General features: G+C 41.9%; 2 protein-coding genes and 1 pseudogene across 7 annotated transcripts; 1 reads left to right on the forward strand and 2 right to left on the reverse strand.

Moving 5' to 3' along the window:
- The first annotated feature begins 16,237 nt into the window (after nucleotides 1-16,237).
- SLFNL1 (schlafen like 1) lies at nucleotides 16,238-22,776 on the forward strand. 2 transcript variants are annotated; one of them, XM_072609773.1, is made up of 3 exons: nucleotides 16,238-17,254; nucleotides 20,159-20,869; nucleotides 22,120-22,776. In XM_072609773.1, the coding sequence occupies exons 1-3, from the start codon at nucleotides 16,337-16,339 to the stop codon at nucleotides 22,261-22,263; spliced, it is 1,773 nt and encodes a 590-aa protein (XP_072465874.1). In that variant the 5' UTR covers nucleotides 16,238-16,336; the 3' UTR covers nucleotides 22,264-22,776. The 2 variants fall into 2 exon arrangements, with proteins under 2 accessions (XP_072465874.1, XP_072465875.1); XM_072609774.1 differs by having other exon boundaries at nucleotides 20,159-20,865.
- Nucleotides 22,777-25,925: 3,149 nt separating this feature from the next.
- CTPS1 (CTP synthase 1) lies at nucleotides 25,926-116,020 on the reverse strand. Of its 5 annotated transcripts, XM_072609768.1 has the most exons (20): nucleotides 115,932-116,020; nucleotides 106,881-106,976; nucleotides 59,448-59,628; nucleotides 56,545-56,715; nucleotides 53,163-53,263; nucleotides 51,810-51,926; nucleotides 51,530-51,613; nucleotides 50,211-50,291; nucleotides 41,374-41,525; nucleotides 38,959-39,091; nucleotides 36,021-36,109; nucleotides 35,354-35,448; nucleotides 34,544-34,606; nucleotides 33,540-33,583; nucleotides 33,076-33,172; nucleotides 32,090-32,145; nucleotides 31,914-32,010; nucleotides 29,456-29,600; nucleotides 28,675-28,765; nucleotides 25,926-26,774 (listed from the first exon to the last, which is right to left on the reverse strand). In XM_072609768.1, the coding sequence occupies exons 3-19, from the start codon at nucleotides 59,611-59,613 to the stop codon at nucleotides 28,681-28,683; spliced, it is 1,776 nt and encodes a 591-aa protein (XP_072465869.1). In that variant the 5' UTR covers nucleotides 59,614-59,628; nucleotides 106,881-106,976; nucleotides 115,932-116,020; the 3' UTR covers nucleotides 25,926-26,774; nucleotides 28,675-28,680. The 5 variants fall into 5 exon arrangements, with proteins under 5 accessions (XP_072465869.1, XP_072465868.1, XP_072465870.1 ...); XM_072609767.1 differs by lacking the exons at nucleotides 106,881-106,976; nucleotides 115,932-116,020 and adding an exon at nucleotides 63,192-63,367; XM_072609769.1 differs by lacking the exons at nucleotides 106,881-106,976; nucleotides 115,932-116,020 and adding an exon at nucleotides 62,617-62,845.
- LOC140507499 (nucleosome assembly protein 1-like 1 pseudogene) lies at nucleotides 73,017-74,508 on the reverse strand (annotated as a pseudogene).
- Nucleotides 116,021-122,928: the final 6,908 nt, after the last annotated feature.

A 122,928-nucleotide genomic window follows, 5' to 3' on the forward strand; every position in this document is an offset into this window, starting at 1 on the left:
CAGAAGTCAAGTCAAAAAAATAAGACCATAGAAGGCTACTTTCTTGGTGAACAGGTATCTCCTCCCTTCCTTTGGATGAGGAAGAACAATGGTTACCATCAGGGAAAGACACAGAAGTCAAGGCTTCTGTATCCCAAACATCCAGAATAAATATTCCATGGGCTCAGGCCATGGAAGAGCTCAAAAAGGATTTTGAAAATCAAGTTAGAGAGATGGAGGAAAAGCTGGGAAGAGAAATGAGAGAGATGCAAGAAAAGCATAAAAAGAAAGTCAATGGAGAAATAAAAAAGGTTTTGTCATTGGAGTGTACTACACACCACCTGAATGAAAAGAAGAATTAGATGAGGAGTATAGGAAACAGATCACAAGCCTGGCAGAGAAGCATGATACAGTAGTGATAGAGGGCTTTGGTTATTTAGGCATCTTTTGGAACTCTCTACTAAAAATATAAAAAGGCAATTAATAACTTCTTGACATATCTTAATGTTAATTTCATCCTACAAAAGGTGAAGGGGAAATTCTATATTGGATCTGATTCTTGCTAACATAGAATTTAGTTGATAGGGTAAAAAAAAAATTATAGGAACTTGGGTGGGCAATGGAAAGTGACAACTCCCTCCTTAGCTAGGTGCTGCAGTAGATAAAGTGCTGGGCCTGGAATCAGGAAGACCTGGATTAAATTTGACCACAGACACTGACTAGCTGTGTGTCCTTGTGCAAGTCATTTAACCTCTGTCTACCTCAGTTTCCTCAACTATAAAATGGGGATAATAATGGTACCTACCTTCCCAGGTTGTTGAGAGGATCATATGAGATAATATTTGTAAAATGCTTCACATAGTGCCCAGTACATAGTAAGTTTTATATAAATGTTATCATTATTATTGTTTCATATATCCTAGATTTTGTAGAATCCCAAGGACTAAAATTCTACAGGAGAAGTGAACCCTGGAGAGATGAGATATGCTCAGAAATGAGCACAAAGAAAAGCAATCCTAAGGCAGAAAAAGGGAAGTTGTCTGAAAAAATCTGATATGGATGAATAGGGAACTCACCAAGCAACTTTAAATTTTAAAAAGAAATGTACGGAAGATGGAAATTAGGGCAGGAAATGGGGTGACTCTAAAAGTACAGCACGGCCCTGTAAAAAGAGCTTGACGAGATCTTGTTTAGTGGTGTGTCCCAAGCAACTATACTTGACTGTCAATTGTTTAACATTTTTATCGATGAGTTGTATATAGAAATAGATGGCATGCTCATCAGATCTGCAGATGGCACCAAATTGGGACCAAAAGACCCACTAGCTATTCCTAATAAGAAGTTTAGTAGGGATAAATTTAGAATCTTAAATTTGGATTTTTTTTTTTAAAACCAGACTCTAAGAATACTGAACAGGAAGGCACGGTTAAGAAGCAGTTTGTGGTTTTTATTAGACTAGAAAAGCTCCACAGGAGCTAGCAATGTGGTGTGGCAGCCAAAGTGGCTGCTGTGATCTTGGGCTATAGTACTAAGAGAGGCAAAGCTTCTAGGAATGAGGAGGTGACAGCCTTCCTTTAAGCTGCCCTTGTCAGACCTAGGTCACTGCAGTATTATGCTCATTTCTAGCCACCTCCTGGGTTAAGATGGACTTACATAAACTTGAGAGCGTTATCTCAGGCAGGGCAATCAGGTGGAAAGGGCCTTAAAGAGCCCCTGCTTACAAGAACTGGTGGAATGGGAAGGGAGTGATTAGCTTAGAAAAAAGGATAGACCTGATAATTGTGTTCATGTATTTAAAGGGCTGTCGTGTGGAAGAGCATTTATGTAGACTTGTTTTACTTGGCCCCAAAGTACTAAACGAGAAACAGTGGGTTGAAATCATAAATAAGCATTTAGGTAGATGCTAAGAGAAAGAGGAGAGCTGCCACCAAGTGGCATGGGCGACCTCAGGAGGGGCTGGGACTCTGAGTAGAGAGTCTGGATGACTGGCTCTCTGGGATAGGGAGTTCTTTTTGGGTGACAGCTAAAGTAGACAGCCACATAGGTCCCTCCCAGCTCTCAGATTCTATGATTTTATGTCTGTTTATTGGTACACACATACACACACACACACACACACACTCACTGGTTTTTTATGTATCTTGATGTGTGTGTGTCTGAGTAAACACCTCATTTCTATAACTGAAGATGATCTTTAAGGTTTACGGTGCCTTTTGTGCAACCACTATGTAAAGTAGAATCATTATTATCTCTGTTTTACAGATGAGAAAACTGAGGCTCAGGTGAGGTTATTTTTATTTACCACACAGTTAGGAAATATAAGAGTGAAGATTTAAATCCATATCTCCTGAGTCCAAGTCCTGTGTTTTTCCATTATACGTGCATATGTCTGTGTGAAAGAGTCAGGGTGTACATGTGTAAGAATATTATGGGATCAAGAAATATGATGATTTGAAAACTAACTCTTCACTCACCTGTTCTCTTTCCTCCCTCCAACCTTAGGAGCCCTCCAGCTCAAGTTGCTGTGTGACCTTGGGCAAGTCTCTTTCTCCTTGTTGGCTTCAGTTTTCTTCTCTGTAAAGTGAGAGGGTTCACTAGATGATCTTATTTTAAAGTCCCTTCCCACACTAACATTTCTGTGATTTAAAGGATCTCACTCTGCTACTTCTTGGCTATGACCTTGGAAAGTCTTTTGCTCACTCGGGGTCTCACTTTCCCTCTTTATAAACAGAAGGAAATGGACTACCTGATATCCAAGGGCCTTTTCTGTTCCTGCACTCTGTGGTACCCCTAAATCTCAGCTTGCAATCAATGGAAGATCACTCTGTAATTTTAGGGTACCTGTTTTCTCCAGATTATCTCCTCTCCATTTTGCCTATTTTGTCCATTACTTCCCTTTAAAGTTAAAGCATTATCTCCAGAAATCCTGTCCATGTAGTCAATACCTACCTGGGTCAGGGAAGTTTTAACAGAATACGGGACCCTGTCACCATCCCAAGGCTTTTGATAATGGTGGTGAGAAGAATAGGTTTGTGTAATGCTTTGGATTAGCCTTTGAGGACAAGCACAAAGGGAATAGATGTCAAAACTTTGTAACTGTAGGAGATCATGGGTCAGAAAGTATGGAGGCATGCATGGCTTTCAGAAATCAAAAGGCACTGGAGACTCTAGATACCTGGTTGCCACTTCCTCAATCTTATTATTTGTTATTAACTTCCATTTCTCTTGGCTTTAGGATTTATAAAGTACTTTCTTCACAATCCTGAGGCAAATGTAAGGCAAATTGTACTGTTGCATTTTATATACATTGGGAAACTGAGATCTGGGACACTTAAATGATTTATAAACTTATAGAATTTAAAGCTAGAAGTGACCATATAAATCCCTTAGGCACTGAAGACCCTGAAGTAGTAAAGTGGGCAGATCTGTAAATGTATAAATTCTGATACATAAGGAAGAGAAAGGAAAAAAAAGAGAAATAGTTGGAAATTAGATATCTACTTAAAACCTCAGAGCCAACAGGAGGGCAGCTTTGGTTTGACAGAAATCTTTGATAGTTGCTGATTGCAGGCGGCTAATTATGATGCCACCATCACAACTGTGGAAATGGGCTCAGACTCTAAGCCCATGGCAAATAGCTGTAGCAGTCAGTTTACCAAAAGAGTGCACCATGAGAACAGCAAAAGGACAAGGACCTCACTTCCAGAAAGTATGGAGGGCAAGGAGAATTTTGCAGTGACCCAGAGAATGCTCTGTGTTTGTGGTTCAGCTAGTGAGAGTACAGCTATGTATGCTCAAAATGCAACTTATTTTCCCTAATAAAAGAAAAGATGAAAGGGAGATAAGATGTTTCTCTACTCTCTAGCCTATCAGAAAAAACAAAGTATTATTAGAAAGAAGAGAAATGCTTCAGAGAGAAAATCAAAAGAGGGGAAGGGAACCAGAAAAAGCAGGGATGAATGCTAGGAAGTTAAGAGTATTGAGAGAAGGGAAAGACCATTAATCCTTTGGTAGAGGTTTTCTGTAGAAGTTAGAGCTGGACCTCCCCAAAATGAAGCAGATCTTGTGCTCTAAGAAATAATTATGTGGGTCCACAGAAGTCACTAGTGAGGAATCTTTCAGGAACAGAGGAAAAAGAGTTGGTGACTTTGTTGAAAGAATTTTTGTTGACTCCATATGAAGAATAAAGAGGTCTTCCTAGGGCATTTGTCCAGCATTTGACAGAAGCAACCAAGATACTTGTTAAGCCTGACTACAGTGTCCACTCCTGGTGATTCATGGTGGGACAAATTATACCACCAAAAGGAATCTAGAAAACATTACTAGAAACTACGAATCCTGGGCAAAGAAAATAAAAATTTTTAAATGGGGACCTTAGGAGAAGAAGCAGTTTCATTACAGATTTAGATAGTTTTACAAGAAAAAGTTGGGTTTGGGAAATGAATGGTTACTTAAGATGATTTCTCAGAGGATTTGAATTTTTTGGTCACAGCTTAAGATATAGAAATGGTAGGCTCCTGGTCTGGGGATGGTAGGAGCCCAACAGGGGCTGGTAGAAAGAAATGTTCCTAGAATCTCATGAATTTGATCACACGAGCTTTAAACTGAAAATGAAAAGAAAAGGAGAAAATCATCCACATAGAACTGCCACGCCACTTGAGAGTATATAATAGATACAATATAGAAAAAGAAGAGCAACCAAGAGGACCACTAATTTACAGAACTGTATTTGTCCTTTGTTCTCGAAGAAGACTGTGACATCAAGATGATGACATGACTTGCAGTTGACTTAATAGCAAGAAAAAAGTTGGCAATGTAGCCCACACACCTCAGATGTCTGTACCCTAATGATCCCAAAACATAAGGTATAGGGGAAAGAACTAGGGAACCTAATAGAAGGAGAAATTCAACCTCCTAAGTATCACCAGTATTTGGTGGTATTATGACTCAACTGTTGCTATTTGTTCCATATTCAGAAGGAACAAAAATAAATGAAATAGTTCATGAAGCATATTTTAAGAAGATATGCTTATATGAGGAAATGTACAAAATAGAGGGGGGAGGGAAAGCATTTAGATGAATTTCATAGTATCTCAGAATTGGAAGGGACACTACCTGCCCTCTCATCCAAACCATGCTTAGCCAACTGTCCTCTATGCAGCATCCCCAACAAAGGGTCTCTTTTAAAACAGGGCCCAAAACTGGGTGCAATATTCTAGGCATGATCTAACAAGGACAGAGTGAAGTGGAACCAGCATCCTCCATATTCTGGACATTATGCCTCCCATAACAGAACCTAAGATTGTATTAGCTTTTGGGGCTGCCACATGACACTTAATTCATATTAACCTTGTGGTCTACTAAAATTCTTAGATCTTCCTCATGCCAATTGAATCTAAGCATTTGTCTTTTTGCACACCTACTCTTACCTATCTATGCCTCCCTCATGCAGATCTGTTTTACAGATGGCAGGAAACTGAGAAGAAGTAGCTAACCTTCAAATTGCAAGTCAGAATTCACAATGAACTTGATGGACTGACTCTAAGCAGATGAAATTTCATAGAGACAAATGTGAAGGTCTATACTCATGCATTTAGTATTTTTTTGCTAGTATAGGGGAGGTGTGGCTAAGCAACAGGAAAAAATACCCAACAACTGGACATTTTAGTGGACTACAAGCTCAATAGGAGTAAACAATGTGACATGACAGACAGCAAAAAAAAACTGATGTGATTTTCAGCTACATTAAGAGAGGCATGATTTCTAGAAAGGAGGAGTAAGTTTGGAATATCATGTTAAGTTACCGGTGCCATATTTTAGGAAGGACATCTATAAACTAGAAAGATGACTAGGAAGGTGAGAAGTCTCAAGACTATGTCAATTGAAGTTGGATCCAAGATGGCAGAATAGCAGAAGCAATACAGCCAAGCTCTCCCCCACAAAACTACTCTAAATAGACTTAGAAAATTGACCAAAAACAATTGTGATGGAGAAATCCAGCAAAAGTCAGAGTGAGTCATTTGCCCAACCTAGGTCAGCATACAAATACAACGAAATAGAGAGGTCCATGGATCCTGGGAATAGTGTTGAGGCAGGAACATTCTGCTCATGTGGCACTTCAAGACCAGGGGAGAATCAGTGTACCAGACAAGCAGAGGTCCCAGGTCCCAGATCTATGCTGGGGCACACCCAGATCCATACCAGGGCATTGTGATGGAAAGAGGTGCCAAATGGCAGCTTTGCCACCCACTTCTGGGCCATAGTTGTGGGTCATAGATCCAGGACAGATTGAAAAGGGGGCCTACGTTTGGTGAGGTAGAGTTATCTGAGGTAGAGTTCCTGGGTAGGGAGGCCCTGGACAGAGTACTGAGAAAGAAGGAAATTCAGGAGCAAGTGGCAGAGCAGGGTCTCATTTTCAAGATCTAACTCAGACTACAGAGGAATAACCAGAACAGGGATCCCAGACCAAAGGCGAGACTCCAATTCTGTTATTTTAAACCAACAGAGCTTTCCATTTGACTGATAGGGGCTGAGTCCAGGAGCATTCAACTTAGACCAGAGGGCCAGCAATCAGACTCTGCCCTAGATCGGATCACTTTGGGAACACTGGAAGCTTGTAGGTTCCCAGCCTGTCCCTGAAATCCTAGAATAACATAGTATTCAGTACTCCAAGAAAGCAGCAACAGGACTGATCCAAACCTTCTCTTCAGAAGTGCCATAGAACCCAGCCCTAACACTAACCCTGAAATCAGAAAGTAGGCTGGAAGAATGGGCAAACCAAAAAAGAACCCAAACATAATGAGTTATAATTGCCACTATGTAATTGCCATAATGCCACTATAATGTGGCATGAATGCTCAAGAAACAAACTCCAAAGCAGAGAATGACTCTAAAGCATCTATAAGCAAAGCCTAGAAAAAACTCAGCTCGGACACAAATTCATCTAGAATTCCTGGAAGAGATGAAGCAAGAGTATAAAAAAGAGTTTTAAAATGTTTTTAACCAATGAAATGAGAGTACTGGAGGAAAAAAAAGAGAAGAAAATATAAGGTAAATATCTCATAGCAAAAACAACTTGCACAGAAAACAAATTGAGAAGAAAATTTAAGAATCCTTATACTGCCTGAATACCATGAGAAATAAAAGAGCCTAGACATATTATTTTAAGAAATCTTAAAAAGAAAACTGCCCAAGTCTCTTAGAACTAGAGGACAAAGTGAGAATAGAAAGAATCCTCTAGTCACCTCCTCAAAGAAGCTTCATGTTTATTTTGAGGTTAGATTTATCAAGTACAGAGAGGGGGAGGTTGAGGTCCCCCTATAGTATAGTTTTACTGTCTATTTCTTCCTGTAACTCCCTTAACTTTTCCTCTAAGAATTTGGATGCTGTACCACTTGGAGCATATATGTTTAGTAATGAAATTGCTTCATTGTCTATGGTGCCTTTTAGCAAGATAGTTTCCTTCCTTATCTCTTTTGATTAGATCTATTTCTATTTTTGCTTTGTCTGAAATTAGGATTGCTACCCCTGCCTTTTTTACCTCAGCTGAAGCACCATATATTCTGCTCCAACCTTTTACCTTTACCCTATGTGTATCTCCCCGTTTCTTGGCTTGTAACCTTTTCAAATTGAAGAGCTTACCATCAGTACGGTAGTTGACCTTGATGTCATGTTCATTCTCATTGAAAGCATTTGTCAACATGGCTGAAAACATCATGCTAAAAAGCATGGGAGCAAGCACACAGCCCTGTTTCACTTCATTGGTGACTAGGAAGGCACAAGGATCACCTGGCCTGATAAGGTACAAGACACTGAAGTCCTTGCTCGAGCTGAACTGCCAAGGATTCAAACTGTGCTTCAGAGAGGGCAACTCCAATAGGCTGGCCACGTTGTTCGAATGCAAAATGTATGCTTACCAAAAAGACTATTTTATGGAGAACTTGCATGGGGTAGGCGATCACATGGTGGCCAAAAGAAACAATACAAGGACACCCTCAAGGTCTCTCTCAAGAGCTTTGGATTTGACTGTGCAACATGGGAGACACTGGCACAAGACTGCTCAGCATGGCATGCCTACATAAGAAAAGGTGCTGTGCTCTTTGAGCAAAGCAGAACTGAGACAATACAAAGTAAATGCAGGATGTGCAGATTTGGGATATCCACCCCAAATATTCAAATGGACTATCTGTGCCCAACCTGTGATAGAGCATTCCGAGCTCGTATTGGTTTGATCAGTCACAGTCAGAGACACTGATATTTCGCTTTACAATGGTGATGTCATTTTGGTCCTCTTCAAAGACAAAGGACAACAACCAACCAACCAACCATCTCCCCATTTCAGATGTGTTTCTTGTAAACAACATATTGCTGGATTGTGGTTTTTAATCCATTCTGCTATCCATCTCTGTTTTATGGTAGAGTTCATCCCATTCACATTCACAGTTATGATTACAATCTGTGTCTTTCCTTCCATCCCCTTTCCCTTTGTTTATTCTCCCTTCTCCCTTCCCCTCCACAATAGAGTTTTAATTTTTGACCACCTCCTCCCTCAGTCTTCCCTCCCTTCTTTCAGCCCCCCTCCCTTTTAATCCCCCTTTCCCTTACTACTTCTTCCCTCTCTTTTAGCCTCCCCTCCCTTTTCTTTCCCCCTTCCCCTCCTGCCTTTAGAGCTAGTTCTGTTTCTATACTTAACTGAATTTGTTGTGCCCTCCTTGAATCCAATCAGATGAGAGTACCTCTCAAACAATGCTCATTTCCTTCCCCTCTTTCCCTCTACTGTGGCTCTTCCTGTGATGGAATTTATTTTTTTCCGCCTCCTCCTTTTCACATCGCCCATTACAATCCCTCTGTACACTTAAATCACATTTGTTATCATCACATCATTTAATTTATACCCACTTCCTCTATCGATGCATATCCCTTTTACATTTCATAATAAATATACAATTCTCAAGATTAACAAGTATCATCTTCCCTTATAGCAATGTAAATAGTTTGCCCATATTGTGTTACAAGTTTTTCTTTTCCCCCTGTTTACCTTTTTATGCCTCTCTTGAGACTTACATTTGAAGATCAGATTTTTCTATTGAGTTCTAGCCTTTTCATTAGACAGGTCTGGAAATCCCTTATTTTATTGACTGTCCATCTCCTTGCCTGAAATATTAGGCTCAGCTTTGCTGGGTAATTAATACTTGGTTGTAGTCTCAGCTCCTTTATCTTATGGAATATCATATTCCAATTCCTTCGATCTTTTAATGTAGAAGCTGCAAGGTCCTGTGTGATTCTGACTGTAGCTCCTCAATATTTGAATTCTTTCCAGTTGCCTGCAGTATTTTCTCCTTCACTTGATAATTCTGGAATTTGGCAACAATACTCCTTGGTGTTTTTAGTTTAGGCTCCCTTCCAGGAGGTGAACAGTGGATTCTTTTGATGACTATTTTGCCCTCTAGATCTAGGACTTCTGGGCAGTTTTTCTTAATGATTTCTTGGATGATATTGTCCAGGCTCTTTTTTTAATTATGGCTTTCTGGTAGACCAATAATCCTTAGATTTGCTCTCCTGGATCTATTTTCCAGGTTAGTTGTTTTTCCAGCTAGATATTTTACATTTTCTACCTTTTCATTCTTTAGATTCTGTTTGACTGATTCTTGATGTCTCATAAACTCATTAGCTTCTACTTGCCCAATTCTATTTTCTATCAAGTTGTTTTCTTTAGTTAACTTTTACATTTCCTTTTCCATCTATCCAATTGTTCTTTTTAAGTAGTTATTTTCACCAGTTAGGTTTTGTGCTTCCTTTTCCATTTGTCCAATTTTCCTTTTTAAGGAGTTGTTCTCTTCAGTGAATTCTTTTTTCATATTTTTAAAATCATTGTCCAGTTTTTCTTCTGTTTCTCTAATTTGAGTTTTAAAATTCTTCCAGAGCTCTTCCAAGAAGGCTCTTCAGACAAGTTCATATTCCCTTCTGAAGTTTCAGATGGGAGTACAGTCTCAATGCTGACCTCTTTGGTATTTGTGTTTTGGTCCTTGTCCCCACAGAAAGATTCTATGGTCTTTTCTTTTCTGCTTTGTTTCTTACTCATGATAATAACACTTTTACTTACTTTTAAAGTAGATCTCTGCATCTGTAGCACAGGAAGCTCTGTCCCACAGTTCTTGTGCCAAAACTTGAGGCTTTGTGTGTTGTGGCCTCTGGTTCTTTCAGTTAGAAACTAAAATGCTGCAGCTTACCTGGTGCTGAGCTGACTGGTGTTTGAAAGCAAAAGTCAGGTGAGGTTTTTTTGGGTTTTCCCCACAGTTACCCTGGAGCTAGCTCATTAAGTGTGGGGGAGGAGGAGTGGTCTTGATGCAGGAGGCTCCTCTGCTGATCTAGAGCATAGCAAATCTCAGCTGTCTGCACTAGTGTCTTCCCAATTCCCCTGGGGTGTTGAGGCACGCCTGGGGTTCTGGTGTTGGCAGTGGCTGGCTTCACCTCCCTGGGATTCAGGATCTTCTCCCAGTTTGTTGAGGTGGGGCTGTCTGGGACAGCTCTCATCCTGCACTGGTCCCCTTCAGCCACAGCAAGAGGAACCTTCCTTAGTGATCTTTCTAGCCTCATGGGCTAAATCTGTTTACCCCTTCTGCTGCTCCCACTGTTCCAGGGTTTTTCCCAGGGAGATATTCTCTGGGCTCATCAAGGTCAACAAAGGGAGGAAGATAGCAATTACCAATCACTCTGCCATCTTGACTCACCTCAAAGAAACTTCAAAATGAAAACTCTCAGGGACATCATGGTCAAAATCCAGAACTTCCAGGACAAAGAAAAAATGCTAGGAATAGGCAGAAAAAAAAATTCAAGTATCAAGAAAGCGTAGTCAGAATCTCACAGTTTTGCAACCAATACTATGAAGTAGCAGAGAACCTGAAATAAAATATTCCATACACTAAAGGGCTTATAAACAAGAATAACTTACCAGCAAAACTAAGTTTAATCATAGAGGAGAAAGAAAAGAGACTTTGAATGAAATCAAGGAATTCCAACCATTCCAGATGAAAAGGCCAGAGCTGCAGAGAAATTTTGAAGTTCAAACACCAGAGTAAAGAGACATATAAAAAGCTAGACATTAAAGAACAGTGACAAGTGACTTAAGAAGGATAAACTACTTACATTTAAATATGGTAGATAATACATGTATCTTCTCTGAAACCTATCATTATCTAATTAGACAAGGCCTAGGAGTGGTCTTGTTATGATGTGATGATCTTAAAAGAAGGAAAGAAAGAGATGGGATGAGGAAAATTGGTGAAAATTGTAGACTATACAAACAAGGAAGAGGGTGTGAGGGAAGCAGTGAACACTTCAACCTCATTCTCATCTGAACAGATTAAAGAAAGGAAAATACATATATACACACAGAATTGGATACAGAAATCTCACTCAAAGGGGAATAGGGGGGAGCAGGAATTAAGAGATTGATAAATTTGATTAATTTGATTGATAAAATTGATAGATAAATTAAGGGATTGGTCCCAAGCAAAACAAAGTCTAAATATTCACAAAAAAAAAATATCTATAGCTCTTTGGAGGTGGCAAAGAATGGGTATCTGAGAAGCTGTCCATAAATAAGGAAATGGCTGAACAACTTTTGATATATAAATATGATAGGATAATACTGTACTGTAAAAAATTATGAGATAACTTCAGAGAAACCTGGAAAGACTTTTATTAACTGATTCAGAGTAAAGTGAGCAGAACCAAGAGAACAATTTATACAATCAAAATAATCCAGTAAAAGTTAGCCATTTTGAAAGAATTAGGAATTTTAATCAGTGTAATAACCAACCATGATTACAGAAGATTAATGTTGTTACATACTGCTCACCTCCTGATAAAGTGGTCTGAAAGAGCATAATGAGAAAAATATTGTTTGGATATGGCCAATGCAGACATTGGTTTTGATTAATTAAAATGTGTTGTTTTTCTTTAGGGAGAGGAAGGTTAAGAAGGCAGATTTTTGCTGATTGAAAAAAAATACATAATTTAGAAAAGTAATCATATAAGTAAGCATATAAGAGTCATTGGAAGGAATTGGGAGTATTTCATCTGTAAAGGAGATGACTTGAGAAAAAGGAATTGTTCAGTTGTTCAGTCATGTCTGACTCTTCGTGACCCTCATGGACTATAGCATGTTAGGCCCTTCTGTCCCCCACTATCTCTTGAAGTTTGTTGTTTCCATGACACTATCTATCCATCTCATCTTCTATTGTACTTTTTTCCTTTTCTTTCCTTTTGCCTTCAATCTTTCCCAACATCAGGATCTTTCTCCAGTGAGTCTAATTTTCTCGTTATGTCATCAAAATATTTGTTTCAACCTCAGTATTTGACCTTCCAGTGAATAGTGTATCAACTGATTTGATCTCCTTGCTGTCCAAGGGACTCTCAAAAGTCTTCTATAACATCACAATTCAAAAGCATCAATTCTGTGGCACTTAGCTTTTCTTATAATCTAACTCTTACAGCCATACATTGCTACTGGAAAAACCAAACTTTGACTATACAGACCTTAGTCAGAAAGGTGATGTCCCTGCTTTTTGGTATGCTGTCCAGATTTACCATAGCTTTCTTTCCAAGGAGCAAGTGGCTTTTAATTTTATGGCTGCAGTTGCCATCTGCAGAGACTTTTGAGCCTAAGAATATAAAATCTGACACTGCTTCCATTTCTCTATCCTCTGTTTGCCAGGAAGTGATGGGACCACTTGCCAAGATCTTAGTTTTTTGGATGTTAAGCTTCAAGCCATCTTTTATACTCTCCTCTTTCACCCTCATCAAGAGGATTCTTAATTCTTTATCACTTTCCACCATCAGAGAGATATCTTCTGCATATCTGACATTGTTGATATTTCTCCCAACAACCTTAATTCTGATTTTTCTGGCATTTCCCATAATGTACTCTACAGATAAGTTAAATAAGGTGACAATATATAGCCTTGTCATACCCTTTTTCCAATCTTAAATCAATCAATTCCATATTCAATTCTAACTGTTGCTTCTTGACCCTCATACAGTTCCTCTTGTCTCCTCAGGAGACAAGATGATCTGGTGCCCTCCCATCTCTTTAAGAATTTGCCACATATTGTTGTGATCCACACAGTCAAAGGCTTTATCATAGTCAGTGAAGCAGTAGATGTTTTTCTGGAAATTCCTTGCTTCCTCCATAATCCAACAGATGTTGACAATTTGGTGTCTAGTTCCTCTACCTCTTTGAAAACCAGCCTGCTCCTCTGGTAATTCTTGGTTCACATATTGCTGAAGCCTAGCTTCCCAAATCTTAAGCATAACCCTGCTGGCATGTGAAATGAGTGCAATTGCTCAGTTATTTGAACATCCCTTGGCATTGCCCTTATTTAGGATTGGGACATATACTGATCTTTTCCAATCCAGTGACTAATCTTGAGTTTTCCAAATTTGCTGGCATGTTGAATGCAGCACTTTAGCAGTCTCATCTTTTAGAGTTTATAATAGTTTAGTTGGAATTTCATCACCTCCACTAGCCTCATTGTTAGCAATGCTTCTTAAGGCCCATTTAACTACATGGATGGTTGGCATGGATGGTTAACTACATGGATGATCAGTAACTACAGCATCATGATTATTGATCATACTAACATCTTTCTTGTATAATTCTTCTGTAAATTTTTGCCATCTCTCCTTAAGCTCTTCTATTTAAGTCCCTACCATTTTTGTCTTTTATCATGCCCATTTTTGCATGAAATGTTCCCTTGATATCTCTTAACTGTCTTGAAGAGATCTCTTATCTTTCTCATTCTCTTGTTTTCTTTTATTTCTTTGCATTCTCTGGAATTCTGTATTCATGTGGGTCTGTCTTTGTCTTTACCTTTTGCCTTTCTTCTTTCTTGAGCTATTTGTGAAGTTTCATCAGACAATGTTTTGCTTTCTTGCTCTTCTTTTTCTTTGGGATTTTTTTTGTTGCTGCACAGTTCTTCAGGCACACTATCTACCAGATCTAATCCCTTAAATACATTCTTCATTTCCATTTCATATTCATTAGGAACATTATTTAGGTCATGCCTATATTGTCTGATGGTTTTCCCTGCTTTCTTCAATGTAAGTCTGGATTTCACAACAAGTCACAGTCACCTCTAGGTCTTGTTTTAACTCACTGCATAGAATTTCTACCCCTTTGGCTGCAAAGTATGTAATTGATCTGATTTCAGTATTGACCATCGGGGGATGTCCACGTGCAGAGTTGCCTTTGGGATTGTTGAAAAAGAGTGTTTGCTATGACCAACAAGTTGCTTTGATAAAAATCTATTAGTCTCTGCCCTACTTCATTTTGTACTAGAAGGTCAAACTTTCCTGTTATTCCAATTATTCTACTTTAGCAATCCAATTCCCTATGATGAATGTGATGTCTTTTTTGTGTGCGTTACTTCTAGAAGATGTAGGTTTTCATAGAACTGATAATCTTTGGCCTCCTCAGCATCAGAGGTTGGAGCATAGGTTTGTATTACTGTAATACTGAACAGTTGGCCTTGGATTCGAACAGAAGTTGTTCTGTCATTTTTGAGATTATACCCTAATACTGCTTTTCTCACCCTTTTATTGACTTTGAGGGCTACTCCATTTCTTCTAAGGGACTCTTACCCACAGTAGTATATGCAGTCATCGACTTGAATAAAACTCACCCATTCCCATCCACTTAAGTTCAGTGTCACCCAAGCTGTTGATGTTGAATCTTTCCATCTCCTGTCTGACCATATGCAGCTTACCTTGGTTCGTAGATCTTACATTCTAGGTTCCTAAATTATTGCTCTTTACAGCGTCAGATTTTCCTTTGGTTGCCAGATGCCTCTGCAGCTGAGCATCCTTTTGGCCTAGCTTCTTCATTCTGGAGCTCCTTGTAGTTCTCCTCCACTCTTCCTCAGTAGGAGGTTGGATCCCTTCTGACCCAAGGGGCTCATTGTCCAATGTCATCTCCTTTAACATTTTAATATGGTTTGTGGGGTTTTCTTGGCAATGACACTGGAGTGGTTTGCCATTTCCTTCTCCAGTGGATCACCTTTTGTCAGATCTCTCTCTCCACTAGGACCTGTACATCTTGGTAACCTTGCACAAGATAGTTCATAGGTTCATCGACTTCCGCAAGCCCCTCTGCCATGACAAGGCAGTGATTCAGGAGGGGGTGGAAGAGGGATATAAAATGTCTTCAGGTTTTTAAAGTCGTCCTAAGGAAGAAGTATTAGAATTTTTCTGCTTAGCCCCAGAGGGCAAATCTAGGAACAATGGATACATGTTACAGCTGCAGGCAGATCTCAGATCACAGGATTTGGAACTGGCAAGGAATTTAAGAGATCATCCACTTCAGCTGAGGCCTAGAATAGTTAAATGGCTTGCCCATAGTCATGCAGATGTTTTTAAAAATAGCAGAAGTGAAGTCTAAATCAAGGTGTTTGGATTATAGATCAGTACTCTGATGGGACCCCAAAGGCCATCTAGCCCACCTCCCCATCCCCTTAATTTTACAGTTGAGTACACTTGGGCTCTGGAAGTTATTTTGACTTGCTTTATGGTCATAGTCCCTGAAGTAGGATTGAAGCCAGGTCATCAGATGCCATATCCAGTGGTCCTTTCACTGTATCATGCCTCTACCCACTTCAAATCCACTTCTTTCTCTAATGTTACTACACTACTTGTTTGGTGCAAGAGAAAACATCTAACAATCAGTTTAGGAAATAGTGGATTCTAGTTCACTGGAGGTTTTCAAGCAAAGACTGGTGACTACGACAAGTCTGACTAGGGAATCTCCAAATTTCCTTCCAACTGTGAGATTCATCTACTTCTAGCCATTTGCTTTACTGATAACCTCTCTGAGCTCAGATTCCTTAAGTGATTTGCTCTAGGTCCTAGTGGCAGAACTGGGATTCAGACCCAAATCATCTGACTCTCAAGGTCAGCCCTCTTTTGAGTACATCCAATCGCCTCTCTCAGCTTTTCTGGGGAAGTTTTAAAGCCTCCTCAGCCTTACACTGTCTTCTTTTGTTCCCTAGGACCCAAGCCGGAGCAAGGCCCCACACTGTAGGGGCTCCCCATCAGGCCATCATTTCTCCCTTTCTACCTTCTCCCTACCCGAGATTGGGAGCCAAAAGGGGCCAGGCCCAGCTGGGGCCTATCCTTGCTCCTTCCAGCCTGTCACTTGGCAGCCTCACCATCCCTGGAAAGTGTGTGGGCTTCCCCCAGAAAGCTTCCCTGTCCTGCTGGCCCCAGTCCAGGGCACAGCTGCTCATCTACTTCAGTCTTCTCTGAATCTTTGAGACCCAGAGGCACAGAGCACAGTCCTTAGGGGTAGGAGGACTGGGGAATGAAGAAGGTGACTATAGGAGAGGAAATAGTGGGCATTCTCCAGAACCAAAAGTCACCCTTGGAGATAAGCTCCACAAAGCCCTCTCCAAAGGAGACCCTCATGGAAACACCTCAGGGTCTGATCCCCAAAGAAACACTCTGGAGGCCAACTTCAATAGGGGAGGCCACCCCCAAAGAGACCCCCACAGAGACATCCCAAGGACAGATTCCAACAGAAGAGACCAGAACAGACTCTTGGGAGTCCTTCATGAAAACACTCATGGAAAAGACCTTAACAGAGGAATCCCTAGAGGAGATACCCAAAGAAATTCCCTCAAAAATCCCCAGAGAAACACAGCAAGTAGAGACTCCATCAGGAGAAACTCTATCAGATACCCTCTCCTGGGAGTCCCTCATAGAGATACCTATAGCAGGGACAGACCTAGAGATGTTAACAGAAAATCCCATTGGGGAATCTCCCTCCAGGAACTCAAAGGGAGAGCCTTCCTTGAAGATGCTGGCAGAAGAGACAATCTCAAAAGAGACCCTCGAAGGAAGACCCTCAGGGGAGCCCCTCCATGTGCAGCCCCCACCAGAAGAGCCACCTCCTGATGGCCCCCTCTCCAAGATGCCCCCCCCTCTGCACACTCTGTACGTGAACCACTTGAACCCACAATTCTCAGGAGCAGTACTCTCCTGTCTGCTGCGGGACATGTTTGAACGTCTGCACCTGCCACTGGAGCGGGAGGCTATCAGGGTGGTAAAGAAGCATCGCCGTGCCCATGCCCTAATCCAGGTACCCACCTCAGTAGCTTCCACTACTGTGGCCCAGCAGTTACAGCAGGCAGCTGAGGAACATGTTCTTCTAAAGGACCTCGTGGCAAGGGGCAAGATGCTGGCAGTGAGCGAGGGCCCACGGATCTTCTTCACCAGAGAGGTAGGATGGGCAGGGCAGGGCTATGGTAGGGGTGTGGGGGGTGAGCACAAGCTTAATCTACAGCTATCTATATTGGCATTGGGAAGGTGCCCCAGGATGCATCTTGAAAAAAACCCTCAGCCCTAGCCCATGAAGTGCTTTGGAAAAACAATCACTTGGGAAAATTTTGTAAATGATGATACTTTAGCAAACTCTTGGTGAGTTTGTTGGTGAGGCATGAGGCTAGCCTTGGGAAAAAAGATTCCTTCTATACTGGGGAATAGTGTATAATCACAGAACCCCATTCTCCCCGAGTGGATACTCCTATCCTCCCTTATCCTGCTGTCTGACCACTGGAGTGAAGGGGGCTGTTCCTGGCCTCCTCCCAGGCTCTCACCTTGGCTGTTCTGGTCTATTCAGTTACCCCATTTCTAGAGAAAGGAAAATGCAGACAGAGGTGGCAGGTAGGGGAAGGGGAATCCCCTGCTATGTTCTAAGCTGACTAAGCCATCACATCCTTGCCAGAGCCTGAGGTTCACATCTGGCAGTGCCTGTGTTTTGCTCCCAATCTGTCAGTGTTCTAAGGGGAGAGAGACCATGATGGGGCAGGTGGAGGGGAGGAGGAAGGGGAGAGGAAAGTTTATGAAATGGAGAAAAAGAGAACAAAGTCATGGGGGAGGAGGGAGGGCATAGTGGACAGCAGGGGAGATAGGAAGGGAAACTTATCAGTAGTAAGGGCAGAGTTCAAACAACTAAAGGGCAGGAAGGATGCCAAGAAACAATCTAAGAGTCAAATAGCAGAATGACTGTCATGTAAAAGAAGGAATGGGTTTGTCCTGCTTAGTCCCAGCAGGATGACCTGGAAACAATGAATATAAAGTACAGGGAATCAGATTTTGGCTTAATGTAAAGACAAACTTCACAGAATCACATCTCAGAGTTGGAAGGGTCTTCACAGACTCAATAGTTCCGACCACATCCAGAAAAGAATCCCTTCGTAGTTTTCTTGATAAGCAGTCATCCAGCGATGACTAAATGGGGATTATGTGCTACCTCTTAAAGCTTTCCCTTTGGGAGAGCTGTGTTTGGAGGTTTTTCCTTATATCGTGTTTCAGCATTCATTTTAGCAACTTCCACCTACTCTTATAATTCCTTCCAGTTCAGAGCTTGATATGGGATGTGTCAGCTGCTAATTCCTAGTCCCCCACCTTCGTCCTCCGAAAGCTTCCAGGCCTGAAGGATTTGACCTTGTAAACCTCATTGGCATAAGAGACCTGGGCATGAGATCTGAGACCAAAGTGATCAGAACTACCTAGGTCTCACCATCACCTAAAGAGCAATCTGGGACTGATAGGGGCAATGGGGTAGAGACCTGTGGGTTTTGCTGGTGCCAGAAGAGGGACTCAGAAAGCCTGATCCAAGAGCAGGTGTTGGCAGCTTGTTACCCATTCAGTGGGCACTGACCACGTGAAACCTGAGGTATAGGAGAAGCCCCTTCTATAACAGTCTCACAGAGTTGGCAGAGGAGCCATCTAGTCTAACCCACAACTAAACAGCATTCTATTACAACTCCAGCAAACAGTCATCCAGGCTTTTCCTTGAGATCACCTCCTGGAGCAGCCCATTCCATTTTGGGATGGTTCCAAGTTAAAGATCTTTCCTTAGATCAAGCCAAAGTGATAATAGGATCGCTGAAATTTCCATGGTGCTTTAAGATTATGAACAACCATCGTAACAAATTGTGAGATACTCAAAAAGTGCTGAGGAAGCTGGAGTTCAGAGAATTGTAAATGCCTTGTCCATGATCATGCAAGGTTCTAAGGCAGGATTCAAATTCAGTTCTTTTTGGTCCTAAGAAGTCAAGGAATATCCACACTGAATCCCATCAGTAAGCAACCTCAGCATACTCACACACTACTTAGGAAGTTTCTTAGGCCTAGACAGATTCACATATGCATCTTAGCTTACAATCTCCTAAGCTTTCCCACCTTTGATCAATGATCAGATGCCTTAAAAGCAGGGTGGGCTGCCTTGGGACACAGAAAGTTTCCCATACCAGAGATTTTTAAGCAAAGACTTCAAGGGTCATCTGGGGGAGTTTAGAAGGAAGTCCTCCTTTGGGTAGGAGTTGGAAGACATGATGTGAAATGCCAGAATTCTGTGAAGCATTATGGGGGTTTATGCTCATTCATTTGTAACCAAGAAGGTCACCTGGCTGGCTGATAGGATCTCTTCCCACATGTGGCAAAGCTATGACCCAGGCCTGAAGGGAATTTTAAGAATGAATTCAATTGGATGGAAGTTGCTATAAAGCAAATTTAGGCTTGATATAAGGAAAAGCTTCCTAGCACAGCTCTCCCACAGTAGAGTGGGCTGCCTTGGAAGGCAGGGAGTTTCCAGGTCTCCAAGGAATCCCATTTATGTCATACCCTTTCTTCTTTTTGGGGGGTGTAAAGGAGTCCAAGAAAAGAGATAAGATCTAGCTCATATCAGATCTAAGTACTCCCACTCATCTACTTCCCTTGTGAGGGGCAACAATGGTTAATACCCCTGAGACCTTACTTAACCTAGACTGGCCTAAGGCTTGGGATTCTGCCAAAACCCCAGGGATAGCTTGCTGCCCCCTCCCCCACTCCCACAAGCCTCAGGTTGTAGAACCTGGACCCTTCCCCTACTGCCCCTTTCAAGAAGGCCCTTCCTAGGGAAAATCTAACAGTGGAACTGTCCCTGCTTGCCCTTCAAGGAACAGGCCTGGGTGGTGACCAGAGAGGCCTAATTTATTCCTTCCCAGCCAGAATCTAAAGAAGGGGAGGAATAAACTTTATCCCAGAGGATATTTCTGGAGCTAAACCCCTCCTTGCATGCTCTGGAGAATGGGAACTCCCTGCTTGTTCCCCAGGCCCCCTTCCCCTCCTGTCCCTCCAGAGCTTCCAGCCCAAAGATGATGGCAGCACCCACAACTATGGCTCTTACGACCACAGCCACAGCCATGCCTCCCGACCAGTCCCATCCCGGCCCAGCGCTGGGCTGTCATCAGACTGGCCCTCTGCCACCACAGCCTCCACCCCACCTGCCAAGGGCTTCCGAACTCATGATCCAAGCTTGCCCTGTGCTGCCCGCTCAGACAGTGCCATCGTGCACCAAGAGATTGTGGGGCAAGAAAGACTCTTCCACGGCGCCTTCCTGGGTAATGAAACGCGCAACATGGAGTTCAAACTTGGGGGCGGCGAATACCTGAACCTGGCGCTAAAGCACCATGTTCGCCGTTACGTCTGTGCCTTCCTCAACAGCGAGGGTGGCAGCCTCTTTGTGGGTGTTGAGGACAGTGGGCTCGTGCGAGGCATCCACTGTGGCCACCATGATGAGGATCGAGTGCGGCTGCTGGTGGACTCCATCCTGCAAGGATTCAAGCCCCAGGTGTTTCCCGATGCCTATACACTCACCTTCATCCCTGTGATCAAGGCAGGAGGCAGTAATAAAAACCTGCTCAAAGTGATCCGCCTCACTGTGCACAGGCCAAAGGCCTGCTCCGAACCTCTGCTCTATGAGACTGACCTGGGGGAAGTGTTCCTGCGACGTGACGGCAGCATCCAGGGCCCACTTTCTGGCAGTGCCATTCAGGAGTGGTGCAGGCAGGTAACTGGTGGCCTGCTCCTGAGCAGAGGTGACATAGGATCATAGAATCATAAGGTCTTAGAGCTAGAAGAGACCTTAGTCCAAACTTCTCATTTTACAGATGAAGAAACTGAGACCCAGAGAGGAGAAGGGATTTATCCAAGGTCACGTAGGCAGTTAGAGTGAGAATCAAACTCAGGCCCTAGGGCTCCACTCCCCACCCTGCCTTGGTTCCTGGGCCCTGCCAGTGACGAGTATTAGTCTAGGCATTGCTTCATTAAACGTTCATGATGTGCTTTCTCTGCCCAGCAGGGGGGGAGAAACAACATATAGACAAAACCTTACTGTGTGGCTGTGATACAACCTACATAGGCAGGTAATTCCTAATACACAATACTGGCAAGCCCCCCCACAGATGTGCAAGCCAAGGGCTATGTATGTTCAAAGGGAGACAGTTGTTTCCAACCAGAGTGTCAGGGAACCCTTCCTGGAGGAAGGAAGTCATTGAAAAGCAAAGTGATGAAACCATAAGAGGAGACAAGCCTTCTAAGGGCGGCATGTAGCAGATGAGCTGAGACTTCAGTGTCAGGGCCTACCCAGGGTTAGGCCGTGGAGAAAATGCTGGCCTGGCCTCAGGAGACCAGGCTGATTCCTGTGGGTGGGCCATGTGACCTTGAACAAGTCCCTTCCCTCTCAGTGGACCTCAGACTTTTAGCTTCTAACATGAGGTTCAAGTAGAAGACAGAATGGAGTACTTAATGTGTGAAAGGATGGACTTTAAAAGGTAGGAATTGGGTGGTGGTTGAGTGGCCAGGTTAGTGGTGGGGAGGAAAGCCTTCCAGTGTGGGGGATGGCATGAAGCCAGATGGAAAGAGTGGTGAGAGCCAGACTGGCACTGAGAAGGAGAGGAAGGCCATTTTGATTGGAACATACAGCAAGCTTGCGAGAGGGGTCGGTGATGTAAGGTTGAATATATAGGTTGGAAGTGGATTGTGCAGTCTGGAATGGCAGGATCCAAAGTGTGCCCTGGCCTCAGTAGGCAGTAGGGAGCCGCTGAGTGGTCTGAGGAGGAGCGATGTAGAGCAGGGGTCATGACGAGTGGTGCAGGGAGCAGCACAGCCTGTGAGGATCGGAGGGGGAAGGAAGGAGAAATGGAGGCAGAGCAGTGAGGAGAGCCTTCCAGGTCCAGGTCAGAAGAGCTAGCAGGCTGGCTATGGAAGTGCAGAGCTGCAGTTAGGCTGCCCGTCCCTAACTGACTTGTGTATCCTCAGAAATGGATCGCAGAGCTGAACAAGCTGCAAAAAAGGGTCAGTGCCCTGACCATGGAGAAAGAGCATCTCCAGGAACAACTGAATCGGGGCTTGTGCGGACAGCTGTGCCGGCAGCCCTCCTCCTGCGTCTGCTGCATCATGTAACAGGCCTTGCGACCCACACCCCGGAGGCAGGGGCTGCAACAAGCCACAGCACACATCTCTTCCAAAAGCGCTTTCTACCTGAGCTCCGACTCATGCTCAGGCCCCTCAGCGGGGCAGCCCCTAGGCAGGCTCCCCTACTGGCCCCTCCCTGATGGTTGTCAGCTGTTTGAAATCAGCGCTGGTGAAGTGCTATACCGGGACAGGCACAGGTGGGGGGCATGGAAAGTCACTTTTCAAATGACTCATTATCAATCCTCCACTTCAGGGGAAACTTCTCTCAGCCTCAGCTCTGAGAAAGCTGGCACTGCCTACCAATTTTCCTTCATCTTCAAGCAACAACCTCGGGATCCCGGAGCCCCCTGAGGGAGGAAGCTAGGAAGCTGGGAAGCAAGCGTAGGTTTGTCCATGAAGCGCTTATGTTCTCATGCGATAGCCATCATTAGCCTGCTCCTTCCACAGGCCTGCTGGGAATTGTTCTTTGCAAAGCTCTTTAATAAAGTCAGTCGTATCTGGGCCAGTAATGGTTGTGACTTCAGGAGCAGCTGACCTGGGTCCTAGACCCAGGGTCACAGGGCATACTCGACACTCAGCCCCCAGCTCTCTTCTAAGCAGGAGAAAGGGTGATATGGTCTTGTGATGATCAAAATTCCCAAGGAAGATACTTTTAGGTATAGAGTTGACTTTTCCGAACTCAAAGAACCAGACTCAGTCCTATCTCTTAAACCAAGGAGAGCCCAGTTATCAGTCCCATCCAACAAACATTTACTGTGTCTTAATTACCTGGGAGCCTAATTCATGGCTTTGCCCTAGCAAAATTTAGATGGAATACTGTCCTGATGGACCTCATAGGCTGGTGGGGAGTGGGGTGGAAGATGACAGCCCAGAATATTACCTAAATACAGAGAGGCACAAAGTGGAGTCCTGATGGACAGTCCAGTGAGGCACAGAGAACAAGAAACAAAAAGCAGGGGGAATCCAGGTGATTGGGAATCCTGGTGATCCAGGTTAGCTGAATAGTGTGTGGAAAAGGGAGGCATTGGAGCTGAAAGGTTCACTCCAGATTTTGAAGGGCTCTGAATGTCAGGCAGAGAAGTTTGAATTTTACAGAGGGCAACTATGAAAGATTTTTGAGCCAAGGAATGACATGATTGACATATGTAAGAAATATTATTCTGACAGCATAGGGCAGGGTGCAGGCAAGAAAAGCCTCCCTATACTGTTGTAATAGCTGTTGTAATAGAGTTCATGTCAGTGGCAGTCTGGAGCCTCATATTAAGGTGGCTGAAGTGAGAAGAGAGGAAGGGGATGTTGCCAAATCCAGATATATGGTAAGAGGTTATTGGGGGGGGGGGGGGGGGAGGACAAAGATTTTGAGCAGGAAACTGAATGGAGGTGCCACAAGAGACCGAACAGGTTTGGGGGAAAGGTGAGTTCAGTTTTGGAAGTGCTGGCAGCGGGGATTGTCCTAAAAGCAAATAGAAATCAATGCAGGGCTGAAGTCTGGGGAAAAATTAGGACTAGTGGTTATAGATTTAGGAGGCATCAGAGTAGAAATGCTAGCTGAAGCAACAGGAGTGAAACTGGTCAGGTCAGATCTTTAACTACGGAGCACCTGCTAGGAGCCCGTGGAGGGAGAGATCAGAGATGAGGGAGCAGGAGCATACAGGGTTTCTGAGGCCAAAGAAGGAAAACATTTGTGGAAAGATGCCAGAAATGGGGATAAAATAGACTATTGGATTCAACAGTTAGGAAGGTTGCCATTGAAGACCTTTGAAAGTAGTTTCAGTAGAACAGCGGGGGTGGAAGCAATCTTAGCGAAAGATTGAAGAAAAAACAGCAACTAAGAATTTGTTGTTGTTCAGTTGTATTAGTCACGTCACCTCTGACCCAATTCAGGGTTTTTCTTGGCAGAGTTCCTAGAGTGATTTGCCATTTCCTTCTTTAATTCATTTTACAGATGAGTAAACTGAGGCAAAGAGGGTTAAGTGACTGGCTCAGCTTACACAGCTAGTAAGTGTCTGAGGGTGGTTTTGAAGTCAAGTCTTCGCTAAGTGCAGACCAGGCACTCTTGTCCACTGTGCCACCTAGCTGCTGTTAAATAAGAATGCGGGATAGGAAATTTTTTCAAGTTTAGTTATGAAGGAGAAAAAAGAGGGTGGTAGCTGGAAAGGCTATTCAAGGGAAGACCTTTCTAGAATGGGAAGGTTTAAGTGCATTTGTCAGTAGATGGGAAAGGGTCAGTGGAAAAGAAAAGATTTAAGATGCATGAGATGATGTGGCAAGACTCTAAAAGTGGAAGTGGATGGTATTAAAAGATGGTATATGCAGGAATTAATCAGACACCAGCAGTGGAGAGGTAACCAGAGAGGAAGAATGGACTTGGAGTATACAGCTGCTTCCTAAAGATGAGGGCCAGGTCACCTGTTATTTAAAGGTGGATGTATTTTGGGCAAGAAGAGATTTGGAACAGGTAATATGGGCAAAGTCAGAGGGAGTCAAGAAGGCCCAAACAGGATTTGGAGTCAGAGGTGATATCATGGAAAGGACGTTGGCTTAGGAGTCAGGCCTAGTTTCAAATCCCACTTCTGACAATTACTATGATGTGACCTCAGTTAGGCAAGTCATAGCCTCCCTGGACCCCAATGTCCTCATCTTTAAAACAATGGAGGGTTGGATTAGATGACCTCTGAAGTCCCTCCATGACCTATGGAACAGCCTAGGTCACATAACCTAGAATCTCTCAAGCCCACCCTGTATCCAGGTAGCAATCAAGGGAATCATCCAAATTCACTTGAAGACTTCAGGTTTATGACCTATGGCCTCCAGAGATAAGTGACTGATCACATTTGGTCAGGCCCTTGTCACCTGCCACCTGGACAACTTCAAGTGTCTCCCATTAGGTCTCCCCACTCCAACTTGTTCTCTCTACCGAGTTGCCCAAGTGATTTTTCTACAGCATGACACTCCTGCTCAGTAATTCCCTGTTCCTTTTACATATTACATTGAGAGCCCTTCACAACCTAGCTCCAACCTTATCCATTCTACTCCCCTTTACCCACTCAAGTCCTTAGAGTTGCCATCCCACTCCTTTCTCGGTATCTGCATGTCTGTCCCCCATGCTGGGATGCCCTCCCTGAACGCTCGCCTCTTAAGAAGCCTGTTTCCCCCAAAGCTGGGTGACAGCTGCCTTTTCCAGGAAGCCTTTCCTGACTCCTCCCTTCCCTCCTCACCCCATTAAATGACTATTCTGTATACGCTTTATGTGTCTATGTGCTGTCTCACGGAAAAGAATGTGAGCTCCTTATGAGGGACCACACTCGTCTTTTTATTTTCTGTGCCTTAGCAGCAGAAGCTTAATAAACGCTTGTCAAAGAGATTTGGGAGCCAAAGTTTACCTCTTTGCAACATTCACCCAGTGTTCTTAGCTCTTCCTAGTGGGACCTAGCAGAACATAGAGCCCTCTGTTCCTTCCAAGTGTCAGCACTGCTGGGAATGTATCTCCTCTGTTTGGTCAGTCACATATATTCATGCACCTGTTCCCTCAGGAAGACTCCAGTCTGAAACCCCTTCATGTCTACACTGATACATGGTGGCTTATGGTCATGTATAGATACTTTATCAGGTGAAGTAAAACACAATCATTGAAGACATAAGACAAGAACTGGGTAGTTTTGTTTTTATTCCATTGACAAAATACACGAAGTCTGGCTAGAGGATTATGGGAAGGCAGCTCCATCTCTAGTTACAGCACGTAAGAAAATAGCATCTTACACTTGCATTAACCATCACTGGGGAAGAGCTCCCCCCACAACTTTTTTTGTTTTTCAAAAAGGCAAAGCTTGTCACCCTCCTCCAGGAGCCTGAAAGGCAGTTCCATGTTTCTTTTAAAAGCCACCCCTTGATGCAAGGAGGACTCCCCTGGTCTTAGAGGCAGGTTGGAACAGGCAGCCCAGGGCTTTAGGGTTAATGGTGTTTCACATGATTTCACACCAAGTACATTAGGCCTAGGCAGGACTGATCCCATCCCAGCTCAGAGCAGATCACAATCTTCCTTGGATTTCCTCTCCCCTGGTGACATGAGACAGTCTGAATTATATCATAAAGCATAGTTTTCAAGTGGCCCTGTGACCTGTGCCATCTGGATGCTACAGCACTGGGCACGCCGGGCCTATCAGTGCCTCGAGCAGTGGCAGAAGGAGAAAGAAATAGTACTTTTCAAGCAAAGGGCTACCCCAGGCCATCCCTGCTACCCACTGCCTCTAAAGCTTTCCTTCTGTTTTCTCCCTAGGAACCCCAACATAGTCATTAGGGCCTGGGACAGGGCAGTGCCTTACAGAAGGGAGGAGGGGAACATCCAGGTTTACATGATGGGACATGCAATAACTGACAAAGTTTGGGAAATATTTTTCCCCCGTAATAAAATAATTTTAATTAAAAAACATAAATGCTGAGAGTGAATTCAAGGCTGTAAATTCCATTCAAGTCCAACGGCTCCTGTGGCAGCGTTGTCCCTGGGCAAAGAGAAAAAGACATTTTACACCTCTTCCCCTGTGGCATCCTCCCCCTAAAAACCAGTAGCAACAAATCTGAATTCAGGACCTAGTCCAACAAGACTTGGAATGAGCCTGGAACCTCTGGAAACCTGGTCTAAAAGCTCCACAGCAGAGCATCCCTGCCAGAAAGTCACCCAACTGGTGCTGGAACCCACTCAGGGTCAGGAAGTTCCCTGTTCAATGAGAGGCACCCTTGTCAGGAAGCTCGAAGTGCTTCACTTCTTAGCTCACCCTAGAAGACAATCTGTCTGTCCTGAAGTTACGGTGTCTTCAAGGTAGGTTGGCCGTCTCTGCCCTTATTACCCATTCCCCATGCAAAAGCCTCTGTTGTGTATGACAGAGCCTGGTCAGGAGTTCCATCTACCCCTATCATGTGAAGTGCTTCCACTTCTGTCTGCTGAACTGGCTGACTGAGGCAGGGGGGTGGCAAAGGGAGAGCACTCGACTTATCCCAGCCATATTTATCACGTGAAAGGTTCTTTCTGGGCCTTTAGTTTCCTTATCTGTAAAATAAGGACACTGAACAAGATGTTCTCTAAGGTCCTCTTCTAGGTCTAATATTCTATGATTCTGTCATGTTTAACTTATTTCCAACTGCAGCATCAATCCTCTAGACAGCAAACTATCTACCTCTGTACTTGAAATCATCATAGGCAATGCAAAGCAGAAGGTGCCAAAATTCAGAAATTCAGAGAAGCTACACCAACACCCTCCATTCACCACAATGAGAATCTGTAAGCAGCTCTGACAAAAGTAAAGCCTACTTACCTGGGCCTTCTGGCCAAGGAGTCACAATTTTAAACCTAGATTCCCTTTGTATAACTGGTATCTACTGTTGTTAGCATATATATACACACAAAATTGGTGATTACTCATCCCAAGTGTAAATGGAGGTTCCCAGATGTCCACCCTAGCACTTTTTAATGACCACCTGGCCATCCCACTTATATAAAACTGAAGGATGTTTAAGTCCTACAGAAAAACATGGTTATAACAGCTTACAACTCAACAGATACAAAAAAAAAAAAAAAAGCTAAGGATGTGATGGATTCAAGGTCTGCTTCAGATTTGTAGCTGACTCATTTCTTGAACTGACTAAATGCCATGAACTCAGAAGAAATAGCAGTTTGATGACCTTTGTCCTTTTGAGGACACAAAAAAATACTTTCTTCCAAAGATGTCGGATTATTATTAGCTCAATTCTGTCACCATTGGAGAACCCTGAGTTAGGCAGTGAGGCCTTGAGAGTTCCAATCCTCTAGACCATGGTCAACAAACTACAGCCCTGAGTCACACTAAGTTTTTGCATAGCTAAGAATGATTTTTATATTTTAAAATATAATTAAAACTTGACTCAAAACATCAAAGTCATTCTTAGCCCATGGGCTATAGTTTGCTAACCCCTGCAAAGAAATGAGTTCATATCCAGGCTAGCTACGTAAATCTGGGCAAAGCATTTCATCTATCCATGCCTTGGTTTCCTCATCTATAAAATGGAGATGATATTTGGAACTAACTTTCTCACAGGGCTACCCTGAGAGATAGGCTTGGTAGTCATTAGCACCTGTTCCTACGCTGGAAATGACTGACATCCTCAAACCATTTTTTTTGTGGTGCATGCCACATATGCTATGTGTATGGAAAGAGGCATGCGTCCACCCCTGTTTCCTCAGGCTTGTCTCTCTGAGGCACATGTCCTACCTCAAATGCCTTCCTAAATTCTGTGCTGGAAGAGATGTGGTGGTTGGAGAAGCATGGTGTGCCCACCATGGTGGGTGGTGCTCAGCACCGTCCTGTGCCTCAAGTCTTTATAAATACAAACCCAACTAAGCAAACCAACATTGTTATGGGATGTTACCAGGCATCAGTCATGATTAATTGATGGGAACTTCAACTCGGTGATTTCAGAATCAGGGGAGCTGCTCCCACTCCGGTCACTGTAGGTGTCCCTGCAGATCCAGAGAATTCTATTAGATATCTCCTACAAAGACCACACCTTACACCACTTGTTCATGGTCGCTATCTGCTCCAGAGCTCTATGCTGATACGGTCCTCACACCTCGGCCTTCATCCTTGCTTTGCTTCCTAAGGTGCTTGTGTTTCAGATATGGGGGCAGTCATAGTATCAGAGAAGATATGACTTAAGGTATGGTAACCCTGTGCTCCCCAAAAAACTACAGCTATTCTGTTGTTGCCTAGCTGATAACTCAAGACTATCTTTGCCACTCAATAATTGTGCAACCTCAGTCAAACCCTATTCTTTCTGGGACTTAGTTTCCATCTCTGGAAAAAATGAGAAGGATGCATGATGATTTTTATATTTAGGCCCCTTGCAGCAATAAATCCTTCCCAGGTATGGAGCTCAAGATGCTCCAGGTCTACTTGCTCCACACAGCTGGGACACCATGGCCCAAACACTCTGGATTACAGGAGAAACAACCAAGTCAAAGAGAAAAGTGCTTTAACAAAGAATAACAAAACTTGGATGAGAAAAATCTAGATCACGGGATGAAAAACCTATACACAAAATTAGAAAATCACCCATGGAATAGAAGGCACATGTATTCCCTTTTCCTCATCTTCTAAGCTCATTAGCAACCAACTACAAGGCACCAAAGACAAGCAAGGAAGATTCGCACCTGGGAGAGAGTCTGCAGCCTTTCTGGAGATAATGAGTGAGCCTTCCAGCTGAGGCCAACAGGAGGCCAAAGTAAGGGGGAGATGGCTTGATTGGTCTGGACAAGAACTCGGGATGATACTGAACGCCAACAAAAAAAGGATGATCTGAAAAACAAATTGAAAAAGACTAACATATTCTGAATGTTTGTCCAATGAATTACCAAGTCTTGTTGATTCTACTTCCACAGTCTTGCATGCATGTGTCCTCTTGACTCTCATTGCCTGTGATCTCACATTAACCAGGTAAAAACCTGGGCTATCATAAAATGCCTCCTACCTGGTATCCCTGAATCAAGTCTCTTCCCTTTCCAACCCATCCTCAACACCCTCCAAATGAGACTTGTATGAACTAATGCAGAATGAAATGAGAAGAACCAGAACAGTTTATGCAGTATTGATAGCTTAAAGAACCACAGTGTGGAAGGGTTTCAGAACTCAAATCAATCCACTAACCAACTATGACTCAAGGGAAGCAGTGATGAAGCACTACCCACACCTTAAGGAATGCTTGATGGACCTAAGGTACAGAACAAGACAAACATCTTGGACATGGCAAATATGTAAATGTGTTTTGTTTGACTGTTTACTTGTTACAGGACAGCTTTTTTCCCTTTTTATTTTTTTGGGAGCAGCAATAATGTTACAAAAAAAAAAGATGAATAAAAGAATGTCATTGAAACACCCAAAGGTATTAAGAATACCTAGAAAAAAAGTCATCCAAACGTATAAACCCCTTAGCCTGACGTTTAAAGCCTTTTCCACATCTCCTCCAAACTATCTCTCCAACTTTATTTTATTCTGCTCCTCAATGAAATGTAGAATCACTATACAATTAAGGTCAGTGGCCTAGTGGATGGAATGCCAGGCCTGGAGTCAGCAGACTTGAGTTCCAGTCTAGCCTCAGACACTTACTAGCTGAAAGAACACAGCGAAATCACTTGTCTGAAAGCAGTTTACTCTAAGATAAAATGTGGATAATAGCACCTACCCCGGAAGGGGAGGTTTTAAGGATCAAAATAATATAATATTTGTAAAGCACCTGGCAGTGTTTGGCACACAATAAGCACTTAATAAATAAATGCTTATTGTCTTCCTCTAGGGCAGCTAGGTGGCGCCATAGTGCACAGAGCACCAGGCCTGGAGGCAAGAAGACTCACCTTCCTGAGTTCAAAACCGGCCTCAGACAATGACTAGCTGTGTGACCCTGGGCAAGTCACTTAACCCTGTTTGTCTCAGTTTCTCATCTATAAAATGAGCTGGAGAAGGAAATGGCAAACTGCTCTGGTATCTTTGCCAAGAAAACCCCAAATGGGGTCATGAAGAGTTGGACACAACTGAAAAATGACTGAACAACCCTTCCTCTACCTTTCCTATTTCAGCCAAACTGTTTTCTGATCTTGTTCTGCCATCCGATTCTATCCTACCCCACCCAACCCGACAGTCCTTGAGGAGATCTATTCCTCATCAGTACCTGATTCACTGTTGTCTTTCACAGCTGTTTCCTTCAAGGTTACTCCTCCTAAATAACTGAAGGTTTTCTTTCCCTCATTAAACTCCCCTATAGCATTTTTCTCACATCACATTCTACCCACTTTATCTGTGCATCCTCACTTCTGAGGATAGTGCCCTGCATGTGCATGTGGTTGAAACTAATGCTTTGTTTTGTTTTTAAATGGATTAATAACCCAGATCTCAAGCCTAGAGAAAAAGGAATAAAGGGTCATCCTCCCTCCATACCCTCTGGCCAAGTTTAATCTGGCTGGAATATTAAGGATTTTGGAGTTAGAATACTGTACTCTCTACAACGACTTTTACACTGTTCTGAAGAGGGAGTGTAACAAATGTGGGGAGTTACCAACACCAATGCTCTTAACCTCCTACAGAATTCACTTTTTTCTTTCTTGCCCATTCCAGGGTTAAGGTTGAAATACTGAAAAATAACTACCAGAGCAGAACTTCAAATAGTCCTAGAAGGGGTACAAAACAAAAGCATTTTTGTTTGTACTAACTCTCTTCATTTTTAGTTCTACCCTGTTAAATGCTAAAGAGTCTACAGAAGATTTTTCTCCTTATTTTTGTATCTGGTTATTTTCATTGATAATTAAGTTTTGGATTAGTTTATATGTGGCAGGGAGTCCATACAACTAAGAAAACAGAGAAGTCACAAAGCTTCAACTAGATTCCAGTGCTTCCTTTGACACTGACTACCTGTGGGACACTCCTGGCACCGAAGATTATAGAGAAGGTGTCAATCTGCATTGGTTAAAGGAATTGTCTAACTGGGAGCTCCCTACACAAACGAATTCACCAATTTTATGATTAAAAAACAAACAAAAACTTGTTTAATTTTTTTTAAAAGATTTTTCTTGAATCTGAAAACTAATGAACCTGAATTAATCATACTGCCCAAGTCCTTACCCTCCAGCTCCACAATTTCCATGCGCTCTCCTTCAACATCTTGGCCCACAAACTTCAAGCCTTGTTCTTCCAAACACTTCTTTAAGACTGGATTCACCTGGGGGTACAGAAGGTTCCTTCAGTAATATGGGGCTTCTAGGAAGACAGAGAGGAGGCTGCAGTAGCCCAGAGCGTACCTCAAACCTGTGTCGGTGTCTTTCCTCCAAGTAGTCAGGATCCCCATACAGTTTTCCTAGAAAGGGGACAGAGTGCAGACCATCATTTCACACTGTCACACCTCAATTCCCAGAACCAATTTATTTACAGCCCCTTCCTGGCTCAGCATCTGGGTCTCCATAAACACACGTTAACACACATCCTCTTCTAGGGCTCTCCTGTTGCTAAGAGCACAAGAGCCAGTCCCAAGACTTGATGACTTCTGCCAGCTTTAGACACTGACAGAGAAAAGACAACAGAAACAACTTATTCTCCAAACATGTTATGAAAACATGAAACATCTTGCTTTGAGAGGGTGCGACCCAAGGCCAGTACACAGGCATTGGTTCCATGTCAATGCTGACAGGCATTATACTACATTAAAGCTGTTTTGCCAACAGAGAACCCAGTGACATTAGGTGAGATGTGCCCATTCACTCATCTGTCCATAGCCAGAGGGAAACTGAGCTAGGCAGGTACATTCACCACCCTTCATTGGTATGAGTCACTTTCCTGAGCTGTACAAATATCAAGACACAGCAACAGGAAACAAGCACAAGACGGGGCTGCAGACAGGACATAGTTTAGACTGGTTTGGTGGAACCACAGTCCAAACCTCATCCAAAGCATTCACTGTCCTCTCCTCAAAACTACCAAGTGGTGTTCTAACCTCACATTCAACAATTCCAAAAGGAATTCCACTTCACTTTGGAATACAATCTAGTTGTGTGGGAAGTTTTTTATTGAACCAAAAGCTGCCTCCACCAAGCTGCCAGCCATAGTTCTGTCCTACTCTCCTGCTACAAAGAACACATCCACTCCCTCGTAGAAACTAAGTCTCTGCATGAACAAATCACATCAGAAAAAATGGCAGATGTGCTCAGGGTCTCTTTCACCTTGAGGCCCCTCAGCACCAGCCCGCTTGCCTCAAGCTCAAGGGTCACGTCAAAAGGAGAAGCTTTCTTACTCATGATTGAGTTCTTCGTTTGGAAGAGGGTCCTCCTCTTGCCAAGTCTCATGGTGCCACCCATCTGTCCAGGATTGTGTTCTGGCATGTCAATCACCTGGAAATTAGACAACACATAAAGTCTCCTTGAAAACACGAAGCAAAAGTGGTTGTAGATTTGGCAGCTATTTTCATACTTTCTTTCCTAGCAGCTTACAGTCACTGAATGGAATGCAGCTCTGATGTTATGGCATGTTAGTGATGGAAATGACTTGACCGGTCACCAAATTTGGAAGATTTTAGCTACTGTATTACACTGCCCATGCCTTTTTGGATAATAGAAAACTGATTCCATCCAGTGAAAGAACTAGAAGCACCTAGCTCTCAGCCCCAATACAGCCAAAGAGGAGAGGATGAGAAGAGCTTGCCAATTTACAAAAAGAATCCCAGTCAAACAGGGGTCAGAGGGTCAATAAGACACTTACCACAGGATGACTCGTCTTAGGGTCAAACTCTGTTGAATTGGCATCTGTGAAAACCAAAATCCTTCTTTTAGAAATGGTTCCAAGTAGCTCAATCACTGATACTCTTACTCTTTAGCTAGAACTCTCTTTCTCCTGCTCTCATCAAGAGCAGAGATGACTATTTCAGAATTATTATGTTTGATCCTGTTTCCAAATCTATCAAATGAAGGCAACAGAAGTGCCCAAACCTCACTGAGCTGCAGCGAGGGGCAAATGAAACTGTATCTTGATAGACAGCTGACCTACAGATATGACTGTATACATACCTGTATTACATATATACATACCTGTATTACATATATACATACCTGTATTACATATATACATATGTATAAAGCACTGCATACATGTTAGCTATTATTTTTAGCTATTATTAACAAAGAGAATCATGTCTATCTTCTTTTTCTCAAATCTGTGACTATCCTGAAATCTAAGATGTATACAAGAAAACCAGGACCACTGTGACGAGAAAGCAGCTTTGTGAAGTCTCTTGGACAACTTTTTGTGTGTGTGTTTCTTGTATCCTCAGCTGGCCTGTAAACTGTGACAGCAAATATTTCTGACAAGGCTTTTTAGGCAGCCAGGTATTATGAAAAGAACCCTGGAAACTAGAGTCAAGAGAATGCTGCTCCCCCAGTTACTAGCTGTACGACCTTGGGGAAGTGAAGTTGCTTTCCAGTGTCAGTCTGTTATCTCATTTATAAATGAGGATGAGACACAACCTCATCGGGTGGTTTTCTTGTAAGTCAACATGTCCCCCAAAATAGGAATTATCTTAACTACTAGTATAGCTACTTGGGTGCTTACACCAGAGCACAGACAGGGGTGCTCAATAAATCACTGTACTTGATTCTATCAGAGCACAGAATGCTCTGATGATAACACAAGTCTGACTGACAGACTGCCTTAATCCCAGTGAATTAAGAAAAGTCAACCAAGATTTAAAGAAGATGTTTTGGTCATACCTTGCCAACCCAGAACGCTTCGTGAAAATTCAACCACTGCTAGCTGCATTCCTAAGCACACGCCTTCCACAGGACAAAGGAGAAAAGACCACAAAAAGAGTCAGTAAAGGCTACCTGTGGAAGCTGGGCTCTCTGGGGGCAGTCCCACCCTAGGAATCATGATCCCATAGAACATCACAATTTTCTGAGTCAAACAAGCATTGTTAGCCCATGTGACTTTGACCTCATGCCTTATTTTAAAAAAACAACACATGTAGGGCAGAGAGCATGGAAGAGCAAACTTCTGTGTCGATCTAGAACTTCACGGATTGAACACAAGCAGTGTTCTTGCCATAAAGGCTTTTAGAAATTCAAGTTTCCTTCCTTTCATTAAGCTCCCCATATGCAACTAATCAAGTTGAAAATGAGTACAACTCAATGCACTAAGAAGCCTCGAAATTAGAGGCAATTTGTATCTCAATTTAGGAGCAGATAATACATTAGGTCTCCTGAGCACTGTAAAACAACTGCATTTATCTGGGAGAGGGGAAGAGGAGGGAGCTTTCACTCGTTATTTTACTCTCCCCAGGCTCTCCTAAAACCCACACACCCCTCTCTTGGGGAGAAAGGAAGGTAAGTCCCAAGCTGGGAAATTCTATTCTGAAAGGGAGTTTGGATTTCTACCAAGCAGAAACTACGTTTTCTTCAAGCTGTGCTATGGGAATGCAGACCTTTGTGTGGCTGCTTTATCCCATGCTTTATCAATGGGCTTCTCTCCTGCCCCTTGCCTGTTCTAGGTGAGTCCTACATCAACTTTATCAAACCTCTTACCTAAAAAAGGCTTTTTCTGTTTCCGTGCCCAGGAGATGGCTTGAATTTTCCCTTCTGTTCCTCGAACACCAAACCCCCCTGGTACCAGCACTCCACTGCATGAAACAAAACAAGTGCACAGATAGGCTCTCCTTGCCTTTCCACAGGTTTAACATCCTAGGAACCCTAATGGAGACACTAAAATACTGGTGTATTGCACCTTGGGGGTTTGTATATTGTCTAACAAGTGCAGCAGTGTGGCACACAGCGAGGGGGAAAGGGCACTCGCTGACCTTGGAGCCAAAAGCCCAGGTTTGACTCTGGGCTTGTCATTTGGCATCTTCTGTTAAAAAGCATTTGGATTAGACAGACGCCTTCCAGCTTGGATCCTGTAAGTCTCTAAAGGAACCCTGCTGGGGCTAACGGACAAAAAAGGACCCAGGATTTGCAAAACTATATTTAACTAGTTTCTTCTTCTCTGGATGCATGTGGTGCCTACTGTGATGCTGCGAAGCCTCTCACACATCAGTTACTCTGTGTCAAACTCCTCTTCATCTTATCAGCAGGCATGTAACATCAAAAAAGCAGGCTGTACCCCTTCTTCCCTTCCCTCAACACGTGAAGGCTTTGACAAAGCACTGCCCAGGACCCGCTCCTCTTCAAACCCAAGGCACAATGTACTCCTTACTTGGCACTACAGAGTTTCTGCCAAGCTTCATGATATCGGACAGGTTCTTCTTGTAAAGTACTTGGTTCCAAGTCAGCTGAATCTATATACTGGGGAAAAAGCCAGAAAAGGGGGAAATTGTTTTTAAAGCAGACATATAAAATCAATGCTTTGGCTTTGTCATGATTTGTATTTCCTATTTTCTCCTTCCTAACACCATCAGAAGCTGTCTCTCTCCTGCAAGTTGGAACATACCCCTAAGCTGAGATTTACCTATGCCAGCAAGAATTAAAGAGGACTACATAATGGGAGCTGGCCAAGGAATTCAGGCAGGCAGTCAAACACTTTCTCAGAGCCTGCTATGTTCCAGGTACTGTCTTAAGCACTAGGGATACAAAAAGAGGCAAAGGACACTGTCTGTCCTCAACAAATCCACAATCTAATGGGTGTGTGTGTGCGTGTGTGTGCAGTAAGAACGACAAGCAAACATTAACAAAGGGACTAGGGAAGGCTTCCTCTACAAGATGGAATTTTAATTGGAACTTAAAGGAAGCAAGGGAGAGGTCAGTAGTCAGAGCAGAGGAGGAAGAACATTTCAGGCACGGAGGACAGCAGAGAAAATGCCTTGACTGGAGAGATGGGAGTATCTTATCTGAGGAACATTCAAGAAGCTCTGTCACTGGACTGAAGAGCATGGGGGTGATGTAAGGTGTAAGAAGACTGGAAAGAGAGAAGGTTAGATTATGAAGGGCTCTGAATGTCAACAAGAACATTTTATATTTGATCCAAATGGAAGTCACTGGAGTTTACTGAGTGGGGGCATGAAGGGATGGGAGGGAGGAACAACATGGTCAGACCTACACTTTAGTGGTCAAATGGAGGATGGATGGGGGCAGGCAGGCCCACCAGTAGCTGTTAGAATAGTCTAGGCCTGAGGAGATGAGGGCCTGCTCTAGGGAGGTGGCAGTGCTAGAGGAGAGAAGGGGGAGAATTCAAGAGATGCTGCAAAAGTTAAAGATAGGTTTTGGCAGCAGCTAGGATATATGGGGTGAGAGACAGTGAGGAATCCTGGATGGCCCCTGAGGGACTGGGAGGATGGGGTTACAGTAATTAAGAAGCAGGGAGGGTTTAGGGGAAAAGATGAGTTCAGTTTTGGATATGTCTAGTTTTGATGTGTACGGAACATTCAGTTCAAGATGTATGAAAGGCAGCTGGAGATGCAAGACTAGAGGGCACCAGAGGGGTCAAGGCAAGATCAATAGATCTGAGAATTGTCAGCACAGAGATGGTAATTAGATCCATGGGAGCATAGGAGCTAGCTCTGCAGAAGTGGCTCCCAGGACAATCTGTTTTCTTCACAAAAGTCAGCTCTCCCTCGCCCATCCAGGCAGGGACACAAATCTTTTGGGACCCTAGCTCTATAGGAAGCAGGGATGCTTCAGCTCTGGGAAGAGGTCCTCTTCTACACTGCGCTCCTAAAAAAGCTGTTTCTCTCTGTTGCTGCCTCATGATGGGCTCTGGCTGTCATTCTTGGGGGATGGGAGGAAGAACCTGACCTCCTCATGGCAATGCCAAAAAATGGGTTTTTGGGAAACAAGTTCTACCTGAAGGATATTAGCAGTTGAAAGAGGGGATACAACACATCAGGAGTACATCAGCAGCACATCAGTGCTTTCTGCCAGCCCAGGTCTGCTCTATTGCCATGTGGCTCTTTGACCTGGTCGCCTGATACTTCCTGCCCCAGAATTACTTCTCTATCTTGTCTTTCTCTTTCACTGTGTCCTGAAGATGATCAGCTGCAGGCTGAATGGTCAGTGTCCACCAAAAACCTAAAGTCCTTCCAGAGAAGAGCACAATGTTCTAAATAAAATGATAAAGCAGTTTTCTATGAACCCCCTCCCATTTTGTCTTTTTTACCATCACCCAGAAGTGAGAGTTAGCAAGCACAGAACCTGCAAGCAACCCACAAGGCCACCACTGGCTTCTGAACACCGCATGGGATCTCACACACACACACACACACACACACACACACACACCCATACCCATGTCACATCTCACACATGGCAGCAAACACTCCCCCTCGCCCCCATACAGTTTCGTGCCAGAGTTGATCTAGTCAGAAGATCTAGGTTCCAGTCTTAGTTCCATCACTTACTAGTTGTATGATCACAAGTCACTTTTTCCACTATAAGCCTATTTCATCAACTTTAAAATGAGAATACTGGATTTGCCCTACTAGCATGGTACAATAATAAATGACATTTTAAGAAATGAAAGCATTTACATACATTTTCTTATTTGACCCTTACAACAATCGTGCAAGATACATACAACGGGCATTATTGTCTGTTGTTAATAGAAGAATAAACCGAGACTCACAGTTTTGCCCATGGTCACATAGTACCCAAGATAGGATTTAAACCCAAGGACCTCCTGTAGCTGAGTCTGGTACTCCCAACACTAAGCCATCCTCTTTCCCTCTCTAAGTGCTGAAAGGGGAAAGAGAGGTGCATGCATCTAGAGTCATGGGAGCTGGGTTTGAATCCCAGCCCTGACCAAGATCTGTATGATCTCAGGCAAGGAAGGGATGTAATCTCTGTGGGCCACACTGCCCTCTGCGTAAAACTGAGCAGTTGGACCAAATGATCTCTAAGGTCCCTTTCCTCCTCTAAATTGATGATCTTGTCTCACATGAATGTGGTGAAGAAAGAGGTAAACTGGAAATGATATAGAAATAAGAATTTCTTTGACAGAAACTATTACTACTAGCACCCCAGTTTTAAAAGGTCCTCCTTAACACAATAGCAAGCTTAAAAGATATGTCTCTGACACTAGCTTAAGAAACTTTCAATATGAGTCCTTGACTGGGAAGACATTTCCATACTGTAGGCCATGAACCTCTCCATATCTGTCCCCCTCCCTCCATCCCCTCCCTTCCTCCCACCTTCTCACCCACCTTTATCTCCAGTTTGTGGTTAATGGCCAGGGCAGAATGCTCCAGGGCTTTAATGACAGAGGCGTAGGAGTCTGAGAACTTGGTGTATTTGCCAACCAGAGCAATGGAGCAGGTTTCTAGCAAACGATCGTACCTGTAGGTCCAAAAGCCAACACTAAACACAAGTGTATGGGAGGAAGAGGCTATAAGCACGTTCTAAAATAAGAGGTGCTCAGTATGCCATGGGGAGTTGAGGGAAAACAGGTCTGACCCAATGTGTCTGGGGTCATGGAAGAGGTCAGGATGGTGCAAACTCCCTCGCTGGGCCCCTTGGCAGCAACGTTTACAAGAGGCAGTCTTGCAGAGCACTGTGGGGAAGATGGCTCTTAAGTGTGGACAGTCCTTAGTATTATCTCCAAAAATAGGCAGCAAAGAGGAAGTGGTTTGGGCAAAGCTAGGAAATTCAAGTGCCACAGAGCTCTGAATCCAGGGAGCTAAGCAAATTCAGGGACTAACCAGGTCAAGGGGCTTGGTATCTTGGCAATCAAGCCAAAGACTAGGAATTAATAAGACAAAGCCTTGGCTCCAAGAGGTAGCCTGATGACAAGATCCCTGGATATGGAGTCAGAAGACAAACTGGAATGCTAGCTCTGCTGCTGCCTGTGTGACCCTCCAGGTGAAGGAAAATGAGGCAGCAGAGAGGGCTCTAACGGATGAAGCCATAATGCAGAAGGTGTCTATCCTCAGAAACCAACCCAGTTGAGCAAAACCTCAAGGACCAGGGCCAAATGCTGCCTGCTCTTACCTCTGACAAGGTCTGTGGCACCATGTCCTCTGACCGCCAGGGATTTGTTCATTTCAGCTTCTGAGGCTCTTGTGCCAAATGCTTGTGCTTGTTGCCTATACTGCCACTAAGAACCATGTTTAAATGACCTTCCAGTGGTGGTAATATTTTACACTGCCACCTTAGCATAGACAGTGAGGGGAGGATGGAATAGGAGGAACACACTAAACTAGGTTGGAACTCTAGCTTCTCCTCTAATATAAAATGAGGCTGACTAGGTGATGCCTTGGGTTCCCTGTTTCTCCTAGTCCTAAAATGGTTTAATTCAAACTCTCAACGATAATTGCAGGGTAAAAAAAGGAAAGCATGCACACGAAGACAGATTATAGTGTTCAGAAGTGAAAAGGATCTCAGATCATCTACTCCAACTACCTTGTTTCAGAGAGAAAACTGAAGGCCAGAAAGCTTCAGTGACTGGTTGAGGGTCACATGGTAGTAAAGAAGAAGTGAGATTTGCACTTAGCCTCTCAAGCTAATGGAGTTCTAATCTAGCTCAACAGTAGCCCCTAGAAAAGTCCCAACATCTAGCTTAGCCTAGATTATACTTATTAGCCCTATTTCATAAAGATGCTCTGGATTTCTCTTTTAATAAGCCTCACCATCAACAGCTGCCAACTTGTCATAGTAACTATTACCATAGTTAGTCTCCCCCAATCTCCCCATACCCCATCCATCCCAGCATTTAGCCTGAAGCTAAAAAGCTCCACGGTCCAATTGAAGGATTACAGACAAATATATGGGAGGGGTTGGGAGTGGAAGGGAAGGAGGAGGATCAAGAAACACTGCTTAATCAAATAAAAACCACTTTCAATTCTAATGTGAATTTCCAATCCTAAAGCCATTGTCATATTGAAAATAAAACTAAGGCTGATCCCAGTAAAGGTCCTGCAGTCTCAAAGAGCTGCTGTTATTCAGTTCCTATCACCAAAATTAACAAGTGGTATGTACATTTAAAATGTAAGCAGATTAAGTCCAGGTTTTCATCAACAGAAACTTTGATTTGACCTGATTCTTTGAAGAAAAGAACATCTCCTAGACTTTGCCAAAGATGTGTCCCCATTCCAATAAATTCAAGCTTGTCAAAAGCCTTCCCCAGAGTTGGGAAACATTTAGCTGTGGGTTAGAGCTTTACTGATCCCTTTGTCGGGTCTTTGCTTTGCTCCATGTGAAGACCTCCATCTCAGTAATCCATCCTGCAAATGCCTTAACTAGTCACAGATGAGCATAAGTCCTTAACTATTACTGAAAAAGCAACTCAAAGAAGACAGAGGTCAGAAATACATTCTCCATATTTGTTAAGTACTTCCCAGGGCTCCAAACACAAGAAAAATTCAACAAGTCTAGTTCCTCGACATGTAACAGGATCTTAAAGACATTTTATTACGCAAAATGCCTGAATGAATGAGTTTCTGGGGAAAAAATGAGTAACTGCCATAATCAAAAGTCACTAGATTTCTTTTTTTAAAAGATAAAAGTGACAATGGATCAAGTAAGTGATTACAATTTGATACTCTTTAGTGATACCAGTGCTGTGGGATATAAGGCAGAAATAAGACTGGGTAACCAAAGCTCTTTCTAGTTGTGGCACTTACCTGTCAGCCATTTCCTTCCACTTCATCAGCATCTTTCTTGGTTGTCTCTCAATTGGAAGGTCAAGTCTTCGAAGGAAGTAATCCACAACACCCTGCTCTTCTAGTAACAGAGGGACTCGGTAAATGGAAGAAACATCATGGACGCAGATCACCTATTAAATACAGTCAGTGGAATTTAAAAATAAAGCATAAGAGAATCAATAGGGATGGTTGGAAGGTAACATCACAGTGGTTCTCAAACATTTTAGGCCCCTTTTCCACTTCTAAAAACTGAGAACACCCTCAAAGCACCTTCTGTTCAACTGAGTTCTATCTATATTGGAAATTTAAAAAATACATAAAGACAATTCATTTTAAAACAATAAATCCATTAAATAAACATAAATAACATTTGAGAAAAAAAATTTATTTTCCAAAACAAGAATGACTTAGTTTGAAAAGTGGTATTATTTTACATATTTTTGCAAATCTCTTCAATGTCAGGCTTCAAAAGGAATAGCTGAATTCTCATATCTGCTTCTGTATTCAACTGACTGCCACATGTTGGCAACATACTGATGTTTCTGGAAAGGGGAAAAGTCCTTTAAAAGACAAATAACATCTTAGTAGTATTATGACAATAGTTTTAACCAAGAAGACTCCCTAAAAGGATATCCAGGACCTCAAAGGGTCCATGGACCACATTTTGAGAACTGATGCTTTATTAAATCAATCCACTCTAAAAGGAGGGGACAACAAGTTGGTTAGCACTTTACCCACAATGCCACACTGCCCTTCAAACCTGCCTCTCTACACTGTTCTCTAGAATACCTAAAGGCAGCTGTCTTGGCTGCCCCAAAGTTTGTTCTTCCTCAAGTTAAATTGTTCCTTCAATCTCATATGGCATAGTCTTGATGCTGGTCACTGTCCTGGTAGTCCCTCCCTCTCATAATCCTCTCAAATTTATCAGTCTCTTCCTAAAATGTGATATTGAGAACTCAACACAACATTCCAGACTGGATCTAACCAGGGCAGACTAACCAGGTCTGATTGCATTATCATACTACTGATTCATATTCAGCTTACAATCCATTAAAAGCTCCAGATTCTAGGCAACGTGCTATCAAGCCTCAATTCCTCCATCTTTTATATGGGTTCAAAAATCAATTTCACAAGCATGTTATTCTGAACATAATGCTCTACATGCAGTCTGATAAAGGCTGGGTAGAGTGGGGACCACCAATTCTCCTCTTCTGAACACCAGATTTACATCTGGTGCCATCTACAATCACCTTAGCATTTTATTCCACTGGCAGAGGTTTCAGTACAATCAACTCAGAAGGGCCTCAAAATGGATTTCTTTAAACCAAAGCATAATGGCTTTCCATTTGTTCATATTAAATTTCATCTCATTAGATTTTGGTCAGTGTTTCAGCCTTTTGACTCAAGATACAAGATACCACTTCCTGGTTTGTGACATCATATGTTTGCTAGCAGTATGGAACTTTTTCAGGACTCTGGGAACTGATCATTAGGCTCCCCCTCATCTGAGCCAAGCCAAAAACACCTGCTCATTTACCAAAGGCCTTGAATCCAGTGTCAGTCTGTTCTCTTGGTGCTTCAGGATTACCTTTGGCTAGGGACTGTTCAGACAGAAAATTTTGTCACAGAGGTGCTCAGTTGGTCATTATCTATCATCAGAAGTGTCCTTGACCATATAGAGATGAGCAAAAGATACATGCCAGTCTAAAGAAGCCCAAAAGGCTGAATGTTGCCCTTGCTAAACACAAAAGACTGTAAGTGCCCTGGAGGTAGGAGGGCAGAAGTTCACAGTGGCTAACTTAGAGCAAGTGGTAAGGTGGGGGACAGTGCCTCTGTTACATTAATTCCAGAAGTCACCATTAAGTCCTCATGCAGTAAAATTGCCTATGAATGCTATGGGGCTCCCCCCGTAGCTTCCTTTGGAAAGGCTAGTTTGGGTTCCTGAACTGCCTCTAGATCTAATTAAAGTCCGGAAGCCATTCTCAGGTATGAGTTGCTCCCTCTGGAGCCTCAGTACTTACTAATCACAGAGCGAACAGCTGCGATGACTGAGAAAGCCTGCACTTCTGAAGCCTGTTGGAGGAGCTTCACAATCAGCTATTAGGGCTCAAATATCCTGAGACAAACATGGAACTGACTCCTTTCTCCCCTCACCCCCTGAATCTGGTCGGGCCCATTCTGACTGATGCGGACCCAAACTGTGATTTAAAAAAAAAAAAGGTTCTCTAGGAATAATGCATGTACCAAACATACAGCTAAAGCTAACATATAAGACTTTTAGGAGCAGTTCTGGCCTCAAGATGTAATAGAAGAACAGGTCTGAGAATGGCATCCTCCTCAATGGTTCAATTTGGATTCAAATGCCACTGAGCTTCCTTCCAGCTCTAAGATTCTACAAACTTCCATAAGAAAAATGACAGGGTTTCTATGCCTGGGACCTGCTAGTGGTTATCACCAGTAAATCTGAGAAAAATCTCTATTCATAAGTTGTCTACATTTCTAGAATTGACCCTTACCTTTGATAAGAAGATGGAAACTCTTGGGGAATAAGTGAGGGACACAAGGAAAAGGTGAGGAAACCAACTTCTAGCTCTAATCATGGGAACTTGGAAGACTAGCACAGAAGGAACTTCCCCCATGAAGGAAATTATACCAGGTATGGCTTGGAATCCTTGCTTTCTTTCTAAGAAGTCATTCCACCAAAAGTAACTAAACTGGGGCCTGGCCAAAGACCAAAAGACTCTCCTACAGAGTCAGAGGGACCAGGAAGGCAACGCTCCTTCTGGTTAAGGAGACTGTGCCTGAGACAACATGCGTATGTATATGTGCAGAAAGCCAAACAAGTAAGAAGGGAAAGTGACCCACTAAGCCATGATTATGGTCCTAAAGAGATCACTTAAGGATATGGGACCAGACAGTATTTCCTGGCTAAATTCCTTCCTCAAAGGTTTGGCTTTTAAAAAGCCCATCACAAGCTGAGCCCAGCCTACCTTCCCAAGGTTGTTACCTATCACTGTCCTTCTGTCACCCCGCCAGATCAGCCAGCCTGGCTTTCCCTATGTTCTTCCCATCTCCCTACTTTTTGTACTGGCTATCCCAAATGCCTGGGAGGCAATTCCTCCTCACCACCACCTTAGAATCCTGTTTCCTTTAAAACTCAGTTCAAAAAAGAAGGCAAACTAGAAGCCATGCACTCACCTCTCCAGGAAGTCCTCCCTGATCCCTCCTAACAGTAACAGCCTATCCTTCACACTTTACAGTGCTTGCCCCTAATCCCTTCTCTGGATTCTGACACTTGTGAGGAGGTGCATGGTGGAGTCAATCTCCTCATCTATAAGGATAACACTTCTATTATCGATCTCCCAGGGTGGTTGTGAAGAAAGCATTTAATAAATTTAAGGCATCATATAAATAAAGGTTAATATAGTTATAACATTATATATTATAGTCATCCATGGTTGTGTCTTATCTCTCCACTAGATCTGAGTTCTCCATGAGGTCATCTCATTTTATTTGAACTATCTACCCTAATGTCCAGAGCAGACTAAACAGCTGAAATGGGACAGATCCTGCCAACATCAAGGAAAAGGACACGATAGGCCTGAACCCTGGGAAAGAGACTCTTGGGATAGAAGTTCACGTTGTGAGTGGAACACTACACAGAAGATCAGCTCCTTTTGCTGTATTGATCAGTTTGATTTTTTCCCCTCTTCCATTTTTCTTTTAAGAATTTTTTTTTGATCCAATCAATCTGGAAAGCAGTTTGGAACTAGGCCCAAAACTGTGTATACTCTTTGACCCAGCAATACCAAAGAGATCATAAAAATGAAGAAAGGACCCACATGTACAAAAATATTTGTAGCAGCTTTTTCTGTGGTGGTCAAGAACTGGCAATGGAGGGGATGCCCATCAGTTGGGGAATGGCTGAACAAGTTGTGGTATATGAATGTAACAGAATACTATTATTCCATAAGAAATGATGAGAAGGTAGACTTCAGAGAAACCTGGAAAGACATGAACCGATGCTGGGTGAAGTGAGCAGAACCAGGAGAACACTGTACACAGTAACAGCAACACTGTAATGACCAACTATGATAGAATTACCTCTTCTCAGCAATACAAGAATCTAAGATAACTCCAAAAGACTCATGATGGAAAATGCTGTTCACATGCAGAAAAACAGCTACGCATGGAGTCTGAATGCAGATCCAAGCAGACAATTTGCACCATTTTTTGTTTGTTTCTTCCTTCTCTTGGTTTCTCCCATTGGTTCTAATTCTTCTTTACAAGTAATGTGGAAATATGTTTACTATGACTGTAAATGTATAGCTTATATCAGACTGTATGCTATCTTGGGGAGTAGGGAAGGGAGGGGGAGAAAATTTAGACCCAAAATCTTACAGAAGTGAATGAAGAAAATTAAAAATTTTTTTATCGTGATGATTGCCTCTCAGCAGGGTATAGAAAGAAGGTGGAATACAGGGGGAAATCTAAGCAATGCAAAGTCAAAAGATATCAATAAAAACTAACTTTAAAGAATTACTAGGGAACATTGCTGGGTACATAGAACATTCGAACTAGACCTAGAGTCAGTTCTGTAATGCTCTAGATGGAAGGCTGCAGGTAGCCAAAGATAAAGGAAGCTCTGAGTCTCTCAAGGTTTCATGGTTTTCCTCTGTCCTGGTTCTCTTTTCTTCCTGGTTGGCTGCTCCTTTTCAGTCTACTAGGCTGGATTTTCTTCCATGTCATGCCCACAAACCATGGGCACCCCCTAAGATTCTGTATCTGGGCCCTTTTCTCCCCCTAAATTATCTTGCTTAGTAAGCTTATTAGTTCTCATGGATTAAATTATCATCTCTATGCAGATTATTCTCAGTTCTGTTTATCCAGCCCTAACATCTCTGTTGATTTCCAGTCTTGTATCTCTTACTGCCTATTAAACATCTTGAAAAGGATATTCTACAGAAATTTTAAACTCACCATGTCCAAAGTTAAACTCATTATCTTTCACCCAAAAGCTGATTTCCTCCATTATCGCTGGTACCACCTTCCTCCCAGTCAGTCACCCAGGCTCCCAATCTAAGTAACATACTCAAATCCTCCCTTTCTCTCAATTTCCCATATCCAATATTCTGCCAAGTTCTGTTGATTCTACCTTGGCAATATCTCTTGTATATATCTCCTTCTCTCCTCTGATATAGCCACCAATCTGGTACACAGCCCTCATCGCTTCCTACCTAGTCTACTACAACAGGCTGCTGGTTGGTCTTCCCTGCCTCAAATCTCTTTTCACTCCAATTCATCTTACACTTGGCTATGAAAGTGATCTTCCTAAAGTTAAAATATAGGACTGACCACGTCATCCCCTGCTCAACAAGCTCCAGTGGCTCCCAGTTAGCTCTAGAATCAAATGTAAAATCCTGCTTGGCTTTTAAACGCCCTTCACCACCTGGTTCTTTCCAATCTTCCTGTCTTCTTCTACCTTACTCCCTTCCACATGTCCTATGACCCTGCAACACCTGCCTCCTTGTTTTTCCTCACATAAGACAGCCCCATCTTCCATCTCTTTGCCTTTTCAATGGCTGTCCCCCAGGCATGGAATGTATTCTCGTCTAATCACTGGGACTTTGCTTCCTTCAAGTCTCAGTTCAAATTCTACCTTTTACAGAAAGCCTTACCAGGTCCTTCCCCTATCCCCACTGCTAGTGCCTTCCCTCTGTGACTACCTCCAATTTACCATATCTTGTCTGTATGTGGATTGTTTACATGTCTCCCCTATTAGCATGTAAGCTCCTTGAGAGCAGGGTCTGTTTTCTCCTTTCTTTGTATCCCCAGTGCTTCGTACTGTCTGGAACTTATTAAATACTTGACGACTTGACTTTCCCTGGACCCAGCTGGAAGGATGATATGAATGAATGACAAAATACTTAAGTGCCTGGATCCATGTACTACAACAGTATCTAGTCTTTCTTGGTTATCTCTGATATGAACCATCAACTCATTGGCAGGCTTCTCCAATCACCCTAACTTGAACCCAAAGCAGGGCAGCTATGTGGTACGGTAGATAGAACAGGCCTTCAGGAAGATCCAAGTCTGAATATGCCTCAGACATTTACTGTCTTCATGACCTTGGGCAAGTCATTTAACTTGTAACTAACTCAGTTTCTTCATCTGTAAAATGGGAATGATAACACCTACTTCCCAGAATTGTTCTGAGAACAGAATGAAATAATATTTGTAAGGTGCTTGGTAAACCTTAAAATGCTATGTAACTGCTAGTGAATAATAAGTCTCAAAGAACAGAGACCTTTCAGTTCTGCTTTGGTAGAGCTAAGGTTAAATGTTTCCTTTCCAGGACACGATGAAGTAACCCTTTCTTACTGTGATAGAAATCTGGTTATTATTTCATGTGTCCTTAGACATGTGGTATCTGTAAGGAGCTTCTGATGCACAGGCCCCTAATTTATTTTTTTCCTAATTAAGTGTTTAATTGGACCCAGATGGTTATCAGTCTGGACCAGCCTCAGAGAAGTAGATTAATGGAACTGGGAAAGAAAGAAAGGGGGGAAAAGTCTACTAATGAAAGAATCCCCAAAGCAGAATGGGCTGCCTTAGAAAGGAATAAGCTTCCATTACTTTAAGTCATCAAAGAATCTAAATGGTTATTGAAGTACAGACAACAATTTGAATTAAAGAGACTGCTTCCAACCTCAAGACATTCCTTTACATACTGAACTATTGTTGCACCACTGACCAAGGGGAAAAAGAAATTTGTCAACCTATTTCTTGCCAGGAAGCTAATCATTTTAAGTCCTGAGAATTGGCATTTCTGTATACAAGGGTAGGATCAGACTGGAATGCCTTGCTCTTCAAAGTATAAAGGACAATTTATGTAAAAAATATCTTGCCATTTCTATTTAATGCTAATTATATAAGGAAAAATAACCATACGAATTTTTTTCTGGCTACAATGGTAGACTTATCACTAATGTTTACAAAGCTCTTTCTTCCTAAAAAGCCTGAGAGAAAGATAGTACAAGGAGTTACATGAGAAAACTAGGGTGCAGAGATTAAGTGGCTTGCTCCAAGTGACACTAAAGGTTGAATGGGCTGCCTACAGAGCTGGTGGGAAAGTCTTCAAGCAAAAGTAATCTGACCACTTATTTGTATGTTGTTAGAGCTGGGAGAGAAATCAATTAGCCCAACCCCTCCACTTTAAAAGTGAGCAAACTGAGAACTAGAAATTATTAATCAAAGCAGAAATAGATGGACTAGTTAACATCTGAAAATTGCCTCATTTGATGACAGTTCAGGAAAGTTGGCTTGTCCAGAGTAAGTCAGTGGAACAGCCAGGAAGAAGTTGGTCAGGTCTCCTGCCTGCTAGTCCAAAGCACTGCATACAATACTACACTGGACCAACCGTCAAGGTCACCTAGCTAGCCAGCGGCTGGGATGAGCAACCAAATCTCTTATGTTCACATAACAAATTGTTATGTTCGATACAAAAAGTCACACTACACACACATACACACACACACACACACACACACACACACACACACACACACACGGAATGTATCAGTCATTCAACAACCCCTGAAGAAACTCATCATCTGAGGGAGGCAGGGAGAAAATGACCATCTTTCTCATTACCTCTCTGGGCCAGGCCCAGCTCAACCACACCCTTGGCATATTCATCTCCTAAGAATTACATAAAGTGCACATTTTTATGTAATTTTTTTTTTTTTTACAAAAAAGATCTTTTTTACAGAAAGAGATCTTAAGATAGTGAAAATCAAAGTCAATCTTTACACTCTGCCAAACCTGATTCAATCCAAAGTGACCCAAACTACCCGTAGAATTTACTAGGCACAATGTACACAGAAATTACCACTAAGGTATCCAATTAAACTGAAACTGATATACTTCAGTAAGACCCCTTTATCTCTTAAACATAATACTCTAACCACAATTTACTCTTTCTCCAAGTATGGCCTACAGACCAACAAGCTGAAACAGTCTGGACTCATCCCTCCTTGCCATCCCTTCTGCTACCCAGACAAAGGAAACCTGAAGTAAACAACTTTGTATCTTAGTGTACAAAAGCACCTCACATGTGGCAAATAATCAAGACATGTTTGCTAACAGGGAAGCTGGACAGCTTTCCTTATCCCTCTGGACTGCTTCAGTAGAGCAGTCTACTAGTCTACTTACTATTACTCTAAAAAGGTATAAATTCTATCAAACATTCATAGGCAAGTACATAAACACAATCCAGAATTAAATGCGATGACTTTAAACACACCAAATCACAGAATCTTAAAGATCATATAGTGGCTCAATTCCTTCATTTTATATATGGTGAAACTGAGGCCCAGAGGTCCCAGGGTCAGATCCTGGCAGTCCCTTACACCAATCCATGGGATCCCTAGAAATAACTTTGGTGGGAAGTGGTCAGGGCAACAGCACCGACCCCTCCATGAACAGAAATAACAACTGTTGCCCCTGTATTTCACTAGCACTCTGTACAAAGGACTGTTTCACACCAGCCTCATGCCAGCCATGTGAGCTGTACACGGCACAGTTACGCAGAAATTAAAAGACTCACACGTGATCATACAACTACTAAGTGGAAGGGGCCTTCTTATTCCAAATCCAGCATTCCTTCCACTGTATCCTTCCATACACAAAAAGGGAAAAAGGTCCCCACAGCCAAGAGTGTGTAGGAGTTCTAGGAAACACTTATTGCATCAAGCTGTGAACTAACTCTTTTCCTACCCAATTTCCCAAATGAGAGGATCTGGGACCAAACTTACTTGCTCTGGCTCGACATGACAGAACATGGATATCTTCTCCTTCACTGCGGTGTCCAGGGGATTGGAGCATCTGCACACCACCTAGCTCCAAAGATGAGGACATCATTTAGCAGAGGGAATTAAAAACACCCAAACATTGTCATTATTTGATATAAATAATGATACATTATTGATACAAAAAGGAATACCTTTTTCATTTCATGACAGACAGTGTATAAATAAATGTCCCTACCAGATTCTGGAGAAACTTAAAAATGCCCCCTTGTCTCTTTTCAGCTAAATTTCACAGCTCCAAAACCTGAAAGCAGGCCAAGAAATGAGAACCCAAATGAAGACTACTTAAGGAGCTACAAGAGGGAAATGCCTACTGCTTTTTAAGTGATATTAACAGAGAAGAAAAATCAGAGATAGGATAGTACACAAGAAAGCACAACACTTGCCACAACATGCTTTCCAAAATCAGTCAGTGTACTGCCCTCTATGATACTGCATATGAAAATTATATGATCTTTTGGGGAGAGGAATAACAAGATAAAGTTTAACATCTGATATTCTGCTTCAAAATTTGTCCAATCCACCTTTGTCCTAGGAATATTCTTCATTCTCAATCTCATGCAAAATTAATTTGGAAAATGTTACCATAAAGTATAATGTTATTGAAGGAAATTTCTATTATCAACAAATATACTTAACACTTCAAGGATCTATAATATCATTAGCATGTGCGGTAGATCCATACCAATACAGCTCACATCCCCGTTATGCCTTAGTAATGGCAGCTGAACAGTATGCCAACATTCTGGTGTTTGGGTATTGTGCACTTAGCTTGGCTGGCTGCCAGACCCACACTCAAAATCTTTCTAGCCTGATAAGCTGTGCTACTAGGAACAGTTAGCACAGTGGATAGATTACCAAGCCTGGAGTCAGAAAGACTCATCTTCCTGAGCCACGCACATACTAGCTGTGTGACGCTGGGCAAGTCACTTCACCCTGTTTGCCTCAGTTTCCTCATCTGTAAAATGAGCTGGGGAAGGAAATGGCAAACCACTCTAGAATCTTTGCTGAGAAAACCCTAAAATGGCGCTATGAAGAGTCAGATACAACTGAAACAACAAAACAAGATATGCCACAGCCAGAGCGGAGAAGCTATGCCTACCAAGCATGTGTCAGATGATTTTAGAGGGCTCTCTATTATTAAGAGGTATTAAAATTATCCCTTCCCACCAAAAAAAGTTTGTGTTCATTTCTGGCTAAGAATAACTGTAGCCACACCTTTAAGATTAAAATTTAATCTAGTGCAAAGGATTTCGAAAAATTACCAAATCTGGTGAAAGTCCAAGCCCTCTGAGTTCACGAACACTATTCTGAGTAGGTTTGGTCTTCTGTTCGCCTGTAGAACTTGGCTGTTTTACAAGAGAAAAAAAGAGCTGTCTTTATACATGGAATTAAAAAGTTGACCTTTTCCTTAAATGCTAAAAGCGTGAAGCGGTGTGCACAGTTCTCATTTGCTCTAACAGCCAAAGAACTCAGCTCTTGCTCTTTCCCCTTAGTGCACCAACAGTCCACTCCAGGTTCCTCTGGAAGCTTCCAGCACCTCACCTGTGGAACCAGGCTGACATGAATGTTGCAGAAGTTTTCCCGTTTGACTTTGAACTGAAACTGGCGGAAGGCTTCGATGAAGTGCATGCTTTCTATATCCCCGACCGTCCCTCCGAGCTGGAAGCACAAAATAATGTTAGAACACGTCATTAAGTCTTCCTCAGTTTGCCCATTCCCTTCCTCTCTCTCTGAGCAGCAATGTATTGAAAATCTGTTATCTCAACCAAATAAGCGGAACAGCCATGAGTTCTCTGACAACAGTACACACTGTCAGCAATCAGGAATACCGCATTTCCTTGAGCTGCTATGTCACTTATTTTGGACAAGATTCTTCCTCAAGGCTATTCTGGCTCTTTCCACACCTGTGTCAGGGAAAAATAAAACTGGGCAAGACAGGGACAAGTGATCTTCCATGTGAAAGGGTCGATCACAAAGAAAGCTGCCTAATTCTTATCTCCCAGGTTAGCCATATACTGTGGCTGCAGAATGCAAAGCAAGAGAACTGGAGCACTGGTCTCCTCCTACCTTTGAAATTACATTGAGATGATAATAGTTGGAGTAATCATTATTTTTTATAAAAATTAATAGAAACAATAATAACACTTCAACATTTCTATGGTCAATTTAGCTTAAGAAATGTTATCAGAAATGTTAACTTTATTCAAGAAAATATCTCCTATTATTACCTACTTTTTGTACTTTGGAGCTATGATTTTATCAGTGCGCACACTCATTATACCAATCTGCCTGTGCCTTAGGACTTGCTAGAGGTTTCATGCTGCTGTAGCCCCCCAAAATTCCAAGGTCCATAATCCACTAGTGTGGATACCCAGAGCTAGATCTCAACCCCCCAGTCTTTGGGAATGACTATGGCCAAAACAAGCACCTTATGGCCAATCTCATTGTTGAGTGGTCTTTATACAGATGCATACAACACTCTGCTTCCCCCAGACTCAAAGTCTTTCAAGAACTCAACCTCACTTCCACGGTACAATGCTGGACCTACAGAGAGCATCGCTGAAAGAGCTCCCATCTCTATAGGCCTTTAAAATTTACAAGGGCTTTCTGCAAAGTGGAGTAGGTGGTATGAGTATTATCATCCTCACTTCATAAAGGAGGAAAAGTGACCTGCTCTGGTAACATTTGAGTTACAAGTGTCTGAGCCAGAAATCCCAAGGTACAATTAGTGCTACCTTCCTTTCAACTGAAACAATGTAGAGATAGGCAGGAGGTTTCTTTCAGCACTCCCACTGGAATGTTTTGCTGGACATCCAGCGCTGGCTAGGGAGATACACAAAATAAATCTGTCCACAGGTGGCCTAGGACTAAGGAAGATCAGAAGAATATACAAACCTCAATCACGCATACTTGAGGTTTTATGCCATCTTCATCTACAGGAATTAATGCCTGTCTCATTACCCACTCTTGTATTGCGTCTGTGATGTGAGGAACAACTAGAAAAAGGAAAAAATGTGCAACTTAGACTTTTCCAATAGCAATCATAGTAAGCTGAACAGTCAAATTTATTTTTGAACCAAGTTACTCAATTTTATCTGCTCTAAGTAAATGAAAGGATGGAACATAAAATATTAAAGAATCAAATTCAAGCTGTTTATTCCACAGGTAAAAAAGCACAATATGCTGTAACATCAAATCCTTAAGCCTATCCATTCCCTCAAGGCCACACCACACCCCTGCTCTCACAGGGCTGTCCTGGTGCCAGCCTTTCAAGAGGGGAGTGCTACTAGTACTAGTATTACTACTACGACTACAACTACTCCTCCTCCTCCTACTACAACAGTTCTTTAATTCAGCTATCCAAACTTCTTTCCACTTGGCCTAGCCTAGCCACCACTATGCTCCAGGTTTACAAGGCAAGTAATAAACTGACCTGCAGTGTAATTAATTAGCTAAAATCATTAATTCCTTGGTGCCCAAATGGTTTAGCTCATTTTCTACAGAACCCAGAAGAGTGCCACTGCACCTATGATAGGATCATAGGCTTTGGAGTTCTAAGGGACCACAAAGATCCTACCGAGTACACTTTCATTTTCAGTTAGAAGCAAACTGAGCCCCAGAAGTTAAGTGGTTAAGTAGAAAAGGAAGTGTTGATCAAAGATCCAGCATGGCTTCCTTTTGGCAGGCTTGTTAGAGGTTATTAGACTGTCAGACCTGTTCAGTGCTCTGCAAGTGATTTAGTTAGATGTTAAAATATCTGACAATGTCTCTGATGCTACCATGGAGGAGATAGATGGAGACTGTGATAGTACAGTTAGGTGGATTCAAAAGTGCTTCAATGAGCTAGTTCTTCAAAGACTTTAATGACAACATATGTAATCATGAAAAAGTGGAAACTAAAAGCCCATCAACAGGAAAATGGTTAAATAAACTGTGGTAAATTGATGTAATGAAACACTGTAATGTAATTAAGACTGATGAACACAAAAGAATACAAAGAAATCTGGAAAAGCCTTTGTGAAATAATGCCAAAGCCAAAAAGGATCAGAAGAATGAAACACATATTACTAGGAACACATAAAGAGGAAAATGGACAAAGAATCCTGATGAGGTCTCAGAGGGAAGAGACTCAAAATCAAAATGATACTTTTGGATTTAAGTTAATAAAGCAGTAGAGAATTACTAGGCAAATTTAGTTGTACGGATGTTCAATACTTGGCTTTGAATAAATCTAAAGGAAAAAAATCAAAGAACTACTTGAACATCGTGACCTCAAGGAATCAGTGGGCAACAGTAATAGTTTGACAACATAGAAGGACATCTCTGGTGGAATGCCCTAGTTTGAAATATACGTGTTAAACATGTTTATCAAAGATTCAGAAAAGGGCATAAACGGCATGCTTTCAAATTTGCTGGTGATTAAAAAGTCGGACAGTATAACAGGGTGCAACAGTAAAAATTCAAAAAGGTGTTAACAGGCTAGAATAGTGAACAAAGTCCAGTAAGATTAAGTCTACAACATTTAAGAAATTAACTTCACAACCAAAATCCAGAAGGAGTGGTTAGACATCAGTTGATCTAAAAAAGATTTAGGAGTGTTAATGGACTGGAAATTCAAAGAACCAACATTTGTGATGTGAAAGCCAAAAAAGCTGATCCAACCTTAGGCTGAGGCTGCATTAAGAAAAACAGCATCCACCAGATGTCAAATTCCCAGTCACAAAACTCCCCAGTGAGGCCTAAATTAGATTAAAATGTAATTGGGAAATATTTAACAGAATAAGTAAAAATACAATACAACCTAGATAATGTTAATTTGTGGTTTTCTGGGATCTGTTTGTATTTGAGTTTGACACCACTGGTAAATGGGACCAGGGAGGTATTTCTCCTGGTATTGTGTCCAGCTCTGGGAAGGGTGTGTGAGTGTGTGTATGTGTGTGCATGCAAATTTTAGGAAAGATAGTAATAAGCTGAAGAGTAAACAGTGGAGAAAGATCTAGGTCATGCCACATGAGGATCAGTGGAGGGAACTGGATGGTCCGCCAGAAGATTACACTTGGGTAGGGGCTAGGGTAGGGCTAGAAAATAGGCAATGCTGTACTTAAGTATTTGACAGTCTATTAAATTAGAATTAGAACTTGTTCTGCTTGGCCCTAGAGAGCAAAACTAAGAACAATGGTTGGAAGTTTCAAAGAAACAAACTTTAGTTTGATGTTAGTTCGGAAACTTTCCAATCAGGGCTGCCCAAATGGAACGTACTGCCCTAGGAGTAGTGAATTCCTAGAGGTTTCCAGCAAAGACTGAATTACTGCACATGGTCTGGAAGGGATTCCTCTTCAGTTGTGGTTTGGATTAGATGGTCTTCTCTGAAATTCAATGGGTTCTGCAATTGACCAAGGTCAAACAGATTACTATGCAAATCTGAATCTTATAATATGTGGCAAGACATACATTCCAAGGTTCTCATCCCACATCCAGTGCTCTTTCCACTATACTATATTGATAAAAATGCTCTTCAGTATAATATAGGCCTTCAAAAAGAAACATGGTCCTGTATGACCTACATTGCTATGGACTACTGTCTAGTCATGGTCTAGACCCAAAAGGAGACAGACTACCCACTAAAACACTTATCTCTAGGCTCACACATTCCATGCAGCATTAAAGTTACCTTCCACTGTGAGACAATTTCACATATTATCTAACTTACACACTCCCTCCTTATTACCTTTACTCAGTCACCTTCACTGTTTCACGTCTATCACTGGATTTCTGTATAAAAGGTATCTGGGTTCAGATGAGTTATGTTAGTCAAGCTTAAGTGGTGGTTTCAGCTTCAGATAATGTCATCCGCATCAGGAGCTTCGTTTAACTCATTTTGAGGAAACTTCCACATAACTAAGAATAAGTTTTAAGTGATTAACATGCAATGAAAGCCAAACGTATTATTTCTAAGCCATTCAGCTTTACCTTATCCCTTGAAGGAACTCCTTGATATTACCTTGAAACACCTGCACTACAGCCACAAAAAGACCATAGCACTTAAAGGCAAAGAACCTAAGAAGCTCCCTTGAGCAGGATTTATATGAACAATAATGTACCCCCTGGGATAACGCCCGGGGCTCTCCAATATCAAAGGAGTCCTTTCAGTTTTCAGACAGAGAGGTGGCAAGACACGTCCTAACCCAAAGAGACATCCAGTATTAACCTGGACCACAAACCAAACAAGATCTAGTACTACCTCGGACTGCAAACAAAAGGGACATCCCATCATTACCTTGGACAGTTTTTCCCAAGTAGTCTCCTTTACGCTCCTTGTTAATAACATATTGGTAAATCTTTCCAGTAGTCAAGTTATTGTCCTTGGTGAGACGGATATCAAGGAACCGTTCATAATTGCCCAGGTCAAGGTCTACCTCCCCACCATCATCAAGCACAAAAACTTCACCTGAGGAAAATGTTGAAAAAGTTGAAGTTAGTAGTCAAAGAATACCATAGCAGTTTGAATAGAGAGTTCATAACATGTTCCTCTCACAGAACAATTTCTGCATGTCTTTCCTTAAAGTAGCGAAACATCATTGGACAGAAAAACAAAAACTACGCAACAGAGGGATAAAGGCCCTCCTCCAATGGACAACAAACAAACATTCTCTCTCCCTCTTTATTTTGTTACTTTGCACATGATGTATCCATTTATTGGAATGTAAATCCCCTGAGGAACAGTATTGTTTCATTTGTCTCTACAGCCTCAGCGGGGCCCAGAGCAGGTCCTAAATATCCATGGATCTCTTGGAAGCATATACATAAATTCAACCAACAACTCACAGGTTGACAGATGTCAGTCATGATGCCCTGGCTCATTTCACAAGAATGTGATGCAGAAATGCTCTCATCCCTCCTGGACACCAGGTTATAGATCAGAAATCTGAAAAGTACATGCGACTTCAAGCACTGGCAGAATAAGCAAGCAGCAAAGCAGAACCTGACCAGTATCCAAATGGTCATCTATGTGGCTTCTCCCCTCCACTAAGACAGCTGACACCTTAGGAGAGGGCTTTATCTTCCAGAAAATCTGTCACTTGTGGCCAGCCCTCTTCTAATTCAGCTAGGCTGTTCCTCAGACAACCATTTCCAGACCTGTACCCACAGCTTCCTTTTCCAGCTTGACAGAAGCTGGCAAAACCTTAAAGAGCACAAAGTCACTTTTATACCACAAAAGGTCATCAAAAGAGGGCTTTTTAGCAAAGTAGCTGAAAAAGCAATTTATATTTTTACATACCCAGAATGAATATTAAATAGCTCAGATATTATTACAATAAAACTCGAGGTCAAAATCTATTTCCAAATATTCAACAGGAAAAAATTCTAGTACTACCAAAGGGGAAAAAAGTTATTTATTTTAACCTTATTTTAGATGATAACAGTTGACCTTTTGATGGATGCAGCCAGTGGCTCCCCTAAAGTCCTGTTTGGTTTTTAAAACCCTTCATAACTTAGCTCCTTCCTGCAGTTCAGTAAAGCTCACATCTTACTCCCTTCAATGTTCAGTGACAATGGCTTCCTTGCAGTTTTACAGAAAAGACACTCCATTTCATCTCCTGCCTCCATGCATTTTCACTGGCTACCCCCAATGCCTAGAATCCTCTCCCTTCTCTTCTCTGCCTCCTAGCTGTAGGTCCTAGATAAAAATCTCACCTTCTGTAAGAAGCCTTTCCTGGTGCCCCTAGAAGCTAGTGCCTTCTCACTAAAATTATCTCCAATTTACCCTGTCTATACCTTGTTTGTACATATGTTGGTAGGTCTTCTCCTCCATAAACCTGTGAGCTTCTTGAGAGAATGCTATTTTCCCATTTCTTTGTATCCCTAAAACTTAGCACATAGTAGCACTTGGCTTGGCACATAGTTGCAACTTAAATGCTTACTGATGACTCTAAACTAATAAACTACTAACAGTGTTACTTGGGGCAATAATTTGAAAATACTTTTTGGAAGTGTTTGATAGAAAAAAAGGTATTATAATCACACTAACTGGCCAACATAACAGATTTACAGTGTGGGGGAAAAACCCAACTTCAATCAGCTTTCATGTGTTTTATACATACATACATTTAGGTAGTCATATAGGTTTCAGGAGTTATAGTAAGTCTAAATCCAAATAATAATAATAAAAGCACTTTATAATTTGCAAAGCACTTTATAAATATTATCTCATTTGACACTCGTAGCAACCCTAGAAGGTAGATACCATTATCACCATTTTACAGAGGAAACTGAGGTGACTTGCCCAAGGTCACAAAGCTAGTAAATGGCTAGTAAAACACAGAATTTGAACTCAGGTCTTCATGACCCTAACTACAGCACTCTATCCACTATGCCACTGAGTTGTACCACAAAAAGATTCCAGGACTATGAAGCTGGGTCTGTTTCTCTTCATTAACCTCTTAGTACTGCTTTTCCCAGGAGAGCACCAACTGAATTATCTATGTAAGGAATAAACTTACATAGAAAGGAAAAACATTTCCTGAAACATTCTTCAAGGCACTGTCCAAACTACCTTACTATAGAAGAATTTTATGTTAATCATCCTTCCAATAAATAGACCTGGTTTTTATGTATGTTTTTATCTGAAGGATTTTTGTTCCAGGAGAATCTGACCTAAGTGCTTCCGAGTAAGAACACATAGACCTTTCAAACTTAAAGCTAGCTGCATGATGTAAAATTTAATCCCGCTGTATCTTGGACAATGCCATAATCTATGGGCAGTCAATAACCCAGGAAGTTGGTGAACCTTCAGCTTCCAGGCTTCCTAAGTTCCACATGCCAAGTTTCTTAAATTCTTAAATGCATAGGCTCTACTTTTTAAATCCTGGGTCTGACAACTTTCAGGTGCACAATGTGTTAACACCAAGCCTAGCTTAGCTACAAAAATCCACATTCTGCCACCCTGCCAGCAACTCTCAAAATCAGCTACCAAAAGGAGCTTTGCTGCTTCAGCTCCCACAGCACCCAAATCTTTGATTATTGTAAGGCATAGTATCTCTCTGACTGACTGAGAAAGAAAACATTCTGCTAGCCAGGGTGTCTGTAACAACTCAACAGGTTTTGTAAAAGGACCTTTTTCTTATATTCCTACACATTAATACTTTAAAAAAAAAAGAGAGAGAAGAAGAGACTGCTTACCGTGCTCATAAGGAGAGAATGTTCCAGCATCAATATTGATATATGGGTCAATTTTAATTGAAGTTACATGTAAGCCACATGATTTCAAAATTGTTCCAACACTACTGGCAATGATCCCCTTTCCAATTCCTGAGATAACGCCACCAGTGACTAAAATGTACTTCATTTTATTCAAAAAGACCTAAGAGAAAGAGAGGATAAAAAAGTCTTTTTTAGAATAAAAATAATTTCTCCATGGGGTAGTTATCCAAGAATCACCAGGAAGTGATACTAATATAAAAATGACTACCATTGAGATATTTTTAGAAAATCAAAACTTTTTGGAGAAAATACTATACTGACATGAAATAAAATTGATGATTACATTCCACATTTGATTAAACAGGTACAGAAAAAAGTGCAACAAAATTAGTGTAGATTTTCCATAAAGTTTTAACATACTTGTCAGTTAATTCACCAGAGAATATCAATATCAGATATTGAGGACAATATCAGAACTGAGGACTTGGGTACACATTAGCCAAACACTAATGTACTGGCACCCACTGACAAATTTTCCTTAAATGGAAAAAGATTTAGCCAACAGCATGGAGCGGTACTGATGTCCCACTAAACCACCAAAAGCTATTAAGCCAAATTGTAGTGCATCACCCAGAAAACACAACAGAACTAGGTTACATTTCCAGAATTTTTTATACCAAGGTGTGGATGTTCTAATATCAATATTAATATATAAATCAATTTTCACTCAAGTTAAATTTAAGTCACATGATTTCCACTGATGGAGATCATATCCCCTAAGCAATTCACTGGACAGACTTAAAGGACCTCTTCAAGAGGAAAATGCATTATCCTGTGCTAACCTGGTAGGTGAACTCTCAATTTAGTTAAGCTGATCCCGAGTTGATACACAAGGGTCAATGCTAGCCCATATTAAAACACTGTATTTCATCAAGAAAAAGGGACTTGCTTTGACATTCTAAAAACCTGCTGTACTAGAGAAGAAGTGAAGTAACCAGAATGCTGAGAAGGGGAAGCCAAGCCAAATGATAACTAGCAGAAGGAAATTGAGATGTGCAGTCTGCAAAAGAAGGATTTAGGGAGGACATGAGTACTGTCTTCAAGTATATGATACAGCTATATAGCTTTACAAAGGCTGTCATGTGGAAGAAGAAATAGATTTTTTTGTGCTTCGCCCCAGAGGGCAGAACTAGGAATAACACCTGTCAGTTATAATAGGTAGATATAGGCTTGAAAAAAAGGGAAAGGCTTTGACTGCTTAGGACCATCAAAAAATGTAACAGTTTGTCTCTGGAATTGTAATAGGCTTTTCCCTCACCAAAAAAATTCAAGCAGAAGCTAGACGTCCAGCCAACTTGTCAGAAATGCTCTAATAAGGATTCTTGGCCACAAACAGTTAGCATTTCTATGATCCTTTAAGGTCTGCCAATCACTTTAACAATGTTATCTCATTTTATCCTCACAACCACCTTGGGAGGTAGGTGCTATTATCATCCTCATTTTACAGATGAGAAATAGGGTCACACTGCTAACGTGTCGGGTTAAATATAGGTTAGGTTTGTTGGCTTCTCAGATGCCTTCTAAGATCTATGAGATAGAAACCTGGAATTCTCTTTAATTAAAAAGATAGTTCTTTTACATTAAAAACAACTAATTTGCCATAAACCTCCCTATAAGATCATAGCTCCCAAGAAAAAGAGTCATCAGAGAGTGTGCATTTGAAACAGTTTTGTCCCAAATAAAACAATTTTACCTATGTTAGAAGCAGAATAGTAAAATGGAAAACTAGCTTAGTCTTAGTTTAAGCTTTAGCTCCACTGTTTACTTGCTCACTATGCATAAATGAACAAGCCTCCAGGCACACTGAGCCCGTTCTCTCAACAAAGTGGTCTTAGTCATGCTATATTAACTATGGCAGTAGGACCTTGTGAGGTTAAAATGAGATGGGCATATAAAATGTTCTGTAACCATAATTACCTCAAAGAGTTGCTATGAAGAAAGGAATTCCTAAGGCCTTCCAGGGATAAAGAAACGAGTTACTATTAATTAATAGAGGCTATTTTAACTAAAATGAATAATATGATATAGTGGATAAAGTGCTGGAATCAGAAGACCTGAGATCAAATTTAACCTATGACATTAACCATGTAACTTTGGGCAAGTCACTCATTTCATGTAGCTCAAGCAACTCCCATATGAGAGTTCAAAGATCCTTCCTTTTACTTAGTTATTAAAAACAAACACTGATGTTTAAGAGGCATAAAAACTGTAAAGCACTTTACATATACTATCACATTTGATGTTCTCAATAATAACGTAAACTAAGTACTATAAGTATTATTATACCCATATATCCCTTTCATAGGTCAATCAACAAGCATTTATTAAGCACCAAATGTGCCAGGCCCTATGCTCTTCAGAGAACTTATGTGACTTACTTGTCCATGGGCTTATTGCTAATGTCAGAGGTGGAACTTAAACCCTGGGCCCCTCCTGATTCCTAATATAGCACTCTGGTCACTAAGAGTTTTGAGGAGTCAGCTAGCAAAAGGAAAAAAAATGGGGCTGTTGAGAAAAGATAACGCAGTGAAGGGAGAGCAAGTTCAAAGGAAGAGAATAGGAAGCAGAGAGTGGATGGGACACTATGGGATGAGACGAGTTATCAGAGAAAAGGAGAATCCAGGGGCACCAAACTATTCCACAGGAGCACAGAAAGTTAACTTAAGTTTTCAGGCTGCATCAATTTCCTCCTGAAACTGACAAAAGTGAAATTAGCAAGTACCAAGCGTCCTTACCCTTGGAAATCCCAACCAAAGAGAACCACCACAGAATCTATCTAACTGAATATCCTCTTCTGAACAGAAATCCCCATATTTATCCTTGGTCACAATTAGTCCAGAGGAATAAAAGCCCTGGATAGAAGCAGCGGGGTCCTGGGTCAAAGGTTTGGGAAGCATTTTATTACACGCACTAGGAGCTGTGTGAATTTCAGCAAGCCCTTCCCACACTCCGACTCCCTTTGCTCATCCCTTGGAAGGTCTAAGTTCCACGACTCTGGGTCTCGGTAACACCTCCACACCTATTATATCAGCTGATAGCCACAAGAACCCTGAGAGGGAGAGGCAGGTCTGGGCACTGTTATAATCACCGTTTTACAGAGAGAACTGAGGACCAAGAGAGGGGCAGTGACTTTCCCAAGGTCATACTGCAAGTTGGCATCAGAATGGAAACTAGCCCTGCGTCTCCGTAAACCTGGACTCTTTCGGACCAGTTCCCGGGGGTTCCATAGGAAGTGGGGTGGGGGCTAAGCGGCGGAGGGGTGGATGGAGAGCGTCCGTCCGGGTGGTCTCACTTCCTCCACAGCTTTCGCCGCGTACCGGAAGGAAGCCGGGCCCCCGAAGTGCCCAGACCCCGGCGGCGGAGGCCACGCGGCCGGCGCGAGGAGCCGCGAGCCCGCGGCTCCAGGCGGCCCTCCCTCCGCCCGTTACGCAAGCAGCCCATTGGGCAGGAGGCTCGGCCACATGGCCCCCGATTGGCCGGCGAGACGCCCGTCACCGAGGCCGGGGAAGGCGGGGAGGGGGCGAGAGGGGATTGGGGAGAAGGGAGGATGCCGGGCGCCGCAGCCCCGCGCTCCGAAGCAGGTTGCCTTGCTCCGCCCCGCCCAGCCCGGCCCCGGCTCCAGCTTCGGCTCCCAGCTGGGACCAGAGCGAAGCGCGGCCCTACCTCCGGACCGCGGCAGCTCCAGTGCTGTCAGCGCTGCCGCCCGAGTGCGATCATCCGCGGCCGCCGCGCGCAGGTCACTGAGGAGCCGGGCGGGCCGTAGCGGGAGTCTTTGAGGGAAGGCGGGCGCGAGGCGGTGCGCGCGCACAGGTCCCGGGGCGGGGGGCCGCCGACGGGGAGGGGCGGGGCCCGGAGGGACAGGGAGGGCCTTAGTGCGCAGGCGTGGGCGGGGGCTCCGGCTGACTAGCCCGGCGGAGCCCGAGAAGGACCCTCCTACCCCGCCCTCTCCGCCCTCCCTCCCTGGAGCCCCAGGTATCTAAGAGGATCTGGCTAGAACTAAGCCACTAAGAGATCATCGTTCTAGCCCAACTTCATCTGGAATGAATGAGCCCTGAGCTCTGTGGATGCCAAAGCCAGCTTAGTCTGTGCCCTCCAGGAGCTCACCCTCTAACCGCAGGGAGCTTTTTAAAAAGGAGGGGCACAGGGGGCCGCTGAGCCTGGAGTCAGGAAGACCTGCATTCAAATCCAGCCTGTGACCCTGGGCAAGTCACCTAGCCCTGTTTGCCTCAGTTTCCTCATCTGTAAAACAAACTGGAGAAGGACATGGCAGACCTCCAGCATCTTTGCCAAGAAAACCCCGAATGGGGTCAGGAAGAGTCTTGATATGACTGAAATGACCAAACCACAAATTCTCCGGAAAGTCACAAGGATGGTGTGTGGAAATGTGGGCAGAGCATGACAAGCTCTTCCCAAAACAATGGCAGTATTGATTTGAATATGGTTCTCGAATTGGAAAGGAGTGTCTTCCCTCTGTGGTTCATTTCCAATCTGTCATGTGGCAGCTTGTTTGCACATATTTCTGTGTAGTTTCCCTCCTTTGATGGTGAGGTCTGAGAGAAGAAACTGCCTTCTGCCTTTCTCCCAGTACTTAGCAGAATGCCTGGCACTTGTTGAGGGATTAATAGATGCTCGTTAACATGAGTAAACTCTAACATGAGCAAACTGGGACCCAGAAAAGGTCAGTAACTTGCACAGGATCAAAGAGATACAAAATGGCAGAGCCAGGACCCAAACCCAGGTCATTTTCAAACAACTCATCCAGTAATTGTTTGCTTTTTCACAAAAGCAGGTAGGACTAGATGTTTGCTAAATTTCCTTACCTAGCACTTTGGTTTTGAACCTTCTGATGCATTTACATAAACAGTGAAGGGCCTGTGATTTTTTTTTTTTTTTGGCTTGCCGTGGGGTAGGAATGACTGTTGGAGATAAACCCTGGGGAGCTTTCCAAAGCACATAGAGTAACTTGCTAGGATCACATAGCTGGTTGCCAGAGGTGGGATTTCAACATAGGTCTTCCTTGCTCCAAGCCAATGTACTTATCATGTAGTCTTGTGTAGTAGTAATAATGTTGTGTCCTACCCTTCATGACCCTATTTGGCATTTTCTTGGCAGAGATTGTGGAGTGGTTTTCCTTTTCCCTCTCCAGCCCATTTTACAGATGAGGAAACTGAGGCAAACAGGATTACGTGACTTGCCCAGTATCGCACAGGTCAGTAAGTGTCTAAGGCCAGATTTGAACTCAAGAAGATGAGTCTTCTTGACACCAGGTTCTGTCCATGTCACCATCTAATTTCACATTTATGTAGCACCTCATAAAAACCTTGTGAGGTGGATAATATTATCTCTATTTCACAGGAAGGGAAGCTCAATGACTTTGACAAGGGTTTTACAGATAAGAAAAATGAGACTTTTTAGAGGTGACTTGCTCAGGACAAGTATCTGACGTGGAAATGTATGACAGGTTTTCAAAGTCTAGCACTCACTTTATTCACTCTTTCACAATGCTAGATTATTAATTATGTCTATGTCTCATTCCCCTCTTGATGGTGAGCTCCAAGTTGGCAAGGAGCCTGTTTTATATAATTTTGCATCACTCCCTACGCACTCCCTCTCCCATTGCCCTGGGCACAGCACTCAGTAAATTTGTATTGATCCATTGATTACTCTCAGAGCTGAGCCATGGCTCTTTCCAGATCATCCTCTGGTTTTAGAGAAGCTCTTGTTGTTACTATATTTGGAATAGGGAAGGAAAGGCCATTATACTCAACAAACTCATTATAGGAGGTTTAGTAATCTAATCCTACCTCCATAACATCTCTTGACTCCATCCCTGTTTTTTCCATTCCCTTGGGCTAGGCTCAAGGTCAGACCTTTATCACCTCTCCCCTGGACGATTACAATAGCTCCCTATAGCGATAGTCTCCTTGCCTCAAATCCATCACCTTCCCAATCCATCCATTACATCCCTGCCAAATTGATACTCTTAAGACACAGGTCTGCATATATCACCTCTTTTCCAAAATCTTCAGTGCCTTCCTATTGCTTCTTAGACAAAATGCAAATGCCACAGCCTGGACAGTCTGGGTCCCACCTCCCTTTCCAATTTTATTTCCTAATACTCTCCTTTACCCATTCTCTATTCCCATTCAATTGACCTGCTAGCTGGCCCCATATTATTACCTTCGACCTCATACCTAGAATCCTCTCTATCTTCAGCTCTCCTCTTAGAATTCTGATTTTCCTTTACAGCCAAACCCAGGAGGCCTTTGTTAATCTAACAGAGTATGACTCTCTCATCTGGAAATTATTACTTTGTATATACTATGTATCTACTTATTTGGGAACATGTTCCATCCTATTCAACTGTATCATCTTCTAATAAGTACCTACTACTTGACAGGCAGTGTTCTAGACCTTGAGATACAAAGACAGAAATGAGACAGGAGCTTTTGGACTCCTGGAGCTCTCGTATTTCTTTTTTTTGTCTTCATAGCCCCATTATTTAGCACCTTGTTTTGTACATAGTAAGTAAGCACTTGACAAATGTTTTTAAAATTAAACTGAATTGAGTTGAATTAAACTTCTATCATCCTACTAGAATAGCCTCCCCATTGGACTCTGATTGGAGAATGGAGCTACAAACTCCAAACGCTTCATTTAAGGACAAGGGCTTCTTTCTTTTATTTACATCCCCAGAGTTTAGCACAGCTTAGCCTGGCACATACTAGGTGCTTTAATTGTTGGCTAACTGGTCTTCCTACATCCTTTCTCCCCAATTCTCTTATCCTTATATTTGTACTTGTGTACATCACCAGATCATCTTCCTAAAGCAATAGCCCTGAGCTTATAACCGGGATTAGGGACATTTAATAGCTTCTTACTGGTTACTTGGTTAAGCTCCATTCTCAGTTCCTGGAGACAAACCAAGGGTCTTAGAAATGTCATCAAATCTGAAACTACTAGACATGCTTCCAATCCGTCCTGATAACCAATGATGAGGGGAAAAAGCAGTGAAGAGGGGGCCTACTTTTCTCATCACCACAAGGAATAATTGTTGACCACATGCCAGCAGAAAGCAAAGAGGTATGGAAGGCCTGAGATTGGCAGTACCCTTCAGACCTGCTTCTGGCCCAGCCCTCTCACTCCTCGTTCCAGGTGGGGTGATCGGAAGCTACTTCTGCTGCTGATTCTCAAATCTACCTTTCCCACTCAGACCTCCAGTCTTACAACTCCAGCTGCTTATTTAACATCTCAAATCGGATGTCCTGTAGACATCTGAAACTCAACACATCCAAAACTGAACTCATTATCTTTCCCCCAAACTCTTCCCCTCTTCCAAATTTCTCCATTGCTGTCAAGTCAACCACCATCTCTTCTCAGTGACCCAGACTCATAACTTAAGTATCCTACTTGATTCCTCACTCTCACCCCTCTAGCCAATCTGTTGCTAAGACCTGTTGATCTCACCTTTGCAATATCTTTCCAATATGCCTCCTTCTCTCCTCTGATGCTGCCAGCACCCTGGTGCAGGCCCTCATCATCTCATGTCTGCACTACTGCACTTGCCTGCTGGGTAGTCTCCTTGCGCAAATCTCTCCCCATTACAGTCACTCCTTCACTTAGCTGTCAAAGTGATTTTCCTAAACCACAGATCTGACCTTGCCACCTGCCTCCCCCTGCTCAACAGACTTCAATGGCTCCCTGTCACCTCCAAGTTTAAATGTAAAATCCTCTGTTGTAACCTGCCCCCACTTCCAGTCTTCTTAAACCTTATGCCCCTCCATGTACTCATGAATCCTGCTGTGCAGATCTTCTTACTGTTACTTACGTAAGACACTCTCTTCCACATCTAAATATAGTCTTGTTGAACTTCAGGCCTACATTGGTCTCTCTACACTTTTGAACTGGGTGTCCACAAATATTTTTGCTAGGTACTACATTTTAGAAGGGCAATTAAAAAGCTGAGAGCAAGTTAAAAAAAACAAGTGGTCAGGGTGGTGAGAGAATTTAAAATCTGTTGTATGAATATTTTTTTGAATGTATTACCAGTATTTTGCCTGGAGAACAGAGGGCTTTGGGGCAATATTTTAGCTATCTTCAAATATTTGAAGGATTGTCATGTGGAAGAGGGTCTGTGTGACTCTGGGGTCAATGAGTGGTAACAAAGAAAAGATTTTTAGGAAGAGCTTCTTAACAATTAGGAAATCGCTGTCCAAAAATAGAATGGGCTGCCTCAGGAGACTGTTCATTTCCCATCACTGAAAGTTGTTCAGGCAGAGATTGGCTGACCACTTGTGTGACATGTTGTGCATTGGGTCCATGCCTCTGAAAGGATTTGAGAGAACTTGATGTAGTGGGGAGCAATCATTGTTTGGAATAAATCTCAGGTCTGCCTTCCTCATATTACTTGTATGACCTTTGATCCCCAGTACCATCTGGTCAGGCAGATCTGGATAAAGAAAATGAGAGATTTGTACAGGACAAGCTTTAAGGTCCCTTTCAGTGCTATCTCCTATGACCCTGTGGACTAGCTTGATGACCTTTGAGGTCCCATCCAAGAGTCAGTGCCTTTGATTGCTCAGCATGATTTTAGATTTCCTTTGCCTAGCTCACTAGCTGCAGAGCCCCCAGCCCTGCAGTCCCTGTGATCCCCAGTGTCCCAGAATTCATGGCAAGAAAAAGACTTGGAAGAACTCAAGTTACAAGCTGTGGGAGTCCAGTGCCTATTGATGATGAGTGGCATTTTTCTAAACCTTTTAAAAGTTTTGATGTTGAATATTAAAGATACATTTTCATATGGGACTAGAAGGCACTCTCCCAAATTTTATCTGAATGGGTCTTCTGATCATTATTTGGAAATCTTGTGCTAGAAATGGGTGCTAAAACAAGCTTAGTCTGACTCATAAGAACCTAAGGTGCAATTTTGAGGATTGGCATTCTGTTTACCACAGAAACCACAAATTCTACAAATTTCGGGACTTGATTTATTATTTTGTTGATTGCCTAAAGTTAAGAAAGTGTTGGAGAGATCGTTAACCATGCAAAGTTTAAAGTGTGTCCTGTGCACATTTTTGTTTTCCTGGAGAGTAAGTTGATAAACATTTTCCAGTTCATTGCTGTGGACACAATAACTTATTCCTGGGCTTTCACAGTAATTACATCGGAGCAAAGAAACACCTTGTTTGCTACTTGCTTTGAATTCAAAGGGACAAAACACAACCAGTGTCCCTAAAGATAAGGAATTTGATAAAACGCCCCTGGAGTCTATGTATTTATGTTCAGACTTATATGAGCCTAATCTGCCATGGGGCAATGCTGCTTCTTCATATCACAAAAGCAGTCCTGATTATTTATGATAATGACAACAATAATTAGACATGTTTCTTTAGCACTGTAAAATTTACAGAGGGCCTTCCTAAAAACAACCCTGTGACAAATAGCTATTCCAAGTGTTATTATCCCCATTTTATAGTTGAGGAAACATACCCTGAGAGGTCTAGTCATTTGCCCAGGGTCTTCTACTTGGTAAGTAATAAAGCCACAATTCACATTATTAACACATTGGATTTGAATAAAATGTTGGTCAAAATGAACAGAAGAAAGGGGCTGGGAATAATGATTCTTGCTTTCAAGATCTCCCTCTTTCTTGGCTTTTCAAGGTCAAAAATCACATAGAGCAGAGGTGTCCAGCAGACTGCTTGGGGGCCTCCTTTGAGTGGCCCCAAACAATGTTAGTATGTAGCTCTCTAAGTCAATATGCCCCCGTAGGGATGTGTGTGTGTGTGTGTGTGTGTGTGTGTGTGTGCGCGTATAAAAGAGAGAAAGAGAGAGAGTTTAGTGGCCTCTGTTTCTACCTGACGTTGACACCGCTAATGTAGAAGATAACTGGATTGACCTCCATCAATAAGTCAGTCAATAAACTAAATCCACAGATGATTAAATACAAGCTATATATGAAATAAATACAAAATGATTATGGTGAGAATAGTTAAGGAGAGAGACTACACCTATTAATCAGAAAGGGCCTCTTGAAGGAAGTAGCTGTTTAAGCTGAGTCACAGAGGGAATTAAGGATTCCAAGAAGTGAAGGTGAGAAAGGACAGCATTCCAACCCTAGAAAAAAGCCTATATTGAGATAGCAGATGGAAGGTTTTATGCATAGGGAACAGCAACTAGGCCAATTTGGTTGGAGTGTAGATCATGTTAGGGTAAGTAATGTATAATTAGCCTTGAAAGATAGCTCACATCCAAATTATATTCTTTTATCCCCCTTCTTTTAAAAATTTGTTTTTAGTTTTCAACATTTACGCCTTCCCCTCCCACCTCACCAAGATGGCTTGCCATCCAGATTATATTCTAAATGCAACGGGGAGCCACCAAAGAGTCTTGAGTGGCAGGATGGCATGGTCAGATCTGCACTTTAGGAGTATCAATTTGATAGCTCTGTGGAAGACAGACCACAGAGAAGAGCTAGTGAAGGCAGATAGACCTAATAGGAGGCCAACTGTGGAGATACAGTCCAGTCCAGGGATGATAAGAGAGAGAGACAGAGAGAAAGATGGAGAGAGAGAAAGACATATATAATATATATATATGGAGAGAGAGAGAGAGAGAGAGTTTCTGTGATATGATAGAGTCCAAAAAGTCCAGAATTCATCCTGGATGAATGAATAATGAATCTTCATTGGGTGTTGAGAGTTTGAGACTTGGAGTCAGAAGGACCTGGGCTTTGAGTCCTTCCTCAAATACTAGCTGTGCAACCTTGGGCAAGTCACTTAACCATCCTCAATCTTGGTTGGACTTGATAACCTCTAAAGTTCCTTCTAGGTCTAAATCTATGATCCCATGATCTCACAGGATGGATACTTCCTCTAACAATGAAGATTGCGACCATTCATACTTTCTCCTCCTGTCAAACTCTTGTCAAAGGAAAGTGGAAGAGATTTTTGAGGTTATCAAGGTCAGCCGTTTCATTTTATAGATGAAAAACTTTGGTCCAGAGAAAGTATCCAAAGTCACACATGAGACAGATGGGATTTTAACTGGGGTTCTGTCCAAATACAGGACTTTTCCCACTGAACAATGCTACATCTCCATAAAAATAATAAAAGCCTATATAATAGTAATAATAAAAATTAATAATAATAAATTAGCCAGGCATTTCGAAAAGGAATGCAATAGATTCCCCATCAATCAACCTTGATCACCTCACTCCTCTCCAAAATTGTTTTGGGCTTAGCTGAGGAAAGAGTTGGGGAGAATAGCTGGAAATGTCAAGTTTGTTATTGGCGGGATGGAGAGAGGTGGTCCAGAGCAGTCTGCACAGTTCAGAAGTGGGTGGACACAGTGAAAACCACTCTTGATCCCCCTCCCACATCCCTTGAAGAATGCATAACTAGTGACTAAGGAGTCACAGAATAGGACTGAAACAGAAGCTGTGCCTTTTCATTTCCTTACTTAATTCTGTGTGTCATTTATCTAGTGACTAACACTGTACATAACTATGTTGTATTTTGATGTTTATCTGTCCCTGCCAATGTCATCCATTAATTATAATTTACAGGAGGACAGGGTCTCTGCCTGTTTGACTTGCTTTGCTTAAATAATTACTGTGTATGGCAAATACTTTGGAGCTATAATCCCAGTTCCTGTTCCCACTGATGAGTTAGGACCCCAGAATTTAGCTACTATGTCCCCTCAGGGATCTAGCAGTACTTCTGAGGGGTTAGGTGGGTGACTTTCTAATGTTATATAGCTTATGAGTCCCCAGCTGTGTGTTTCCCACTGTAATTATCAGTTGAAAATCATTTAGTCAAGCAGACTCAATTCGTTTTTAGAAAGGGGTATTTACGAAAATGGTGTCGTGCCAACAGTTATAAATCATCTTTGTACCCCAGAGTCTTTGACACATTCTCCCACAAATACATACAGAGTCCAAGGGAAAGTGGGTTCAAGCTTAGAGAGCATATGTGGCAAAGGAGTACCTCCCAGCTCCTGGTTGGTGGAAGGCTTTTTCCTTCCTACTACGGGGTGCTCAAGAAGTTTCCTTTAGGTATGGCATAGCTTTTTTACTGGACTTTTTTCAAGATCATCTTCATCCAGTCTTTCTTTGGCACCAGACACAGACACTGCCAACAACGGCTGCTGTAGATGGGAAGATGAAAAGGCCAAAATCGGCCAGATTCTTTGAAGCTTGCCAGGTCCTGCTTTGAAGAAGGATGGGAGTAGGGTGGGGCAGGATGGGGAGGAGACCAAGACTGAGGCCTAAGTGCTCTCCTACCTTCCCCGACCCCAGCAGTTCCTTCTCAGGTGTAATTGGAACACTCTTGTCTTGGTTCACTACTCCCTAGAATCTCTCTCAAATAATCTGAGTTATAAACTAACCTGATAATTTGTAGATAACCCCTGTCAGAGGTGGGGAACCTGCAACCTTGAGGCTACCTGTGACCCTTTAGGTCCTCAAATGTGGTCTAGGTTCCCCATCCCTGCTCTAGGGCATGACTAAATTTCCTAAAACAATCTGAGCTCTCTTTTTGTTGACATCATTTCAATTTAATTTACACATCCAGAATGATCTAAATTTTTCCACATTCAGTTTGAGTGCTTTTTATTTATTTGATTCAATTGAGATGAGTTCCTGCCTGGTTAAGATACTGAATATAGCATCTTATTTTAGGTGGGAGTGAGTCAATGGACTCCACCTTTACATGTGTACACTGGGCAAAACTATATGCAGTGTTTTAGGGGTAGAGTATGAGAGATTGCTATAGAAACAGACAAGATATAATAGTTTCTGTCTGGGGCATTGTAATCTACTTAGCCTTCTGTTTACGTAAAGTGCTTCATAATTCTTTTATTCTTTCTGAAAATACTAGGTTTTATTCACACTCCAGTGGTAAACAATAAACTTAATAGGCTGACTAAGTTTCTTTGTAGATCACTATGTCATATTAAAATACAAAAATCCATAAACAAACAGACAGTTAAACATTAGATATAGTCTTACTGGAAATTCTTAACTGTATACTAGTCTTTTCTCAAAACAAATTTCAAAATGCTTTGTCTCCTAGTTAGTACAAGTCACTGCATTTCTCTAACAAAGTAATGAGGGCACAGCTAGTGCAAGCAGACTTAAATCCATTCAGCTACTGGGCTGAAAAAATACTTTGGTTGGTCCTTCAGAAGGATTTCTTTTTTCTAAACCAATATCGATCTCAAATAACAGTTTGGATAATTCTCGCAGCTGCTGTCTAATAGCTACATGACAAAAGATTTCACCAGAACCAAACTATGTAGCAATGGACGTTCGTTAGGGGATCCGCTGCATTCTACATATCCGGCAGAAATTATATTATTAAAATGCCAGGTAGAATGAATCTATAGTTTGGACTGGTTCTTAAACGTTCATTTTTTTTCCTTTTTTAACCAAAATTGTTTACTTGATTCTACCAAGAAAATACAAAACATAAGGCTGTAAATAACCACTAGTTACTTACTACTACTAGTCCTCAAGGCCACAGCACACACTGCTCCCTGCTGCTTGCACTCTACTGGGTTTGAATCTTTCTTTGGATCATATTCTGGATCATTTTCCTCATCAGCTTCTTCTTCCCCTTCCTCATCATCAGTATCTTCCCCTTCATCATAATCCTCATCATTATCTTCAATAGCTTCTCCTGTGAAGTATAATACTGATCTCGGGACTATAAGCTCACATAAAAAAGTGACGAATTTCAAAGTCTGCCACAAGGATAGCTTCCACATCATCATCGAGGTCTCCACCCTCAGGAACTTCAGGAGGAGAAAAGAAATTGAAGAAAGAATCATTGGAAACTGTTTTTATCACAGTTTGAACAGTCTCACGTCCCTTGTGTTTCTGTTTCTTCTTAATAGTTTTCAGTGACATTTTCCCCTTTTTTCCAATCTACCTGACACTCTGTGCAACTCATAATTTCTGGTCCATCAAAGGAGAAGGAATCAGAATCATCTGGCTCTGACCACATGCAGTATGTCTTTATGAACACCTCGTTTGTGAAATAAACATTGGGTTCAAAGTGAAATTCTAATGCAAAGCTCGTAAGTTGGCCAGCATCTGAGACCTTCACTTTAATATCTTTCAGATGCTTCAGAATAGGTTCATCATGTCCCTGATCCATATCACTGTGCAAGTCAACATTTTTAAAAACAGTTGGTCAAAATTCAGGAATTCCTTTAGGCTCTTCTTTCTCCTCATCTTTTTTGTCCTCTTCAAGCTTAGCCTTTTCTTTCATTTCTGAAAGCTCTTTATCATCATCAGGTTTCCATTCACATTCTTCCTCTTCAGGTTCATAAATGGATTGATGATTTCACTTCTCTTATCAAAAAGCAGCTGGTAAAGAACAACATACTTTCTTTCAAGAGCGTGAACTTCCTCATAGACTTGGCCTCTATCTGTACACATTTCACCTGAAGGTTTTTGAGGGCATTCACACGTCGCTTAACTACTTTTGGCAAGCTTTCAGTGTATCCACTTGATGTTCCCACTAAATGACCAATCTTTCTTGAAGAGCTGCCGCAGTCTGAGGATTCTGCATCATCTCAACAGTCAGCTGACATCTTTGCATCCTCACCAGTTTCTCCTCCTTCCACTTCTTCAACATCTTCCATATCTTGTTGGTCAAGTTCGGTTTCTTTGTTGTCAATGTCCACCATGTTATAAGACCTCTGAATCTTTGAGATTTGCAGCTGCTGCAAGGACAAAGCAGCTGGAGCTATGCAGGCTGTGACTCAGGGCAGCAGCAGCCTGACCGGGGCGGCAGCAGGAGGAGATGAGGGAGGTGGAGGAGAGTGCTTCATAATTCTTAAAGCAACATAAATATAAAATTCAAGGGAACCTTAGAGATCTTTTAATCCAATGCCAACATTTTACAAATGAGGAAACTGAGGCCCAGAGAGGTTCAGAGCCAGACAGGTAATAATACCCCTTTTTAAAAAAATTCTTTCTTTCCTCTCATATTCAGTCAGTTACTAAGTCCTCCATATTCTGCTGCATGACATTTCTCCCATCCATCCTCTATTATTTCCACAGCCATCACTGTGCTATATAATTCCTCATTACTATTCATCAGGACTTTTCAATAGCCTCCTAAAAAGTCTGTCAGAGTCATTTTTCTTATGCATGTTATTCCAATGGGGTACAGACTCTGGGAACCTCCTTGAACTCCCCTTGAATCTTCCCACTTAATCTGGCCTTTCATACTCAAATCTGTTACCCTTAACCTAGCCTGGCCCATCCTGGATTACTTCCCACCCAAGCTCTCCACTGTCTGATACCTCCCAATTGCCTCCATCTGTTTCCCACCCTTGATTACATCACTAGTTAGCCTAGTTTCATTAAGATCCTCCTTAGACCTTCCTCCCAGATTACTAGACCTCCTCTGGATCTTTCCCACAAGGTTTTTCTGTATATCTGACCTCCATGAAGGTACTCAGATTCAATCCAGCTCTGATTCTGTCTAGCTGATTCTATCTGGCCCACTTGTCAATACAAGCATCACAAATGTTAGATTTCTTAAGAGTCAACCCAGTATGACGAATCTTTAATAAACTTTGCTTTACTTTGGCTGAAAGAAGTCTTGAATGGAATTCTTTTAGCAGGACCCAGTGTGTCAGTATTTTGCACCCCAAATTTCATTAGGGTTCCCTAACCTCATCAATTCCACTGTTTTGAAATCTTCATTGTGGTTTACTAGATAAATTTCAAATATCTTTGCTTGGCAGTCAAGGCCCTCTACAAGCTGGTGCCACCTTACCTTTTTAGTCTTTGAACAATTCTCTTGCCTCCTTAATCTTGGTGCCTTTTTCCATTTCTGGATTGATTCCTTTCCCTGACTTTACCTATTGAATCCTGCTCCTGAAGACATTGAAATGTAGTGCACAAGTACTAGCTTTGAATTCAGAGGATCTGGGTTCAAATCCTAGCTCTGCCATTTACCATCTGTACAATCCTGGGCCAGTCACCTAAACTCTCTGGACCTCAATTTCCTCATGTTTTACATAAGGAGGTTGGACTAGATGACCTCTAAGGTACTTTCCAGTTCTTAATCCATCATTCTATGAACCATCCGTTACAATCTAATTTAAATGCCACTTCCTCTATGGTGCCCCTATTCATTGCCATCAGTAACAGTAGCACTTTGGTTTGCCCTCCTGTAATTCACTTGTCATGTAATATGGTATGTTAGCCTTATCTGGGTTGCTAGTTCTTCAAATACTATAGCTTAAGTGCTGCCCTCCATACAGAGCTTTTCCTCAACCTCTCAGATGCTCTCAGCGTTCTCCCACCCTAACTACTCTGGATGGAGAAAGAGATGGCAGATCACTCTAGGATCTTTGCCACACAAATGGTGTCACAAGGAAATATGCAGAATAGCAACAAATACTACTCTGGAGGCTTATAGTTTATAACTCATTTGTGTTAAGAGATACTAACGCAACATTATGAGATTGTTCTAGTCTGAAGTCTTGGTTTCACCTTAATCAAAGACTTAACCATTCTTCCTTGAGTAAAAGACTCTTTTTGTTGTTTTTGTCTTTCTCATGGTTTTTCTCTTTGGTTCTAATTCTTCTTTGCAACATAACTAACGTAGAAATATGTTTAATATGATTGTGCCTGTAGGACCTATATCAGATTGCATGCTGCCTTGGAGAGGGAGAGGGGGAAAAAGGGGAGAAAATTTAAAACTGAAAATCTTATAAAAGTGAATGCTGAAAACCAAAAATAAATAAATACATAAATAAATGTTTTTTTAAAAAAAACAAATCAATTTCAGGGAAGAATCCAATTCCACGAAACTAAAAAAAACCCAACTTAATCTTGATGGGGTGATGGGACCTGGACCCCTAAAAGGAAAAGACCTCATCTCTGAAAACAACCCAGCCCTCCACTTTCTCACACTGGCATCTGGTGGGTCCCAGCCTACTTCGATATTCAGTAATAACTGAATTTTAACCTCTTAACTGTCCTTTCACTGTAGCTCTCCAGTCCAGCCCTGACCACTCCTTCCATTGTCTGTACCTGACCCCACCCCAGGCCATTTACCACTCCTTAATCCCATCCAGATCTTGTTTCCATCCTTTCTTGTATATAAGTACCAATATTACCCCACAGTAAGTTGAAGATTTACTAGGAATCTTGCCCACCATTAAACTCAGATTTACTTAGAATCTAGCCTGCTTGATAAATTGGAGAATTTGGTTTTTAACCCATGTCTAAAGTCACCAAAGAACATAATTTTAAGAGATCTTTTAGTCATCTTGCTTTGTAGTGTTTGTAAAGTCTTTGCAAAAAGACCACTATGAAAATAATCAGATAGATAGATGGATAGATAGATAGATAGATAGATAGATAGATAGATAGATAGATAGATAGCCTGGCTGCCCCAACCCTAAAATTCTCAAAGCAGTTATCACCAAAACTATTTGATACTGACCACATGAGTCAGCACACCTTGACCAACTTTTTCCATTTCCAGATTGAAGTAAAGGTGTCTGCCTCTAAAAGTTAAATTATTTGTAACTTTGTCCTATATCCTTGCTATGTTAGATCTAAATAAACCTCCTTTTGTTAACTATTGTACCTCAAATCATACCCAAATTGAACTTAAATTAACAGGATACTGGCATCAGACCCTCCCCTTTTAACAAATAATTATAGACCAGCAAAACAAATCAACTCATTTGCCATTTCTAATATCTCTATCTCTGAGTATATGTGTATTTATGTATGTATATTGACTAATGAAAATGATTAGGTGGTTGTTGTTTGTCCTTTATTCTTGAAGAGGAAGAAGACCATGACATTGGGAAGGTGATGACATGACCTGGAAGTGAATTGGATTTCAGTGCATCAAGGCTGTACTGAATCACTAGCCTCACTCTCTCCTGCTGAGCCATTTGGGTCCAGTGACAAGATATAGATTAGGATGACTGGAGATAACCCTGGATGCAGTGGAGACCTTGGCCTTTTTAAGCTAAGGTCTTTCCCAGGTCTCAGCTTGTCTGAGGCAATGCCTATTCAGTGATTAAAGCTAGGTAAGAAACATGGCAAAAAATGGCCTCTTTTTAAATTTTTCTTTGGTCAGAAACCCTGAGGGTCTTCCCCTCTCAGGTAAATAATGAAACATAGTAGAATAGTATTTGATAATTATAGCCAAGGACAGCAGCTATGAGGGTAAGGTCAGCCTATTTGACCAAAATAGCTAAAGAAACTAGAAATCAATCTAGCAGAAATCAAATTTTCATCAACAACTTAAACTATATACCACAACAGCTCCAAATGAGTGTAAGACATAAATATAAAAGGTCAACAGTAAACAAAGATTAGAAGAGAAGAGAAGGCACCCTTTCACAAATATGACTGGGGGGAAATTCCTAGCTAAACAAAGGTTAGAAATGACCAGAGAGGGCAAAATGGACAATATAGATTGCACAAATGAAAAAGCTTTTGCATGAGCAAAATCTATGAAAACTGATGTGAGGAAAACATGCAGCAAATTTCTTTGATGACTATCTGATATCCAAGATACATAGGGAAGTGAGAGAAACATGAATCATTCCTGATAGAGAAAATTTCAGTTGGAGAAATGAAAGCTATCAATTACATATGAAAATGCTCCAAATCACTAATAATAAAAGAAATGCAAAATATAACAACTCATATTACTCATCAGATTGGCAGAGATGCCAAAGAGAAAAATGGCAGTCATTGACTGGGCTTTGAGAAGACAGGCACAAACAAGAATGTGCTTTTGGTAGAGCTACTGGTCTGTCTAATCACTCTGGAAAACGTTTGAAACTATAGCTGTATGACTCGGTAACACAACCACAAAGTATGTACCCTGAAGAATTCAAGGTCAAAGGAAAAAACTTATCTTACAAAAATATTTATAGCAACACTTTTTGTTGGAGCAAACGTTTGTTCAGCTGTTCTCTGATATTTTGTTTCCAATTAGAAGTTAAATGGAATATTTTAAAGGAATGTAATATTATTGAATAATCAGTGATGGATTCAGAGAAACTTGTAAGGAATATAAGAACTGATTCAGAGTAAAATGAACAGAACTTTTTTTTGAGGTAAAGGAAACAACTTGAAAAGATGTCTGGTCAAAGCAATGATAAAATATGACTTTAAGTGTCCGATGATGAAGGCACATCTTGACCAGGAAGTGACAAACTAGAAGTAGGGAATAAAACATACATTTTTTGCATGGACAATGTGTTGATTTGTTTTGCCTATCTATGTTTATTGGTTAAAATGAAGGCATTAGTGCCTGATGCCAGTGCTCTGTTAGTTCATGTTCAATTTGGGTAGGAAATGAGGCATTGGTAAATCATTGAACAGTTAACAAAAGGAGTTGTTGTTTAGTCTTTCCAGTCTTGTCAGACTCTGTGACCCCATTTGGAATTTTCTTGCCAAAGATGCTGAAGTGATTTGCCATTTCCTTCTCCAAAAGAAGGTTTATTTAGACCTAATATAGCAAGGATATAGGACATGGATACAAAGGCCCTAGCCCCCTTTTATCTCAACAAGGAAATGTGTCCATTTAGCAGGACAGGGTGTGCTGACTCATGTGATCTTTTAATACTTTTAAGGTGACCAGTAACCTTCATCAAGGAAGGTAGGGGCCAATCATGTTCTCTTAACAGTTTTATTGCCTTTAAAGGAACTCTAGTCCCTTGGAAAGGGGAATGGAGTACTGGGTCTATCCAGGACTCCTACTTCTTGATGGAAGCTGAGAAAGTGTAGTGAGAGAAGTGCAAAAAAGAAAAGAAGAATTTCAATAAAACATATAAAATACATAGAAGATCAAAAGAAGTTCAGAAAGGGAAACAAATAGAGTAATTTCGTTACTATTGTATTTAAATAAATAAATCAACAAAATCAGAATTTTTAAAAAAGGGCAGGTAGGTGGTGTAGTGAGTAGAGCACTAGCCCTGGAGTCAGGAGGACCTGAGTTCAAATCCAGCTTCAGATACTTATTAGGTATGTGACCCTAGCAAATCACTTAACCCCAATTGCCTTCCTCCAAAATACAGAAATAAAAATAAACTTAATAGGTACTTTGAAAAATTATACATAAGCAGTTCTCAGTTTTTTATTGTAGCAGAAGTTGGCTTGGAATATGTGCATTGAGCATATATGACACTGAGTCAAACCTTCCGAACCATTTCTAAAGACGTATGGCTCAGTACTGCAGGGCTTGGACTTTGGAATGATGAAGGAAGATCTCATTTTGGTCCTTTGGTTCCTCTGATGGTGGCAGGGAAAGCCTACATTAAAGAGAACTAGCTATTGAGCCTTAAAAGGTATCTCCCCCTGCCCCTGGCACTCTTTCCCCATCTGCCCAGTCTGTGGAGATTCTGGGAACCTAAATCTTGGGCTTATCCAGTGGGAGACCTCCTCCTTCTCGCAGCTTTGATGGTCTGTTGAAGATGTCAGTGAGCTTATGTGCTGCCTAGGTGAGCCTGGACCATGATTCTTTGGCTGCCTACCCTGCTTTGTCTTTCTTTTTCAGAGCACAGGTAATCTAACCGCAATCCTGAAAGATGGACTTTTCACTGCCTGGTGGCAGTCTTGGGAGTTTGGGGGCTTCTGAGATCCCTGGTTGATACCTGACTGGCAGCAGGATGAGTTTTTTATAATCATACCCTTCCTGAGGGAGACAATGACCATTACCAGGAAGCAGAACTCAAGCCAGGCACTGGCTTTCCGGAAGGGAAGGCTCTTGAGGGACTTGCTTAGAATGTGAAGAGCTAAGAGGAAAGTGAAATGTATATTTAGCAGTCCAACAGAGTCTTTCTTGTTTTGATGTTGTAAGTGTAACTGGGCTTGTCTGGTCAAACTCAGATCACCTCAAATGGAGATATCTTAAAGGGGATTGTATGGATATGCCCAGATCTAGGATGGAGGCACTCTTCATCCCTTATCACATAAGTAGTGGTAGCCTCCTTTGATCGATTTCACAGCCACAGGTGGCCTCTTTAGAGCTGGTCACACTTAGATATTTCTGGCTCAGGCTGTTGACTATGGCATCCAAAGGGTGAAGGTCTTCAGTTCAGTAAGGGTGCCATGAACTGAACCAGAGAGAGAGGAAGGACTTCCTTGTCTGCTCTCCCTCTTTTACCCTGACTCTAAGGAATGGGCCTGGGGGTGTTTGCTTCTGTTCTCTTTTGTTTGTCTTTCCCAGGTTCTAGGTGACTGTGATAGCAGTGTTGGAGCCAGGATTCCAGGTGGGGTGGTGCAAGCATTCAGCCAGCCCAGCAGAGAAGCCTGGGCACCTGGCACTTGATGCTGATTTTGGATTTAGAACTGGGACTGGGTTCTATAGGAACTGAGCTGAACTATGAACCTAATCCCCTTCCCCTCCAAAGAGACTGAGGTGGTTGTTAGTGGGTGGTAGATTATGCCTCTCATGTGATGGGGAAGCATGTATAGCTGTTATAAGTTTCGAAGTAAATATTCCTTTGTGAAAGTCAATCTATTAGTGGCTAGATGAAACTGAGGTACAGGGGGCCTCTCCTATAACCAGGGGGCTACCATTCATGGGGGCTGGAGCCATTTATAGAAAGCCTAGACACCTCAAAACTCCTTAAGGCTTCCAGAGAACCTCAGGGAGTGACAGGGAAATTTGACATGCCTGGCCTTAGGCAGTGAGGGCTGGGGTAATAAGTATTCATTATATTTGGTGATCTGGGCATACCCAGACAAGCCCAGTTACATAAGTATCAATTTCCCAGGAAAGGAATTATGGGTTACTGTTTTATGCGTTAAGTTTTTGTCAATGAACACTTTTGAGTCTTTTGTGCTTTAAGCATTTTTTGTGTAGTGAAGGAAGCAAATACCTCTTATACCTGATCTATCTTATAGATTGATTGTCTTTCTAAGTCTCTTTGGGGAGACACACAGCATGTGCCAAATCTAAGATTTAGATGATTTTCCCTGGGGCTCCACAATAGGGGTACAAAAAGCTAGATCCAATGATAAAGAGCCTGATGATACCAATGCTAAGCCCCATCTAGGGGAGTCCAGAGTTGAGGCCTCTTAGCAGAACCAGTTTATTGTTAACGTTATATAATTGTATAACATACAATTAATATGTAATAATGTGCAATTATATCTTATACAATTCTCTTTAGTATTCTTTGTATATTGAAATGTTTGTCATTTTTGAGGATTATTAAGTTTGTGTCAGGATCTTCCTGCCAAGATCACCCCTCCCCTTTTTACCAGTAGGAGATACCCTGTTTTCCAGACCTAAGGTCCAGGAAGGAAGCCATGACCTGAGTTTGGCATAACAACAATCCTTTGTGCTCACTCTCTGGATGAACACTCTGTAATTAAATCACAGAACGGATGATCCCTGAGCTCCCACAGGCCCAGACATGAAACCCTGCTACAAATGGACTTTTTGTCACTAGACAATCTTGTGTCACTGTGGTTATTCTGTCTCACCACTGGTTACTATACTATACTGTTTCATTCTTTGTCTAGCCACAAACATATAAATCAAAGTTTAGCCCCACTGCCTTTAGTTTCCTCCTAGAGGAGACCCTGATACATGTGTCTAATTTCCTGCCCCCAATGGCATACAAAAAGCCTTTTGCTTATAACCTGTGTGAGCTCTTTGGCACTTTTGGAGTTAACTGTGGCTGTAAAACTTCTGTGACTCTTTAGTCATTTCTTACCAGAGTTGACATTTGTAATAAAAAACATTTTTAAGAAAAGACCACTGTGAAAACAATTGCAGCTTATGAACCAATACACATTGCTGAAGGTGAAGAGGCGGAGAAATCCTATAAAGAACTAACAAAACAATTCAAATTCAACCAATATATACTTTGACAAGAGGCGGTGTCATGTGACAGATAAATATGGCTTCATCATGAAGAAGACTGGGGTTCAAGTCCTGCCCCTTGACACCAATTGGCTGAGTAATCATGAGTGAGTCATTTAAAGTGCTCAGTGCTGTCTGCCTTTTCTTTTTCCTTTGGCTTTGGATTTCAGATAACTGAACAGTAATACTGGAAGAGAGACCTTTCAAGCCTAGTGATTATCTTGGAAGTTTGGGAATTCCTGGGTCCCTTAGTGCTGACTGGCAGATCTAAACTATAAGTCAGAGCAGGGACTGACCTGCTTAAATAGAAGGAATTTCCTTATGGAGGCTGTTCCCTATACTAATGAAATAAAAGGATCTATTTTTTTTTAAAGGGGGTTTAAAAAAAAAGCCTTTTGCGATGCAGTGACTTTAATGCAAAGATGCGAAGAGATAAGGATGGTGAAAACATATGAGAAAATATGACCTAGTAATAAAAAAGATAGATCAAAGATATGTAGTCTACAAAGAAGACATACCAGTGCATCCTGAATACTTTCTTTAAAAAAAGATAAGAAGGCACTAGAGGTGATGAGCACTGAATAACATCACAGAAATGACACTGAATGTATTTTAACAGATAAGAAATGACCCATTATTGATGTTGACCTCATTCCTGAATGAGTAGTCTATGTACAATCAGACCACCAACTTGTTAAAGATCAAAATTAATACAAAGTCAGAAGAAAGAATAAAAATGAGAAAAAGATATAGCAAATAACACGTTTCTGATGCACAGAAATGGGCGATGGGTGGAAAAAAGGACAACGATGTTGATTAAGTAATATCATACAGAAAAAAAATTACCAATGTAAATAAATTACCATAATGAAAAGAACAAAAGAATCTAAAGAATGCCTTTGTCAGCAAGCACTTGACTTGCCAAACAAAGAGATGTGGCAGCTAAGTGCAATACAGATTTAGAATTGAATCCTATTTGTAAAACCTTATGGCAAAAGAGAGTGAAAGATTATGAGGAGTATCACTTCATATAGCAGAAAGAAGCAGTGGAGAGTAAAGTCAGTTTAGACAAAGTTTATCAATAGACCCAGCTAAACAAAGTCAACTTAAGGGGATGTAAAGATAAAATTGGAGGTGCTACTAACCGGCACTATGACAATCAGAAAGAAGGTGGAAAATATATTTGTACTAAAGGCAAGTGGGGCACAGTCTGATCTGACTCAAGGGAATCCTTGGTCCATTGGATGTGTTTGCCTAATCACCATAATGTGATAGTTCGGAAAATCCAAAGAGCACCTCTCCAAAGAGTGTGGACATGTTCCCTGCTGCTTTCTGATTGGACACAGGGAGCTCAAGATTGGCGGGCTGACACCTATGTGGATGTACTATAAAAGGAAGCTAAAAGCCCATCTTTCTGTTTCTGTCTCTGTCTTGGTCTGTCCGTCTGTGTCTCTCTCATTTTCACTCTTGGACTTTGAGAAGACAGATCAACATGCAGAAGAGCACACACATAGTCTAAGTTGGAAATAGGATAATCTATGCCCATGAATAGTTTCTTCCTCCCCATGGGTAGTTGATGGTGGTTTGTGGTAGAAGTAAATAGCAAAGCTAGAGACACCCTTGCATGTGGCTTAAGAGTTCTTGAGAAAGGACTATTGTAGCTCCCCAAATTGTAGCTATCAAGCCACTGATAGGGTTTTTTTGCAGAAGTACTAGACAGAAGAATGATGAACTTACTTAGCCCAACAGGGTAAATTCATGGATGCTGATCATGAACCCTGACTCATGTTAAAGATGGAAATTTTAAATTCCCTAATGGTATTCAAAGGAAGGCAGAATAAAACTGGAATCTACCCTTGTAATCAAAGAAGGGAGATTTTTCTAGGCAGCGTCTCATGAATAATCTCAAATTAGAGAGACATCTAAGAACTGGACCTCGCAGAATGAGAAGCTGGATTCTAGATTGATATAGCTTGCTGGAGAAACATATAACCTAGTTCCTTCTTAGCATGTGTGGGTTATGAAGACAGTTCAGGTATGATGGGAAGGAGATTGCTTATTCAGTAATTCCTCAAACTATTTTTAGTCTCTGTTGTGAGTCTAAGCCATAGGATAGTTGTTTAAGTTTGGGGAAACAATTCAGGGCTCCTTGGGAAAGATGGATTTTACCTGGGTGTTTACCTCAGTAAAGGGTTGCTGTGACCACAACCCCCAGTTCATCTCCTATCTGAAAGGGGCCAACAGGCTTTTTGAATCCTTTAGTTGGTTTCTGCAAATGTCTTAAGGCTCCTCTAAGTTCTTACTAACCTTCCCATGTTTTTAATGGAGTGAAATAAAGCACTTGCACTCAGTATGGATTTGTTATCGGGAGTATTTCTATGGGGAAACCTATACATGAACTATATCATGAGCATATTAATAGAGCTCAGGGCTTCACAGATTTTACTCATTTGATCCTTACAAGAAAACCCTGAGAAGTAGGTGCTATTGTTGTCCTCATTTTACAGTTGAAGAATCTGAGGCAAGTGACTTTTTTCTTTAAAAATTTTTTAAAAATAATATTTTATTTTTTCTCCAATTACATGTAAAAGCAATTTTAACACATGGGTTTTTTAAAGTTTCGAGTTCCAAATTCTATCCTTCTCCATACTCTTCCCCCTTCCCTAAGACAGTAAGCCATCTGATATGTTATATACTGGGGATGGAAGCTCAATTCCATGTGGACAGTCTCGGGCGGGTAAAGGTGGGAACTTCTAAATCTTAGAGTTCTCACGAGGCCCCCCAGGAAACGACTGGGAATCGAGGTGAACCGAGCTATCTCGTGTATTTCCGCCTCTTCCCGAGAAATGTGATGGGAGAGAGCTCTCCCCGCCCTCGAGATTGTCCCGGATCTGGGCACACTATTGTTATCTAACAGCACGGTATTCAGATGCAAACTATGCGGCTGGAGAGCTTAAGTAGGATCAGGAAAGCCTGAAAGCTCTCTTGGGCGGAAGGCTCCGCATTTCCTCTTTCTTTTCTCCCCTCCCCCTCTCTCCCCACTTATACTTCTACTTCCAATCTCTTATTGTAAGATCTTTGCCTCCTTGGGAGATCTTTCTCTCTCCCTCCTAAGGAAGAATTCCCCTGCACTTGTAACTAGACCCTGAAATAAAGCTCAACCCTTGTTCGACTCTGGAACGTCCTTTCTCTCATACGAGCATCTGGTTTGGCCAGCCGAAGACCTCCGATAGAGGTAAGGTAAGACTCGGGTAGCCCTCAGGCCTCTAGGCCTGGCAGTTATACATGTGCAATTATGTAAAACATATTCCTATGTTGGTCATTTTGTGGAAGAAAACTCAAACAAATAAAAAAATCAATTGATTTGTTGAGGATACCACAGTAAGTGTCTGAGGCCAGATTTGACTTCAGGTCTCCCTCACTCCAGGCCCAGGGCTCTGTCTACTTCACTTGCTATCTATCCCTAGCAATAGTGATCCTTTTGGAGTCACACACCCAGAATTGATATGAGCCTAGAGCCTGTTAGAATTCTGATTAGAACATCAATAACTACTGACTCATATACCTATTTCCAAATCAATATCACATTTTTGTGAGAATAATCTCTGTCTGCTCTGAGCACATCCTTGATGCTGGTAGTAAAAGGAAACAGGCAAGGTTTCGCAAACAGCATTCCACAGTCCAATACGTTTTTACATCAAAAGATTTAGAGAGCCCAAGATTTCGTCATGGTTATTGTTTGTGGACTATGAAAACGTTGAATTCTGTAGAGTAAAATATTTCCTTAAAGACTCTTCTGATAAAGTCTCTCCTATACACACATCAAAATTATTCAAGGTTCCTTGAGACAAATAATAGCAAAGATAACCTTGGTCACAATTCTTATGATCATTAACATCAGGAAACTTTCACTATCTACTACTCCTATGGCTTCTTCTTCTGTTTCTCTCCTTATCCCTTTATCGATCAATTACTGGTCATCGAGGAGAAAACCATCCCTAAACTCTACCTTTTGTTCTCTTGTGGTTCTCCTCAAGCCCGTACCACCTATATCTCAATGTAATTTCTCCCACCCCTTTCACTGAGACCTCTGGAATTCCCATTGCATAGTGAAAAAGCTTCCCTTCATCCTGGATATCTTTCTTCCATACTTCATCTATTAGCCTCCATTAAGCTCTAGTTCCTCCTTGAATGACATTGTAACCCTTACTGTCTTCTCCAACACTGGCTGTATTTTCTCACACACACACACACACACACACACACACACACACACACTCACACACACACTCCACCTCTCCCCTACTTCCAACCCCCATCTGCCAAATACAATACCTCTGGAGGAGTCATAAGAATATTCCAGGCTCCCTACTGTTATTTGAAGACTGTCCCTTTACCTCTATAACCCAGCAACCTCTGCTCCTTTAAATTCTACTCAAAATTTTTCTAACAAATACAAGTCATGGTGTCACTTGTTTACCATTGCCTAGTTCATTCTCCCTCCTTTCTTGGGAAGTTCAGCACCTGGTTCATCATCTTCCATAATACTCAGTCTTCCATCCTTGTATTTTATGCTGTCTGTCTTCCATGCCTAGCAGCCATGTTCTCTCTTCACTTCCACATCATAGAATCCCTTTTTTCCATCAAGATACATTCAAGCACCCCCTTCTGCATGAAGCCTTTCTTGATCCTGCCAGTTGCTTTGGTCACAGAGCACAGTACTTTCTTTAATATGTTTTCTTGGTATTAAATTAATTTTTAGGCCAAAAGCAGCAGATCCATACCTTGTTCCATATCAGCTTCAAAGGCTGCACTGAGTGCACAATCATCTGCAAACAAAAAATCATGCAGCACCTCTCCTTCCATTTTAGTCTTGACTTGTAGCCTTCTCAAGTTAAAAAATTTGCTAGTGCAGTCATTGACTTTGATGCCTTTTCTCCCTTGTTGAAGGCATCCAACAACACTGCTGAAAAACACCATGTTAAAGCACATTAAAGAGGCTCACAGCCCTGCTTTACTCCATTGGTGTTGGGAAAGTGTGAGAGAAGCATTCATTGTCTAGAATCTGGGCACAAATGCCATCATGAAACTGTCATAAAATATAGGCAACCAAATTTTGCCATGATCTTCCACAAGCACTCATGACTGACAATATCAAAGGCCTTGGTCAGATTGACAAATGTGGTGTACAGACCTCTGTTTTGCTCCTGGCATTTCTCGTGGAGTTGTTGGGCAGCAAACACCATGTGGACTATTTCTTGGCCCTTTCTGAAGCCACACTGGTGTCAGGTCAATGACCATCTTCCAGGTGAAGGATCAGCTGATTAAGGAGAACTCTGGCAAGAATCTCGCCAGCACTGACTAAGAGATAGAATCCTCTGTGATTGTCACTGGAATAACCTATTTCCTTTTCCTTTATAGAGAGAGACAATGGAGGCATCCTTGATCTCCTGGGGGTAACCTCCACTTGCTATATAACCTGGAAGATTTCAGTTAGCTTTCGCATGAGCAGTGGACCCCTTGCCTTGTAAATCTTTGCTGGAATGGAATCACCACCAGGTGCTTTGCCACATAAGAGGAGCCTAAATGGCATCCAAAACCTCTTCTTTAGTTGGAAGTTCAGCTAAAGAGGGATTGATTTCAACCTGAGATTTATGATCAATGGCTTCAGCATTAGTTGATCATAAAAATGCTCTGGAGTGTTACAATCGGTATAAAACTGGATTTCTTAATGAGTCAAGAATCTTGTATCTCTCCAAGCTCTGTTTGTATTTTACTTTTAATGGAGTGAAATGCTACTGTCTTAGAGATGGATGAACTATACTGCTGATAAACCCTGTGAAGTTCTGGTTTTTCATTTAATAGCTTCTAAATTTCTCTATCATTTTCATTAAACCAGTCCTCATGTTTGCAAGTGTTCTGATGCAGCTGAGTACAAGTAGTGCTGTACACCACATCTCTGAAAGCTGCCCTCTCCTTTTCTGCTCCACTATTGCCAACTCTGTGTTGGCTCAGCTTTCCCTCCAAGTCAACATTGGACTGTTCATGCCTGAAGTGTTTTCATCTGCTGATTCTGAGTCTTCTCACAGTCATGTTGCCTTGGGGCTGCCATTTTGTTAAATGTGAATGTTTAATTTGGAAAGGATAAGTCTATGATCCCTCCAGCACTCTGCACCACACATCACCTTCATCATTCTTATATCCTGTCTGTATCTTTTCCTTACAGTAACATAGTCTAGTAAATGTCAATGTTTGTTGCAAGGAGGTATCCATGAGGTTTTATTGTATTTAGGTATTGGAAGACAGTGTTGGTCATGAGAAGGTCATAAGATGCACAAGGGTTCAGTAGTAAGTGACCATCGCTGTGGCTCTTTTTGACTCCATTCCTCCCAGGGACTCCCTGCCCTGTCTGATAGACTGTGTCAACTCTGGTGTTAAAGTCACCCAGGATTACAAGCTTATTTCTTTTTTTTCAGCCCATTGATGAGGAGGGTCTCCAAGTCTTCACAAAATTTTTCTTTGACCTCATCTGGGTTCATCATGGAGGGAGCATAGGCCCTGAAGATGGTGGCATGACATTTTCTTGCAAGTGGCAATTGCATTGTCATGAGTCTGTCATTCATTCCTTTTGGGAGGCATACAACCTTGTGGACTAGGTTACATTTGATTGCAAAATCTATGCCAACTTCACAGTGTCCCTCATCATGGTATCCATTTGAGAAAAAAGAAATGTGTATCTACCTCAAACTTTGATAAGCTGATCTTCCTTTGCCAGCCTTGTTTCACTCAGGGCTGATATTTAGATGAGATACCTGCTGAATTCTCTTGCAACAAGAGCTGTTTGTTTTTCAGGTCTCCTGGACTTCATGTTGTCCATAAGCACACACACATCCCATGTACCAATGTTGTGAATCATCTTTGCAAAAGTTTTTGTACATTTTTTTGTGTGTGTTACCTCTGTAGGGTGGGATTCCTGTCTGCTATGGTAAGCAGGCCAGGGTTATGAGACGCAGACAATTTTTAGAGCATCTTTTGTAGCCCTTTCCTCATGCCAGGAGGTGAGCAGTGCAGTTTTTGAAGAAGTCTACCCAGACACCCAGGGGGCAACCAGATCCTACTGCTGCTTCAATCCAGTGAGAAGATGACCCTATAACTTGGGCTGCTTGTATGCAGGGTTGTGACTACAGCTCCCAGATGGGCTACTATATCACTAGCCCATCACCACTGGACTGTGAGGTAGGCAAAATAATAATATGGTAAAATAGCTGAATAGGAAAATAATAAAATAACAAAATAGTTGAATAATAAAATGGTATGGGTGATACCTTCTGACTCAGACATAAATTATATTTAAGTGAGTCAGAGTTGTGCCTCATTCTTTCTTCCACAGTCATCAAAGTCTAGTGGCAAGACAAGAGTCAAGATGACTGATGATGGCTTGGGATACAGTGGATGGCCTTGGCATTGTTTGCCCAAACTCTAAGTGCTCCCCAGTACCTGCGTTAGCCACTTTCATGGCCATTGCAGCAAATTATTCTCATCTGCCTATTCTGCCAAGGAATATATGCTTGAACAAGGGAATACATCCCCTTAACTCACTGACAGATTTGAGGCCTATCAGTTCCCCTCAGTCTGGTTAACTCATCTCCTGGGAGGATTTACCAGGCTGTGACTACTCCACATCCTATGGCTTCTTGGAGCCACAGGGGAAGAGTTGGATGGCAGGTGTACACCAAAGGCAAATGAGCAGCTCTCACACCAGAGGTGCTAGTCCTCCCTGAACATCCCATACACCCTATGCAATACTTAAGTGTACTTGTTATGAGGGAGGGTTCTGTTGGGGGAAAAGGAAATCACTGGGAAGTGTCAGTGAAGATTTTTAGAAAGAACATCAATAAAATAATTTTTTAAAAGTTCTTTTAACAATTCCAAACTTTCTCCTGAAATAAAGGCTGATCTTTTTAATACCAAGAATCTACTTATGTTGATGTATGGCTAGGAGTCATGAATACTATAATCTTTGAAGAATCGGAAATCAATTATTACTCAGAGGGCAATGTAGAGGTATATGTAGTATGAGCAGACTGCATCAAACAATAAATAAAGAACTATAAAGGAAGAATCAGAGTAAGAGGTGTCACAAAGAAATGTATGGTAGGAAAAGAAGATGGGTCAATCATGTGGTGAGTGTGATGTTAACAAATAACTGTCCATGTGTTCCATTCTTAGCTTTAAGCTATCAAGAGAAAGTGCAGAAGATCCCAGCACAACATGCAAGCTTATGGGAAGGCACAGACATGATAAGTTACCCAAGATGGACAGATGGATGAACTATGGTCTCTGGAAGAGATATTCAAATCGATGAGATCATCTATCCTTCTGAACACCCTTGAGTCTAATACAGTGTCTTACACATAAGTGTTTAATTTGAATTAAATCCTCTTCATCTTCATAGGCAGCTGATGTTCATTAAATAGCATATTAAGCCTTGAGTTAGGAAGTGGTGAGTTCAGATCCAGCTTCTGACATTTATTAGCTTAATGTTTTATCCTAAGCAAGTCATTTTACTTCTGTCTGCCTCATAATTTATTTTTAGCTTTCAGCATTCACTTTCATAAGATTTTGAGTTCTAAGTTTTGTCCCCCTTCCTGTCACAAGATGGCATGCAATCTGATGTAGGCTCTGTGTGTGTGTGTGTGTGTGTGTGTGTGTGTGTGTATATATTTGTGTTAGGCATATTTTCACATTAGTCATATTGTAAAAAAAGAATTAAAAACCAATGGGAGGAACCACAAGAAAAAAGAAACAAACAAAAAAAGAGCAAATAGTCTGCTTTGATCTGCATTCAGACTCCATAGTTCTTTTTCTGGATTTTCTGCATTTTGCATCATGAGACTTTTGGAATTGTCTTAGATCATTGCGTTGCTGAGAAGAGCTAAGTCTGTCAAAGTCAGTCGTCGCACAATATGGCTGTTACTATGTACAATATTCTCCTGGTTCTGCTCAGTTTTCACTCAGTATCAGTTCATGTAAGTCTTTCCAGGTTTTTCTGAAGTCTGCCTGCTCACCATTTCTTATGGAACAATAATACTCCATCATATTATATGCCACAACTTGTTCAACCATTCCCCAGTTGATGGGCATCCCTTCAATTTTCAAGTCTTGGCCACCACAAAAAGAGCTGCTGTAAGTTTCTTTCTATATGTGAGTTCTTCTCCCATTTTTATGATTTCTTTGTGATACAGACCTAGAAGTGGTATTGCTGAGTCAAATGGTATGTGCAATTTTGTAGCCCTTTGCTGCCTCATTTTTCTTAATTGTGTTAAGAGGATACTAATAGTACCTACCTCACAGGGTTGTGATGAGGAACAAATGAGATGTTTGTAAAGTGCTTAGTATAGTGCTTGGGACATAGTAGGCACTTATTCCCTTTGCTTCAAATTATTCTCCTTCCTAACTTCCTTATTTTTATTTGGGAGACAAAATTCTCTCAATCTCCTAAGCTCGTCTTAAGGGAGCTTTTTAATCTTTCTTTAATACCCAGTCATAAGTCCTATCAAGTCCTAATACTTTCAAACCACGTTTCATATCTGTCTCTCCCTTATCATTCTGACTGGTGCCACCCTATCCTAGGACTTTATCACATAATGTTTGTGTAATAACCTAGTCTCTCCATCTTCCACTCCCAAATCTTGAGATCAACCTTCCTAAAATACTATTTTTGTTATGTGGCTCCCCTACTTAAAAATCTTCATTAGCTCTTTATTGTCCTCAGGATAAAATCAAAATTCCTCACATTGACTTTCAAGGTATTTCATAATCTGACTCCACCTTTCCTATCCAATTTTATCTCTCACTGCTCCCAAGGGAGAATCTTCTGCTCCAGCCATACCAGTCTTTTCATTGTCTGGAGATTCACCAAACCTCAGAGTTGGAAGAGACCTCAGAAGAGTCCAACCAGTATCTACAGAATCTCTTTTATAACATAACTCAACAAGTAGTCATCTAGCCTTCAGACTGAAAATTTAATTACGTCCCAGAGTGACTGGATCCATTTTGAGGGTAAATCTAAGAACGTTTTCCTGACATCAAACCTAAACTTGCCATAAGAAGCCCTTACCTTGCTTCTAGTTCTTTCTCCTGGGGCCAACAAACCAAGTGTCATCCATTTGCATCATACTGGTACATGAATTTCCCCATGGCAAATAGATACTTGGAAATAAATATCTTGTCCCCTCTAAGTCTTCTCTTCACTGAACTAAATATTCCCAGTATCTTCAATCGATACTTTTATGTCATCTTCTCTAGTCATCCTGGTTGCCTTCATGCTTTGCTCATCTATGTCCTTCTTTTCTTTCATAATTTCCAGTTGTGTTTTGATGGAAAGTATTAGATTTGGAGTCAGAAGGACCAGTGTTACATCTTGGTTCTCCTCTTTATTACCTGTGTGATCTGGTGGCAAATCACTTCACCATTCCTGATCTCTGTTTCTCTATCTCTAAAATAAGGGAATTCATCCCTTCCTGCTCCAAATCCTCCAGGTTCCTATGGCTTCCTATTACACTCTGCCTTGTTGTTTTTCTTACCCGCCATAATCTTCCTGTCCTCTCAGCCCATCCAAACCCTACTTTTCAAAGGGGAGCTCAAGTGAAGCTTTTCCCAACTACTCTAACTCCCAGTAATCTCTCTTCCAGTCTCTCTCTCTCCTCTCTCTCTCTCTCTCTCTCTCTCTCTCTCTCTTTCTCTTTCTCTCTCCTCTCTATTTCTTTCTCTCTTCTTTTCTGTCTGTCTCTGTATCTTTCCATTCCTAGAGCAATTAATCTTTTATTTTGACCCTTCATCATATATGACCTTGCACTGATATTTAACTGTGTATCCTATCCTCTCAATTAGACTACAGGTTCCTTAAGGGAAGGGAATATATTTTTCTTTCTTGTGTCACTCATTCCACCTAACACAGTGTTAGCCATGCAGATAATGATACTTAGTAAATTCACTTCAATAAACATTTATTAAATGTCCAGTATGTATCCAACTCTATGAGAGGTGCTTGGGGCATGTGTGTGTGTGTGTGTGTGTGTGTGTGTGTGTGTGTGTGTGTGTGTGTGTATGACACAAAGACAATAACAAAAGTTCAAAAGTTCTTGTGCTCAAGGAACTGACATTCTACTGTCGAGGTACAACATGTATCCTCTTTCCCTCAATTCTCACATCCAATCAGTTACCAATTCATTTCAATTGAATAAACATTCAAGTGTGGACCAGGTAAGAGACAATAAGAATACAATGACAAAAATGAAGTAGTACTTGCCTGCAGGATGTTTATATTCCACTTACATAGATAAATAAATACAAAGTGAACAAGGTAAATAAAAATAATATTAGCTTAATAATATAATAGATAATATTAAATAAATAAGATTTTGTTACCTCTACTTGCCTCCTACCAACTTTTCCTTCTTCCACTCTCTTCCCTCCAGGCTATCATACATGTTCAAATAATCTTTTTTTAAAAATTAATTTATTTGCTTTCAGTTTTCTACAATCAAATAATCTTTTTTTATGCATACATCTCATTATCTCAGTTCTCACCCCAGCACTTGCATAATTGAGTGATAAGATTTTCCAACTCAAAAAAAGAAAAGGTGGGAATTATTTTACTAGGTATTGAAATAAAGTATTTTAGCCAGTTCCTTCACCTTGCCTAGGAAAAGAGTTTTCTTGGTTTTCCAGTTTGATCAATCTTCCTTATCTTTGCTAATATTCCTCCCTATCCTTAACTGTCTGCCCTAAGATTCAGTCATGGCCATCTTGTTCTTCTCCCACTCACTCACAGCCTTGTGGGAAACTCATTCACTCACATGATTTCTGTTGTTTGTCCTTTGTTTCTAAGAGGATTAATGATATCACAGGGTGATGCATTATTGAAATGCATGAACTGGATTAAGGTGAGGCAGAGTTGCACAGTCATCAGCCTTACTCTTTGTCCCAGAGTCACCAGAGTCCAGTGGCAAGACAGAAGTCAGGACTGGCAATGGCCCAGGATACAGTGGATGAGCTTGGTGTCATCAGTGTCTGACTGAGCTCTCCGGCTCCACAGTACCTACTTCTTCCATCTCCGTGGCCTATTGGAACAAATTGTTCACATCTACCATTCCACCAGGGAAAGTCTTCACATGCTTGGGGTTGACACACCCTTAACTTACCAAAGGTTACCTATTGGTTACCCTCAACCTGTTTTAGGTGTTAAGATGGTTTTACTGAGGTATGGTTGTTGTGCATGCTACAGTTTTTTGGAGCCACAGGTGAGAGTTGGATAAAAGTAGACACCAAAAGTAAATAAATAGCTCTAAAAAGGACTCAGCAACCCTCACACCAGAGGTGTTATTCCTCCTTTAACACCCCACGTACCTGACCATCTAAATGAATATACTCTTCAAAGCCAACATAGTTTTATGAAGAAATACTGACTGGATGATAGTATAGTTGGGTAGAAGAGTTGTTCAGTGACCAGATCCAAAATACTGGTTAATGGATCAACATCAACTAAGAGGGCAATAACTAGGACATCCAATGATCTGTCCTTGAATCTGTAGTGTATATGTTTATCTGGAGTGTTTATCAGTGATTTGAATGAGGGTAGAGGTAATATGCTTATAAAATATGCACATGACAGAAAGCTGGAACAGTTAACACTGAAAATGAAAATCTGAAGATTCAGAATGATCTTGAAAGTCTGAATCTAATCAACTGAAATTTAATTGAGATAAATGCAAATTCCTACTCTTAGATACAAAATGTCAACTGCACAATAGAGGTATGGGGAGGGTGAGACAGTTAAGGCAGTAGTTATTATACAAAAAGATCTGGAGGTTTTAATGGTCTGCCAGCTCAATAGGAATTAACAAAAAGAGCTTACTTGAATCTTTGAATAGAGAACGCATAATGACTTTGGATAAAGGCAGCAAAAGCTGCACCGTATTCTTTACCCTATTCATACCACATCCAGAATATAATGTTTAGTTCTGAGTTCTCTTTTTCAGCCTGAAAAAAAAAAGCAAGTAATCTTTGTTCTCCCCAAATAAAACCAAAACAGGGAATAATCATTCAAAACAGCAGCTGGTATTATACCACTACTAGGTCTGTATCCCAAAAAGATAAAAAAGAAAAAGGAAAGGACCTATGTATACAAATATATGCATATATATACACATATTGTATATAAAATACAATATTTTTAGTGGCTCTTTTTCTGGTGCAAAGATTTGGAAATTGAGAGGATGCTCGTCAATTGGGGAATAGCTGAATAAATTGATATATGAGTGTGATGGAATACTTTTGTACTATAAGAAATGATGAGCAGGTTCATTTTAGAAAAACAAGGAAAGACTTGCATGAATTAATGAAGAGTGAAATGAGCAGAACCAGGAGAACATTGTGCAAAGTAACAACAATATTGTTATGATGATCAACTATGAATGACTTAGTTATTCTTAGTAATACCGTGACCCAAGACAATTCCAAGGGACTTGGGATGAAAAATGCTCTCCATCTCCAGGCTGGGAACTAATGAAGTCTGAATGCAGATCAAAGCATGCTTTAAAAAAAAACTACAACTTTATTTTTCTTGGTTTTTGGTCTGTTTTCTTTCACAATGTGATTAATATAGAAATATATTTTGCATGACTACACATGTATTTCCTATATCAATTTGCTTGCCTTCTCATTGGGGAAGGTCAGGGAGAAAGGGAGAGAATTTGAAACTCAAAATTTTAAAAAAATGAATGAGAAAATTTATTTTTAAATGTAACTGGGGGAAAAATAAAATATTAAAAAATTTATTTAACCCTCCCCCCAAAAAACAAAACAAGAGTGGCTGGTATAATCAAACTGGCAAGTTATCCAGCTGGCATTTCACCCAGATCTTAACTAACCAATGTTAGATTCCCCTTAGAGCTAAATTTGAGACAATATCCAACAGTGATTTTAGACCAGAGACCTGACACTAAAAACAGGAGCTCTTTCAGAATAGAGCTAGCAGATTGTAAGGTTATGAAGCATGGTGAAGGAATTGGGAGATTTGGACTGGGGATTGGTACATTCAGGAATTTGACTGTCTGACATGTAAAAAAGGGAATAGATTTGTTCTACTTGGTCTTAAAGGACCAGAACTAGGAACAATAGGAGGGAGATGCAAAGAGGAAGAGTTTGTGTCACTATCAGAAAAAAAAACTCTGAAAAATGGAGCTGTCCAAAGGTATAGTTTACCATAGGAGGTCCTGAGTCCTCTACCACTGGAAGTTTTCAGGTGGAGGCTGGATAACCAGTTCTGGAATTTTGTAGAGAGATCTGCTCAGCTAGAATTTGGACCCAGATGCCTTCTGGGATTCTTTCCATTCTGAGGTTCTGTTATTCTATGCATATTGAAATTGGACTTTTCTTGAATGAATTAATGGAGAAGATGAATCGCTATCTTTATCCTTGATTTGTCTCCCATTTCTTGAGCATGACCAGGTCTCTTAACATGGAGACATCCCGCTCCTCTGTTCCCCCACCATGAGGAGGTGATGCAGCCTCCTTTGATTGATTATGTAGCCAGAAGAGGCAGAGTCTTTCTAACTGGCCAGACAAAGGCAATCTCAGTCTTTTCTGTGCTCTCTTTCTTGTGTACTCCTTCCTATTGTTTCCTGAAGATGTTCACCCATATTTCACCGACAGCACAGTCACCATGAACTGAACTGGTGAAAGAGGAAAGTCTTCCTTCTCCTGTTCTTCCCTCTCTCTTAGCCAGACCCCAAGAAATAGCTCTGAGGATATTTGGTTCTGTTTTGTTTCATTTTTCCTTCTCAGTTTTCGGTGCTTGGACAATTCTTGGCATCATCAGAACCTGGGAATTTGAGCCAGAGTCACCTTAGAGTCAGGATTCCAAGCGGGAAGTTACATCCAGCCAGCCTGGAAAGGAAACTCAGAGAACCCAGGGTGCCTGGATCTCAAGCCCAAGGAAGGTTTTGAACTTGGAACTGTGCTCTATAGGAGCAGAGCTAAGCTCTCCTTCCCCTCCCCAGAGGCTAAGGAGGGAGGAAAATTATGCCTCTCACAAGTTGAAGGAGTAAATTTGTGTATATGTGATTGTATCTCTTGAACCAAATATTCATTTGCAAAAGCTTATTTGATGGTTAGTGCCTAAATAGAACCAGGGTACAGGGGATCATCCCTAAACAGGAGCCAGTAGCAGAGAACCTGGATACTCCCCAATCGCCCTTAAAGGTATCAGAGAACTCTGGGAGAGAGGCAAAATGTAATTTGCCTGGCCTTACACGGTGGGGGTCAAGGTATTCAGTCAAGAGTTATTTCTGAAGGTTTTCATAGTCCAGGCGGGCATCTCAAAAAATTAAAAATCTCAAGCAGAACACTTCTCCAGGGCTTCTCAAGAATGTGAAGAGCTCAATTTTATCCCAGACAAGACTCTCATATGACACTGACTACCAGGGGACCCTCCCACTGCCTGAAGGCCAGGTGTATTCAAATATCACCTTTCCCCCAGGGTTCTCTAATACCCTGAAGGAGTCTGGGGGTGTTTAGGCTCTCAGATAATGGTTCCACCCCTGCATCAAGGGCGTTCCTCAAACACAGGAGGTAATCTCCTTCACCCTAGTACCATTTAGTCACTAACAATTAGCTTTTACAAAGAAATATTTACTTCAAAGGTATATTACACTCTGCAGCGTGTAATCTTCCTCCCCTTTTATGACCCGTCAGTTTCTGGGGAAGAGAAGGGGATTCATAGGTTCATGCTGGTGTTACTGAGTCATTCATTTCATGACCCCATTTGGGGTTTTCTTGGCAAAGATACTCAAGTGTTTGCCATTTCCTTCACCAGCTTGTTTTAGAGATGAGCAAACCAAAGCAAACTGGATGAAGTGATTTGCCCAAGGTCACATAGCTAGTAAGTGTCTGAGACTGGATTCGAACTGAGATCCTCCTGATTCCAGGGTCAGAGCTCTATCCACTGTACCATCTAGCTGCCCTCAGAGGTTCATAGGTTAGTTCAATTTCTGTAGAGTCCTGTGCCAGTTCCAAGTGTTCCCTGCCCCTTCCCTACCCCCCTTCCATCAGTCTTGGCTGCTCCTCAAACATGACTCTGCATCTCCAGACTGCCTTTTCTTACTGATTGTTCCCCATGCCTGGAATTCTCGCCCTCCTCACTGCTGCCTCCTGGCTTCCTTCAAATCCCAGCTAAGATCCCACTTTCTGCAAGAAGCCTGTCCTAATCGGCTTAATTCTAGTGACTTCCTTCGGTTCATTATCTCCAATTTATTCCGGATAGATCTTATGAGTACATACTTGTTGGCACACTGTCTCCCCGCCACTAAATTGCAAGCTCCTTGAGAGCCAAGACTGGTTTTTTTATTAGTTTATGTTTTCCTTTGTAACTTCAGCCCTTCAGCCCTTAACACAGGGCCTGGCATTTAATAGGAGTTTAATAAATAAATGCTTAGGGACTGACTGATGACTGCCTTGTCACTCCTTCACTTATGATGTCCAGTGAAGGGAGTAGAGCCTCTGACCTTGGGAGTTTCTAAAGGTCAGAAGAGCCAACACAGAAATCTGGACTCTGAGTCCAGGCTGAGTTTGCTTGAGAGACCAAGAAGGGACCAAGGAATGGGCTTCAGGACCAATTCTCAGGACTCCATCTGAGTGGAAGGAATTATCTGGTAGTTGTGCTGTATCTGGACATTAACTGGGTGGGACTAATACTATGTCGGAACTGAACCAGGTTTTGGAGCCTACTTGCCCCAAAGAGGTTGGGGAAAATGTAAGTTTAGTCTTGCTAGATATATGAAGTAAACATCCCTCTGTAAAAAACAATTGATGTTAAATAGTTAAATAGAACCGGAGTGCTAGTCAGGAACCCCCTAAAATGAGATAACAGCTGGTAGGAGCTTCAGGCTAATAGAGGGAAAAAGATAACTTCAAACCCCTGAGGGTACCTGAGAACCCTTAGGAAGCAAGCCTAGAGTGGGGCCAGCCCATGCACTCTACACAGTATCATAGGATTTATAAGTGCAAGGAACCTCAGGGATCACAAGATCACAGATCTAGGACTGGGAAAGATCTGATCAAATGCCTTCATTTTACAGATGAGGAAACTGAGCTGAGATCAGGGAGGTGCATGCAGGAATTTGCTCAAAGGCACATGGGTAATAAGTAGCTGAGCTGGGATTTGAACCCAGGTCCTCTGACTCCCAAATCAATCAGTATTTATTGAATGCCTACTATGTGCCAGGCACTGTATTTATGCTGAGGATGCAAATGCAGAAAATGAAATAATTCTCATTCTCAAGTAGCTTTCCTCTTACGACCAAACTCTACTGCAGTTCCTTCTTGGACTCCATACTTTCTAATGTCAGACAAGAGAGAGAAGATTTGCATTTGCATTTGCATTTGCATTTGCATCCAGATTTGCATTTTTCGTAATTCTAAAAAGATTTGGCCTGACCCATCTGTGTGAGCTCAGTCTCTCATCCCATGGGGTAATCTGGACCACCACATACCTCACAGCTGGTCCTCTAGCCCCTGCTGGGGAGTCTTAAATAATGAATTGTAATGAGAAGTAATTATTTGCCCTACATCTTTGGAATTAGCTCTTGACTGTTTTGACCTGCCTGGCCTGTTACAAAATTGATACCACATTGGCGGGAGTTTTTGTTGGTTCACCTAACCATGATTAATGAGCACCAGGAAAATCAGACATTCTTTATTCCTCTCTGGTTTTGGAATGGAAGGACTGTAAGAAACTCTCAAAATGTTGTCTTTATTTTATTTGTTGGATAATAATGGCAAAAAAAATTCATTCTGTCCATACAGGGTGAAGTTTCTATTTCATTCTTTCTAGAGTGCTAAATCTGAGGTCAGAGGATCCGAATTCAAATTCTGACCATGTTCCTTACTTCATATATGACCTTGGGTAAGTAAACCCATCTGGGCCTCAGTTTTTCTCATCTATAAAAGGAGGTAGTTGGACCAAAAGATCTTTAAGGTTCGTTCTGGGTTTAAATCTCTGAGCCTCTGATCCACTGAAATATACTGGGCACCTAATGAGTGCCTGGCACATCACTGTCTATTAAGAGAGCAATTTACTCAAACTGGGGCCGTGACAAAAGCATTAGACTTAGGAGTTAGAAGAACTGGGTTCGAATCCTGAATGTTCCACTTTCTGGCTATGTGAGTGACTGGGCAAGTTTTTTCTCTTTTTTGAGCCTCAGTTTCCTCATCTGTAAAATGGGGATATTGGACTGGGATCATAGATACATTTTGACAAAGAAGGGACTTTAGAGGCCATTGAGTCCAATCTGTTCATTTTACAGATGGGGAAACTGAGGCCCAGGGAAGTGAAGTGACTGTCTGAGATCACACAATGTAAGTGAATCAAAATCTTATGACTCCAAAGCCCATGCTGTTTCTATCACACCATGCTACTTCTCCAACACAGAAATGCAGATGACACCCAAGCTCCCTTCCAGCCCTGACGTGCTGTGAATCTCTGATTCTATAACATCTCTATCCAGTGAGTCAACAGTGGAGTCAGAAATATAACTTTGACTGTCTTTTTCAGGCTCCGGCTTCATACTGAGACTAGGCTCCAGACAGCTGTATCTAAGATACATCTAAGAGATAATTTTCAGGCTCCCAGAGCTGGGAATCAAATCCCCTTCATTAGTGCCATATTCACTTAAAAGATTCCTCTTAAAACTGGAATGTGTACACAGAAGGCAAAAAGCCCATTTGACTCAGAGGATATTAAACTATGCCCTCAGTTCCCAGTGCTGCATCTCACATAATTAGCACATAGGTCTCACTTGCACATAGTGGTAGTTTAAATTTAATCAGCCCCTAAAAAAAAAAAAAACTTCATTTAAATGATATTTAGTTTCCTTAGTTACATAGAATGAGAGGCACTCATCTAGTATGAGCTTTAAACCTTATCAGAGGGATCTGCAGATAACACAGTCTCCATGATGACATGGAGAATGCTAGGGTGGAAAAGAATATGGGAGCTGGAGTCAGGAGAACTGGATTCCTTCCTTCTCTCCCACACTGGGATGACAGGGGAGTCATTTCACATCACACTGTGCCTCAGTTTCCTCACTGGTGAATGGGTACCCATTGTCACATGGCTGCTGTGAAGAAAGTGCTTTACAGTCTTGAAGTACCGTGTAAATGGGAAATATCATTTTGGCAGAAATTCAGACCTCTTAAAGCTGCAGGCAGAAAGCTGTGACAAGGATTGAAGCCTTGAGAGCACTAGTTTCCCAGTGTCCCTGGGGAACGTGAACATGGTACAGGAGGATAAGAAGGTGGGGCAGGAGGAACTGCAAGTTTCTCATTTGGTATAATTTAGGTGGCATAAAATTAGTAAAATTTTTCTTAAATAAACAACAACCCAAATCACTTAGGATCTTAGATCACTGATTTAAACCTGGAAGAGATTTCGGAGGTTATCTTGTCTAATACCTCCATTTTACAGAATAGGAAACTGAGGTACAAGTAGTTTAGGTGACTTGTCCAAGACTGCAAGAAATGAGCATGAGGGGCCTTGTTTGACTTGAGAGTTTATAACTCCAGAGTCAGTATCCTTTCCACTGGAAGGAACCTCAAAAAGCCCTTCAGACACAGGGCCATGACCAATAATCACTCCTAGACTGTTCCCAAGATGGGGTCATCTAGCCTCCTTGTGGTCTTGAGAAGGTCTTCCTTCTTGAGGCAGCCTATCCCACTTTCACCACCTATTGTCAATAACTCACTCTTGACCTCAAGCCCAAATCTGACTCTCTGTTTTCAACCTTTTTTTTGCTCCTGATGCTGCCCCCTTGGAGCCAAACTAAGGAAGCCAAATCCCTGTTCCACCTTTTGGTCAGTCATGTCCAACTCTTCATGACCCCGTGAACCATACTATCCATAGGGTTTTCTTGGCAAAGATATCGGAATGGTTTGACATTTCCTTCTTGAGTAAACAAGGTTAAATGACTTTTCCAGGGTCTCACAGCTAGAAAATGTCTGAGGCTGAATTTGAACTTAGGTATTCCTGACTCCAGGCCCAGCGCTCTATCCACTGAGCAACCTAACTGCCTCAAATACTTGAGCCCTGTATCATGATTCCCTTGGCTTTCTCCAGGTTAAATCACTTTATCTCTCTTACCAGTCTTATCCCGTGCTATTACCTTCTATTACTCTCTGTTCTTGGCTCCCAGCTGGTCCCCAACACATCCAGTCCCTTCCCCTTTCTGCCCCTTTGTTTCTTCAAGGGGAGCCAACTCTGCAAGTACGGGGGATTCCTGCCTTGGGGAATCACATGGTGGTCAGAAGTAGCCATGCAAGAACACTCTCAAGGTCTCTCTTAAGAACTTCGGAATTGATTATGTGACATGGGAGACACTGACACAGGACCACCCAGCATGGTGTGCCCTCTTTAGAGAAGGATCTGTGTTGCATGAGTAAAGGAGAATTTAAGTAGCACAAAATGTGAGATGCACAAATTTAAAGAATCCACCTCATATGTTCATATGGACCATTTGTGCCTGACCTGTGGTAGAGCATTCCGAGCTCATATTGATCAGGCAATCAACACACAGAAACTTGACTCTAAACTAGGGATGTCATTTTGGTCCTCTTCAGGAACAAAGGACAACACCCAAAGCAGCCAGATACATAAGAACAGGGATTCCTGAGTCAGGCAAACTCACCAGAAGTCCACCAGCTCAGATTCTTTGTGATTCTGTGATGGATGAAAAGATTAAATTGGAAGATACTGGGTAGCTGGGGGTGAGGAAATTGGAGTAGGAGAGCCCTCCTCTGAGACAGTTTGCATTCTGTATCTGTGTGGGGGAACAATATGGGTGCATATGAGTGGATGTGGGACATAGAACAGGTTAAAAAGGGGGCTTTTTGTTTTCCCAGTCAGGCCCCTGGCCCCTAGAGGAAGGGAGGAAGGCTCAGGAGATGACAGTCTTCTGTCAAACGTGGCTGATGTTTTGATAACTCTTCTTTGTTATGAGAGAAGGGTTTCATCGATCAAGCATTTAATAAGTCATCCATTCAGTCAATAAACGTTTATTAAGTGCCTCCTAAGTGGCTTTAGAGCAGTGAGGTGGCTCAGTGGTTAGAGTGCCAGACCTGAAGTCAGGAGGATTCATGCTCCTGAGGTCAAATCTGGCCTCACGCATGTACTGACTGCGTGACCCTGGGCAAGTCACTTAACTTGTTTGCCTCAGTTTCCTCATCTGTAAAATGAGCTATAGAAGGAAATGGCAAATCACGCCAGTATTTTTGTCAATGGGGTCACAAAGAGTCAGATGCAACTGGAACTGAACAAGTGGCCTGCTAGAGGCAGGCTGGCTCAGTGGATAGAGTGTGGGCCTGGAGTCAGAAAGACCTGAGTTCAAATCCAGCCTCAGACACTTACCAGCTGTGTGATCCTGGGCAAGTTGCTTAACCTCTGTTTGCCTTAATCCACTGGAAGAAGTGATAGCAAATCACTTCAGTATCTTTGCCAGGAAAACCCCATGGACAGCATTGTTGAGCGATAGTTCATGGGTCATGAAGAGTGAGATGCAATGGAGCGGTGATTAGGAGGGGCAGGGACAGGGCTAAGCGCTAGAGGTTCAAAAAGAGGCATAAGACAATCCGTGCCCCCAGAGAGTTTGCAATGTAATGAGGAAGACAACATGCAAACAATAATGTACAAACAAGCTATAGACAGGATAAATGGGAGACTATCAACAGTGGGAAAGCACTACCATCAAGGGGTTTTGGGAAAGGTTTCCCTTAGAAGGTGACATTTTAGCTGGAACTTTAAGGAAGCCAGGAGATGGAGATGAGGAGGAAAAGCATTCTAGGCACAGGGAATAGCCAAGGAAAATGCCCAGAGGCAAGAGATAGAGTATCTGGTGTGAGGAACGGTGTCACCAGATGGAGAGTGTATGAGGGTGAGTAAGGGACAAGAAGATGGGAAGGGTAGGAGGGGTCCAGGCTTTGAAGGGCTTGGAATAGCAGAGGATTTTCCTGGAAGTGATAGGGAACCACTGGAGTTGAGTAGGGATCTGGGGACAGTGGAGGAAGCGGTATGACACAGTCAGACCTGAATTTTAGGAAGATCACTTTGACAGCTGAGTGGAGGGTGGACTTACGGTAGGGAGACCAACCACCAGGCTATTAAAGTAGCTTAGGCATGAGGGGCAGGTGGCAGTGTCAGAAGAGAGGAGGGAACATATAGGAGAGATATTATAAAGCATTTATTTATAGACAGCTAAGTGGCACAGTCCCACTGTGTGGGACTTGGACACAAGAAGATCTAAGATAGAATCCCATTTCAAACACTTACTAGTTAGGTGACCCAGGGCAATTTACTTAACTACTTTGCACCTCAGTTTCCTCATCTATAAAATGGGGTCATCTACCTTCCCAAGTGGTTGTGAGGATCAAATGAGTTGACATATAAAATGTGCTTTGCAAACTTTAAAGTGCCATGTAAATATTATTATGATGAAGTTAGGTATATAGTAACATGCTATTCCACTGGAAAGAGGTATTAGAAAGTGACATCAAGGTTAAAAGAAGCAGCGAGAGACATTGGAAAAAGAGTTAAGTAATTGTAACTGAAGTGAGAGGTAAAGAAGATTTAATTCCTCTCCAGGACTGAATTTTATAGGTTGTACAGCTTGGATTTTCTTTGAGTGTTCAGTCATGTCTGACTTCATGACCCCATTTGGGGTTTTCTCGGCAAAGATACTGGAGTGGTTTGCCATTTCCTTCTCCAGCTCATTTTACATATGGGGAAACTGAGGCAAAAAGGGTTAAGTGACTTGGTCACATACTTAATAAGTGAATGAGGCTAAGTTTGAACTCAGGAGGTGGTTTCCTGACGCCAGGCCAGGCTCTGTGTGCACTATGGCGCCCCCTAGCTGCCCCATATAGACAAGCAGGGTCTTAAAGATAGGAGCATTTGACATTCTGCATTAGTGAGTTGGATTAAGTAGCCTCCTAGGCTAGCTTCTTCTACCCCATTTTCTACTCAGTAACCCTGATTGTAAACTTCCTGGTGACTTATTACATTGAAAATTGAGATGGTTGGTTATTGACAAGAAAAGACTCACATACATAAGTGTTCATAGCAGCGCTCTTTGGAATATCAAGAGACAAAATTAATGGTGTCCTGGGTGATGGGGGAGTGACTGAAACTGAGCAACGAATGTGATGAATTCAAAGAAATGTGGGAAGACTGAAATGAAGTGACACAGAGTGATCGGGCAGAACCAAAGCATGCCATGCACCCTTACTTTCTAGAAACAGAGACTACTAAAAATGATGAGAACCAGATCAGAATCATTGGTCAGCTTTGGCATTAGCATATATGGCCTACTCCAGTTCTCAATTCTTTGTATATTATGGAGGGCGGGCCGGAGATTTAGTTGGAATTATATGAGGGACTCATACAATCTGTCAAAACAAAATTACAATGAAATATTTATCAAACAAAATAAAATGAGGAAATTGGACTAGATTATTTAATGTTCCAAAACCATCAAAACTATACATTGTATAAAAAGAGGAAGGTGGGGGCCCAGTAGATGGAACACTGGACCTGGAGTCAGGAAGATCTGAGTTCAAATCCCATATCAGGTACTTCCTAGACATGTAACCTGGGGCAAGTCACTTAAGCTCTCTCATTCTGTTGCTTCATCTGTAAAATGAGGATGGTAATAGTAGTTACTTCACAGGGTGGTTGTCAGCCTCTGATGAGTTAAAGTACGTAAAATGTTTGCAAACCTTACAATGCTATATAAATGTTAACTATTGTTAGTCATTAAACAGAATCACCAAACTTGGCTCTGAAGGAAAGATGTGAGAATGTACCTTTCTCCCTTCTTCGCAGTAGCTGGGGGGCTATGGGGATGGAACACTTCGTATTGTCAGACTTTGTGTGTTGGTTAGTACTGCTGAACTGGGTTTTTTTTCTTTTTCTCTTTCCTTCCTTCCCTTCCTTCCTTCCTTCATTCCTTCCTTCTTTCCTTCCTTCCTCTCTCTGACTCTTGTAAATACTCTTTGGGAGGGCCAAAAGGGAGGGAGGTACTAGGAAATGAAGGTGATGTAAGACCAAAAAAATAGCAATCAATGATTTAGGAAAATATTCCGGGTTCTTTCCAGCTCTAAATCCTAGAAGACACACCCATGATCATATCTGGAAACCCTGAGCTTTTGTAGACACACCAACTCCAGGCTGTGTATAATTTCTAACAGATCCTGGGGTATCCTCTGTAAACTGCAAACACAGCACACCCTTGTCACCAGGCATGGGCTGATGGAGGTCTGAGCTAGCACACAGACTTACAGAGCTGGAGGGACGGAGGACTGTCCCTGAGCAAGCCAAATCAGAAGTATCCCATCATAGCTGGCACCACATCAGGCCTGCTCATTTTACCTGTGAGATCTGGGTGTTGCTTCAGGAGGCAGGGTCTCACTGCCAGCTTGCCTCACTTGTAGGAGAGACATCTCTGGGGCAATCCATCCTTGGCTCCTGCCGTGAAATACATAGACACCACCTTTTAGCTGGCACCATCCTTCAGATGTTTAGCCTACAGTTATGAATATTTAACATGCCAGGGGCTCATATTCCCTTTGTAAGAATTTTCTCTGCTAAAAAGCTTCACAAAGCTAGGATGGAGACCCCAGCGTAAACATGCTGCTGTGACTTAAGGTCTAAAAAAGACTGTCCTCTCCCAGGCCACCCAGATAGGGTCTCTGGCTGGTTTCATGTGGTGTGAGACACTGGCATCATTTTTTTACATTATAGAATCTCAGTTGTTATCATATATCATAGAATCTCTGGTGGAGTTGATGGGGATAGGATGTGAACCCCTAAAAGGAAAAGACTATGTCTTTGGTATCTGGACCCCAAAAAAGAAAAACCCCTTCCCATTCCCCCAACTGACTCTCCCACATGGCCCAGGTCAGCTGGGCACCCTGCCCTTCCCAGTTAATCTTTTCATTGTTTGTCCATGTCCCCACCCTAGACCCCCACTCCTTAATTCCATCTAGACCCCTTCTCTGTTCCCAAACTACTTGGCTGCTCACAGATCTGCCCAAGGTCCCTCTTGCCTCCGTTAAAGTGCTCAGATTCAATCTGCCCACTTGTCAATACAAGTGTCATAAATCCATGGAAGTCTTAAAATCTCACCCACCCCAACTGGTGTTTTAATAAACCTTGTCTCTAGCTGAAAGAAGGCTTGGATCTAATTCATTTGGCCCAGGACCCTCATCATTCGCCTTTGAATTTTAGGATTCCTAACACCCCTAGACCTCATGCCAGGGACCTGGGCCATGTGGGAAAGTCCAGGGGCTTTTCCTTTTTGGGGTCTAGATCCCAAATATATGGTCTTTTCCTTTTAGGGATTCATATCACATCCCTATCAGAGTTGGAAAGAATACAGTTCAAGGGTTCTTAACCAAGTGTCTACTGATCCCTAAAATATAGATAAATTTCAGGAGTCCATGATTCTGAATGGAAGAGAGAACAGATACCCTAGGTCTGCTCTCTTGGGACCTCCGTTCTGAGGCCTGCCATCATCCTGGTACAGGGTGGAAGAAGAGGAATGGCCCAACAAGTTAATACCCCTTTATGTTAGCCATTGCTATCAACACTTTGTAGGAAGGCCCCCATTACATCTGCTTTTGTATCAAGTTAATGCACCAAGTAAGATGCTTTGCAAACTTTAAAGAGCTTTTGAAAAGTGAGATATTATTTTAAAACTAGAAGAATTCCTACAAATTCAAGCTTAAAAAACATTTAAGGGCCTACTCTATGTCAAGCACTAGGTCAGATGCAAGAGGGATTGCAATCAAACACTAGATCCATATCAGAGTAGGAAGGGACCTTAGATACCATTTATTCTATCAGGGAAACTGAGGCTCAGAGAAGAAAAGTGGCTGACCCAAAGTCACCCAGATAGTCATTGGCAACCCTGGTGTGTTCAGAAACTGGGCCTGGTAACTCCAATCCAGAACTCCTATACTTACCCAAACAGATCACCCAAAATAACCCAAGGGTTCTAAGTATTTTGAAAACTTGCACAATCTAATCCAGAAGCAGGGCTTTCCATTAGCAAAAATGTAGAACAGATGGAGCCCAAAAGAGCAACCCCTAGTTTTTTTTTTTATTTTAAATGCAAATAGATGTTTTCTTCCAAATTGATTTTAAAATGAACCAATCACTATGTTCTTAACCACTGTCAATCGGTAGGGTCTTCCTAGAGAGGCAAATTCCTTAAATTTGGAGTCACCCCCAGAGTTAGGCGTAAGGAAGTAATGTGAGGGTGCTCTGCTGTCTGGTAGCTAAGATACCAATGCCTGAGTCCAGGGTAGGGCAGGGCAGGGCAGGAGCCCAACAGGAAGGTACCTTTTGTTCTCTCCTTTTGTACCAAGTCAATGGGTCATTCATCATGTGCCAGATCCAGGAAGAACCTTAAAGGTCAATGGAGGACTATAGGGGACAAGTGATTTGATCAAGGTCACCAAGAGAGTCAGGGCAGAGTTGGCACTAGAGCTCAGGTCTTCTGGCTCTTGGTCTCTTGCCAAATTCCACAACACCTCCCACCATTCCTATTCTATTTTCCAAGTAAATCCTGTACTTTTTATTTGGTGTAGTTTCCTGGACTCTGTGTAAATGAAAAAAATGGCATCTGGTTTACAAATTAGCTAGTCCCCTCTGATTCTGCTCAACAGGAGTTAAGAGGTATCATGATGGAGGGGAAAGGGGCCTGGTAGTCAATCAATCCGTAGAGTTTGGGATTTGCCAAAAGTTCCAAACTTTTCCAAAAGTCACAGAACCTTTGAATTGGAAGGGACATCACAGGGCTCAGGCAGGACTCAGTCCAACCAGTAATTGACCAAGAATCCTCTTGGTTAACTAGTTGTGTGATTTTACTGCTCAGGTCCTCAGTTTCTCCAACTGTAAAAAGAAGAGACTAGTAACTCACAAAACCTGCTCTATAAGGTTGTTGGGGAAAGCTTTTGTAAACCTGAAACTGATGGGGTATTGGGATCTGTGGACCCCTAAATGGAAAAGATCATGTCTTTGAAAGCAATCCAATACCTGAATTTTCCCATACATTTCAGGAGCCCACATTACTGGTGCCTGCACCCAAGGCCACTGACCCAGCCCAGCCCACCTAGATCACCTAATTAGTTCACTTGACATTCCATTCATGGTTGTATCTGGCCCACCCCAGACTACTTACCGCTCCTTAATCCCATTCAGATCCTGTCTGTACACAAGCATCAGTCTCACCCCCATGAAGTAGCAGATTCACTAGGAACCCTGCCTACTCCAATTGGCATTATGATAAACCTTGTCATTTGAGTGGAAGAAGGTTTGAGTGGGCGAATTCATTCCAGGTGGATGCTGCCCTATAACCTGACATTTCAGGGGTTCCCAACAACCCCAAACTGCATCAAAATCAGCTCACCACTGATTTGACTTGGCAAACCAAACCCATGATGAGGAGAACTAAAAGATTATACCTTGGAACAGAGCAACCATCTACTAAGGAATGGAGAAATTAGAATTCGCATCTATAGAGGGAAAAATGAACCCAGTGACCTTTCTGTAATTTCCTTCTTCTGTAGTAATAATTTCCAGTGTTTGACAGGGTCAACCACTCCTTCTTAACATTATTGTGAGATTCAGATGAGACGATGTCAGTAAAGCCAGCACATTGCCTGGCATACAGGAGATGCTTAATAAATGCTTGTGCCCTTACCCCTCACCTCCATAATCTCCTTCTATTCTCTCCTGGTTCCCTTCCTACTCCTCTGTGAAGTCATTCTCAGATTCCTTCTCTTTCTACACAGTCCCAAAAATCTTAGCAGGTCCCAAAGCTTCCATTATCATATATAAATAAGAATGTTTGTAAAGCCCTTAGCACAGTGCCTAACACATAAGTAGGTGCTATTTAAATGCTTATTCCTTTCCCTGTGTATGCAGATGACTCCCTAATCCAGTCTTCACTGCTTTCTTGAACTTGATCTTATTCCACATCATCAAATGCTTGCAGGACCTCTCCATTTAGATGTCCCCATTTCAAACTTAGTGTGTCCAAATGTATCTTTGCCTCAACCCACGGCTTTTCCAAAATTTCTGTTTTGATCGGGGGCCTCACAATTTTTCCTGTCACCCAGGTTTGCAATTGAATTTCCATTCTTTCTCCCTCACTCTCCACAATCAGTCAGTTGCCAAGTCTTGTAGATTTTTACCTCTATAATATCTTTGGTATCCTTCCTTTTTCTTTTTTGAACTTCTTTCTCTCCATTCACACAGCCCAGGGAACACAGGACCTCATCATTTCTCTCCTGAACTACTGTGTTCCAGTCTTTCAGCTTTCAGTCTCTCCCCCTACACAGCTACCAAAATAGTCTTTCTCAGGTACAAATCTTCTCATGTGCTTTAACACCTTTGGTGACTTTTTACTGCTTCTAGGATCCAATGAGCACTTCTCAACATGGCATTTAAATCTATCAGTAGGGACAGTGAGGGGGTATAGTGAATTGAATGATAGATTTAGAATCAAGAAGGCTTGAGTCTGAAGATAGTACAGAAACTTATTTGCTTGTGTTTCACTGGGTAAGTCACAACCTCTGTCTGCCTTAGTTTCCTCATCTCTAACATGAGGACAATAATAGCACCTACCTCCTAAGGTTGATGTGAGGAGAAAATGGAGTGATATTTGTAAAGCATTTTGCAAACCTTAAAGCATTGTATAAATACTCCCTATTTCACAGATGGATTCCCACCTATGCTTCCAGATTCATCACATATTACTTACTTTTGCATGTTCTACTATGTGGTCAAGCCAAGCTTAGTGGTGTTGTTCTCCAAATCCTGTGTGCTTCAAGTCTTACTTCAGCCTTTGCCCAGGCTGTCTCCCTTTCCTGAAATGCATTCACCACTAAATTTTCATCTCACCACTAAACATACCTGGATTTTTTCCCTTAATTTTTAAAATAAGAATTTAACAAATCCCAAATAAAATGGGCATTTCCATATACATTTGTTGTTGTTGTTCAGTCCTTTCAGTAGTATCCAATTTTCATTTGGAATTTTCTTGACAGAGATGCTGGAGTGCTTCACCTTTTCCTTCTTCAGTTCATTTTACAGATGAGGAAACTGAGGCAATCAAGATTAAGTGACTTGCCCAGGATCACACAACTAGCAAGTGTCTGAGGCTGGATTTGAAGTCAGGTCTTCTTGGTCCCAGCATAGGTGCTCTATCCACTGCACCACCCAGCTGTCTTTTCCATATACACAGTAGAATAGAAAAAAAAGATTGTACATGAAACAGAAGGCCCCTGTTATAGGCAGCTTACTTTTCTCCTTGCTTTTTTTCATGGTGTAATGTTAAGGGAATTTGAAGATCTTCCTTGCCCCTTTATTGGCCTATGTAACCTGCTTTGAGTTTTGGTCCACCCAGAGCCTGAGTCACATGGAACCAATGGTGGGAGGAGTTTGCTGAATGGATGGCCCATGAAAGGTGCAGCACAAGAGAGGGTGAGATGAAGCTGAGAGAGAGAGGAGGCAGAGCAGAGCAGCTAGCATGAGTGAGAGAGGGAATGATTTTGCCTAAGGGAGCTTGTTTGTAGGGAGACCCCATGGAGGGAAGGTTTGGGGATGGCAGTCCTCCTTTTATCAGTAATATGTACAAACTTCCTTGTTACATGGTGGTGTCTGAATAAATATTTTAGTTTCATCTTTGAGGAAGAGAGTTTATATTTTGTGAATTTACCCTGGAAATACACCTGTATATCCACAGTGGCTCCTGTGGTTATTGCATTGGCACTACACATGGCTCAGCTTGTGAGCCATCTTCTAGGAAATACTTTCCTGATCTCCATGTTGGTGCCTCCTTCCTCCCTAAATTATCTCCAATTTACATTGTTTACATGTTGTATCCCCTAGCAGAATGTAAATTCCTTGAGGACAGGGATTGTTTTCATTTTATTGTCTCCTTAGCACCTAACCCATAATTGTTGTTCAGTCATTCAACTCTTCATGGACATACTGTCCATGGGTTTTTCTTGGCAAAGACACTGGAGTTATTTGCCATTTTCTTCTCCAGTGGATTAAAGCAAACTGAGGTGAAGTGACTTGCCCAGGGTCACACAGCTAGTAAGTGTCTAAGACTGAATTTGAACCCAAGTCTTCCTGATTTCAGGTCCAGTGCTCTTAATAAATGCTTATTGGATAGGATTGTTTGCAGTACCTGCCTGGATCAAACCAGTCACCCTTGGAGTACAATTCAGTTGCCCACATTGGTGTTAATAAATCCACCTACAATTATACATATATGTGCTGTAATACTTTTTCTTAGAGAGGTGATCAAGTGTCCCTGCTGTGGTAGAAAGAATGTCAGGCTTGGATGTCAGGAGTCTTGATTCTGCCATCAATGATAGAAGCTCATAATAGCTGGTTTCTATAGCACTTTAACACTTGCAAATCATGTGCCAAATACCATCTCAATAATCCCACGAAAACTCAGAGAGGATGTGTTCTCATTCTGCTCATTTCATAGTTGAGGATTCCTGATTCCATGCTCTATCCACTAAACTGCCTGACTTTCTTTAATTCCCCATGGAAGCTTTAGCAGGGCTACTTGACTATTCTGGGCATCTGTCAAAGGAAGAGATTGGAAAGGGCTAGAGAACAGAAAAAGTAGCTTTGGAAGACACCTTACAGGTCATCTTACCTAGTGCTTCTTCATGTAATGTCCATTAACTTCATCTTTTTAAGGAAATATTTTGATGACTATTTCATTATAATCAGTTTCCTTTCTTATTGTATGTATTTTGTTTCATGCTTTTAAAACTTTGATTGTGAGAAGGGGTCCAGAGGTGTTTCCCAAACACCCAAAAGGGCCATGATACAAACAAGGTGAAGAACCCTTGATGTAGTCCTCTTATTTTACAGTTGAAGATGTGAATCTGAAGGAATCCTCTCTAGCTCTGAGACTGTGAAATTGTCAGAACATTAGGTTCTTTTCTGTGCTTCTCTCAACCCTCCTATGAAAAGAGACTCTACCTCGCCCTGTGTAGTGGAGACTCTCGCATGAACCCAATCAGGCTTTGGTCAAAGGAGGACTGGGATAAATGTGGAAAGGGGTGGGAGTTGGAGACAAGGTGGGCATTTAATTCCTGATTCTTCTCCTTATAGGTTACTTGAATCTATAAAGTATGACCTTAATCATGTCCTTTCATCTGCTTGGTTCTGGCAGGTCCACAATGGCCCAGATGGAACCAGATCAGGAATTCAGTATTTCAAACAATCACACAACAAGACCTTGAAGGCACCTTAGAGTCCATCTGGTTCAAACCTCCCCCCTCCTTTTGCAGATCAATAAAGGGAAGCTCAGGGAGTCACCCTCACCATGTGTTTGATTATCCCCTTCTTCAAGGAACCGAGGGAGATCTTTACCTCCTAATCTCCCTTCAGATCACATGCTGTATTTTAGATATTGAGCTCTGGTTGTTATAAAACAATAAAACTCTAATAACTCCATCCTTCCCCCAGTTTATACTCTTAACTTTGGACTTGCTTCCCCTAGCACATCATCGAGGACTTAAGTGACTTGCCCAAGGTCACAAGCAGCAGCGACAGGTCTCCAACCCAGGTCCTTTGCCTCCAAAGTTAATGCTCTTTCCACTGCACCCATGATATGGATATTCCTGGTAGTAATGCAGATAAAAGTCTTTCTATCTTGACTTCATGAACTGTTGTTGTTCAGTCATTTTTACAATTGTGTCTGACTCTTCATGACCCCTTTGGGGTTTTCTTGGCAAAGATACTGGAGTGGTTTGCTATTTCCTTCCCCAGTTCATTTGGCAGATGAGAAAACTGAGGCAATGACTTGCCCAGGGTCATATAGATATTATGTGTCTGAGGCCAGATTTGAACTCCTGAAGATGAGTCTTGCCACTTCAGACCCAGCATTCTATCGAGTGCATCATTTAGTTGCCCTTTATGAATTACTATAACCAAAAATAGCTATTTACTGGTGGCCCATCTTCTGCTGACGAGCTTCAAACCATACCTAGACTTGTCCTTAAATGAAGGACAAACAGACAGACAGACAATTCTCAACTTGCATTCAAAGCCATTCCAGTTGGCAGGATGTGGCAGAGCTTATGCTTCCCCTGAAGAGTTTTTGAGAACCCAAGATTGACTTCATACTGGGAGGAGGCAAAAAAGCAAGCAGGGAGTCACCCTTCTGCTGCTTCCCCTCTTCCTGACCTTGATGATTTCCTAAATGGCTTTCCCTTCTAAGACTGTACATCCCTGGCTTCTTCCCAGTCTTAGCAGCTCTTCCCAATCTCCCTTAATTCTGCTGTCTTCTCTCTGCTGGTTATCTCCTGTCCTTGGCTTGTTTGTCCACAGCTGTTTTTGCGTGTTGTCTCCCCACTGAACTGAGTGCTCCTCGAAAGTAGGGACTCTTTGACTTTTCTCTGTATTCCCATCACTCAACACAGTGGTCGGCACATAGTAGGAGCTTACTAATTGCTTACTGATTTGATTTAACAATTCTCTAAGAAAATCAGGGCAGCTAGGTGGCGCCATAGTGCATAGAGTGCCAAGTCTGGAGTCAGGAAGACGAGTTCAAATGTAGCCTCAGACACGTAATAGCTGTATGACCCTGGACAAGTCACTTAACACTCTTTGCCTCAGTTTCCTCATCTGTAAAATGCGCTGGAGAAGGAAATAGCAAACCACTCCAGTATCTTTGACAAGAAAACCCCATATGGGGTTGCAAAGAGTTGGACACAACTGTAACAAATGAATAGTCAGTCAAGAAAATCAGGTGATGATTTTCTCTCTGACCATTCCTGGACCGCCTTTCTGTCCAGCTTAGCTAGTGAAAACAGAAAGAATAGCAGAAATAACAACAATTCACATTCATAAAGTGCTTCAAGGTTTGCAAACCACTTTACATACATGAACTCATTTGATTTTTACAACAACCCATTGAGGTAAGTGCTTGCTAAGAGAAGTATCTTGGTATAGTAGATAAAGAGTTGAACTGGGGATCAAAAAAGAGCAAATCCTGTCTCTAAAACTTAGTGATGGAGCAATCCTGGTCTAGTCCCCTCTCTGAACCTCAGTTTTCCCATTTGTAAAATGGGTGTAATAATCATGCCTACCTTCTCAAGTGAGATGACTCTCTATAAATTATTCTGCAAACCTTTGAAGTGCTTCAGAAATTTCAGCTTTTTATTATTATTTTACAGATGAGGAACTTGAGGGTAAGCAATTCAAGTGAGCCTCTCAGAGATCATGTCTTATTGCCTCTCCCTCCCCAAGCCTGGGAGGATGAACTCCTCACTGTCAGGGAGGGGCCTCTCTGGTACACTGCTGCACGCAGCCCAGGACCCCACAGGATAGGCCTGGAGCTCAGGAAACACGGGTTGAATTAAAGAAAAATGCTCTTACCCTGTGTTCAGTTATCCCCATCCTCAGGGAGCCAATCTGAAGGGAGATCCTCACCTCCCAATCTCCTATCCTATCACATGCTGTATATATTGAGCTACGATTGTTACTGAACAATGAGACTGGATAAACTCCACCCCTCTCTCAGTTTACACCCTCAGTCTTGGGCTTTCCTCCTCTAGCACATCATAGAGGGACTCTTTTGCCTGGAAGCTTGTGTTCTGTTTCCATAGCGACCAGTTTCTCTGGACCCCCCAAGCTGCTCCTTTTGGAGGCACCATCCTGCCTTAGAGAGCAATGATGATAGGTTGACAGATCTTGGCTGAAAGAGACCTCAGAAGCCATTTGGTCCAATGACTGATGGGAAAAGGGAGCATCAGAAAGGCTGGGACTTGCTCCAGGTCACATAGGAAGTAGATGGCAGAGATGAGACCCAAAGCCAGGTCTGCGGCTCCATAGCCAGTGATCATTCCATTTGACCATGTGAGGGATGGGTATTTCAGCTCCAGATCAGGGTTGCAGATGTCAAAAGTCAGTCAGTATTCATCAGGGTCAGGCAGGCAGGCTCCCTGTCAGATATTTCCTCTGGAGTCAGAGAACTATGGCTCTCGTCTCTGTAGCTGCTTAGGTTACCAGGCCTAGCTAGGACAGAATCCTAGAACCCTGAGATCTTAGAATTTAGAGCTGTCAGGGACTCTGAGCTCAGCCCAGTAGCTCCGTCACTCTCCAGATGGAAGCACCATAACTTGATGGATGGACTGTTGGAGAGATTCAGGAAAATTGGGTTTTGGATCCTGCCTCTGACACTCTCACCAGAAGAATGATCAAAGGATAGTGACTTAATCTTTCTGAGCCTCAGTTTCCTCAGCTGTAAAACAGGGAGAATAATACCCTTAGTACTTCCCTCACAGGCTTGTTTTGAGATTCACATGGGATCTGATTCAAAACATGTTGCAAAACATAAAAGACTGTGTAAATAGTAGTTCTTCCAAGGACACAGAGACCCGTGACATCAAATGATTTGTCCAAGGTCATAAAAGTAAAAATCAGCAGAGCAAACCTGAATGGGAAGCCAGGTTTCTGACTCCAAATCCAGGGCTTTTCCCATATAACTCATTTCTGGAGCTGGACCAGGAAAGGGGACTTCATGCAAGGGGACTCAGTGATCAGTCTGTATGTTTCAGCTGTCAGGCCTCAGAGACTGCGGAAGGACCTTCCCATCTCACCTCACTATCTACCCAGGGATGGCCCACTTGGTATTTCATTAACTCATCCATCCATCTACTCATACATAGCAGGGGTGGGGCAGCTAGGTGGTGCAGTGGATAGAGCACCAGTGCAGGAGTCATGAGGACCTGAGTTCAAATCTCACCTCAGACACTTGACACTCACTAGCTGTGTGACCTTGGGCAAGTTACTTAAGCCCAGTTGCCTCATCCTGGGTCATCTCCAGTCATCCTGATGAATATCTGGTCACTGGATTCAGATGGCTCTGGAGGAGAAGTGAGGCTGGTGACCTGCACAGCCCTCCCTCACTCAAAACAAAATCAAGTGCAAGTCATATTGTTATTTCTCTGATGGCGTGGTCTTCTTTGGCAATGAAGGATGAACACATGCCTTAATTTGCCCATCTGTAAAATGAAGATAATACTATACTTAGCACCTATCTCCCAGGGTTGTTATTGTGAGAATAAATAATATTTGTAAAGTGCTTTGCAAACTTTAAAGTACGTTTAAATAAATGCTAGTTAAGGACTGAGCAAGTTCCTTCATCTCAAAGCAAAACTTAGTATGACCACCCTCTTGGTTCATATGATTGAAAGCCAACAGGATCTTTAGGGCTCTTTTAATGCTATCTTGTCATTTTACAGATGAGGAAATCGAGGCCCTACAGAGGAAATGACTTGGCCAAAGTCATATACCCTGTAACTTTCAAGCCTATGATCCCTATCAGTGGCGCAGCCAGGATCCAATCACACGTTTTCTGTTCCCTGATCCAGTGCTTTTCCTGCTCTTCTCCTTGCTCCCTCCACAGAGTTTTGTGGAGAACCTTGTGAACCTTGAAGTACGATGTCCAATACACAAGTTGTTACAGCCATTCTTACATTGGGCTGTGTTTACAGAACTCCATGAGCTGAATAGAGCAAATGTTGTGATTTCCATTTTAGAGATAAAGAAATTGGGGCTTAGAGAGGTCAGAACCTGCAAGATTTAGACAATCCAACTTTGTTCAGGGCATTCCTTTCTGGAGGAACTACAAAGATATTTTCTTGAGCCTATAGTGCCAGAGAAAATCTTGCAGTTGATCTTCTGGCTGGGCCAGCCACCTCTTTTTGCAGTCTTTCCAGGAGTTCCAGGCCAGTGGTTAGAGTCAAGAGTCTTTGCCTGAGACTGAGGGTCAAGGGAGACCGGATGGATAGGGGAGGAGGATAAGAGAAGTCTGGTTGGATTCTGGGACCTTAGGAAATGATGCTTTGTTCTTGTTCAGTGATATCTGACTGTTCGTGACCTCTCTTGGAGTTTTCTTGGCGAGGATAGTGAATTAGTTTGCCACTTTCTTCTCCAGTTCATTTTACAGATGAGGAAACTGAGGCAAACAGGGTTAAGTGACTTGCCCAGGGTCATGCAGCTGGATTTGAACTGAGGAAGATGAGTCTTCCTGACTCCAGGCCTGGCACTCTCATCTACTGCATCCCCTAGCTGCTTTGGAAATGATGTGACCTGTATTTTAACAGGTAAAAAGCATGTTAGTACATGTTGGTACGGTGGATAGATTGGTGGACTTGGAGTCAGGAAGACCTGAGTTCAAATCTAGCCTCAGACACTTACTAGCTCTCTTATCCTGGGCAAGTCACTTAATCTCTGTGTGCCTCAGTTCCCTCAGAAAAAAAGATAATAATAGCACCCACCTCCCAGGGAAGTTGTGAAAATCAAATGAGAAAATATTTCTAAAAGCACTTTGCACATAGTTATTCCTTTCCCCCTTACTTTTCAGGAAGACTCACCAAGCAAGTTGTTATGGCTGACAGGAGACAGCTGGGAAGATGGCCTGGGGGGTTGGGGGTTGGGGGTTGGGGGTTGGGGGTTGGGGGGAGGGCAGAAAGCCAGGCTGCTTAGCTGACAGGAAAGTAGGTACATAGGCTGGGGAAGAGATTGACTTTTTTTAAAAAGTGTTTTGGTGTCTTTTATGAGAGTCACTTCCCATTTCCCAACAGACCTCTAATCTCTACCCCCAGCCCCACACCAAAAGAGCCCATCCTTGTAACAAAGAAATAGGGTAACACTGAGGCAAAATACAGGAAATGCATCTATCACTGTATCAAGCAATTGCCAAGCATTTATTAAGCACCTACTGTGTGCCCCTGCCACACTGTGCTAGGTTCTAGGGATTCCAATACAAAGAAAGAAACAAATCCTCCTCAAAGGAGCTAACATTCTAATGGATGAGACAAGGAGAACATACAGTAAAATCATAGATTTATAATATATACATGAATATATTGTTACACTGGATTATACTGTATCATGATATGTTATACTGCATATATACTTATACTATATTTTACTGTATAATATACATTTGTACTATATATGAATTTGTAGTTATACTGTATTTTACTGTATTACACTATATATTTATACTGTGTACATAAGAATATACAGTATAAAACATACAGTAAAAGTAAAAAATGAATGAATACAAATATATACAATATATTTAATGCAATGCAGCTGGGAAAGGAGGACACTAGCAGCTGGAGGAATAGGAAAGGCTTGTTGCTGTAGATGGTGCCTGAACTACTCTGTAAAGGAAAAATGGAGCCCCATGAGTTGGAGGTTCCCATGTGGGAATGAATTTCATGCATTGGCCAGCGCAGAAGCACAGAGATACGTATGGAGTGTTGTGTGTAGAGAACTGAGAGAAGGCTGATCCAGCGGGATCAGAGGGTGTAGGACGGGGAGTAATCTCCAAGGAGGCTAGAAAGATAGATGGTGCCAGATTTAAAAAGCTAACTATTTTTTTTTTTTTAGAAAGCTAAGTTATTTCTATTTTATAGAGGTAATAGAAAGCCAGTGGAATTGGAGGAATAGGAAAATCACAACGTCAGATCTCTTCTTAAGGAAAATTACTTGGGTATCAGAGTTTAAAATGACATGAACCTGGCGCAGAGTAAATGCTTAATAAATGCTTGTTGACTGACTGATGTGGGGAAAGACTTGAGCAGAGAGACCAGCTGGATGGCTGTTGAAATGGTGTAGATGAGGGGTGATGAGAACCTGACCTGAGGTGGGAGCAGAGTGTAGGGAGTGTCTATATCTAAAGGAAGGAGTGTGGTTCATTTTCCCTCCTATATAATCTAATAGGTTACCGTTTTTAATCTCAGTTCAAAGGCCTTTCCGTTTTGTTCTTGTTTTTCATTCAGAGTTGTAACTGGGGCTGGGGAGGCATCTATTGTTCTCTTAGTTTGATTTATTCTGTGTCAGGTCATCCACATCTTCCCACGTTTCTCTGAACTCTTACACAGACTGGCTAGTTTTTGGGGCGGCCCAAATAACTTCCGAAGTTACTTAGCATCATATACTGTGTTTTCGTGTATTTTCTAGTTTTACTGCCTATTTTTATTTATATATTTTATTTTATTTATATACTTATATATAATATATTTAAAATGTATTTTATATATTTATGTATTATATATTTACATATATATTTATATATTTGAATATTTCTCTAAGTAGGATTTGTTTCATTCTTGGTGATGTATCCCCAAAGCTATTTTGCATTATATACTTTGTGTTCATGTCCTTTATAGTTTTATTGTATATTTTTATTTATATGTTCATTGTCTCCCTCGCACGTTCAATGTTAGCTCCTTGTAAGTAGGATTTGTTTCATTCTTTGTCCCTGTATCCCAGGACAGTGCTGGGCCTCCAGTAGGGTTTGAACCACAAGAGGCTCAGGGGGCACAGCCCTGAGGTCTCACTGAAGCAGCTGGAGCCTAGAGTCAAGAGAACATGGGCAGAGGGGTTGACCAATGGTGTCCTACTCATGATTATGGTGGTCTAGGGAATCTGACTTCTGAACATGAGGAAAACCTCATGGTGAATAGTGTATGACACATTAGGTAGAAGGCTAGACTTGAAGTCAAGTTGTTTTTATTGTATTGTAAACCATTGGGGTTTACTTGGCAAAGATCCTGGATTGGTTTGCCATCTCCTTCTCCAGCTCATTTTACAGATGAGGAAATGGAGGCAAACAGGGTGAAACGACTTGCCCAGGGTGACAAAGATAGAAAGTGTCTGAGGCCAGATTCGAAATCATGAACATGAGTCTTCCTGACCCCAAGTCCAGTGCTCTATCCACAATGCCATCTAGCTATTTACTAGTGATCTCTGGGCAAGCCATTGGTAAAAAGGAAAACTTCATGGCTTCCAAGTTTGCCTCTTGTCTGTAGTCTGTGATCCCATCACAGCCTTTGAAAATTCCAGCTTCTGTCTCATCTTGTCAAGGCTCAAGTAGAGAAGAAGCTGGTAGTTTTCATCTCAAAGATGCAAGAAGGGCAACGAAAATAAATAGAGTGTCCAGGAAGGATAGTGCATAGGAAGAGGTGAAGAGAACGCTAAACACTCTGCACCTTTTCTTGGAGAGGTGGAGAACTATGGTTGGATGTAATTATGTTGTAAAAACAAAATGCCACCAGGAGGACACTGTACACAGTAACAGCAACGTTATGTGTTGACGAACTTTGATAGATTTAGCTCTTCTCAACAATGCAAGAATCTAAAACAATTCCAAAATACTCATGATGAAAAATGCCATCCACATCCGGAGAAAGAACTATGGAACCTGAGTACAGGTGGAAGCATGTATTTGCTGTCTCTCTGTCTTGTTTCTTCTTTCTCTTGACTTCTCCCATTGATTCTAATTCTTCTTTACAACATGACTAAAGTGAAAATATGTTCAATATGAATCTGAATGTAGAGCCTCTATCAGACTGTACTCTGTCTTGAGAAGGGGGGGAGGAAAAAAAGGGGAGAAAATTTAGAAAATCTTATGGAAGTGAATGTTGAAAATGAAAAATAAATAAATAAATTAAAAATAAATAATTAAATAATAATTAATTAAAAATAATAAATTAAAAATAATTAAAAATATGCATATATGCATATATATGCACATAAAAAGACAAGAGGCATCAAAAAGAAGAAAGAAAACATTTGTTAAGTGCGTACTATATGCTAGACACTGTGCTAAGGCCTTTATGAATATTACCTCATTTGATACTCATAGCAACTCTGGGAGATAGGTTATGATTCCCATTTTACAGTTGAGAAAACTGAGGTAGGCAACAGTTAAGTGACTTGCCCAGGGTTACACAGTTAGTAAGTGTCTGAAGTAAGACTTGAATTCATGCCTTCTTGACTCTGTTCAATGTCACACTTAGCTGCCACCTAATTGAAAAATAAAAATAAAATAAAAATAAATAAAAATTCAGCATGAATGTAACCCAACTTTTAGCTACAACTATAGGGGCCAGAACAGGAGCATTTTAAGTCCCTGAAATCTTGCCTCTGACTTTGAGTTTGAACAAGTCTATTGGGAAGACTCCCAGAGAAGTTGGGGGATGATGGATAAACCCTTCTAGTCAGCATGTAAGTCCTTTCCCTCCAGTCTTCTAAGTAACCTCCACCAGTGGCCAGGACTAAAAAGCTAGTTGCTCTAATTCTTTTTTTTTTTTAAATTAAGAATAGAAAGAAACATGGCACAAGTCTTTAGTTGCTTTCTTGACTAACATCTAGGAGGTGGGTAGGTCAACCAACAATCAGTTGTTAATAATATATTGGCAATCACATTACATATCAATGGACAGAAGGAGAATGTCTATAACCTTGCAGATAGGAGCCAGTCCCTGCCCCTCTCTGGGTATGAGGTGAAAAGCCAAGTCACATATCCTAGGAAGAGAAAATTGATCCTTCAAAGTGGGAGGTATCATCACAA

This window comes from Notamacropus eugenii, chromosome 5, assembly GCF_028372415.1.
Source record: "Notamacropus eugenii isolate mMacEug1 chromosome 5, mMacEug1.pri_v2, whole genome shotgun sequence".
Lineage (NCBI taxonomy): Eukaryota > Metazoa > Chordata > Mammalia > Diprotodontia > Macropodidae > Notamacropus > Notamacropus eugenii.

What these genes read in the sequence shown, in the direction of transcription:
- SLFNL1 (XM_072609773.1), top strand. Translation starts at nt 16,337, where the DNA reads ATGAAGAAGGTGACTATAGGAGAGGAAATAGTGGGCATTCTCCAGAAC. An exon ending in GGATCTTCTTCACCAGAGAG is followed by an intron (nt 17,255 to 20,158) that starts GTAGGATGGGCA and finishes CTGTCCCTCCAG; the next exon opens with AGCTTCCAGCCCAAAGATGA. An exon ending in TTCAGGAGTGGTGCAGGCAG is followed by an intron (nt 20,870 to 22,119) that starts GTAACTGGTGGC and finishes GTGTATCCTCAG; the next exon opens with AAATGGATCGCAGAGCTGAA.
- CTPS1 (XM_072609768.1), bottom strand. Translation starts at nt 59,613, where the DNA reads ATGAAGTACATTTTAGTCACTGGTGGCGTTATCTCAGGAATTGGAAAG. An exon ending in CTTGGGAAAAACTGTCCAAG is followed by an intron (nt 53,264 to 56,544) that starts GTAATGATGGGA and finishes TCCTTTTTCTAG; the next exon opens with TTGTTCCTCACATCACAGAC. An exon ending in GGCTGCAGACTCTCTCCCAG is followed by an intron (nt 28,766 to 29,455) that starts GTGCGAATCTTC and finishes CTGGATCTGCAG; the next exon opens with GGACACCTACAGTGACCGGA.